Source organism: Nicotiana tabacum, chromosome 23 (assembly GCF_000715075.1).
Source record: "Nicotiana tabacum cultivar K326 chromosome 23, ASM71507v2, whole genome shotgun sequence".
Lineage (NCBI taxonomy): Eukaryota > Viridiplantae > Streptophyta > Magnoliopsida > Solanales > Solanaceae > Nicotiana > Nicotiana tabacum.
In genome coordinates, this window is record NC_134102.1 from 46,359,981 (window position 1) to 46,504,159 (window position 144,179).

Here is a 144,179-nt window from a genome sequence, read left to right on the forward strand (position 1 = left end):
GATGAGAGTTGATCTCTTACTAATTAGCATAGTGGATTTTAACGTGATTCTAGGCATGGATTGGTTGTCACCATGTTACGCTATCCTGGATTGTCACGCTAAGACGGTGACGTTGGCGATACCGGGATTGCCTAGGGTTGAGTGGAGAGGTTCTCTAGACTATGATCCCAATAGAGTGATTTCAAATTTGAAGGCCTAACGGATGTTTGGGAAGGTATGGCTGGCATATTTGGCCTTTGTGAGGGATGTTGATGTTGATGTTTCTACCGTTCAGTCAGTTACGGCAGTGAGAGACTTTCCATATGTGTTTCCTGCAGACTTACGGGCATGCCACCCGATAGGGACATTCATTTTGATATTGTACTGGTTTCGTGCACTCGGCCTATATCTATTCCTCAGTATCGTATGCCACCAACAGAGTTGAAAGAATTAAAGGAGCTGCTTCAAGAACTTCTTGATAAGGGGTATATTAGACCAAGTGTGTCGCCTTAGGGTCCACCGGTCCTATTTGTGAAGAATAAGGATGGTACTATGCGGATATGCATTGATTAAAGGCAGTTGAACAAAGTTACCATTAAGAACAAGTATCTTTTACCACGCATTGATGACTTATTTGACCATCTTCAGGGAGCTAGAGTGTTTCAAAGATTGATTTGAGGTCAGGGTATCATCAGTTGAAGATTTGGGATTCTGATATGCTGAAGATGGCATTCATGACCCGCTATGGTCACTACGAGTTTCTTGTGATGTCATTTGGGCTGACCAATGCCCTAGCAACCTATATGCATTTAATGAACAGCGTGTTCCAGCCGTATCTTGATTCCTTCATCAAAGTATTCATTGATGATATATTGGTGTACTCACGCAGCCAAGAGGATCATGAGCAGCATCTGAGGATTGTACTCCAGACTTTGAGGGAGAAGAAGTTATATGCTAAATTCTCCAAGTGTGAGTTTTGGCTCAATCGGTGGCGTCCTTGTGGCATATGGTGTCTAGCGAAGGGATCAAGGTAGATCTGAAGAAGATTGAGGCAGTTCAAAGTTGGCCCAGACCGTCTTCAGCTACAGAGATTCAGAGCTTCTTGGGTTTGGCGGGTTATTATTGTCATTTTGTAGAGATTTCTCGTCCATTGCTGCACCTTTGACTAGGTTGACCAAGAAGGGTGCCCCATTCAGGTGGTCTAATGAGTGTGAGGAGAGCTTTCAAAAACTCAAGACTCCCTTGACCACAGCTTCGGTTCTAGTTTTGCCTTCAGCATCGGGTTCATATACTGTTTATTGTGATATTTCTTAGATTGGTATTGGGTGTGTCTTGATGCAGGAGGGTAGGGTGAATTCTTATGCTTCATACTAGTTGAAGCCCATGAGAAGAACTACCATGTTCATGATCTAGAGTTGGCAGCCATTGTTCACGTATTGAAGATTTGGAGGCATTATCTCCATGGCTTGTCTTATGAGGTATTCACAGATCATCGGAGTCTACAACACTTGTTTAAGAAGAAGGATCTAAATTTGAGGCAGTGGAGGTGGTTGGAGCTGTTAAAAGACTATGATATCACCATTTTGTATCATCTTGGGAAGGCCAATATAGTGGTTGATGCCTTGATTAGAAAGGTTGAGAGTATGGGTAGACTTGCATATATTCCAGTTGGTGAGAGGATGTTATCATTGAATATTAAGGGCTTGGCCAATCAGTTTGTGAGGCTAGATGTTTCGGAGCCCAGTCGGGTTTTTTCTTGCGTGATTTATCAGTCTTCTTTGTATGAGCGCATCAGAGAGAGTTAGTATGACGGCCCTCATTTGCTTGTCCTTAAGGACACGGTGACCACAATAATGTCAAGGAGGTTTCTACTGGAGATGACGGGGTGTTGCGGATGCAGGGTCGGATTTGTGTGCCCAATGTGGATGGGCTACGTGAGTTGATTCTTGAAGAGGCTGACAGTTTGCGGTATTCCATTCATCCGTGTGCCGCTAAGATGTATTAGGATTTGAGGTTGCACTATTGGTGGAGGAGAATTATGAAAGATATAGTAGAGTTTGTGACTCGGTGCTTGAACTGTCAGCAGGTGAAGTACAACCATCAGAGGCCGAGCGGTTTGCTTCAAAGACTTGAGATTCCTGAGTGGAAGTGGGAGTGGGTTACTATGGATTTCTTTATTGGGCTCCCATGGACTTTGAAGAAATTCGACGCAATGTGGATTATTGTGGATAGACTGACCAAGTCTTCCTACTTCATTCCGGTTGTGACTACCTACTTTTCTGAGAGGTTGGCTCAGATATATATCTGTGAGATTGTTCGTCTTCATGGTCTGCCGGAGTCCATTATTTTTTATTGAGGCACGCAGTTCACATCGCCATTTTAGAGAGCAGTGCAATGAGAGTTAGGCACGTGGGTTGAGTTGCGTATAGCATTCCACCTCCAGACGAATGGACAGTTAGAGAGAACCATTCAGATCTTGTAGGACATGTTACACGCCTGTGTTATGGATTTCGGGGGTTCTTGGGATCCATTCTTACCACTTACAGAGTTTGCCTACAATAATAGCTACCAATCGAGTATTCAGATGGCTCCTTAATAGGCCTTATATGAGAGGCAGTGTCGTTCTCCAGTTGGTTGGTTTGAGCCGGGAAAGGCTAGGTTGTTGGGCACTGATTTGGTTCGGAATTCCTTGGAGAAAGTCAAGTTGATTTAGGATCGGCTTCGTACACGGCAGTCTAGGCAGAAGAGCTATGCTGATTGGAAGGTTCGTGATGTTACATACATGGTAGGTGAGAAGATTTTGCTCAAACTTTTGCCCATGAAGGGTGTGATGAGATTCAGGAAGAAGGGAAAGTTGAGCCCTCGGTATATTGAGCCTTTTGAGGTGCTTGAGAGGATTGGAGAAGTGGCTTACAAGCTTGCATTGCCACCTAGTCTATCGGGTGTTCCCCTAGTGTTTCATGTTTCTATACTCCGGAAATATTATGGTGACCCATCCCATGTGTTGTACTTCAGCACGGTACAACTAGAAAGGGACTTGACTTATGATGAGGAGCTGGTGGCCATTTTGGATCGGCAAGTTCGAAAGTTGAGATCAAAGAACATAGTTTCAGTGAAAGTTCAATGGAGAGGCCATCCAGTCGAGGAGGCTACTTGGGAGACCGAACGGGATATGCGGAGCAGTTATCCATACCTATTTGAGACTCCAGGTACGATTCTAGACCAGTTCAAGGACGAACATTTATTTAAGAGGGAGAGAATGTGACGATCCAGCCGGTCGTTTTATGTACTATAGCCTCGTTCCCCTGTTTATTTCTTATTCTATGTTCATTTGTGGTTATTTGAGTTTGCGAAGGGGAATTTTGGCTTAAGGCGAAGTCGTGCTTCGCGAACGCGAGGCTTCTTCCGTGTTCGCGAAAGGTAAGCACCCAGACACGATATTAAAAAGTCATTTCGAGGGTTAGAATTATTATACCATATTTTGAGTTGTAGAGCTCGATTTGGGTCGATTTTGGAGGGAATTTTCATGTCTTGAATAGGAGTAAGTGCTTTTGACTCGGATTCATTCATTATGCATGATTCCATCTTAGTTTTTATCATTTATTTGGTGGATTAAAGTGAAGAAAATGGGGATTTTAGTAAAACCTTTCTAAAATGAAAATAGGGATTTGAAGGTCGTTTTGATGTCAGAATTGGATGACCTTTTATGGTTGGACTCGTAATTGAATGGGTATTCGGCATTTATGAATTTTTTCAGGTTCCAAGGTGTGGGCCCCGGGTTGACTTCGATTCGGATCATCCGGAGGTCGATAGACGGGAGTAGGGCTTGTTAGAGGAATGATTTAGCTTGCTTGAGGTAAGTATCTTATCTAAAGTTGGTTGATGTATTAGTTGCCTGAATTATTTGTGATAGCTACATGTTATGGGTGGCGCATATGTGTGGGGTTGAGTCCATATGCGTGCACCGGGGTATTATTTCCATGCTCGGATAGTGCTTAGGCTATGACATGCATTGAAATGATTGCTAAGCTTCAAGTTGAGATGTTTCTCCTATTTGTACTCGTGAGCTATTTGTACCATATTTGCGATATCGTTGAGGTTATTCTCCCGATTGAACCTGATAAACTGTTATTTCTTGATGAAAATTATTTGTTCTAGCTGTGATAGCACACCTTGCATATGTCTACACTATAGCATGTTATTTATACTAGTCCAGGAGTATGAAACTTGATAATTATTGATCATGTACATGTATTCCCGCATATTTGCTTTCTCTGTGTTATGAGCTGGACTGGTAACCCATGACTATGTCAGGCGGATTCTGATTATTAGCACGTGAGTTGTCCGTGCTAATCCAATTATTAATATTATTAGCAAGTGAGTTGTCTATACGATTGATTCTATTAGTATGTGAGTTGTCCATGCAGCACGTGAGTTGTCCGTGCAGTACGTGAGTTATCCGTGCAGCGTGTGGATATGGATCCATCCCCCTAGGGTCACCCTCTTATGTTTCTCTCTTGATGGTATACACGCGAATATTGAGGAAAAATGATCAGTGATTTGGTTCGGTATGAAAAGGTTGAGGAAATCTGGCTAGTGTTTGTTTGGATTTTTGCATTTCATCTTTACTTGCAATTTTCGTGTTTAACTACCTGATTTAACTGCATAGTATATCTATATGTGGAATATTGACTGAGCAGAGTATTTGAGTAACTGTACACATACACACACATATGTTTATTCATGTGCTTTATGACTTTATTTCATTATTGTTCTGTACTTGTTAAAATGATGAAACTATACAGGTTATAGCTAGTATCATTTATAGTTCTTACTTCTTTTACCTCGCCGAGGTTAGTTACAATACTTATTGAGTACATTCAGTCGGTTATACTCATACTACACTCTGCACTTAATTGTGCAGATCTAGGTGTGGGGACCAGTTATCAGCAGTAGACTTTCTTGTTGGACTGAGCTTCGAGAGGCGAGGTAGAGCTGCATTCTTGGCTGCAGTTTTGACTTGTCTTTTCTTATGTATTGTTGTTTCAGATCAGACAGTATGGCTATTTAGTTTTGAGACTTGTATTTCGATGTAGAGCTCATGACTCTATATTTATCAGTTTCTGGGGGATTTATCTTGTATTAGCACTATCTTGTCATATTGAGATTTCACACTTATGTTATTTCTATAAATTTTTGCTGTTTTGGTTCTTTATTGTTATATTTCTGCTTGCCTGGCCGGTGTGTTAGACACCATCACGATGGGTTGGGATTTTGGGTCGTGACAATTAGGTTGGGCAATATATTTAGTTCAATTTATCATATGATTGTCCGATTTGGATTGAATAGCATTCTTTCAACTTTGATACTTGGTAATAGACTCATTTGTTCTACTTTTACACTTTACCATATTAGTTTTACTATCCTTGGTATTACTTTGTTGCATTTTCTATTACATGTATTACCATACTTAAATTTAATTTTATAAATAATTTTTGTAGGCATCATAATTATAGTTAATCATCTTTACTCTTTACAAAATTAATTCTTTAAATCAAACTCCATACACTTGTCCTATTATACACACTTTCGGAAATAATTCTTTACATACATTCATTCATTTTAAAACAAAACACGTTCGCACTTTATTAGAATCGCAAGACACCATATTTATACCCTCTTTTACTTTACTTCACTTGTTATAAATTATCCTCTATTATACTACCTATTTTGTCAAGTACATACACCGCTTATTTTTTATAATATTTTACTCAATTAATTTTTTTAAAATATAAAATCGCATTCTTTATATCTTGTACGTTAATTTTAAAACATTATTCTTTCATACACTTTTTTTTAATCTACATTTTATTACACATACATATAAATACTCACATTTTATTTAGCTTGCCACATAACTAATTATTTATTATTTATTAATTTATTTTCATAATTTTCTTGTAAATATTAAACTAACTCTTTTACCTTATTCATTATACAAAAATTATTCAATGATAATTCCTTCTTTTTTTAAAACTTTTGTTCAATCATTTTCTTGACAAATTTTCTTACATTTTAGTCTTTATCTTAAAATTGTTAACCTTGATCAGAACCAAAGTTCTTTTGAGATTATTCCTTTTAACTCAAAGTTTATTTGATTAATTTATATATACTTTATTTATTAATACACTCTCTTCACATTTCACTAGTCATCAAAAAATCTATTTTTTTTTACATACTATATTCACACCCTTGTATATATATTCTGTTTTACATAAGTATTCATATATATCATTTCAAATCTCTTTCATAATTATTTATAAATATTAAATTAATTTTTTCTTTGCCTAATCCCTTATTTAATCAATCAAGTCCAACCGGAATCACATTTTTTGGATCTTGAGGGATGCCTAACCCCTTCCCCTAGATAACTTGAATCCTTGCCTAGAATCTCAATGGTTTCGCATACCATAATCAAAGTGTACATTATATAGTGTAGTATAGGTGTCCTAGTGTACCTTAAATACTAGGCGGCAACTCTAAACTCTAATTAACTATGTAGAGTACCATAAATTATATGTTGTCTTATTTCGTGTAAAATAAGGTGCAACAGGAAGTATCAGCATTAGCTTTCAGACTGTCAGCTAAACCCATATAGAACCTTTGTCCTAAAATCTAATCTGGAATACCATGGTGGGGAAACTTCACCAACTTTCCCTTGAATCGTTCCCAAGTCTCTTGTAGAGTTTATATCGGCTTCTACCTGAATTACAAAATCTCATCAATCTGCTTCGCAGTCTTATTGGGGGGATAGAACTTGTTCAAGAATTGTTTAACTAATTCCTCTCAAGTGTTTATGGAATTGATGGGGAGCGAATTTAACCAAGTCTGAGCTTCTTCAGTCAATGCGAATGGAAACAATAAGAGCCGAATTGCTTCTGGTGTCAGTTAGACAGCCTCTGAGTGACACAAATGGATAAAAAAAATTCTTTAAGAGATGTAGTGGATCCTCTAGGACCAGAGAACAACCCATTATTCTACAGCAGGTGCAACATATTGTTCGAGATTTTGAATGTCTCCGCTTGTATCTGAGGGACTGCAATTGCGATTGCCAGTTGTGAGCGGTGGGTTGAGCCCAATCATATAGAGAAACTTCTGGCACAAGAGATGCCACCGCAAATCATATAGAGAAACTTCCGGCATAAGAGATGCCACCGCTCTATTTTTTGGATCGCCTAATTATTTCTATTATACCCGTTGTTATTCTCGACGTCACCCATTTCAATTTTGATTCGGTCGTTAGGTTTTTATTGTTATTTGTTTCTCTTGTTTGCCTGATTCAATGCCCTATAAGCTTTTTTAGGTTCCAGTAATACTTCGAACAATTCAGCAGTTCTTGAGGAGTTCCTAGGCATATGCATGTGACATACAAGATTGCAAACATTAAAGTTCCAATGAATTTAGACTTTATAATCAAGAAAATTGACAAAACAAAGAATTCTAGCAATCCTCCTAACAGTAATCAATAACACCGTTAATTCTCCAGCAATGACGCCAAAATTTGATCACGTCCAACTATGCTTTATAAAAGGACTAAGCGATCGCTGTAAATATAATTCGATCTTAAAGTCTGGAGTCTAATCCCGCAGAGAATTAATCTATTAACTATAATTGTTTGTCTTACAAGAATTCAGTTAATCAATCTCTAGAGTTTGTAAATATCAAGTTGTTGCTCTTTTAGTATTACAGGCAAGTAGTAACAAAACAGTAAATATTACTAATAGAACTAAGTGTTGTAGACAAGAATGAGAAAGCCTAGAATTATGATATCCCCAATTGTCAGAATACTCCCTGTTATGTCTCCTATAATTTTGTCTAATTTTTCTATATAGATCATGAGAGCTCCAGTTATTTTACTTCTCTCTCGAGTAACTAAAATAATTTAATAACTGCATTCTCTCGAGTTACGCTAGTTGCCCTTTTTCTTACTGCTCACCATGATCACGTCACGGGTTTCATTATCTCTAGATCCACCATTAAACCCTTTGTATTGATCTCTTATATACTTTAGGAGTAACGTTGTTAACATCCCCCTAAATATGCATTGTTTCTTAAGTGATATACACTAGATAGAAACCAGTAATTGATGATCATTCAATTAGCTCAATTAAGTATGTAGTTGAATACATAGAGAAATTCAAAGGCAAAATTATATTGAAATATAACGATAGTTCATCCTCCAAAAAGTCCAATAAAACTCTAGATAAAAGTTTAGCTACTCATGACCAACAATCATATGCATAATTGAAAGCATTAAACTACAAACTAGAAAGAATTGGAAGAATAATTTGTGCAAAATCTATTGCTTGCAATTGTTCCACTCGTATTTTCCTCTTCAAAACTTGTCTAATCTCTAAATAGTTAAGTTTTGTCACAACCCAAAATCCAACTAGTCTTGATGGCACCTAACTCAACCCGCTAGGTAAGCCAATTAATAATTATCCAATTTAATAAGATTTATTAAGAGAATAAATGATAATACAACTACTTTTATACAAAGAATTTCCCAAGGACTGGTAGTACAAATCATGAGTTTCTAAGATTTAGATTTTTACAAAACTGAATTGAAATAATTACAATATCTGTTTGAAATATAAATAAACGAAATTCGAATCTAACGCTACCAAGGACAAGTGATAGCCATAATTAGAATGCAGGTACATCTTCAAATCCAGCTCCCGCTGTACACAGCAATATCAGCATCCAACGCAAGGTGCAGAAGTGTAGTATGAGTACAAACGACTCCATGTACTCAATAAGTAACAAACCTAACCTTAGGTTGAAAGTAGTGACAAGCTGGGACAAGGGTCAGAGTCCAACTCCAATAACCAATCTCAGTTCATAACAATATAAAAAAAATGGTAATGGAAAATAACTCAGAGATAAGATGCTTAACTCGTTCACAGTTACGGAAAATAGACATGTTTTTCGAGTATAACAGTAAATCCCAAATCCCAAGACACACGAATCTAACACAAAAGATCATATCTCAACATAATTTCGCTGCAATGCGTGACCCCGTCCAAACACAGGTCCACATGAAATACCTCAAGCCACAATGCTCAAAACCAACAACCACGCATAATTTGACATCAAGTACACAAAGTGCATGGCCATAACCATGAAGAACCAACCAATACATTTTACCACAACCGGAAAAGACCGTAACCAAGGCGCAATCAACCATTCCATACCCCAATCACCATCTTGCTTGAATTCTGCTATAAGGTCCTAACAGAACCGCACCATGTGTGCATACAACCAAAAAATCACAACCTCTCGTAGAATATAGGAGTAACACATAGAACGTATCATATGCGAATGAGATCAATTCTAACCGAATGGCACAACCCTCAATAATAGCAATACGGAGTCAACCAATCCGACCCGGTGTAGGATACACATCCTCATTAGGCCTACCAATGGGCCCCAAATCAACCCTAGTCATCCACAAATAGTTAAATAACCCTCCTAAATTCCACAATGACCTAACCATAATGCATGCCATCATCTGGCTAGCTTTAGCCATATATTCACAGTCCACAACCATGAAATAATCTGCTTCTGAGAATTCTCATTCTCTAAATCCATAGAACACACGAATCACCATGTCTGATCCCAACTCCACCGCCCGAATGTCTAACACGTCTCTCACACACGATCATCCCACAAGGAATACTTCTAAAATTCTTCCATGTCGCATAGCAAAACTCTAAATATAAGCAGTCAATTAACCAGGCGAGTACCGCAATACTAATGAAGCATCCATAAGTCAAACTCAGCGCGCCTTTCGAATGTACACTCTCCTCAGGCAATATCAAGTAGTAATATCATTCATCTAGTCATCTAGAACCTTCCATGTTACCTAATAATTCATGGCCCTCATTTCAAAATGGAACTGTGACCTTGCACAGCCAATCTCAATGCCACACAACACATCGCATCTATCATGCCATCTGTTACGCGGCGCCTTCCTGAAGTTCCTTGGAAGGGCGACGTAAGGCTAAGCAACCGATGTCAGTGCGGTTGCTATGCGCCAACTGAGGTCCTCGTCGTACGCTAGACTAGATTGTCAGTGCCTTACGGGAAAACCAATGTCGTGAGCAATTGAGTAGCAAAAAATGAGCAATTGATGATGAAAGCTGATGATTGTATTGATGATGATGATGAAAGCTATTACAAGATGCAATGCGGTGTCGGGGGGGAGAGACACCAGTACAGAGAATTGTTTGAATGCTTGAATGTTTGAATGCTTTGGTCCCCCTTAATAATGCTTAAAAAAATAAACCAAAGTTACATGAGTTGACCTAAGAAAGCTGTAGAAGCACACTGAAAATAAATGAAGTAAAACTACTCTATAATTACAATGAAAAGGACTTAGTCTTCTATGGAAGCAAGTCCGATGGCAGAAACTTTGTCTTGAGCATCAGGGTCTGCGCGCGCATTATTATTGACGCACGCGACACTATTTGGATCTGCCAGCGGCTGGGCGCTGGTGCTTGGCATTGGGTCTGCGCGCGGGGAACTGTCTGTGCGGGCGGTGCTATTGGCAACATGATGGTTTGTGCGCACGGTATTGTCGGTTCACGCGGCACCGATGGCATTCGCCAGCCGCTGGGCGCTGGCACTGATTATCGGTGGGGTGACAGAGGTGCATGCGCGCTTGTCACTTGGTGCTGCCGAGACCACGGGGCCGACCGTGGCGCTAGGCGTTGGGAGGCTTGTCGGGACGCCACGGGGTGCATCCAAGGGGTCATGGGTCGATGATGGAAAGCAGCCCATGACATTCTCCCCCACCTGAGTTGGCGACGTCCTCGGAGCCTTACCTGCCGGATGATGATGATTGGTCAGGCTCTTGTTGGCTGGGAGGTCTGTTCCCCTCGGTGTTGTGAGATGTCTTTCTGAATGATCTTTCATGCATTTCTGAAATGGCCTGAGGCAGCTGACATGGAAGACTGGATGGATTTTTCACCAGGCTGGTGTGTTCAGCTGGTATGTAGATTTCCCGATGTGCCTTTCAATGGAAAAAGGCCCGATGTAGCTTTTCAATAGGCGAGGATCTTGGGTCCTCTTTGCAAATAAGTTCCGCCTCGGGGTTCTTACCATCACTTTGTCCCCTGCTTGATGTTGGGCAAAGAGAAGGTTTTGTTCGGCATACCTCGTTGCCCTCTCTTGGGCTTTGACAAGATAGCTCCGCACTATCTTCAAAGTTTGCTCCCATTCTGTCGAGAAACTGGCAGCTCGATGAGATGATGGCACGTTTGGTGCATTCACATTTTGTGGGAGTAGCGGTTGCTGTCCGATAACAATTTCAAAAATGCTTTTGTTTGTATGGGCGCACTTTTGTGAATTGAAACACAACTGAACAGCATCCAGAAGCTTTACCCAATGTGTTTGTGATCCAGTTGCAAATTGGCGGAGATATTCCTCCAGCATGTCATTGAACCGGTCTGTTTGATCATATGTTTGTTGATGATGATGGCTTGAGTTGTAACTCAATTTGGATCCGAGGCAACTGAAGAGTTGGGTCCAAAATTTGCTAGTGAAGCGTGGGTCGCAGTCACTAATGATTTTGCTGGGCATAACCCAATGTTTGACAACATGAGAGAAGAAGAGTCGAGATGTATCTTCTGCCGATATGTTCTGTGGGGCTGCGATGAAGGTAACATACTTGAAAAATTGGTCTACTACCACCATGATGGTTGCATAATTTCCGACCTTGGGAAATCCTGTGATGAAATTCAGGGAAATGCTTTCCCAAGGTCTCTGTGGGATAGGTAGCGGCTCCAAGATTCCCGCTTGTGCTGAGTGATCTGACTTGTCCTTTGGGAATGCTTGACAAGTCTTCACACAATGAGGGGCGACATGAGCTGTTAGACCCCGATGATGTGATGTCTGTTTGATGATGTTGAGGGCAGCCGGAACCGTGGGTTCAGGTCTGTTGGTTCCCTCCTTTAACTACATGGCCATGATGTTTCCAGCGGCCATCTTCATGGGTATGCACGGTATGGTGCGGGGTTTGGCCCCGTTGTCTCCCATCATTAGGAGCATGTTGGCATATGGTACCGGGATGATGTTGGTCTGCCTGAGGAATTCCAATCCCACTATCAGTTCGAAGTCATCTATGATAGCTATGCGTAGGTCGAATATTCCCTTGTATGGGCCAAGCTTGATTGGCACTTCTTTGGCTATTCCACTCACTTGCTAAGATGGAGAGTTGATAGCCTTGACACGACCTTTGAATTTTTGCACTGCTAGACCGAGGTATTGCACCTGAGTTGAGGCCAGGTAGTTGTGGCTAGCACCCGTGTCTATCAATGCCCGAATAGGTCAGCCGTTTACTTTCATGTCAACGAACATTAGGGTCCTCTTTTGTGATGTGGGAGGCCTTTCGTCCACCTTTTCTTTCCCTTTCTTGTCGATTGGGAATGCGTTCTTCTTGGGGTTGCCAGCACTGGTTCACGCCAAGGTATCATGAATGGAGCCAACAAATGTGTTGAAGGCACCTACTTGTTCTGCGCCGACTGAGCCGTCCTCATCTGACTCATCATCGTCAACAGTTTGTTGAGCATTGATTTGTGTATTGGGCCATTGATTGTTCCAATGTTCCCCGCCGTAATGACGGCATTCTGATGGGGGATTTCTCCCATGATTGTTTTTGACTGATGCAACACTGTTGTTGCTTGAGGAAGGAGTTTTAGATTTGGATGCACCTCGATCTCCTCCATTTCTGTTGGGGCCACCGTTGCTAGGTTTGCTCCCGTTGTATCCCCCTCGGACAGGCGGCTAGGGCCTATCCTTCTGAGTTTCCAACTGATAATCCCCAAGGCACTCTGCAGCTTGAATGGCCTTGGGCAGAGTATCTACCCGTTGTCTTTGCAACTCCATACGAGCATGAGGTTTCAAACCTTCTATGAATGCGAACAGTTTGTATTTGTCCCCCATATCCCGTATGTTTAGCATGAGTGCGGAGAATTCACGCATGTAGTCCCGCACCAACCTGGTGTGGCAGAGTTCACGCAACTTTCTCCGTGCATTGTATTCCACATTTTCGGGGAAGAACTACAGGCGTATGGCGGCCTTCAGTTCTGCCCATGTCTGGAGAGTATCTTCACCGGCCTTGATGGCTTCATATTTGACTCGCCACCAGAGTTTTGCATCACCCTGAAGATACATGGCAACAGCTGCTACCTTTTTGGATTCTTCCAACTGTCCAACGGCATCGAAGTATTGTTCGATGTCGAAGATGAAGTTTTCCACTTCTTTAGCATCACAGGCTCCGTTGTATGGCTTGGGCTCCGAAATTTTTAGCTTTTGTGGCATGGGGGCAATGTTCATGGCACCCCTGATGTGGTTTTCGTCTCCTTCGAGCAGGCTTTGAAGGGAAGCATTGACAACATTGAGCTGGCCTGTCAAGTTGTCTATGGTTTGCTGCATGACGGTCAGTCTGTCTGCCTCTAGTTCCCGATGGGCTAAATCCTCGGCACGCTCCTGTTGGAGGTCCTCGAATTTGCCATGAATTTTGGTTGCCTCGACGGCAGCCATTTCCCGATCTTCCTCAGAGTCGTGACTGATGTTTGCTATGTCAATTTCTGCCTGCCGCATTCTGCGGTCCAGGTCATCCAACCTTTGCACTGAGCTGATTTTTAGATCAGGCAACGTATCCACGATGGGCCGTAATGCGCCAACCGTCTCTTCTAGGGTCGTGATGCGATCCTCGTAATTCACCATGGTCAGAAATGGTGATGATGATGGCAATGAGTTCCCTCGTCCGATGTCGAACCTAGGCTCTGATACCAACTGTTACGCGGCACCTTCCTGAAGTTCCTTGGAAGGGCGATGTAAGGCTAAGCAACTGATGTCAGTGCAGTTGCTATGCGCCAACTGAGGTCCTCATCGTACGCTAGACTAGATTGTCAGTGTCGTACGGGAAAACTAATGTCGTGAGCAATTGAGCAACGAAAAATGAGCAATTGATGATGAAAGCTGATGATTGTATTGATGATGATGAAAGCTATTACAAGATGCAATGCGGTGTCGGGGGAGAGACACCAGTACAGAGAATTGTTTGAATGCTTGAATGTTTGAATGCTTTGGTCCCCCTTAATAATGCTTAAAAAAATAAACCAAAGTTACATGAATTGACCTAAGAAAGCTGTAGAAGCACACTGAAAATAAATGAAGTAAAACTACTCTATAATTACAATAAAAAGGACTTAGTCTTCTATGGAAGCAAGTCCGATGGCAACAACTTTGTCTTGAGCATCAGGGTCTGTGCGCGCATGGCTGTTGGCGCGCGCGGCACTATTTGGATCTGCTAGCAGCTGGGTGCTGGTGCTTGGCATTGGGTCTGCGCGCGAGGCACTGTCTGTGCGGGCGACGCTGTTGGCAACTTGATGGTTTGTGTGCGCGGCATTGTCGGTGCGCGCGGCACTGATGGCATTTGCCAGCCACTGGGCGCTGGCACTGATTATCGGTGGGGCGACAGAGGCGCATGCGCGCTTGTCACTTCGCGCTGCCAAGACCACGGGGCCGACCGTGGCGCTAGGCGTTGGGAGGCTTGCCGGGACGCCACGGGGCGCATCCAAGGGGTCATGGGTCGATGATGGAAAGCAGCCCATGACACATCATATGAAAAGTACGAGCATATCATAATCAACTCTGAGTCACGAGCAGAATACATACTCAATCAGTCAGAAACCTTCCGTTTGATCTCACACAGGAGAAAATCACCATACGCAACATTCTCCTCTCGCTAGTAGGAAATATCCATCTCAAATTGTGGTAGAAACCATCGAGAACTCACTAAAACCCATTTGCACATAACCAAACCATCAAAACTGAACCTCTTTAACTCAACCAAGCCACGTGGGTTTCCAAATCCCAGAGTATTGACACAAAACACCTATAAAACTAACCATATCATAAGTACCCAAAGGACCGATCGTATCCATTGCCGTACTGATCCAACCTACTACCAAGTTGTCCCATTTCTCCGAGTCCCGTCCGAATTACTCTCAAGTTGACACTTCTCCTTGCCATAATACCACGATCCTTACCCAAAACTCACCACAAGAGGTCCCAACATAAGTCCACATCGCCCTAAGGCCCATAAGCCGATGTATTCCCTATTAAGCATCCCAAAAGTACCACAACCGAGACCCATACTTTGAAGAGACCTTCCGTGAATCTAAAGTTGTTTCCTTTACCTTTATGATACTGAAATATATAATCCATAATGACATAGAAATACCGCGAATCTCGACACCATTCAATGTAAATCCTAGATTCTAGTCATATACCAATCCTGAAAATTCCCAATTGCTACATATAACTCCTGAATCTATTAGAACCTTCTCGAGAGTCATCTAATATGCTCACATCTCAATTGCACCGCCCAAAAGGGCCGAACGGCCTGTGCCCCATTAGCGCAATAACACCCAAAGAAGTAGTCTGCACCTCTAAGCACCCGAGTGCATCCCTTTTCCTTAGTACATCACATCTATAAAGAAATAACAAACTCGAATCATTCTAAGATTATTATATACCCATAAAGTGTAATACATCATGCATCCAGAAATTTTCTTTCCTCGAGTCATCCTCGATTTCAACCTATGCAAGTTATAACCGATCCACAAGTATGCCTCAGACCAAACCAATACAACATGTAACCATGCAATCAAATCGTCGATAGCAGACTCCCTCACTTAGCTCAATGCCATAGAATAAAACGTCTGATAGCTCACCATACCTATACTCTATTACTGCCATAATACCGCAGTGAGATTCAACTCAATCCTTCATAAGCTCACGTAACACAAACCATATAATACATCAAATCCTTTGTTAAGCTCGCATTAATTCTCGTGACGACCAAGTCAACTATTACAACCGATCCAAACTCAAATCCCAACGTCCATACCCACTGGTAGAAAAGAAAGCCTCCACACAACATCATAAGGATCACAGATCCGTAGATTACCCCGCAGGTCATAACTCACATGCTTAGCCTCAAATTAGCATCTTCTTATACCCTTTCGCAGCCACAATTACTACGCATCTTCCTGAGTATGAACTCATCAACAAGACATGAAAATCTACTTCATTCCACAAATGAAATAACATGAAAGAATCTCTCAAAAATCTTTATAACCCAAGGTTGTATAACACATCTACATAAATCGAGCATCCAATAGTCCTTTTCACATCTCAAGCAAACTCTTCTTGTCATATTCAGACCATCCGAGCACATCCCGCAGTCACATCGTACTTCATCATATAGCCATCCAACCACTCACCGAGCCACAAATTCCACCCGTAGGAAAACTACCGGTCATATAAGTCCAAAAGCACACGCTCACACAACCGAAATCACCGTGCTCAAGCTACAGTCAAAACCCGACCTAAAGTCCTCCAGACTGGCCCGTCATCAGCACACAGAAATCACATCTCGTACATCATCCATGGAATCACAAGCCGTCGATGTACAGCTGATACCGAGCGCTCATATGCGCATATGAATACGTGGAAGGGATTCAAAGAATTACGCTTCAAACTGAATCATTGCCGCATGATAAGGAAAGAAAGATGGCAAATTTATCCTAAATGGCCTATAGCCTCTCGAAGATAGGTATGGACGTCATCATACAGATCTGCAAGACTCTAATAGACATTTGCTCATGACTTGTAGAATCTATGAACTTAGAGCTCCGATACCAACTTGTCACGACCCAAAATGATACTAGTCGTGAAGGCACCTAACCCAACCCGCTAGGTAAGCCAATTAATAATTATCCAATTTAATGAGATTTATTAAGAGAAGAAATGATAATACAACTGCTTTTATACAAAGAATTTTTCAAGGACTAGTAGTACAAATTATGAGCTTCTAAGATTTAGATTTTTACAAAACTGAATTGAAATAATTACAACATATGTTTGAAATGTAAATGAACAGAATTCGAATCTAATGTTACGAAGGACAAGTGATAGCCATAACTGGAATGCAGGTATATCTTCAAATCCATCGTCGTACACATCAACATCAGCATCCAACATCTGCACGAATGGTGCAGAAGTGTAGTATGAGTACAGCCGACCGCATGTACTCAATAAGTAACAAACCTAACCTTAGGGGGCTGCGGTGGGTTCAGGACGGCACAGACATGGATTTTTCTATTTTCTTCTTCTTCTTTTTTTTTCTTCAAATTTTGGGGTATCTTATCCTTTTTGATATTTTTCATTAGTCATCTTAGCCAAGTAGATACCAAGTGATATTCACGCACCAAGCATGCTTTGAGATTATCAAATTTGTGTTAAATAAGAACATTTTTGTTTGAGTTGAGTCCAATAGGTACTGACCTTAATTGATGTGCCGAAATGAAAGTTAAAACCAACTTTAAGGGGATGGTTAGGTATTTAGTCCTAACTATTAGAATTTCTCACATGGTTCAAACAAAAAAATATTTAATAACCAAAATTTTAGCTAATTTGGAAGTCATAAATATTAGAAAAATAATTAAATTACAATGACAATTTTGTCTAGTATAAAATTTACTTTTAATAAATGGTAAACAAGACTAATGATATTTTGCTAAGAGGTTTCGTGCTTTTAATATAACTAGTTTCTCGGCACGTGCGTTGCATGTGTATGCTCAGTTATGTAGTGCATAATTTTGTAAATTACCAGTCTCAGGATACACGCTTTGCGCGTGAACCTCGACTCAAGGAATACAAGATTTCTAGAAAATCACATAACATTATTTTAAATTCATATTTGAGTTATATAATAAAATTTAACGAAAAAATTGTAAAACTATGAAGTTGATGATTGTTGCTTTTATTTAACTAACTCAATGAAGGAAAAAGCTCTGCCCTGTAGAAGTCGTCAAAATCATAAATTTTAGTTAAGCCATAAATTAATTATTAATTATAATTATAATTTATCTGGCATGAAATGCATTTATGAATTCGTGCTTTATATATATAAATATATATTACACCCGTCTATCAAAAAGAAGTAGTGCAAATGTAGATCCTTAAATCACACTATATTAAAATTATGACAACACTTAATTAGTTGAATTTAAAGTTTTAAAATTTGATAATTTATTTATTGAAGGAATAATTTAGCCTTTTTAAAGAGTATCGAAACTTCAACTTTGTGGTAATAATTGACTTCATATAAATTACTCCATAAATTTTAGGTTGTTAGGTACCTTAAATATTTTTATTATTTTGTTAGGGTTATTCTAAATATTAGGATTTTTATACAGCACCAAATAAGGACAGACTTACTAGTCAAATTTTATTTAATTTCAAGCTCCTAAATATTAGAAAAATAGGTAAATGACGATTTTGTTTAATATAAGTTCTATTTTAAAAGTATGCTAAAATTATGAATTTATATGTGCATATAGCATTGCGAATATAGAAAAATGAGATAATATGGTTTCTTTAAAAGTGTCATATCAAAATTAAAATTTTGTAACCGGCAACGAGGACTTTTTTACAATAAATGTGCTTCTTTAACGTCAATATGCTTGATAGTTTACAATTAACTTCAAAATTCAAATATGTAGTTCATTTAAGGTTTAAATTTCAGCATTATCAAGTATAAAATATAGCTTAAAGTAGTTACCAAAAATTTAAAAACTCACCTTAACCTTTTTTAACTATAGGAAAAATACTTTAGAATAATATAGATGAAGGAAAAATATCGAATTACCTCTATTATTGTATCACTTAAGTTTTTCAAATGACAGATACTATTAAATTAAATTTTAAAAGAAAAAAGGTCTTTTAGATTCCAAGAATGTTTTATCTTAAATCATGATTTATACTGTAATAATATTTTAGAATGAGTCAACGGATGAGCAACCCATTTGTTTAATCATTGCTTCTGTTTTTACATAATAATTTTTCTTTTGGTTATAGACAGAAATTTCAGTATGTATAGAAAACATATTTTGTTTACATCTTGTACTGATATTTTTCAAGTACCAGGGTTAAATGACTTAAAAGAACTTATGATATAATTACAACTTTGCATTTCGCGTAGAATTACAGCTAAATTGCTTAACTTTCTTTGGATCTATAACACACTTCCTTCTAACACATTCATAATAAACAATGATTAGAAAGATAAACGGAACCATTCAAGATATTATCAATAGCAATTGGAAACAAATAAATATACATCACAAACCTTTGTTATAATATTTAGAGTTGATAAATTTCAATCAGAGGAAAGTGTGAGTAGCTTGGTGTTTTTACTCTTTATATATGTTTAGAACTCCTAAACCTAAAATTTTATAACAAAAGAAAGAAATACTCCTAAACCTAGAAGGATCTGAAAGCTCTCAAATTTTGACCTAAAATACTTTTGGACTTTGACCTAAAATATGTATACAAAGAGCCCTAAACCTAAAAGGAAATGAAGGTGTTCAAAAATTTTACCTAAAAGTTTTAGAAAGAATTAATGGGGTTAAATTACAGTATTATTTTTCTTTTACAAATCTATAGTTCAAATAAGGTAGAATTTAATATATAAAATTTGGTTGATTGAAGTCCTAAACATTAGGAAAATAATTAATAACTAATCCTAAATATTAGAAAAAATAAATAAATGAATATTTTGTCCAGTATGAATATTATTTTAAAAGGGTAAAAAAAAGCGACCGGTATTTCGCTAAAGACCTACATGCTTTTAATATAATATAGATAGATATAGATATATATATAAATAGATTGAAAGAAGTTATAATATTTTAAATTTCAAAAGAGGTCTAATTTTTCCTTAAAAAAATATTTCTATTAGAGTATAATTATAAATATTGAAAAAGAATGGTAAGTATATATGAAATGCCAGAGTTCTTAGTATGATACAAAACTCAAACTGATCTTAGATTATACTTTAGTTTTCTAGATTTTTTTCACTTTAGCGAAAATCATTCTCCTTATAACTATATTAAATTATTAACGTTTAACTTCACATTCCTTGCTTCAACTAACACTCAAAGATTTCATGAAAGTAACTATGATTTATATTATAACTAGTTAATTAATCCGCGCTTCGCGCGGTCAGACATTTCTTTTCTTTCTGCAAATTTAATTGATAGTTGAGAAATAAAACTTTTATGTACCATAAATAAGAAACAAATATATCATTAAGATATACTTTCCAAAATACATGAACACATGCATGCATACACATATATTCCCCTAAACTAATACTCTACAATATTTTTTTAGTATTTATTACAGAGGTAACAAATTAATCGAAATTAGTATTAAAAACTTGTATGTGCAAGTGAAAAGCAATTCACAAAGAATTGACGTGGACAAGTAAAAAAGAGTTTTACAAATACTTTACATGAGTTGTACCATCGGAATGGTGTTGACTCGACTTTCAATTTACCTTCCTATGCGTCCATGGATAAAATATTTTGTCCTTATTAAGAAATAAAGATAATTCACAACAAAAAAAGTATCATAAAAATGGAGTTCCAATTTGATGGATGCATTCGTCCATTTCCTCCAGTAGATTATTTGTCAAATAATTTTACCCAAAGAAAGTAAATAAAAAGAGAATATTAAATGAAATGCCATAAAAAGAGAACTCTAAAAGAATACATGAATGAATATTAATATATCAAGTAAATAAACAATTGAGGGGAGATGAAAAGTTTGAAACAATAAAAGAGCACATAAATGATCGTTAAAATATATAATAAATAAATAATTATAGAGAAGGAGAAAAGTTGAATAATTGTAGACTTTAAACTTCTAAAAGTTAGATAAGTGAGAAAAATGGGAGGCAAAAGGCAAAAAAAAAAAAAAAAAAAAACGTTATTATGTCACGCAGACATACAGTATGCTGTTTTTGTTTAAATTGTGTCAAGAAAGTAATATTCATTTACAGGAAAAAACTCATTGAGCAGCCACCCTCTTGCTCTTCCCCTGTTTTCCCTTCCCAATGTATGTCACCTTGTTCATGAAAAGAAATATCACATTTTCTTGTAAGTATTCCAAATTCACATCCAGTCTAAAAGAACAATCACCTAAACACGGATTTCTCTCCTCATTTTTATACTTCCATTTATCTAATAAAAAAAAGAACAATACTTTTTATAATTAAAATTGGACTTTCACAGGCGTGAAACCAAAACGCAACAACTTTACATATTCACAAGAAGATAACTGTCAAATAGTTATACTCAAAGAAAAAATAAAACAAAAATTACATAAAATCTTCCAAAGACAAATGAATATGTGATTTTTCTTCTATTATTAAAGGACTTAAAATTCAAACTCAAAATGAGAAGAGTCTCACGAAGAAGAAGAAGAAGAAAGAGGCAAAATGACTGTTTCCTTATAAGTCACAAAAAGTGTAATTTCACCCTCTACCCCTCCCCCCTCCTCCCCGCTCCATATCAATAACGAACAGGGAAAGATAATCCTATAAATATTACTAAATATTATTAACTTTACCAATATTTCTTTTTTCATATATATGCATAACCATTCGCAGAAGACCAACATAATACGAATACCAAAAGAAGCAAGTGCACACTAAACCCAGGAAAAAAAGGATATAAACAAATTTTTTTAAACAATTTTTTTTTTTTAAAAAAAATGTATGATAAGAAAAAGAAAAATAAGAAAATTTCAAATCCTACACATACAAAATATATATTCAGATCTCTAAAGTATGAGAAAACTTCACATCATACACAATTTTTGGCCGAATATATAGGCAGTATTTGTTGTCGGTTTGCCTTCGAATGTTTGAGCTTCTGTTGTATGATAATCTATCAAACACAAAAGAGCAAAATTAATCGAAACCATCAGTAATAGCAATATCTTAATTACATATAATTATACATCCTAATTTAAAATTTTAAATTAAATAGCAAAAATCTTTACGAAAGATTCTACACTACCGGACATACTGAAAGGGGTGAAATAAATAAGCAAACATATGACATTTGAAAATGATTAAAATTGGGAGATGTGGATATGCTTTTAGATCCTTTTTGTTATAAAATAAAGATTATAAAGTAAAGACAAGTATAGAGAAACTGATATATTATTCAAACTTCAAACTTCTGTACATAATGAACTGAATTCTCCTCTATTTATAAAAGAAAGGAAGCTGTTGTGTAAGCTGCTACTGCAAGCTGCTGTGTAAGCTGCTTGTAAGTTGCTGCTCTAAACTGTTGTGCCGGATATAGATAATCTTCTATCATGGGTAATATTTATCCATAACGGAGTACCACGGAGTACCGAAAGGATAAGTTTCTTCAGGAGGCTTATTTCCAATAGAGTACTAAATAGATAAATGTATCTATGGCGGAGTCTCATATGGATAAACTTCTTCAGGAAGCTTATTTACAACAGAGTACTAAATGAACATCCATAATATAATATATTCATAATACTCCCCCTTGGATGTTCATTAAAAGATAATGTGCCTCGTTAAAACCTTACTAGAAAAAATCCCGTGGGAAAAAATCCTAGTGAAGGAAAAAGAGTACACATATTTAGTAATACGCATTGCTAGATGCCTCATTAAAAACCTTATAAGGAAAACCCTGTGGGAAAAAACCTTAATAAGGAAAAAAGAGTACATCGCGTATTTTACTCCCCCTGATGAAAACTTTATTTTAAATATTTAAGTCTCCGCATTCCAATCTTGTATACCATCTTCTCAAAAGTTGAAGTTGGTAAAGATTTGGTGAATAAATCTGCCGGATTGTCACTTGAACGGATTTATTGCACATCAATGTCACCATTTTTCTGAAGATCGTGTATGTAGAATAATTTTAGTGAAATGTGCTTCGTTCTATCTCCTTTTATAAATTCTCCCTTCAATTGGGCTATGCATGCAGCATTGTCTTCGTATAAAATTGTGGGTCTTTTCTCACATTCCAAATCACATTTTTCTCGAATAAAATGAATTATTGATCTCAACCATACGCATTCCCTACTTGCTTCATGAATGGCTATTATTTCAGCATGATTTGAAGAAGTAGCAACAATAGATTGTTTTGTGGAGCGCCATGATATGATAGTACCTCCACATGTAAACACGTACCCGGTCTGAGATCTAGCTTTATGGGGATCAGATAAATAACCTGCATCTGCATAACCAACAAGATCTGCACTATCTTTGTTAGCATAAAACAAACTCATATCAAGAGTTCCCTTTAAATATCCCAATATATGCTTAATCCCGTTCCAATGTCTCCGTGTAGGAGAAGAGCTATATCTTGCTAGTAAATTAACAGAAAATGCTATGTCAGGCCTTGTAGCATTAGCAAGATACATAAGTGCACCAATTGCACTGAGATAGGGTGTTTCAGGACCCAGGAGTTCCTCATCCTCTTCTGGAGGTCGGAACGGGTCCTTATTCACTTCAAGTGATCGAACAACCATTAGTGTACTCAATGGGTGCACTTTGTCCATGTAAAAGCGTTTTAAGACCCTTTTCTGTATAGGCATATTGATGCATAAAGATCTCATTTGCTAAATATTCAATTTGCAGCCCAAGACAAAGTTTTGTCTTTCCAAGATCTTTCATCTCAAATTCTTTCTTAAGATATTCAATTGCCTTTTGGAGCTCTTCTGGAGTTCCAACGAGATTTATGTCATCAACATAAACAGCAAGTATAACAAATTCTAATGCCATTTTCTTTATAAAAATACATGGACAAATAACATCATTTATGTAACCCTCTTTCAACAAATATTCACTGAGGCGATTATACCACATGCGCCCAGATTGTTTTAAACCGTACAAAGATCTTTGTAATCTGATTGAGTACATTTTTCGAGATTTTGAATATGCTTCAGGCATTTTAAATCCTTCAGGGATTTTCATGTAAATCTCATTATCAAGTGACCCGTACAGATAAGCCGTAACCACATCCATCATATGTATTTCAAGCCTTTCACGTAAGGCTAAACTGATGAGATATCGAAATGTTATAGCATCCATAACGGGTGAATATGTTTCTTCATAATCGACTCCAGGTCGTTGTGAGAATCCTTGTGCGACAAGGCGAGCCTTGTATCTTTCAACTTCATTTTGCTCATTCCTTTTTCGCAAAAAAACCCATTTATGACCAACTGGTTTTATACCAGCAGGTGTTTGGACTACTGGTCCAAAGACCTCTCTTTTAGCAAGTGCGTTCAATTCTGATTGAATTGCCCCTTACCATTTTGACCAATCAGATCTTTGTTGACATTCTTCGACAGATTGGGGTTCAAAATCCTCACTATCTTGCATAATGTTAAGTGCAATATTATATGCAAAAATATTATCCACCACTATTTCAGATCGATTTAAATTAATCCCATCACCAGTAGAACTTATTAAAAGTTCTTCGCTCACTTGAGTCTCGGGTTTATTGATTTCTTCAGGAATCTCATAACTAATCAGATCTTGGGTCTCTTCAGGAGATCCCTTCATAATATCATTTTGATCATTTGTCGATTTTATTTTTCTAGGATTTCGATCCTTAGAACCCATAGGCCTACCACGCTTCAGGCGTGCTTTAGGTTCACTGGCTCTCATGCTAATAGATGGTCCTGCTGGGACATCAATTCGGATAGGCACATTCTCTGCAAGGATATGTGACTTAGTTATCCTTTTCAAATCAGTAAATGCGTCTGGCATTTGATTTGCTATATTCTGTAAATGGATGATCTTTTGGACCTCCTGATTACATATAGGGTTACATGGATCAAAGTGAGATAATGATAAAACTTTTCACACAATTTCTCTTTTGATTTCTTTTTTCTCTCTCCCTAATTGTGGGAAATTTATTTTATCAAATCGACAATATGCAAATCGAGCAGTAAATAAATCTCCAGTCAATGGTTCAAGATAGCGAATAATAGAGGGTGATTAAAACCCAATATATATTCCTAACCTTCTTTGGGGGCCCATCTTACTGCGCTGTGGTGGTGCTACTGGCACATATACAGCATATCCAAAAATTCGTAGATGGGCAATATTTGATTCATGACCAAAAACTAATTGTGACGGAGAATATTTATTATAATGTGTTGGTCTGAGACGGATAAGTGATACTGCGTGCAAGATAGCATGGCCCCAAACAGTAGTGGGCAATTTTGTTTTCATAAGTAATGGTCTTGCTATCAATTGCAGTCGTTTAATAAATGACTCTGCAAGGCCATTTTGAGTATGAACATAAGCTACCGGATGTTCAACTTTTATCCCAACTGATAGACAGTAATCATCAAAAGCTTGAGATGAGAATTTTCCAGCATTATCAAGGCGAATAGACTTTATAGGATAATCTGGGAATTGTGCCCTTAATCGAATTATTTGGGCTAATAACTTTGCAAACGCCAGGTTGCGAGATGATAATAGGCACACATGAGACCATCTTGAAGATGCATCTATTAGGACCATAAAATATCTAAACAACCCACTTGGTGGGTGAATAGGTCTACATATATCCCCATGTATATGTTCTAAGAAGGTAGGGGACTCAATGCCAACCTTCATTGGTGATGGTCTAGTGATCATTTTGCCTTGATAACAAGCATCACAAGAAAATTCATTATTTGTAAGAATCTTCAGGTTCTTTAATGGATGCCCACTCGAATTTTCAGTAATTCGTCTCATCATTATTGATCCAGGATGGCCCAAACGGCCATGCTAAAGCACAAAAGTATTTGAATCAGTAAACTTCTGGTTTACAATAGAGTGTGCTTCAACTATACTAATCTTTGAATAATATAAGCCAGAAGATAAAGTTGGTAACTTTTCTACAATGCATTTCTGGCCAGAAATATTCTTTGTAATACAAAGATATTCCACATTCATTTCATCTATTGTCTCAACATGATACCCATTTCGGCGGATATCTATAAAACTCAACAAGTTTCTTCGGGACTTGGAGGAGTACAATGCATTATCGATAATAAGTTTTGTTCCCTTAGACAGAAATACAATAGCTCTTCCGGAGCCTTCAATCAAACTTATATTACCAGAAATTGTAGAAATATTTACTTTTCCTTATGCAAATAAGAAAAGTATTTCTGATCTTTGAATATGGCATGCGTTGTTCCACTATCAACTACACAAATATCTTCATGATTGGTCTTTGATCCAAACATAATTTGAGGATTATCCATATTATTCAAAATGACATAAACAAAATAAATATGATAATAAATATTATAACTTTTATTTATGTACAACAATTACATAACTTTACTATAAATAACAAAAATTAAAATATTTACATCTCTACAGATTCACTACCGATCACATGACTTGTTTCTCCTTCTGGGAGTGCAAAGTAATCAGCTACATCCAAATGCATGAAGTCTAAATTATCTTCAGAAATAAAATTTGCTTCAGCATTTTTCTCTGTCTTCTTCAGGGAGGCTTGATACAGCTCAACCAGGTGCTTTGGCGTATGACATGTACGTGACCAGTGCCCTTTTCCTCCACATCTATAGCATGCATTTTCTGGCTTTGCTGCTTGCACCGCTTCATGCTTTTGTTCCTTCCTTTTCCACTACTGGTGGTGAGGAGGTTTCTTTGGTGCATTGTTATTACCATGATTAGAGTTTCCTCCCCGACCACGGCCATGACCACGACTGGGGCCACGTCCTCTTCCACGTTTAGCTTGGTAGAAGTTCGTCTCATTCACTTCAGGGAATGGACAAGAACCAGTAGGTCGGCTTTCATGGTTTTTCATTAATAGCCCATTATGTTGCTCGGCTACAAGAAGATGTGAGATAAGTTCAGAATACTTTTTGAATCCCATCTCTCGATATTGCTGCTGCAGGAGCATATTCGAGGCATGAAAAGTGGTGAAAGTTTTCTCCAACATATCATGATCAGTAATATTATCACCACATAGTTTCAATTGGGAAATAATTCTGAACATAGCAGAATTATACTCACTGATAGATTTAAAATCTTATAGCCTTAGATGAGTCCAATCATAATGTGCCTGTGGAAGAACGACCATCTTCAGGTGGTCATATCTATCTTTCAAATTACTTCACAGTATGACTGAATCTTTAACAGTAAGATATTCCATTTTCAGGCCCTCATCAAGGTGATGGCGTAAGAATATCATTGCTTTGGCACGGTCTTGGTTTGATGCCTGATTTTTATCTTTGATGGTGTCTGCCAGACCCATCGCATCAAGATGAATTTCGGCATCAAGCACCCCAAGACATGTAGCTTTTGCCCGATATATCCAAGGCTACAAACTCAAGTTTAGAAAGATTTGACATTATTTAGAAAAAGAAAGTTCGTACCTCTGATACTTTCAAAGTATTTTCTCGAGATGTCAGAGTCTCGTGCTGATAACGTGTTATAAAATAAAGATTATAAAGTAAAGACAAGTATAGAGAGAAACTGATATATTATTCAAACTTCAAACTTCTGTACATAATGAACTGAATTCTTCTCTATTTATAGAAGAAAGGAAGCTGCTGTGTAAGCTGCTACTGCAAGCTGCTGTATAAGCTGCTACTGCAAGCTGTTGTGTAAGCTGCTGCTCTAAGCTGCTTGTAAGCTGTTGTGTAAGCTGCTGCTCTAAACTGTTGTGCCAGATATAGATAATCTTCTATCATGGGTAATATTTATCCATAACAGAGTACCACGGAGTACTGAAAGGATAAGCTTCTTCAGGAGGCTTATTTCCAATAGAGTACTAAATAGATAAATGTATTTATGGCGGAGTCTCGTATGGATAAATTTCTTCAGGAAGCTTATTTACAACGGAGTACTAAATGAACATCCATAATATAATATATTCATAACACTTTTTTTCTTTTCTTCTTTTTTTTAAAACATTGTTTTTTGGGTGATGAGACTTTTGGGCTTTATAGTTGATATTTGATAGAAAAATGTATGTGAGGCTTCTGAAGTTCCACCAGAAAGAAACGATTCTTTATTTGGGTTAATTTAACTAAAGGCCATCCAACTTATCTTTTATTTCACAAAAGTCATTTATCTATTTTTCATCACTTAAAAGTCACTTAACTTTACATTTATAACTTAAAGTCATTCTAGTTCAAAACCTATAAGATATTCAATAAAAAATATGATATGGCATTACATTTAATTAAAGAATCTAACAATAATGCCACATAAGCTTAAATAGACCATATCTAAGTCGCCATTTGATTGAAACAAGTTCCGTGCTGCTCACCACTCCTCGAGGCCAAGGACGGGGTCCCATTTCTTCCTCATCCCGATTTCGGCCGGTTTTTTGAATATTAGTTTTAATTTATTTTATATGAAAAACCGACCGATTTCGGTCGGTTTCTTAAAAAATAAATTTCACGTGATTCTAAAATAGTTTCCCGCATTTTTGCGCCAAAAAACCGACCGAAGTCCGTCGGTTTTGTAAAAAAATAAAAAATAAAATATTTTGGAAAACCGACCGACTTCAGTCGGGTTTTTTGGGCGTATTTTTGAACTACCGAAGTCGGTCGGTTGGCCGCGGTCGGTTTTGGCCGAATTTTTAGTAGTGAACTTCTACTATGCAATTTCATTGTTGGTGTTTCTTATCAATATTTTTGACTTTAATGGAATAGTAATTTGTGAAAATAGGTTTTTATTAACTTGTTGTTCTTGTCTGTTAATGGTACATTTATATGTTATGTGAGATTGAAGTCCGTCGATTTTCCAATTTTTTTTACTAAACTGACCGAATTTGGCGCAAAAATGCGAGAAACTATTTTAGAATCCCGCGATTTTTTTTTTTAAGAAACCGACCGAAATCGGTCGGTTTTTCATATAAAATAAATTAAAACTAATATTCAAAACACCGACCGAAATCGGGATGAGGAAGAAATGGATCTAACTTAGATATGGTCTATTTAAGCTTATGTGACATTATTGTTAGATTTTTTAATTAAATGTAATGCTGTGTCATATTTTTTATTGGATATTTTATAGGTTTTGAACTAGAATGACTTTTAAGTTATAAAGGTAAAGTTGGGTAACTTTCAAGTGATAAAAAATAGATAAATAATTTTTGTGAAATAAATAATAAATTGGATGACCATGTGTGAAATTAAACCTTCTTTATTTACGAGGCGTTTCAATTTTGAATGGGTGGAAACGGTTGTTCACTTGATAATGAATTGTGGCATTTATACATTAAATTGGACATAAAGAATAAGAGAAAAAGGGCAAAAAATCAAGATAAAGGATAAATATGAATGCTGGGCAATGAGATGCGACACATCATTCTTTTTTTGCTCAGATATAGATATAGATATTAAAATTTTTTACTTACCAAATAAATAAATTTCAGGAACGTTTGTGCATAAAAATGTTTGACGGGAAATTATTTTCCATAGCAAACAAGCTCAGTCTCTGTCTTGGTTGTATTCGGACCCAAAACCTGCTTTTTATTTCGTTTCCTGAATAGTAGTAGTTAAAAGCAAAATCCAAGAGTGAGAACAAGAAGAAAACCGTCCACTGGAATTTCAACTGAGAAGAAAAGGATGCTGCGAGCTCCGACTCCAACCAGTCATTCAAATCAAGCCAGACCAGAAATGGAGCAGCCGCCGCCCCCGCCCCCGCCCCCGCCCCAGTTGAGGTCTTCTTCTTCTTCCTCAGTTTTCAGAAGCCACCATCATCAGTTTCATCCTTCTCGACCCGCCATCCTTGATCTCTTTAACCTCTACTTAGGACTGGTAATCTATCTTTAATTTCATATTTGCCCCTTTTTTGAAAAAAAATCCCCCCCAAATTTAATCACTATTCCATTCTTGAAGTTTTTGTTTCGTTGCAAAGTTTATTTTCTTTTTCAATGTTCTTTCGCAGAAAAATTCTGGGCAAAAATCAGATGATTCTATTAGAGAACCTCCGTAAGTGTTGTCTTTTCTTTCTGACATGTATAATTTGGCTGTAGTTTGAAGCACTATCTTGCGCATGAATTAAATATTTTTCATTGTTTATGACTTTTATAAGCTTAACAGCTTAACTATATACATCTGTCTCCAAATTTGTTAAGATCGAAGATAAAGAAGACACAAATTTAACGTGGTTCGGTCAAGGTGACCTACGTCCACAAGCGGAGAGTAACAATTTTATTATACCAACAAGAGTACAAAAGAGAGTACAAAATTAGAGTAAATACTCTAATTAGTCCCAAATACCCCAAGAGAATAACCTCACAAGATCACTCCAAAGAAAGGATTCACACAAGTGTTTTCCAACACTCACTCTCTTACAAAATACTCTATAATGAAATAAAGGAGGAGAAAGAAAGGCAAGAGTGAAAAGCACTTGAATTGATGTGTTTTCAAATGAGGAGAAACTCCTCTATTTATAGCAAGAAATCCTTGGCCTAATAATAGATATTATGTCATGGCAAATGTCATGATCCACAAATTTGTTATAATGGATATTATGTCACGACAAATGTTATGAACCACAAATTTGTTATAATTGATATTATGTCATGGCAAATGTCATGAAAATTTGGCCATATTACTAATCTCCACCTTGGCCTAATTTCGGCTTATATATAGTAAATTTGCTCCACCTTCCCCGCAAAAACCCCAATGGGCAAAATCATTCTTCATAAATGCCAATCAAGTTCAGGCAAAGCTTGAACTTGGACACTGGAAGAGGTTTTGTGAACATGTCAGCAGGATTGTCTCTAGTGTTGATCTTCTGAACATAGACTTTTTTTTCAGCAATGGTTTCTCGGATGAAATGATACTTTATATCAATGTGCTTCGTCCTCTCATGATACATTTGATCTTTAGTCAAGTGAATGACACTTTGACTATCACAGAAAATGGTAATACCACCTTGGTGTAAACTGAGTTCCGCAAATAGACCCTTCAACCATAAAGCTTCTTTGATCGCCTCGGTCACTGCCATATATTCTGCTTCGGTAGTAGATAAAGCTACTACATATTGTAATGTAGCTTTCCAACTAATAGCGCAACCCCCGATGCAAAATACATAGCCTGTCAGTGATCTTCTTTTGTCAAGATCACCTGCATAATCTGAGTCTACAAAACCAACCAAAGTGTTAGTATTTCTCCCAAACTCCAAACATGTGTTTGAAGTACCTCGCAAGTATCTGAGAATCCATTTCACAGCATGCCAACGTGCTTTACCAGGGCAAGCCATATACCGGCTTACCACGCTCACTGCTTGTGAAATGTCTGGACGTGTACAAACCATTGCATACATAATAGTGCCGACTGCACTGGAATAAGGAACCTGTGCCATGTACCTCTCTTCTTCCTCTGATTGCGGGAGCAGCTGATAACTTAAAATGAGCAGCAAGAGGGGTACTAACTGGTTTAGCATCTTTTATGCCAAACCTCTCCAAGACTTTCTCCAAGTACTTCTTCTGGGTCAGAAATAGCTTGTTGGCTTTTCGATCTCTTTTGATCTCCATGCCAAGGATTTTCTTAGCTGCTCCCAAATCTTTCATCTCAAATTCACTTTTCAGCTGACTTTTCAAATTGTGAATTTCTGTTAAATCCTTAGCAGCAATGAGCATGTCATCAACATATAATAATAGGTACACAAATGAACCATCATTTAACTTCCGAAAGTAAACACAACTATCATACATGCTCCTCGAATAACCATGACCCAACATAAAGGAATCAAACCTTTTATACCATTCTCTTGGAGACTGCTTTAATTCGTACAAGGATTTCTTCAACAAGCAAACATGATCTTCTTTTCCTTCAATTTCAAATCCTTCGGGTTGATGCATGTATATTTGTTCCTCAAGTTCGCCATGTAAGAAAGCTGTCTTAACATCAAGTTGTTCTAATTCCAAATCATACATGACAATGAAGGCAAGCAAGACACGAATAGAGCTATGTTTAACAACAGGTGGGAAAATATCATTAAAACAGTGTTTAAAAAAGCGCCCGCTTCCTCGCTTTAAGCGAGAAGCGAGGCGAAGCGTGAAGGGCAGCGCTTCAGCAAAGTAAAAGCGACCGCTTCTCTGTAAAAAGCGAGAAGCGGGGAAAGCGAAGCGAAGCGAAGAAGCGTCTGCTTCTCTGTTTTAAAATACCCAACCCGTTTTAAACACTGGTCTGGACTTCTTCAACAACAGCGACTAGGGTTCAACTTCCAACAACATCAACTTTTCTTATTCATCTACTTCTGATTTCCGAAAGAATCTCAAAGCATCAACTAGGGTTGTTTCTTCTTCAACTTCAAGTTCAAGACTTCAACAGGTATGTTCTGAATTTCTGATTTTCATTCTTCTTCTTCTTCTTCTTTTTCTTTTTCTTTCTAAACGTCCAAAAAGCGGCGAAAAGCTGGCGAATTTTTTCTAGAAAATTACTGCCCAATTTTTCCAGTTTTTGACAGAGAATTCCTCTAATTTTTTATATCCTTTATTCTTAGTTCTTATTGCCTTTCTTATGTGTTATGTTGTTGTTCTTTTAATGACGCCAAAAGAAGATAGGAAAGACCCGGCTTGGGCTTACTCTGAAAGAGTTTGCGAGACCAACAAGATGGCAATTAGATGTCTTTTTTATGACAAGATTTCAAATGGGGGAATCTATCGTCAAAAAGCGCATCTAATCGGTGGGGATCCAAATGTCGCATCTTGTCCTAAAGTTTCGTCGCATGTGAAGGAAGATTTGAAAGCATTCCTTAAAAAAAAAAAGAGAGTTAAAGACTCAAATGATTCATGAACAAGAACTGTATAATCTTGATGACGATGATGAAACTGAAGAAGGTGACGATGCTTCGTCGCTTCCACCAAAATCACAAAAGCGGGGAAGGATGTAACCAATGTCTTCTAGTTGTGGATCTACTGGCAAGACCAAAGGTCCTATGGATTGTTACTTCCCGTAAAAATCTGGAGATAAGGAAGCACAAAGTGGTAATCCTCAAATTGATGCCAAAGCGATTTTGAGGGATCGTGCAGTTACAATGTTTGCGCGATGGATGTATGATGCAGGTCTTCCTTTTAATTGTGTTAATTATACTGACACTTTTTCTACTTTTATTGAGGCCGTAGGCCAATATGGTCCTAGAATGAAGCCTCCAACTTATCATAAAGTTAGAGTGTCATATCTAAAAAAAGAGGTGGCAGAGGTGAGCAAAATCGTGGAGGAGAACAAAGTAGAATGGAACAAGTTTGGTTGTTCCATTATGATGGATAAATGGACGGCGAGAAATGGAAAAATGATCATCAATATCTTGGTGAATTCTCCTAAGGGAAGCCTGTTTCTTGAGTCCGTTGATGCAAGCGACTCTTCGACTGATTCAACCAAAATGTACTCCTTGTTCAAGAGTACAATTGACTCGAGCAGAAAATGTTGTTCAAGTTGTCACGGACAACGCCGGTGAAAATGTTAAAGCTGGTGATTTGATGTCTGCTGGGTAACCGCATATTTATTGGACTCCGTGTGCAGCACATTCCATTAATTTGATCTTCGGTGACATTTTCAAGGAAAGACCCTTCAATTCAGTCTTTAATCAGGCAATTAGAGCGCATTCCTATATTGTTCAAAGGCCTTTGTTATTGAATATGATGAAGAGATTCACTAAACAAAGAAGCTTGGTGAAACCTGCAAAGACAAGATTTGCTACTGCTTTGTTGACTTTGCATAGGATGTATGAGTAAAAAAGCAATTTGAAAAAGTTGTTTGTTTCAGATGAGTACACTAACAGTGCCTATGGAAGGGAAGCTCGAGGGAGAGAATCTGCAGATGTTATACTTTCTCCTTCATTCTGGAACAATGTGGTTCATGCATTGAAGATTGGTGGTCCTTTAGTTAAAGTGTTTCGTTTGGTGGATGGGGAGCAAAGGCCACCAATGGGCTACCTGTACGAAGCAATGGATAGGGCAAAAGAGGCTATTCAAGCCTCTTTTAGTGATCAAAGAAAATACAAAAGAGTCTTTGAGATCATAGATAAAAGGTGGGATAGTAAGCTTCATAGCCCTTTGCATGCAGCTGGACTTGTTTTGAACCCGGAACTGTTTTATGACAATGAAGAGAGGATTCTAGGAGATGAACCTTTGTGGAATGGATACTATGAATGTATTGAGAAGTTGATACCTGAAGAATCAGTGCAAGATAAAATAACAGAGCAATTTAGTATTTATAGGAATGCTGAGCAACCTTTTGGAAAAAATATGGCGATTAGACAAAGAAAGACAGAAGTCACCAGGTGAGCGAGTGTTTATATGTTGTTTTATAGTTAATAAGTTATTTCTTTATCAATATTATGTTTTGAAAATTTGTTCTACTTCTACAGTTGAATGGTGGAAGCAATATGGCCATTCCACTCCAGATTTACAAAAGTTTGCCATCAAGGTTCTAAGTCTAACATGTAGCTCATCCGGGTGTGAAAGGAATTGGAGCGTGTTTGAACATGTAAGAACTAAGAAGAAAGATTTAGTATATTGAGATAATTAAATTATATCTCAATTGTCCTAATCTTACTAATTACTTATTATTTGCAGATTCATACCAAAAGAGGAACAAACTAACCTTGAAGCGTCTCAATGATCTAGTATTCATTAAGTACAATAGAACATTGAGGCGTCGTTACATCGCTCGCAATGTAATTGATCAAATTAGTTTGGACAACATCGATGATGCTAATGAATGGCTAACTGGAGTCCCGGAAGATCATGCAGATGAAGAGGTATTTGAGGAAACTTCTGATTTCACTTGGGGTGATGCTGCGGAGGCGCGTGGAATTGGGGAGAGGATTTATGGTTTGAGGGGGAGTACCTCAACTTCACAGAGGAAGGGAAAAAAGGCAGCTACTTTGTCCCTAGTTGATGAAGAAGAAGAAGTTGAAGAAGATGACGAGCAATATAATAATGATTGTGGAATACAAGAATTTGACAATCTTGTAGAAGAATAGGATGCTCATTTTGTTCTTTAATTGATGCTATTATTTAGTTTTTACATTGAAGTATTGAACATTTGCTTACAATTACATGTGTTGTCTATGCAGTATTTATTTTAATTTTTTTTTTAAAATTGCGCTTCACTTCAAAAAAGCGAGCGTTTCGCTTCTCGCTTCTCGCTTTAAGCGAAATGGGGGTTGTTACCTTTTCTCGCTTCAAGGAAAATGTACTTTTTAGCCCTTAGCTCTAATTTTCCATCATTTACATGCATGTATGCAGGGCAACCAAATATCTTTAAAATCAGAATAATTAGCAGGAGTACCTGACCACATTTCCTCTCGAGTTTTAAAGTTCAAAGGTGCAGAAGGAGCTCGGTTGACAATATAACAAGCTGTAGAGATAGCTTCTGCCCAAAAGGCGTTTGTCAACCCAGCATTTGAAATCATGCAACGAGCCCTTTTCAAAAGAGTTCTATTCATTCTTTCTGCCACACTATTTTGCTGAGGTGTCATTCTCACAGTACGATGTTGAGCAATTCCTTCATTCTTGCAAAATTCGTTGAATTCATCATTACAAAATTCCAAGCCATTATCTGTTCTAAGCCGCTTAACCTGTTTTCCTGTTTGCTTCTCAATCAAAACTTTCCATTGTTTGAAATTTAAGAAAACATTACTTTTATTTTTCAGGAAATAAACCCAAACTTTCCTTGAATAATCATCAATGAAAGTTAACATATACCTGGCACCACCTTTTGATGGGGTACATGAAGGACCCCAAAGATCTGAATGAATGTAATCCAAAGTACCTTTTGTTCTATGAATCGCTGGAGATTTGAAGCTGACTGTTTTCTGCTTCCCGAACACACAATGTTCACAGAACTCCATATTTCCGGTACTTTGGCCACATAAGAGACCTCTTTTACTGAGAATGGAAAGACCTTTTTCACTCATATGCCCCAATCACATAATGCCACAATTTGGTGATGTCAGAATCTGATTTATCTGATATTGAAACTGCAGCAGCACCTGTAACAGTATATATACCATAGTATACAACGTACCAGATCTGCGTGCCTTCATGATCACAAGAGCACCATGAGAAATTTTCAGAACTCCACCTTCACCTATGTACTTGCACCCAAGAAATTCTAGAGTGCCCAAAGAGATGAAATTTTTCTTCAAGTCAGGAACATGTCTAACATCGGTGAGAGTTCTCACCACACCATCGTGCATTTTGTTTCGGACTGTACCTTTTCCAATAACTTTGCAGGCAGCATTGTTGCCCATCAAGACAACTCCACCTCTAATAGATTCATATGTGGTAAATAAATCCCGACTGGGACACATATGATAAGAACAACCCGAATCTAAAATCCACTTATTGTTAGATTTGAAACTATTATTAGTTGCTAAAAAAATAGTTCCCTCAGTCTCATCAGCAGCTACACTTGCTTCGGCAGTGTCAGTATTTTTGTGCTCATTTTTGTTTTCTGTATGCTTTTCTTTGTTTTTCAATTTAAAGCATTCAGAAATAATGTTATCTTTCTTATGACAATATTTGCATATGACATTTCTGTATCTGTATTTTGACCTTGATTTAGGTTTCTCACTATTTAAATCTTTCTTATTGGATCTACCTCTTATGAATATGCCTTCCCCTTGGTTCCCACTAGTTTTCCTAGTAATATCTCTATCTATTTGTTCTTTTAATTTCAAAATAGATTTGATATCTTTATAAGAGATATTATCCTTTCCATAAAGCATAGTATCTCTTATATGTTTAAACGACTGGGTAAAGAAACAAGCAATAACACAGCTTGATCCTCATCTTTGATTTCAGCATCTATGTTACTTAAATTCATAAGAAGAGAATCAAAAGTATCAAGATGTGTAAGTATAGAGGTACCTTCAGCCATACGAAAAGTGTAGAGTTTTTGCTTTAGGTAAAGCCTGTTTTCTACTGTTCTTTTCATATATAGGGTTTTAAGCTTTTCCCATATGCCTTTGGCTGAGCTTTCTGCTGCAACTTCACGCAAAACCTCATTTGAAAGATTTAAAATAATACATGCTTTTGCCTTTTTGTCTATGACGGCAAACTCCTCGTCCGTCATTTTATCCGGCATCTTCTCCTTTCCTTGCAGTGCCAAATCTAAGCCATCCTGAATTAGGATAGCTTCCATCTTTAATTGCCACATTCCGAAGTTTGCACTTCGGTCAAATTTCTCAACATAAGACTTTGTTAGAGTCATTTTGGATTTTTAAACTAACCCGGTTAGATCTGGCTCTGATACCAATTTGTTAAGATCGGGTTACCGGGTAGTGCGGAATTTAGCCAAACAACGTTATAATGACAATAACAAAGACAATGTAAGTTGATAATAACGGCAATTAAAGAAGATAAAGAAGACACAAATTTAACGTGGTTCGGTCAAGGTGACCTACGTCCACAAGCGGAGAGGAGCAATTTTATTATACCAACAAGAGTACAAAAGAGAGTACAAAATTAGAGTAAATACTCTAATTAGTCCCAAATACCCCAAGAGAATAACCTCACAAGATCACTCCAAAGAAAGGGTTCACACAAGTGTTTCCCAACACTCACTCTCTTACAAAATACTCTATAACGAAATAAAGGAGGAGAAAGAAAGACAAGAGTGAAAAGCTCTTGAATTGGTGTGTTTTCAAATGAGGAGAAACTCCTCTATTTATAGCAAGAAATCCTTGGTCTAATAATGGATATTATGCCATGGCAAATGTCATGATCCACAAAATTGTTATAATGGATATTATGTCATGGCAAATGTCATGAATCACAAATTTGTTATAATGGATATTATGTCATGGCAAATGTCATGAAAATTTGGCCATATTACAAATCTCCACCTTGGCCTAATTTCGGCTTATAGTAAATTTGCTCCACCTATTTAAATGAAAAAACATGAAAAAGTTAGCTTATTTGATGCCGGTTATGAATTGGGGTTTGTTGGACTTGGTCCTCCATATATTCGGCATCTAATGCACCAAACGTTTTATTTATTATCTTCCAGTCATATTTCATGTTACTGATTCATGAACACAGCAAAGAGGAATTGGAGGTGAGACTGAAGACAAGGCAACATTAAGGTTTACCTTTTGGAGTTGCACAAGGGCTTTACTTATTATCAGAGAAGAATAGGTTTATTATACTTGCAATCAACATCATTTCTTGCTTCTACTTAAGAAGAGCACAAAAAGAAATTGAGATTTTTGGTTTTTATGCATCTATGTTCCAGGATAAACTAAACAGAACGGGTTCTAACCTTACGTTTTGGGAATTTGAAAATTCTAGTTAACTCTTTCTTTTTCTTGTATGGGTATTGGGTGGGGGGACTGAATCCCATATGTACCTACCATTCTGTTTTCATGGCAAGAGTACACAACAATATTTTTATTTCAGATGGTAAATCTTAGAAGCAAGTACAGATACTTAAATCAATAAATCTGGTAAAATCAGCAGGTGAGATTAAAATGTTGCTCCAAAAGTGAAAGAAGCAGAAGTCTTCTTACATGAGGAGTTGAGTGCTTAGATGATTTGCTCATGTTTCTTCTCATTGGATCTGACATTAAGCAATCATATATGTGGAACTTGAAGTTTCTTTTAAGCATGAAAAGATATGATTTTTTTTAAATTTTGTGAAATAAGATGTGATGACTATAGGCTTATGAAGTTATGTTTTGTTGCACTTGGTAACTGGCATAGTGTGATCTTCAATTATGCTTCTCTTCTCTTTTCAACTTCCGAACTAGTGCATATTTGCTCTATGATGCCAAAAGTTTTACAATTGATTGCACTGATTAAAAAAGAAACAAAGTCTTATGATTGATTGCTGATGCAAGAGATATACAGGAATAAGACACAGAAGCGAGTAACTGCTCTTAACAGAGAGCTTCCTCCACGAAATGAGCAATTTGTCTTAGATTTTGGACAGCTTCAGAGCCAATTTGCTGTAAGTTTTTTCACTTGGAAAATAATTGCTCTGTTGGATCCTTGCGTCTTTTATCTTCTATTTGTTACATCTGATAAAATCTTGTAATACATGCTTGTTCTTCTGTCTTACATATTATCCCAGGATCAGGAACAACTACGTGCAGTGGCAGAATCTGTTCTTATTTCTCTGGTTATTCAGTGCAGCAGTCACGCACCTCATGCAGAATTTCTTCTCTTCGCCATATGCAGTTTGTCTAGTATAGGATACATAAACTGGGATACGTTCTTGCCTTCTCTTCTTTCCTCAGTTTCATCTACGGAGATATCCGCAAGTCAGGGCAATCAGCTATCTGGTGCGGTCTCTTCTGCTAATTTAACACAGTCTGGATTGCTGCCATCTTCCACCGCAGTAGCGAGTACCTCTAATTTTCATTCATCAAATCCTGCATCTCCTTTGCCTACTGTCCATGGTATTGGGTCCCCTGTTCAGTCCACAGCTGAACCATCATCTTCTGCTGCTTTGTCTCCCATGAAGTCTTCTGATGTTAATGGCACTAGCCAACAGTCCATCGCAAAAGTGAATTTATTGACAAGGGATAATGCTGCAAGCAGTCTGCGTCAAATATGTTGCAAAATTATTTTAACTGGTCTAGATTCTAGTCTTAAGCCAGGAACACATGCCGAAGTTTTCCACCATATGTTGAACTGGTTGATTAATTGGGACCAAAAGTTACATGGTGTTGATGAATTTGATGGTGCGAAATATTGGAAACCAGATAAGGCCCTAATTGAGTGGCTACACAGCTGTTTAGATGTTATTTGGTTGCTGGTAGAGAATGATAAATGCCACATACCATTTTATGAACTTCTCCGGAGTGGGTTGCAGTTTTTAGAAAACATACCAGATGATGAAGCTCTGTTCACTCTTATTTTGGAGATCCATCGGAGGCGAGATATGATGGCTATGCATATGCAAATGTTGGATCAACACCTTCACTGCCCTACATTTGGGACCCCTCGACTTCTGCCTCAAGCCACTGCAAGTTCGTCCGGTGAAGCAGTTGCTAACATGAGATATTCACCAATTACATATCCTAGTGTGCTTGGGGAACCACTGCATGGAGAGGTGTGTATATGTGATATCTTATTAGAAACATGTTAAAATATTGTGTAGAAGCTTACTGATAAAAATATGTAAATAGTAAAAAAGAAATGTTAATAGGGAATCTGTTTGCTTGAGAATGAAGGAGCAGTTGAGACATCTTCCAGACAGAGAGACATTTTAGCATCAATTTTTAGCTGTCCTCTTATAGCCTGGTTGGCCAAGCTTCTAAAATAAGCTTATTTTGAGAAGTGCTTTTCTCAAAAGTACTTTTCAAAAAAGTGCTTTTGGTGAGAAGCAGTTTGTGTTTGACTAATTAATTTGAAAAGCACTTTTGAGTAGTAATTAGTGTTTGGCCAAGCTTTTGAAAAATGCTTGTAAGTGTATTTTTCTCAAAAGTGCTTCTCAGAAAAGTGCTTTTGGAGAAAAACTACTTTTTTCTGCTCTCTTCAAAAGCACCTTTTTTTCATCTAAAAGCTTGGCCAAACACCTCAATTTTTGGCCAAAAGCACTTTTGGCCAAAAAAGCACTTTTGGCCCCCCAAAAAACTTGGCCAAACAGGCTATTAGTCTCCTTAACATCAACAATAATATATGTTCGATCTGTGATAGAAAATTCATATACAACTTTGTTTTCTGCCCGTCTTTAGTCGAAGAAGGATAGTAGTATTCTAATGTGCTTCAATTATTTTTGACTAAATGATTTTGGTCCCTATCTATATTATATTAAAAGCACGAAGCCCCTTAGCGAAATGTCGTTCGTCTTTTTACCCTCTAAAAATGAATTTCACACTGGACAAATTGTAATTTAATTATTTTTCCTATATTAAGGAATTGAAAATCAACTAAACTTGCCTTATATATTTTTCCCTTAGTTGAATTATATATCATAACTATAATATACAATCTTAACTATCCTATATTACGTGAATAAAATTATACAATATTTAGGACTCTCTAATATTTAATGTAACGTGAATCCTTGCGGCTCATTCAAATAGGACTCTGAGTTCAACCTTTTAGGTATTTGGAATATATTTATGTCTTATAGGCACTATCAACTAAAAATTTGGTTATTAAATATTTTTTATTTAAACTGTGTAGAAAAACATAATATTAATTTAAGACTGTAAAATTAACTAAAATTTCACTTCACATAAATTTCCCTATTTAGATCCCGTTAATATTAAAGTTTGAATTGAATTATAAGATTCTTTTATTGTTCAAAATGTCACTATTCTTTTTCCATCAGATTTGCTCTGCTTTGAAGCTACAAAAAGAGAGGCACACATAAGCTATAACTCAAAAGTAAAAATACTCATTATATTTGGCAAAATTAAAAGGAATATCGAATTATTAATATAATTTTCTCCTAAAATTTTTAATAATAAAGTCAACAAATTTCACATTGGATAAAATTATTATTTAATTATTATTCTAATATTTAGAATTTTCAAATCTGCTAAAATTTTGAATATTAACTTTGTTTCTTATTTAAACTTTGTAAGAAATCATAATATTTAGACTTCAAAATCAATTAAATTTTACCATTTATAAATGTCCTTATTTAAAGCCAGTTAGTATTAAAGTAGAATTAAACTATAAGATTCTTTTTTTATCAAAACGTTAAAAATTAAGAACTCATATTTGCATAATTCTTTAGTCATATTTGCACTACTTTGAAGCTACTAAAAAATAGGCACACATAAATTCTAACTCAAAAGTAAACACGCTAATTAATTTTCTTTGTTCGTCAATTGTAATTTTTTCTTGAAGTTTTAAATAATATTAAAGTTAATTTATTTAGCGACGAATTTGTCAAAGTATTTTCTTATGTGTTATACTTAAAATGTCGGACCTTTGGAAAAAAATCTTAAAACTTCAAGGTTGTATGTTATGTTGAAACTAAAAAGAAAGTATGATAATTTATGAAACTGAACTGATAGTATTATGAAGTTGGAACAAAGTTTAAGGTGAATATATTAAATGATAATTGAAGACTTTTATGAGATAGAGTTTCTTCGAACTGAGTTAGCTATATAGAATCAACATTCATCAATTTCAGGAGCTTATACATTTTTTAAATAATTGAAACATAAATTTTATGTAAATTATTACTCATAGAGACGAGGTATAACTTTCACAATGGACAAAATTGTAATTTAAGTTGCTTTTCTAATATTTCGGACTTTGTATTTATTAAAATTTTACATTTTAAATCTTTCATTATTAAACTAGGCAAGAAATCCTAATATCTAGTAATTTAAAATCGATTGACATTTTACCTTATATAAATTATACTAATTGAAAATAAAACCTTTGTGCCATACTCATAAAATCAAGATAGCAACGGTTTTATACGTGCCTTCAATGTCTAAATTAAAATTGTTCAATTCAAAATAACTAAATGTATACTTTAAATTCTTATTTTAATCATACAAAATAATTAATTCATGTTCAATTAAGTACCCAAAACATTTAATAGCATATATAATCATACTAAACAGCACAAGCCTAAATCTATATTGTTAAAGCTTGAAGTTTTTTTAAAACTATATTTTTCTTATAAAAAATTACTCATTGAGATGGGAAACACGCGCAACACGCGTACACTAAATCTAGTGATATCAAAAAGAAATTCTAGAACATCACTGTAGTGCTTTATTACTGAAGCTTATTATGTATACCAACTTGATACATCTTCCAACCTTAGCTTTGGTTAAATTAGTCATGGACCTGTTACTTATCAAAAGATAAAAAAAATGATGGAACTGTTATGGAGGAGTGCAGAAGGGTGGCAAACTTGATTGCTCTTTGATCAATTACTTTTGACATTTAATTGCTTTTTCCAGCAAGACTTGGGCAGTTTGGAATATTAGGATATGATTTCTAGTGACTAGTGCTGAGACCATAGTGAGTGGCGGTGTTAAAAGGCGATAAGTGCTGAGACTATAGTGAGTGACTAGTGCTGAGACCATGGGCTGGCGTTGCTGATCTGTTCTATAGTGGCCTATGTCTAATGCCGGTTTTATGTGGTTGGCTATAAATATTACCACATTCACTGGCCATTTCTGATTCTTTAGTTGATTGAGTAGAGTCTCTTGTTACCTAGTCCTCTTTAGTTGAATGGGTGGTTTCTCTCCTTACCTAGTTCAATGGTTCTGTATAGAACTTCATGTGATTACTTCCTGTAATTTATTGTTTCTCAACCTTACTAACTCCTATTAAACCTGATAAATTTACTGAATTTGACCCTTACTAACTTCTATTAAATGTGATGAATGGTGGCTCTAACCAAGCAGTCAAAGGAGATCTAATGGTCCTATCTTCAGCTCCTGGATGCCTTAGTTATTGTTCCCATTTTTTGATGATTCTTTCACGAATTTGATACTTGCTTTAAGTTTTAAGTTTTTTTTTGGATGAAAATTAACATGATCAATTCATTTGGTATAGTTATAAATGTAGACGGAGCTATTCTAGTTCTAGATAGATTGGCTAGTCGGTTATAGTATTCATGGCCTGATGATTGCCAACTTAGAAGTTCTAAGGACAATTCCTTATTCCGTAGCTGATGCCTGATGGTATCTTGTTGAATATTTGAGAAGCTTTTAGATGCATACAGAGATCTGCTCTATATTTAGGGCCTTACTTGGTTGACTCAGTCTTTGTTTCTCTGTTAATGCTCTCTACTATTTAACCTTGTTTCATATTCCTAGTGGTATACCTTCCTGGCCAATTAAGAATTCTTTGAGCAATCCTTGCTTTGGTACTTCTGGCGATACTATTGTTGTACGTATCAGGAAGTGTTTAGATCATAAGATTTTCACAATAAGGGGCCTTTTTTTGTTAGTTACGTTTGTTGTCCATCTCAAGTTATCTACTATTAATCCTTTAGTTCATAAGAGTTGTTGGCGTTGCATGAGGGATTCTCTTTTGCAAGGCATGGATGAGGTACAGGAGACCATATTGCAAACAAAAAGTTTTTGCTTGCAAATCTAAAGAAGGGACAAGGTTTTTTATTTTTTTTGGGATGGGGAGGATTTGAGTCCCTATGAATCAAAAATTCAGAAAACACACTCATTGTGTGGGAACTGGTTGTACTGTTGGCTTTGGGAGTCGGAATATTATCATTATTATTATTATTACTGCTACTACTTTTTCTTGATACCGGTGGTGTCCAAGCCAACTTGGACGCACTTCCATTTTTTCATCTAGTGGTACCTGCTATCTCCCCACATGCAGAGGTAAAGGGTAACTTTTCCCACCAAGGCTTAGATAGACTTGGAAGAAATCACCAAGTGTTTTTGATTCGAATTGTGGTCTCCCATTTTTTTTTTTCATTTCACTTTATTGATCACTAGGCCACACCCTTGGGTGCCTTTTTGGAGTCAGATAATCTGTGGCTTAGGGTAATGAAAAGATAGTACTGGCAGCAACCAAGTGAAGTGTATGCTATAGCTATTGTCACCCATTCAAGTCCTTGCAAATCACATTTACATTTTCCTCATAATCTTTAGGACGGGGGTTCTAGGTGATAGTGATACACAAAAATCAAGTACAACTCTTTATCTTATACACTTAATTGAATCAGATTGTTAAGTCATATTGGAGGCATATTCATGTATGCTGAGCTACTTATCTCAGTCAGAAGTGCTGCATCGGAAACGATGTTTGACCAAGAGATGAAATATGTAACTCGAGCTCCAAGGCCAGTTTCAATCTGCATGAAACAACTATAGCACATATTGCCTGTATCAGTTTTCTCTATTTGTTTGTGCTAATGTTTATCTGTATGCCGCCAGACCTTTATGTATCTTACATCGACCAGTGGTTATATCTTGAGGATATTCTGACACTTGTGCAAAAGCTGATCTATAATGCCTCTTAGTTAAAGAATCTTTGTGATGTGTAAACTTACTTGCATTTATTTGGAAATAGGATCTTGCAGCATCCATTCAAAAAGGGAGTCTGGATTGGGAGCGAGCTTTGCGTATTCTAAAGCATGCTCTTCGTAACAGTCCATCACCAGACTGGTGGAGGCGTGTGCTTCTCGTGGCTCCCTGTCACAGGCTTCATGCCCAGGCTCCAACTCCGGGTGCCGTTTTTACATCAGAAATGGTTTGCGAAGCAGCGATTGAAAGAATTGTTGAATTATTGAAGTTGACTAATTCAGGCAACATTTTCAAACTTCAAACTCTGCCTGAGATTGTGTTAGCAATTGCCAATTTGTACATTACTCTGTTTTTCCCCTTCTCTTTCTTATGATGTTATTATCAGTATTACTAGTTGGCTAGAGTATTGTCAACAGGATTCTTACCTTCTATATCCTGATTAAAAGAGTTGTAATATTTATTGTCTTGTGCAAGTAAATCATGTTAATCTGATAGAGAACAAAAAGTACTGCTTTCCACAGTTGATTCAGAAAGGTCTAAATCCAAGGGCATGGCATAAAGCAAAGTGCTTGAAAGAAAAGTACAAGAAGACCTGAAAGTGTTTTTCAAAATAGTTGTGCTATATGGGTTTATCTTGTCTAACTTTGACAATTAAATGTGCTGCTTGGTGTTTGCTATGGGTGAGAAGTGAGAACTGTTCTCTTGGATGTGTGCCTCTAAGGAAAAGTCCTCTTGCATATTTGGTCACATAATATGTCCGCTCTTAGATAATGTGTGTTTAATTAGTATATTGTTAACTTTAAGGATTTACTCTGCTTCCTAGTAAGTTGCTTTCCCCCTTTGTAATGGACTTAGTTTGATAGCTTTTATTTGTTCTTCTTACTTCTGCAGAAATCAATTGCTGGCAGGAGTGGCTTATCTTCTCAGATATATTCTTTTTTCTCGTGAAAAGTGGATGCGTTGATTTTGTGGAGTTTGTGGACAAGTTAGTATTGCGACTTCAAGAGGGTGATCAACAAATACTTAGGACGAACCATGTTACGTGGTTACTTGCACAAATTATTCGGGTTGAACTAGTGATGAATGCTTTAAATACAGATTCAAGAAAGGTTTTCCATCTTAACTATATACTGATCACTTTTTAAAGATAAAGAGGATATAAACTGATTGCACTTTAATACAATCGTTTTGTAGTGACCTTGATGTTTTTGGTGCTAGTTGATTGGTTTTTTATTTTTTTTTATTTTCATATTTATCTGTCTCTGGTTTTCGAGATTTCCTAGGGAATGATCGCGTACGCGTAGTGGAGATGGCCCTCCACCATGGGGTGGTGAGTCACCAAGGGAGCAAGTTGGAAAAGCCGCTGTTGGCTCCTTGGGAAGTTTTGTCGGGGGACGGGGGAGGGTTTGGGGGTTGAGGTGTACCATAATTTTAAAAGAAAATTCCTCCTCCGGATGCAGAACCAGAGATCTGTCATTGGCAGTTCTTTTCATGTCTAAAAGCATTAGTATCTCAATCTTCTTGTACCTTTTTATTTTTGATTTTCTTTTCCCGCTATTCATTAAGATATAATTTTGAGTAATTAAAGTAAGTTTTTGATGTTTGAGCCGATTGTAGTATCTCTTTGGTGACTCACACAATTTGCTGTTAGGTGGAGACAACCAGAAAAATTCTTTCGTTCCATAAAGAGGAGAAAAGCTCTGATCCCAATAATCCTCAAAGTATCCTACTTGATTTCATTAGCAGTTGTCAGAACTTGCGCATTTGGACACTAAATACAGCAACAAGAGAATATTTGAATAATGAGCAGCTACAAAAGGGAAAGCAAATTGATGAATGGTGGAGACAGGTAAACAAAGGTAATCCTTTCATTTGACTGTACAAGTTTGAAACATGTTCGTTCATTTCACAGTAGATTTTAGTTTCAACAAATAAGGTGTAAACCAAGAACATATCTATTGCCTCTCCCCTCCTCTGTATTGCCTGCTTTTGTTTTTTGATGTTAATGTCATTATTTCATCTCTTTTGGGTCATTATAAATTTCATGTTTTGTCTTCTAATCTTACCAATTCCACCAAAACAATGAAAATGGACTGTGCACCAGGTAACTATCCAAAAAAATAATGCCACTCCTGTTGTATCCAAGGTATCGTTTTGACCAGTTAAGGTGTTAAACTTTTGGAGTTAGTGTGGCTGAAATCATTTTGCTGAAGGGGTTATGAGCCCGTTTGGATTGACTTAAAAAAGGCGGGTTTTAAGCAGAAATAACTTTTAAACCAAAAAGCAATAAGTTGGGGTTGCCCAACTTATTGCTTTTGGCTTGTTTTAAGCAGTTTTAAACTTATTTTAAGCACTTTTTAACTTTGCCAAACACTGGAAAAAGCTAACAACAACAACAACATACCCAGTATATTCTCACATACTGGAAAAAGCTAAAAAGAGCTTAAAAGCTGATTTGACCAGCTTAAAAGCCAATCCAAACACCCCCTCTATATCTGATCACCACAAACCTAGGAAGATTCAAGGAAATTGAATTTGAACTATTCAACCCACAAGAACTCCTTGAAACTGGTAGAAAAGCAATAAAATGGATAGATGGATTGGGAACTAGGCTTGAACGAATACAAGAACTCAACTACAGATTTGTTGAACCCGTGCAAACACTACAATAATCACTAATCAAAGGACAGAAGAAAGAAAAGGATCAAATCATATAATGAATGCAATGAGTAAACGCCAAGCAACAATTACAAGATATATCTAAGGGGGAAGGTAAATGAACTCATACATGATACTTGAAACAAACCAAATAACAATCAATTACAAGATATAATCCAAGGGAGAAGGGGAATAAATTCATACATGAATTACCTAACATGTCGTAATCTAAGAGGGGTTAATCAGAGAGAAATGGGACAAAACCCCAACTCTTTTCATAATTTCATAACTAGGTAATGAAAATAAACTCTAAGATGACTGTTTATACTAAGGGTGTGTTTGGTATGGAGGAAAACATTTTTGTCACGACCCAAAATCCACCTAATCGTGATGACACCTAACCCAACCCGTTAGGTAAGCCAAACAACAGATAACACAATTCTAATAGAGATTTATAAATAATCAATAAATGAAATAACTGGACTTCCATATAATATCCCAAGGATCTGTAGTACAAGTCATGAGCTGCTAAGACTTAGATTTACAAAGCTGGTATGAAAATAAATACAACATCTGCTTGGAATATACATAAACATAATTTAAATCTAAAACTACCAAGGACATGTGGTAGCTATATCCGGAAAGCAGGTACATCATCAATACCAGCTCCCGCGTATACAATAACATCAACTCCAAGATCCGCACGAAAGGTGCAGATGTTTAGTATGAGTACAACCGACCCCATGTACTCAATAAGTAACAAACCTAACCTCGGACTGAAAGCAGTGACGAGCTCGGAAGAAGGCCAGTGTCCAACACCAATGATCAATAACAACACATGATATAATGATGACTGTAGAATAAAACAATTCAAGTGATATCATGTTCAACTCGTTCACAAATACAGAAAATTAGGCATGCTTTCCAAGTATAATAGTTAAAGCCCAAATCTTTCTCCGAAATCACTAAAACACGAGTTTAACAAGGAAACTGTGATTTTTTCAAACTTTCAACAACAGGTAAGGCATTTCATTACCATCTAGCATGAGGAAAAATACATCATTATGCCTACATGTCAAGTCAATAACATCCTAGTGAAGCTATCAAGTACACTCACACTCAGCACGCTCACGGTGCCGGGCACAAATGCCCCTCACCATCACACACAAAATCACTCAACATTGTACGGGTGCATGGCACAAATATCCCTCACCATCACACATACAACCACACTCAGCTTGCATCGCTACGCCTCACACTATTAGCGCTAACATTTGGACCGGGTTGCATGCCGCAACGGTTTGATATTTGGATCGGGTTGCATGCCGCAACGGTTATATTGATTAGCGCTTGGGCCAGGATCCGCCCCTCTGGAGTCTGATATTACAATGAGCGCTGGCACAGTGCGTTGCGTTTTACAAATAACGCTCGCCTCTGCTTGTGTAGCAAGAGGCGACAGTGTAGCGAGATGCGGATTTAACGTCGCTTTTAAAAAAAAAGAAAAAGCGCATGGGATTAAAGAAAAAGACCCGCGATTAGGGCTTTCATACATTTCTTTCTTCTTCAAGCTTCAAACAGCAGAGCAGCTACAACGATTTCTTTCTCCTTGGTCAAATAGCCACAACCACAGTGGTCGACCTAGCCACATCTCGAGTTTCTGCCATTTTCTTCTTCATCCAAGTCGACCCAGTCAGGTATGCTTCTCTTCTTCTTCGAGTTTCTGCTTTTTTTTTCTTTTTTCTTTCTTCTTCTTTCATCTTTCTTCAGTGTTCTTTCATCTTTCTTCTTTCTCCTTTCTTTTTTTCTTCCTTTTTCTTCTTCTTCTTCTTCTTCTTCTTCTTCTTCTTCTCTTCTTTTTATTTTTTTGGCTCTGTTTTTGATCGAGGCATCAAGCAACAATGCAGACTCAACAGAATAGAGAGTCTGTTTTTGCTCTGTTTTTTCTTCCATTTTCTTCTTCTTCTCTTCTTTTTTTCTTTGCTTTCTTTTTGATCGAGCAACACTCTATTTTTCCTCCGTTCTGACTTCTGTCTTCCTTTTTTTTCTTCAGTTCTTCTCTCTTCTTCTTTCTCTTTTTGCTCTGTTTTTTGTTTTTCAGTTCCTTCATAGCTTCACTGTTGGGCAGAGGCAGAGAACTTTATTTCAAACCTGAAATTTCCTCCTTTTTTAGTTATAGAGTAGAATTAATTGCATATTGACTTGATAATTTTTTCCTATAAAACAGTATTGAAATGACGTCATCCGATGGTAATAAAAGAAATGATATAGCTTGGAATTATGCTATACAAGGTTCATCAAGATCCACAATTAAATGTGTGTTTTATGAAAAATATACCATGATGGAATAACTCGTCACAAACAACATTTGATTGGTGGATTTAAAAATGTAGTACAATGTCCACTTTGTCCGCCTGAGGTTAGGGAGGAAGTAAAAGCATTTGTTGAGAAGAAAAATGTGACAAGAACTCAAATGAGTTATGAACCATCGATGAATCTTATTGATGAAGATGATGAAATGGGACCTCCTCCCCAAACTCAAAAAATATCTTGAAATAGTTTTAGTGGGTCATCCACGCGTACGGTGACAAAAGGTCCTATCAATCTTTATTTCTCGGCAAAACAACAAGAAAATTGAAAAGGTGATTCTGGTTCAGGTTTAGAAGCCAAGAAGATTTTGAGGGATACGCGCCGTAAGTGCCTTTGCAACATGGATGTACGATGCATGGCTCCTTTTCAATTGCGTTAACTACAAAACTTTTGATATGACCCAGGAATGAAGCCTTCTAGCTATCATGAAGTTAGAGTAACTCATCTTAAAAAAGAGGTGAAGAAGATAGGCAAAATTGTTGAGGAGCATAGAGTGGAATGGAACAAGTTTTGATGTTCCATTATGATGGATAAATGGACAACACGGAATGGAAAAATGGTCATATATGTGCTGGTGAATTCTCCAAGAGGTAGTATTTTTCTTGAATCTTACGATGCTAGCAACTCTTCTACGGACACAACCAAAATGTACAACTTGTTTGCAAAGACTATTGAGAAAATTGGAAAGGAAAATGTTGTACAAGTTGTTACCGATAACGCTAGTAAGAATGTTAGTGCGGGTAAGATGATGCAAAGGTGTGCATCCACATATTTGTTGGACTCCATGTGCTGCCCATTGTATCAATTTGATATTTGGTGACATATTCAAGGGAACCCATATGCTTCAGGTAACTTTAATATAGTTATCTTTAAAGCTTTAACTTTATTTATACTTATGTCCTATTAAGTATTAACTATAAAATTGTTATTGTTACTCTTACAGTTTTCACTTAGGCAGTCAAGATATATTCTTACATCAGTTAGAGGCCATTGTTGTTGAATTTGATGAGGAAATTTACAAATGAAAGAAATTTGGTGAGACCGGCCAAGACTAGATTTGGAACGGCTTTCTTGACTTTGCATAGTTTTTACTTGCAAAAGAAAAACTTGAGAAATCTAGTTCTTTCAAATGAATGGAAAGAAAATAGATATGCAAAGGAAGCTGAAGGGAAAGAAACTGCCAAAATTTTTATTTCTCCATTTTGGAATAACGTCGTTCAGGCTCTTAAAGTTGGTGGTCCTTTGATTAGGGTACTTCGTATGGTGGATGGGGAGAGAAAACCACCAATGGGCTATCTTTATGAAGCTATGGATAGAGCCAAAGGAACTATTGAAGCGTCATTTAAGCGTGATATGAGGAAGTATGAGAAAGTTTTTGAGATTATTGATAGAAGGTGGTCGGATCAATTCCATCGACCTTGGCGTGCAACAGGCCATATTTTGAACCCGGGATTGTTTTACAAGAATAATAGAGATGGCACTTTAGATTCAGAGGTGTGAGTTGGATACCATAAATGTCTTGAGAAGTTGGTCCCCGATGCAACGATTGTAGATCAAATAGGGGAGGAGTTTGGTAAGTACACACAAGCAGATGGCCTATTTGGTTTACAGACGACTATTAGAGCCAGAGACATAAGGTTGCAAGGTAACTAACTTTAATATAGATATCCTTATAGTTTTAATTTAATTTATTTGATTTATTTATACTTATTAACTTTTAAAATATTTTTCTATAGTTGAATGGTGGATGCAATTTGGTCCTCAAACTCCAAACTTGCAAAAGTTTGCCGTCAAAGTACTAAGCTTAACTTCTAGTGCAAAATTGGAACGTATTTGAGCATGTAAGAAGCAAATTTATTATAATAATATATTCTATATTGTATTATTAGTGGCATCTATTAATTAATCTCTACAACTTATGCGCAAATTCACTCCAAGAAAAGGAATAGACTTGAGTTATCGCATCTCAATGATCTAGTGTATATTAAATACAATAGAACATTGAAGCGTCGTTATGACGCTCGCGATACCATTGATCCAATTTTGTTGGATAACATTGACGAGGCAAATGAATATGGTTAACTGGAGCCCCACAAATCATGAAGATGAACAAGTGTATGTAGGAGATGATCTCGATTAGGGTACTGTTTTCTAAGTTGCTCGGACTCTTCACTTTCAGTGCCGCACCCGTGTCGACACGACGTGGGTGTGGGTATGGGTGTGGGATCCGTGTTGGATCTGGTCAACCGATTTTGGCTACTTTGACCAAAATCAACGGAGAAATTTGGGACAGATACAATGATTTTTGAAAACAAATCAAAAGCTAGGGTGATATGGAAGAAAATGGAATACCTTGTATATATAAATTTCTATGTCAGTCCTTTTCCTTTTATCTCCTTCTAAAATTCTACTCTTGTTCAATATTTTCTTCTTCTCGGAATACCTTGTAAGTTTTTCACATAATGTCTCATAATTTAGACATATTTTTATAACTCTATTTTTAAATAATTGAATTATTTTTAGCCGAATCCCTGCACCCGTATCCGTACCTGGATCCGTACCCCCGAATCTTTAAATTTAGATCATGAAGGATCTGACCTCTAGATCCGCACCCGTATCGGACACCCGCACCCGAGTCCGAGCAACTTAGACTGTTTCTATAGCGGCTGGAGTTGAGGAGAATATCTATGGTCTTAAAGGGAGTTCTTCAAGTTCAAATAACAAGGGAAATAGAGTAGTTACAAGTTCAAGTCGGTCCCTAATTGATGAAGACTCCGAGGATGAAAAAGATAATAGCCAATATAATGCTAACATTTTTGAAGTTCAAGAATTTGAAAATCTTGAAGAAGAATAGATGTTGCTTGTTTTAGTTTATGAATCAACTATGACTATCTATTGAGTTTTAATTTTTGAATTGATATATTTATTAATATATTATTGCTATTAAGCTTTTAGTTTTGTATATATATATGCAAATTTAATATTTTATTTTTGTATAAATTGTCGCTTCACATAAAAAAGGCGAGCGCTTCGCTTCTCGCCATAGTGAAGCGGGCCCTCGTCGCTATTTGTCGCCGCACGCTATCCAAAACACTGTATCAAACCGTTGCGGCATGCAACTCAATCTAAATATAAATCACAATATGGCTCTATAGCTCACTTCGGTCATCAATCGCTCAAGTCTCAGTTAACCCCATCTCACAGTACTCAGTTCAACAGTATATGAGGCATCAACAACCTGTGAGACATCACAATACTCAATTCAACAGTATTACACATGTGGCATCAACAACATGCACTGAGATAGAGATAGCATACACAGATATAGTATCATGTACAATTAAGGCAAACAACTCAAAAACTGCAAGAATAGCCCTATCATGTCTCAAACAAATAAGCACATAGCCTAGACATGATTTCTAACATGAATCATAACTCAAATAATCATACAAGTAGAGAAAAAACGGATATAACGAGGTATGATAGCAAAACAAGTCCCATAACAGTCTAAAGTCTACCCGGATCATGAATATCCTGGTGCACGCACACACGCCCGTCACCTAGCACGTGCGTCACCCCCAACACATTTCAAATATCATAGTTCTTGGGGATAATTACCCTCAAATCCAAGTTTAGATATGTTACTTACCTCAAACAAGCCAAAACAATACTCTAGAAGCTCCATTCCGCACAAATCTGACCTGCGAACGGCTCGAAACTAGCCAAAAGCAACTCAAAAACATCAAATAATGCCATAGGAAACAAACCCAAACGATAAAAGTCGAATCTTTAATCAAATACTCAAAGTCAACACGGGCCCGCACCCCGGAACTCGACAAAACTCAAAATTTCCGACAACCCATTCGAATACGAGTCCATCCATACTAGTTTCATCCAATTCCGACTCCGAATCGATATTCAAAACTCAATTATTCTCTTTAGAAAAGTTTAGACAAAAACTCCCAAATTCTCTTTTAGATTCATCTCTGAAATGCCACAATGAAAGATAGAATCATGTAAAATAATCAAATCTGAGTAAAAAATACTTACCCCAATCCAAATTGTGAAAATCGCCTCAAGAATCGCCCAAATCCGAGCTCCCAATCTCAAAATGTGATAAAAATGAGTAAAAGTCCGAAAATACTAATACCTCTGCCTCAGGTGTACCCTTCGCGATCGCGGGACCCACATGGCGAAGCTTACACTATGCGTTTGCGGCCCCAGGTTCGCGATCACGATGCACAACTAAGTCGACGCTCCGCGATCGCGATATAGACCTCGCAAACGCGAAAGCAACACCACCAGCTCCCAGTTTCCTTATTCGCGAACGCGATTGACTTCACGCGAACGCGAAGAACAATCTCCTCCAGTCCAGTTTCCTTATTCGCGAACGCTATTGCTTCTACGCGAACGCGATGAACTACCAACCCAACTGACCAAATACTCAATGCGATCGCGACTCTGCTCTCGTGATTGCGAAGCTCAACTGGAGCACCAGAAACCAACTTCTCATGCAAACTTCGAAATGGTCCAAATCAATCTATAACACACCCGAGCCCCTCGGGACCCCGTCCGAACATGCCAATAAGTCCCAAAACATAGCGCGGACCTACTCGAGGCCTCAAATCCCACAATATAACATCAGAACCACGAATTGCACCTCAATTCAAGCTTAGTGAACTATTTCAAATTTTCAAATTCAATCACCTCAAATTTTGCACACAAGTTCCAAATGACATAACGAACCTATTCCAACTCCTGGAACAACAGTCCGAACCCGATAAACATCGAAGTAAACTTCCGGTCAAACCCATGAATTTTCCAAACCTTCAAATTACTAACTTTCGCCAATTAGAGCCAAAGCCTTCTAGAAACATCCAATTACCAATCCGGGCACACCCATGTCCAAAATCACCATCCGGACCTAACAGAGCCATCAAAATCCTGATCCGAGGTCAAATACACAAAAGTCAAACTTGGTCAACTCTTCCAACTTAAAGCTTTCAAATTAAAAATCATTTCTCCAAATCAATCTCGAACCACTCGAAAATCAAAATCGACCATACACGCAAGTCATAATATCTCATATGAAGCTACTCAAGACCTCAAACCACTGAACGGAATGCAAATGCTCAAAACGACCGCTCGGGTCGTCACAATTTTCCAAATTTTTCATGCTTGTTGGCTTAAATGTTTTGAAAAATATTTTATTCACATACTATATCATCTCATAACATATTGCTCATCTTCCTCAAATATATGCTTTATCGAACATAACGTATGTTAACAAAACCTTACAAGCTGATTACTATTCTTAGTGAAAGTGATGTCTTTTTTAAGTACTCAAACTTCCTTTATAGTTCATCTATTTTTATCATGGTATATGACAATCTTTATGCTCCACGGCTTACTCTTTGACAACTAATCATGCTCATGTGCACTGAGTTTCATACTCAACCTTGTCAATGGAATTTGAGGAGATTGCTAAACAAGAGGAGGTGGCTTGGAGACAAAGATCCAGGGCTCTTTGGTTGAAACAAGGTGACATGAAGTCAGGAACACAAAATTCTTCCACAGAACTGCAAATGCTCATAGAAGATATAATAATATTGACCTGTTGATAGTTGAAGGAGTAGCTGTGGAGAACATTGTAGACATCAAAAGAGAAATAGTCACATTCTACCTGAAGTTATATACAAAATCAGAGGTGTGGAGACCACAAGGTAATCTTAGGGATTGCCCTATGATTACCCAGAGGAGAATGAGAATCAAATGCTGCAAAGTCCTTTTGGAGAACAGGAGATATGGGAAAGTGTTGAGGCATGTGCATGGAAGTGATTCACAATGAAGTGGTAGTTGCTGTTCAAAATTTCCATGCTCAAGGAATATTTGAAGAAAGCTTCAATGCTACCTTTGTAGCATTGATACCTAAGAAGGTTGGAGCTTAGGAATTGAGAGACTTCAGGCCTTTCAGTCTTATTGGTAGCGTCTACAAAATTATCTCAAAGTTGTTATCAGAGAGACTTAAGAAAGTGGTGAATAAACTGGTGGATACACAACAAATGGCCCTCATATGAGGCATGCAAATTATGGATACTATTTTAATAGCAAATGAATGTGTAGATATAAGAACCAAAAGCAAAGAACCTGGGATATTATGCAAATAAGATGTTGAGAAGGCATATGATCATTTAAATTGAAATTTCCTTCTAGGAACTCTCATGAAAATGGGTTTTGGAGAGAGATGGATTACTTGGGTCAAATTTTGTATCAGCACGGTCAAATTTTCAATACTAGTGAATGGTTCTCCAGCTGGATTCTTTTCTTCTCAAAGAGGTTTGAGACAAGGGGATCCTTTGTCCCCCTTCCTCTTTATCATTGCCACAGAAGGTCTAAATCATATGATACAGACAACTCAAATCAACAACTGGATTAGGGGTTTCAAAGTGAGTTCCAGGGTTGGTAGCAATTTGGTGATATCTCATCTTCAATATGCAGATGATACATTGGTCTTTTGTGAAGCTGATAAGAACCAACTGATGATGCTGAGGGTGATCTTCATTCTCTTTGAAGCCACATCTGGATTGCACATTAACTGGAACAAAAGTTTTATACATCCAGTTAATGAGGTGGAAGAAATTCATAGCTTAGCTGGAATTCTTGGAGGACGGATTTGGGAGTTGCCAATAGTTTATTTGGGGATGCCTTTAGGGGCCAAGAGTAAGTCAAAAGGGATATGGAATGGGGTGTTAGAAAAATGTGAGAAGAAGCTAACAAATTGGAAAAATCAGTACCTGTCCTTGGGGGGTAGATTGATTCTTATTAATTCTGTGTTTGATGCAATGCCTACTTATATGATGTCTCTCTTTCCCATTCCAGCAAATGTATTGAAAAGGATAGATGCATTACGAAGAAACTTCTTATGGCAAGGTAATAGTGACAATAAAAAAATTCATTTGGTTAAATGGGTGTCTCTTTTAGCTAGCAAAAAGGAAGGGGGTCTTGGGATCAAGAATTTGAAAGTCCAGAGCCAAAGCTTGATGATGATATGGCTATGGAGATTTGCAGCAGAAGATCAACCTAATGGAAACTTGTGATTAAAGAAAATTATGAGATGGAAGAAGAATGGACAACCAAAGTGGTTAATAGTCTATATGGGATCAGTCTCTGGAAATCTATTAGAAATTTGTGGCCTAAAATGATGACCAAGTCTAAAGTCAGAGTTAGGGATTTAATGAAGATATCCTTCTGGGAAGACAATTATAGGTCAAGGAGCTTTGAAACAACTTTTTCCCGACATTCACTCCCTAAATCAACAGCAAGCAGTTGGAGAGGTATGGGCAAACCAAGGCTGGAATCTAACATTCAGAAGGCTTCTGAATGATTGGGAGATTGGCAGAGTAACACAGTTCTATAATACTCTAGAGCAGTTTAAAGGGACTTCAACTAGAAAAGACTGCATGATATGGCAAGGGCATAAGCAAGGAAAGTTAAATCTGCCTACAAGGAGTTCAATTTTTCAAACAATCATATTGGATGTTGGCCATGGAAGATGATATGGAGAGTTAAGATTTCATACAAAATTGCTTGCTTTACATGGTTATTGGCAAAAGAAGTAGTGTTGACTCAGGATAACCTTATCAAGAGAGGTTATCAACTTTGTTCCAAGTGTTACTTATGTGGACAAGAGGCAGAGACAATAAATCATCTCTTTTTACATTGTAGATGGACAACTCAGTTATGGAGGATATTCATTAGTTTGAGGGGCATCAGGTGGACTATGCCAAGAAGAATACTTGAGGTACTAGCATGCTGGAACAATGAGGGTATATCTTCTAGCGAGAAAGAGAGATGGAGGATTGTCCCTGCTTGCATTTGGTGGACAATTTGGGAAGAAAGAAATCAGAGATGTTTTGAGGACAAGGCCAGTAGCATCAAAAAATTGAAAATGAAATGTCTTGTCCTGTTTTATTTTTGGTGTAAACAAGAAGTCTTAGAAGAACCTGAATCTATTTTTGATGTATTAGAATCCGTACGAGAAGACTAAGGATTAGGAGTTTGTTTTAATTCTTGCAAGTATGGGGGACTACACACCCTTTGTGTATTTTTTTATTAATATACAAATATGTATGTGACCAAAAAAAAAAAAACAACAAGCCATAGACATCTGTGTCACGATAATTCATCTCACTAAGGGTAAAATAAAAATTATAAAGTTAAATTGTTTCCAAATGTAGAAATGTATCATTCTTCCTGAGATAGACTAAAAAGGAAAGTGTGTCACATAAATTGCAACAGGGAGTAATCAAATTGCAACTAAAATAGCTAAATTCAGCATCCAATATACAATAATGTCGATATTAATCTAACTCCTCAAAGTTGAGATTCATATAATCAACCGTTGCTCGTTTGGATCACTTTGGGTGTCATTGTTTGAAGCACATATTTTTATGGACTGCATGAAGCGATAACCTCTTGTTGCATCATTGTTTTAAGCGACAAAACAATGACTTTTAATACTGATATTAACACAGTGATATGCATGTATGATTTCAACTTCTGTGCTTTAGGTGCAAGGCTAAGCAACACAGTGCTGGTGTTGGAGGTCTGAGTTGATAATATTCTGGCCTAATTTTTATAAGGCCATCTACCATCAAACTATGAAATGATGATCTCTTAGTGTGAAATTTGACATTTGGAAACTTGATAAAAGTGTGTACATTAACGCCCTACAATACTCAATAGGGACAGAGCTTTCATCCTTGTATCCCCTGTTCATACATTGAACTTTCTTGGTGCTCTTTTAGTTATATATGTAAAAATAATGAATTCTTTATGAAAAATTTCTTTTTTTTTTAGAAAGTTATTGAATTTTTAAAAATATTCATGCTCGAATAATTGAAGTTTGACTTCTACAAAGTGAATTTTGCCGCAATACTAGTTTAAAGGCACACATTCGTACAAGAAATTCTTAGGAGTTCCTTTTCCCTGTTAGTAATACAATCGAATCTTCCCTTGTTAATCTTACAAGCCTCTTCGGTTTTTGTTGCAACTGAATCCGAGCTTTTAATTGGTAATATGCAACTTTGTTCTTAAATTAAGAATCCTATATTCTTACAATGAGTTATTCATTGCTATGCAATAAACATAAAAATGTTTGGGAGTTATTGCATGCAATCTGAAGTTTTTTAGAGTATCTGGCTCAATTTCTATAACTCTTTTTTGGTATGGAACATCCAAAATATTGGACACCATTTTTTTTACAATATTATTTATAATTCTGGCTATTTTCAAGTATTCAAATTCAGACTAAGTAAACTTGAATTTCGATGAGGGTGTCCGTTTTGTTAATTTCAAACTAAGAAGGGAGTCTAAGCGTAATGGTAAGAGTTGTCGCTATGTGACTAGGAGATGAGTTCAAATGTAGTAATAACCCCTTGCAGAAAAGTAAGGTAAGACTGTTTACGATAGACCCATTTTAATATGTCCTTTCCAGTACCTCGGGGACAAGGAGAAATTTAGGGCACCTGGCTACATATACCGTATACTATTGAAAATGGTTTAAATATACCCTTCGTTTCACTATGTGGTTATTTTCGGTCCCTACTGTTATACTATGGTACAAATATACTCTTATTTTGGAGGGACTGCCATGTGGCTGCATGTGATTAAAAGGACCCATCCCCATTTTTAAACCTAGTTCACTTAAACATTATTTCACCTCTCCCCCTTTGTCAAATTATGCGAAAAAATGAAGATTGAAAAAATATCAAATTACTGTTGGAATCTCAAATTCCTTTTTCTATTTGGATTTTGAAATCTTCTCCCTTTTCTTCCTTCTTACTTCACCAGTACACCCACCTTATAGCTGTCCATTTCTCAATGCTTTGAACCCCAAATTGTTCCTTGTGTATAGCCAAAGCTTCACCGAAGCGCCCAATTTGCTTTTGCACTTGGAAGGATCAACATCATAGAAAATAGGCAAAACTATTTGATTTAACTTCTCTCTGCATTCAAATTTTAACAGAACAATGGTGAGCGACATGGGGCTAAATCACCTTTCCAAAATTATCGGTAAAGCTGTTGATGCTGCAGGCGAAGTAGTCCGTAAGTATTTTGCCAACAATGCCACAAGATTCCAGTTTAGGGAAAAGGACAGCAATGGTCAGTCACCCGTCGCATTCGATTTATAGGAAGAAACTGGTTGGCGCAATCGTGATCATGCTCTTCTTCCTTATCAATTGATATAAGGGTTCTTTTTCGTTCAGAAGCTTTTCTTAAGTTTGGGGGACTTTGGGTTGGGTAATGGGTAATGTTTGTGTAAACTGGGTTAAAAAATGGGGATGTGTCTTTTTAATCCAGTGCAACCATGTGACACTTAGTCCAAAATAAGGGTATATTTGTACCATAGTATAATGGTAGGGTCCGAAATAGCCACATAGTGCAACAAAGGATATATTCAAACGTTTTTCAATAGTACAGGGGTATAGTTGGCCCTTTTCCGTTACATTAATCAACTTTTCCGTTACATTAATCAAACTAACTTTTCAACCATCATTTGATATTTTCTTCGCTTGTACTCAATATATAAGCCCAACTAATATCTTAAGCTCAGTGTCTAGTCAAGTGACGTCACATAAAGGAGACCAAGAGTGTAATTTGTTTCTCGTGCAATGATGGAGTACCTCTTTTTCAAGGGCAAGCAGCAATCAAGCTGCTGAACCCAATCTGAAGATACTTTCCATGTCCAGTCGAGCTCTGGGTAGGCTTTAGTTTGGTAACTCATGAGGAACTGAGCAGAACCTACTTGGGTTGAATGGGTATGCAGCCCTCTCAATGCGTCCTAGTCTATGTCGTGTGGATGGTGAGCGTGTGTTCTTATATTTTAATATTGCTCAAACCTTTTTCCATCTATGTGAGTCAGAGGGGGGTCTTCTCTCTTCTCTGTTGTGCTATCATGCAGCCATTTCTAGTGAACATAGAGAGGTCTTTATGTTTATACTAGGTTTGGATGGAACTGGGCATCTCTTCGGTTTCTAGCTATGGAGTATTACTTCGCCTATCCAAACCCTTCTCCTTTGAGATGGCTTTTGATTATCATCTTTTTGTCATTTCCATAAAATCAGGAGAACGCATGATGGATTATATGAAGTTGGATGATAGATCGGTTGGGATGTTTTGGGTTGTGTCCTACACAATGGCCCAGCCTGCTTGTGAAACTGTAATGCACTGGTTAACCTCTGCTGGGGTTACTGAGCTTTTACCTGGACCAACTTTGCAGTCTAACGAGAGGTTAGTGGTGATGCGTGAAGTTAGCCCGCTGCCAATATCATTGTTATCAGGATTTTCCACAAATTTGTGCTTGAAACTGGCTTATCAGATGGAAGAATCAATGTTTTCTGGACAGGTACTTACTATGGTTTCCTCCTGTTGGTCTTTTCCAAAAGTAAAAAGAATAAAGAATTTTTTTCTCAAGAGAATCTCAAGATCACTGATCAATTCATCTACATGCCTTCTATATATATAAAAAGTTTAGTACTCATGATTAATACTATAAGATTGAATGGATCTGTAGGTCTCCCTTGTCCACTCTTTCTTGTGGTTTTATTTGCTTTGATCATGTCATTTGGAAGGGTTATTATCCTTTCACATTTACTGCAGCTTTATTACCAACTCCAGTCTCACTGGGAGCAAGCTAGTATTTCCTCGTTCCCTTATTCTTTTGAAGGTTCATTGTACCAGTTGTGAATGATTAATATCATTCTATCATTTTTGCAGGCTGTGCCTAGCATTGCTGTGGTTGAAACATACTGTAGGTTGATGCTCATTTCTCCCCATTCGTTGTTTCGCTCACTCTTAACTGTAACTTCTCCTCTTTTCCCTCCTAATATTCCTTCTTTGGTATTTAATTCTCTGGCATGTCACTGCATTTTCTTCAGAACTACATTCATTCCGTTAAGCCAGTAAGCAAAAGAAACCTCCTGAGAATGTCACTTTTGGTTATGTGCCAAATTTGCTATAATATCTGCATAAGTTACTTTTATCATGTTTCAATACTATTTTGCTTCGTAACAGTCTAAAAGGAAAATGCTATTGTTGAGTTACTCCACCAAATATAACTTATGAATTGGATAGAGTCCTCTGATTTCAGACATCACACTCTAGGTTGAGAACAAGTATTTATGAAGAATCTGTTGCTTGTTCCTCTCACTGTGTCTCCATTAAAAGCCTGAAGCAAAATCTCAGATGAGTAGCATGGCCCTAACACAATGTTTCTTTGTATTTAGGCCTTCAACTAGTTGGATATATTAAATTCATCAAGGCACAAAATACCATGATTGGATAGGCGCAAAGCATTCCTTGATGGTATTTTACCATTATGAAAGGTGATGGCTAGCAGTGTTTTTAAAAGCGAAAAGCACAAAAAATTGGCGAGATATCTAGGACTTTTAAGTGAAAAGCGAGAAGTGAAGCGCAGAATTTACGACATTAAAAGAATACCAAACATTTGTGAATTCAGTACTATAATGATTAACCTGCAATTACAGTAACTAATTTTAGTATCTGATTTACAATAACATTGGTATTAATCTTACTCCTCAAAGTTGAGATTCAAAGAACATACCCCTTCTTATAGAGATAACTTTGCGTGTCGTTGTTTGAAGTGCAAAGTTCTATGAAGCGCATGGTTTCAGTAATGAAGCGATAACCCCTTGCTTCGCATCGCTTCATCTCTTTAAGCGACAAAGGGATGGCTTTTAATAACACTGGTGGCCACTCAGGTTGTATTCTGCAATGATTTTTCTACTTCCCAAATATTATCTGAAATTTAAGCTGGTGTTTCATGAAAGCACTTCACAGAAAGAGATGGTATTTTACAAGTTGTAAACACTTTAGAGTTGATGCTAGTATAAGAAACTTGCAGAAGATCAAAATAAGCTTAAATTTCATAATGATTTTTGATTGTCTATGCATCATCTGACATTAACAGCCATTCTCTGTCTTGTAGATATAAGAATTGTTTTTGGGGCTATAATATCGTGAATTGTTTCGGTGTGCCTTTATGCAATGTATATGTTACATGTGTGGCACTTTAAGTGGTTATTCAGTCAAGTAGCAGAACTTTTGTCCTGCTGTGCAATGTCATTAGCTTGTCCTCGGCCCTAGTAAGCATAAAACTGGAATTTTCTCTTAGTCATAACACACATTTTATGAGTTATTTCATAAGACTTATCCGACTTGATCATCTCTTTGTTATTGTTTTGTAATGTACAAGCTATTTATTGTTATTATTATTACTATTAGCCATCTTTGTCGTACTACTAGTAGGTAGAGAGAATCCAAACCAATTTATTATTGCTGTAAGCAAGATTAGATCTTTGGTATTAGTCGCAGATTCACATTATTGGATAGTCTAAATTATCCCCTTTTGATGTCAGTGTTTATACAATGTAATATCCCAAATTATATATTTTTGAGTGTTTTTTTAGGGATTAGTTGAGAATCTTTTTTTTGCCTCTTAAGATTTCGAGCAAAGTGTTCTTTTTTTTTTGATAAGGTAAATCGTATTAATCAAAAGGGAGAGAACTCCCGTGTACACAAAGTATACCAACGACGTAGAGAATTTACATCAGAACATGATTCTCTATAAAAGACGCCCAATCTTCTATACAAGTAGGGGCTAAGTGAGTGCACCAAAAAGCGATCAAAGATAAAAGGCTATTCTTAAGATGTGAAAAAGGAGACTGAATCTCCTCAAAAGCTCTCCTATTTCTCTCCCCCCATACTACCCACATGAGAGCTAACGGAGCGAATTTCCACGCCTTTTGCTTTCTTCTTCTACGGAAACCGCCCCAGCTATATAACATTTCTTTTACAGTGCTTGGCATCACCCATTGAACACCAAAGAGATTCAGGATTGCCCTCCACAAAGCTGAGGACACAGGGCAATGCAACATAAGGTGATCAACTTCTTCTCCTGAGCTTTTACACATGTAGCACCAACTAACAAGTGTAATTCCCCTCTTTCGGAGATTTTCAGCAGTCAAAATCACTCCCCTTGCCGCTAGCCATGCAAAAAAGCACACCTTCGTGGGCGCCCTAGGAACCCTTTCCATTCAATTTCCACTATCCTCCAATGAGTATCGGACGGTTATCAGGCTAGCTATTTTCATTTTGGTGAATTTCCAATTTCCCACAACTTAGTAAGCATGCTTGTTCCTTTCAACGGCAGATGCTTACTGAATGTATTTAGTTGGCTCAATCAGGCCCCTGTATCTATCTATGAGAACTTTTTGGATTGTGTCTACTCCTTAGCTTTAGATTAGTTTTTGTATATGAGCAGACACCATCAAACAGTATTGTAATTTTTATATCTTTTGCTCTGCATCTTCTTGATGCTTATTAATGATAATCCCTTACTTCTTCGAACAAAAACAATGTTTGGGGTTGGTTTTACCTATTTTGTTAACTTTATCGATGATATTTAACATGTACTGAATTTTATTAATGCAAGGCCGTTCTATGTTGTTTTTCATCTTCCAGACATTTTGTACAGAAATACAAATTTATTTGGGGTCTTTAGTCGCCTTTTTTGTAATTATTATGCACAAGGAATCTTTTCAGTTTCAGCAGTTTATGAGTTCTCGTTAAATGCATCAGACCTCCTGCCTTTGTACTGATCTTAATAAAATGAGATAGTTAGAGGAACAATGAGCATAGAAGATAGCTCAAATCAGGACCAAGTTAAAATCAAACAAAAGTAGTCAACGCCAGCCAACAGTTGTAGCGTGATATTCTTCAGCTCGTATTAAATCGACAAAGATGGCGTGGAATCAACAGTTAAAACAGTAGGAAGTGGCTAGAAATGAGATTCCTTATTTTTCGACTGTTGTTGAGGTTGTTAGTTTATAGATATGTATAGTGTAGTCTTTCCCACATTGGAAAAGGAGTAATATCTCCTTGTACTGTATAGGGACCTCTTGTATTGTATTTATCATCCAATATCAATAACATATTTTCTCCCGTGTCTTCTCACATGGTATCAGAGCATTAGTGAGAAAAGATCGCTGTGCGTAATTCCAGCGTTAACCGGGAAGAAAGAACTTAGTCATCGTGTAATTTTTCCGGTGACCTAAGGCTTGTCTAAGTGAAAGTCACTTTCTGTCGGTGTTGTGCTAAAACTAACACCACCACGAGGTAGATCACCCTCCGACTACCAACCCCTGAAATTTTATCCGGCAGAAAAGCCGTCACGCTCCTCCATGCGCCGGCAACAACTTTTCCGGCGAGGGTTCCGGCCACTTTCCGGCCATTTTTTCGCGAAACTTCTTCAGGACAGTGTGCTCTCCTCAAAATTCCGAGCCTACCCATCTAATTCAAATCAAATTCCGGCCACTTTTATATTTTTCCGGCGTGAACAGTGACCTTTCTGGCCATTTTTTGAAAATATTTCTTCAGGACAGCTTGCTCGCAAAGGAATTCCGAGTCTATCCATCCTGGTTACAATAAATTCCGACAACTTTGGAATTTTCCGGCGAGCTACAGTGTTTCCGGCATGAACAGTGTTCCGGGCACAGAACAATGTTCTATTTTCCTGCTGTAAACAGTGTTTTTCAAGCTATTTCTTCAGTTTTCTCACAGAAGTTACTTATTTCCACTATTTCAAGTTAACCATACTACTACAAATTGTAGCGACATGGGAACCGATGCTTTGAATAATCGGATGGTTTCTTTAGCAGAGTATATTGAGTTCCTTCAGTATAAAGCATGTAAGCAGACATCTTCTGAGATAGCTTCTGTTGTTCAAACAGGTAATAGCATGACTTGTTTCTCCTAATCTTCATCCTCTGAGTCTTGGGTCATTGATTCAGGTGCATCAGATCATATTTCTGGTAACAAATCTCTTTTCACTACTATTTCGTATTCTCAATCTCTTCCAAAAGTCACAATGGCCAATGGGTCTCAAACCATGGCAACTGCAATAGGTCAAGCAAGCCCACTTCCTTCCTTACCTTTAGATTCAGTCCTTTATGTTCCCAATAGTCCTTTTATTCTCATAGCTATTAGTCGCTTAGCCAAATCACTTAAATGCGCTGTTTTATTTCTTGATGACCATGTTTTTATACAGGAACGCAGTACGGGGCGGATCATTGGTACCGGACGTGAATCAAACGGACTTTATTACCTTATCCTTGCTAAATCACATGGACTCACATCTTGTCTTCCTTCTACAACTTGTCCTGTTACTGATTCACCAGATTTATTACATAAACGGTTGGGACATCCCAGTTTGTCAAAACTTCAGAAAATGGTATCTGGTTTATCTCACTTGTCAGCTCTAGAGTGTGAGTCATGTCAGCTCTAAGCATACCCGCTCCCATTTCCCTCGGCGTCTTGATAATCGAGCAGAGTCACCTTTTACTTTAGTCCATTCAGATGTTTGGGGTCCTAGTCGGGTCAGTTCCACCTTAGGATTCCGCTACTTTGTCAGTTTCATTGATGATTATTCCAGGTGCACTTGGATATTTTTGATAAAAAATCGATCTGAGCTGTTTTCTATTTTCCAGACCTTTCACGCTGAAATTCAAAATCAATTTGGGGTTTCTATTCGCACATTTCGTAGTGATAATGCCCGAGAGTATTTGTCTTCCCCATTTCAGCAGTTTATGAAATCTCATGGGATTATTCATCAAACATCTTGTACGTACACATGTCAACAAAATGGGGTAGCTGAAAGAAAGAATAGACATCTTATTGAAACTGTTCGTACCCTACTCATACAATCTCATGCTCCGTTGCGTTTTTGGGGGATGCCGTTCTTACATCTTGCTATCTTATTAATCGTATGCCATCTTCAGCTATCCAGAACCAAGTTCCATTCTCTGTCATGTTTCCCCATTTACCTTTGTTCTCTCTTCCACCCCGTATCTTTGGAAGCACTTGTTTTGTCCATAACCTTACTCCAGGAACAGATAAGTTAGCTCCTCGTGCTCTTAAGTGCGTATTTCTGGGTTTCTCGAGAACACAAAAGGGGTATCGATGCTACTCTCCTGACCTCCAGCGGTACCTTATGTCCGCTGATGTTACCTTCTTTGAAACCCAATCATACTTCACAGGTTCAGGTCATCACTTAGATGTTTCTGAGGTACTACCAGTTTCATCTTTTGGAGATTCAGTTACTCCAGCTCCACCACCTACAACTCCAGTTGTAGTTCCACCACCTATAGCTCCAGTTGTAGCTCTACCACCTATAGCTCCAGTTCCACCACCTACAGCTCCGGTTGTAGCTCCACCACCTATAGCTCTAGTTCCTCCACATAATCCAGTTCAACCTTCTGCAGCTCCACCACTCTTGACTTATCATCGTCGTTCACATCCAGCATCAGGCCCAGGTGATTCACGCCTCGCATCAGATTCTGCACCTACTGCGGACTTGTCTCCTCTTAGTCAACCAATTGCACTCCGCAAAGGTGTACGATCCACACTTAATCCTAATCCCCACTATGTCGGTTTAAGTTATCATCGTCTGTCGTCACCACATTATGCTTTTATATCTTCTTTGTCCACTGTTTCTATCCCTAAGTCTACAGGTGAGGCACTATCTCATCCAGGATGGCGACATGCTATGATTGACGAGATGTCTGCTTTACATGCGAGTGACACTTGGGAGCTTGTTCATCTTCCTGCAGGTAAGTCTACTGTTGGTTGTCGTTGGGTTTATGCAGTCAAAGTCGGCCCGGATGGCCAGGTTGATCGGCTTAAGGCTCGTCTTGTTGCAAAAGGATATACTCAGATTTTTGGGCTTGATTATAGTGATACTTTCTCTCCCGTGGCTAAAGTAGCATCTGTTCGTCACTTTTTGTCCATAGCTGCTGTATGTCATTGGCCTCTTTATCAGTTAGACATTAAGAATGTTTTTCTCCACGGTGATCTTGAGGAAGAAGTTTATATGGAGCAACCACCTGGTTTTGTTGCTCAGGGGGAGTTTAATGGTTGTGTGTGCAGATTGCGCAGGTCACTATATGGTTTGAAACAGTCCCCTCGGGCTTGGTTTGGTAAGTTCAGCACAATTATTCAGGAGTTCGGCATGACTCGTAGTGAGGCTGATTACTCTGTTTTATCGGCATTCTGCTCCTAATCTGTGTATTTATCTAGTGGTTTATGTTGATGATATTGTTATTACCGGTAATGATCAGGATGGTATTACTAATCTGAAGCAACATCTCTTTCAGCACTTCCAGACTAAGGATCTGGGCAGATTGAAGTATTTTCTAGGTATTGAGGTCGCTCAGTCTAGCTCAGGTATTGTTATTTCACAGCGGAAGTATGCCTTAGACATTCTTGAGGAGACTGGAATGATGGGTTGCAGACCTATTGACTCTCCTATGGATCCGAATGCTAAGCTTCTGCCTGGACAGGGGGAGCCTCTTAGAGACCCTACGAGATATAGGAGGTTGGTTGGCAAATTGAATTACCTCACAGTGACTAGACCTGACATTTCTTTTCCGGTGAGTGTTGTATGTCAGTTTATGGATTCTCCCTGTGATAGTCACGGGGATGCAGTTGTTCGCATTCTTCGGTATATAAAGTCAGCTCCAGGCAAAGGATTACTATTCGAGGATCGAGGCCACGAGCAGATTGTTAGGTACACAGATGCTGATTGGGCAGGATCACCTTTTGATAGATGTTCGACGTCTGGATATTGTGTTCTAGTAGGAGGTAATTTGGTCTCGTGGAAGAGCAAGAAACAAAATGTAGTTGCTCGATCTAGCGCCGAAGCCGAATATCGGGCCATGGCTATGGCGACGTGTGAGTTAGTTTGGGTCAAGCAGTTGCTCAAGGAGTTAAAGTTCGGAGAAATCAGCAAGATGGAACTAGTATGTGATAACCAAGCTGCTTTTCATATTGCGTCAAATCCGGTGTTCCATGAGAGGACTAAACACATTGAGATCGACTGTCACTTTGTCAGAGAAAAAATACTTTCAGGAGATATTGTTACAAAGTTTGTAAAGTCGAATGATCAACCAGCAGATATTTTCACTAAGTCTCTTACTGGTTCTCGTATTAGTTACATGTGTAACAAGCTCGGTACATATGATGTGTATGCACCGGCTTGAGGGGGAGTGTTAGTTTATAGATATGTATAGTGTAGTCTTGTCCCACATTGGAAGAGGAGTAATATCTCCTTGTAGTGTATAGCTATAAATAGGGACCTCTTGTATTGTATTTATCATCCAATATCAATAACATATTTTCTCCCGTGCCTTCTCACAGAGGTCAAAGACATTAATGGAGTGAATGAAGAAATCCTGAAAGATGAAGAATCTGAAGCTAAGGTCAGTGGAGAAGGATGATAAAATGGGTGCTAAGCCATTGCTCCTAAAATTAAGGTAATTGGCATTACAGAAGAAGGGAAAGCAAAAAGGTGTGGGAGGATTAAAGGAATCGGGAGAAAAGAGGGTGAGAAGGGTGGGGTGGATAAAGGGGTCGACCAGGAATATGAGGATTTTGGTATACTCGAAGAAAATGTATCTGGAGAAGTAAACTGAAATAAGTTACAAAGATAGAGAACCCACTATTTTGCACGAGAGGTATTTTCAAGCATTTCTGAAATAATGCCATAAGTAAAAGATGTCTATGATGGAGTTAAGGAAGTAGTTGCTCAACTTCATCGAGAAGGAGGGTGGATGTTGGGGTTTTTCACAGTTCAACAAAAGGAACTAATATGTCGTGTGCGTAGCAGGCAACTTTTAACATATTGAAGGGCTACAACGTCATACTGCTGTAGGAAGGGGTTAAGACTAGGAGACTTGGGAGGTAAGAGAGGAAGCAGAGGAGGATTATGTAAGGGCAAAGTTAACTGAGAGAGGTATGAGAGAGGCCAGTTGTGAGGTGTGGACAGAAAAAAGAGATTCACAAATATAGGACATATTGGTAAGCAGTATTATCGAAGACATAATTAAGTAAATAAAAGAGTGCTCTCTCTAGCTTAAGCTTTTAGGAGATGGTCAGGCAATTCAGTAAGTATTATTGCCTACCCTACACCCTACACCAACATGACTCAATGCAGGTGCCTTTATTTTTCTTTTAAATAATTAAGTAGCTTCATAACACAGTCTTACTGTCGCATAGGCCTTCCTCGGGCTTTGTCCTTCACCTATAGGCAGCGACTTCCTTTCACTATCCCCTCTGCAAACTGTATAGTTACTATAGTAGTCAGTTTTAGTACCAGAATGGCGACGTTATGGTTGGCCATTCTACTGCCTTCTTACGTTTCTGTAGAAGCACTTAAGTTCCGTATTCTGTTGGTCAGTGGGTTGTTCATCTTTTGATGGGAAATCAGTGTAATATGTTAGTGAATTTCCTCTAGTTTCTTGCTAATTCGGATGAATTGTGGCTTCCCATTATGGACTGCTGCTGGAATTTCTTTCTAGGCAGTTTCATTTTCTTGGTAGGAGACTTGGTTAGTCTAACTTGTGTTTTTGTTTGCACACTTTTCTACTGGAGTTCATTACGTTTTGCTCTTGATGCAAACTTCTATTGCAGCATCTGACATCGAGGAATCCCACCACATTGACCAAGCCTGGAAACACGATCTTGGTGTTTGAAATTCTTAACTACCGTTTCCTTTCACTCTACAGGTGAGTTTACTCATCTTGGGAATTCATCAGATTCTTCTCTATTATCTATTCTCTACTTGTGTCTGTGACTGATGATCAATGTTGCTTTTACTAAAGAATAGTACATTCACATTTCTACATTTAGATAGCATACCATCTTTTTGCACCTCCTCAATTGTTAGGATTCTGTAACTTGATTCTCTAAATAACTGATAAAAAATAAAGTCAATAAACTTTTTCCTTTTTCTAGGTATCAAGGCAAGAGCAAGACCTTGATGTATGATGTCACCAAAATGATTTCTACACTGAAGGGGAAACGTGGAGATCATCGCATTTTCAGATTGGCTGAGAATTTATGTATGAATCTGATTTTGTCGTTGAGAGATTTTTTCTCTGTGAAGAGGGAAGGGAAGGTAGGAATATTTCTCCAGCTGAACTTTTGTGAATGCTCTGTAACTCAAATTATAACTTTTTCTGAGCTACTCAATGCATTTGCAGGGTCCAACTGAGTTTACTGAGACTTTAAATAGAATAACAATTGTTACTCTTGCAATCATAATCAAAACTCGTGGAATCGGGGAGTTTGATCAGTTACTGTATCTTCAGACAATGCTAGAACAGATTCTAGCAACTAGCCAGCATACCTGGTCTGAGAAAACTTTGCGCTACTTTCCTTCAATTTTACGCGATGCTTTGAGTGGGCGAATGGATAAAAGGGGCTTGGCAATCCAAGCATGGCAGCAGGTACATGAAATGGTTCCTCTCCGTACGAATTATCTGAAGCTTTAAACCGTTTTCTCTCTTAGGTGCTTGTTTCTTTGTGATTTATGGGTTTACTTATTCTCCAAACATTTCCGCATGTCACTTTGGTAGAAAAGGTCATGATGGATGTTGAGTTCATGAAATGGAAGGAAAACCTGAGTCAAGAAAAGTTTGCATTAAAGTAGAAAAAGAAGAGAAGGGTTCTAAACTGCACCTCGATAGTCTTAAAAGCATCAGTAGAAAATGTGACCCGAAAAGACAAAATATCTCATCATAGATACATAATTTGCGCGTGCTAAAAGATTAATCAAATTTCTTTTGCGTGTTCTGAAAGTCGATATAGAATGATGAAGCTCATTCTTTAATCTAACTAGTTGTTTATTACTCCCTCTATTCCATCTTATGTGTCACCATTTCCTTATCAGTCCTTCCAAAAGGAATGACACATTTTCATATTTGGAGACAATTTAACTTTAAAATTCCCAAATTTACCCTTAATGGCATGCTTTTTAGACACATATATGCTATGTCATGTTTAAGACCACAAGTTTTAGAAGTCTTTTTTTTCTTTCTTAAATTCGGTGCCTAGTCAAACTCCACCACATGATTTGAAAAAGCGAAAGTACTTATTTTACTCAGGTTTATTAAAATTTATTTCTGTCAGAATTACCTGTGCATCTCATGCAGTTGCCAGTTTTAAATGCCAAATGTTCGCTTAAGCCCTAATATATTTACTTGATACATCGAAGAGCCTGTCTGATAATTTTTATCAGGACTTAAAGCTGAACAAATTAAGCAATTAGATTTTGGATGTGTTTGACAGTGTAAAATGGAAATCACTTACCACATTAAGTGCCAATTAAAACCTTTACAGCCTCAACATCGTTCATGAGTAGAGATTTAAATAGCAAAATTCTAAGCAACCATATGATCGTTTATTATGGGAAGTGAAGTACTTATTAAATTTATGGTTGTTGGTTGCATATTAATCATAGAGAACAGCTCAAATTTGCATTTAGTGGTAGAATTCAGTATCCAGACTTCTATTTTCTGCGCCAACATTCAAAGGTTAATTTGTTTAGTCAAAAATATTTCAGATTTTGAACAAGTCGTTAGTATCAGTTCTATCAAGCAGAAGCTGTAATCTTAATGATTGAATTTATTCCCAGCTGCTTTGTGAGGAGTCAAATTGCTAATGAGTGATCTCCGGAAGTAAACAAGAATCAAGAAAGGAAAAGAGTATGATTTAAGACTATAGGTTTATTTGTTGTCATTAAACAGTATAGGGTTCAGCGAAAAATAAGTGACCAAATATTCATGAATTTGAGGTATTTTGCAAACCACTGGCAAGATGTTTCCTGTATAAGTTTGCTCATGTTGTTTTTCTGGAGAACATACAATTGACTTCAAGATGTTTTATCTGCAGGCAGAAACAACTGTTATCAATCAATGCACACAGCTTCTTTCTCCATCGGCTGATCCCACATATGTTATGACTTATATTAACCACAGTTTTCCTCAACACCGCCAGTATCTTTGTGCTGGTGCGTGGATACTAATGCATGGACATCCGGAGAATATTAACTGCATAAACCTTGTAAGACTCGGCCTTTTTTCCCTGAAGTTATTAGAAGCTTTTGTGTAGTGATCATCTCATCGACTTCTTTCTCATATGGAGATATCCCTACTAAAATACATCTTTCTCGCGTGACGACGTTCCTGCTAATAATTGGATACAGGGACGTGTCTTGAGGGAGTTTTCTCCTGAAGAGGTGACTGCAAATATTTATACAATGGTAGATGTTTTGCTTCATCATATTCACTTGGAACTACAGCGTGGACATCCCTTGCAGGTTTTGTCATACTCCTTTCTTATTGACTCTTTGGACCTATCAAGTTTTCACCCTCCTTGCTTTGCTTTTTTCTAATGTCTTCCTCTTTTCATTCCTCAGGATCTTATGCTAAAAGCATGTGGAAACCTTTCAGTTTTCATCTGGACCCATGAGCTTCTTCCTCCAGATATCCTGCTACTTGCACTTATTGACCGCGACGATAATCCACATGCTTTGCGCATTGTAGTATGTTCTTTATGATCTTCCTCAATTAGTTTTATGTCTTTATTAGTTTTAGTCAGTTGTGAAGAGCGGTGTAAGCCTATGATGCTTAATTTTGCGTACTGTTATTTGTTTATAATATTCTTTTGACGGCATCTTCTCCCAATTCTAATGTTGTCTTCAGGGGAAATGGTATTTTGACATCATGTTTTTGTCATCTGTTGTAGACTCAGTTTGGTGCTGTTTACACTTTCATTCTTAAGCTATAGTGTTATGAGGACAAAGTGATAATTTTAGCTTGCTTGAAGAAGGCATCATCTTCTCTTTAGCTATGATGTTTTACTGTCTGTCCAGCTGATCGAACTGTAATTTGTCATGTGGAATTGCTAAATTCCAATCTTCTTATGTTTGGGCTATTGGAGCTATCTTCAACAATTACAAAATGGGGAGAAGAACTAAATGAAGGGCGAAAAGAAGTTCTAGCTCTGGTTTTCTATGAAATCAAAGTATACTCATTTACTAAAAATGGATAATTTCAGAAGCATTTGATTAGTATAAGATTCCAAGCCTCCCAGTCAGGAATCTCATTCCTTCTCTATCATCCAAGACAATTCATAAAAGCAGGCCTATCTGGTTTAACGGCTGAAGATGTACAATATTATGGTCTCAAGGTGTCCCATAACACTATTCAGGAACATTGGTTCTTATTGCCGTTGACATAAACACCTTTTAAGCTTTCTGCTCCTCTAGCATCTTACATATCCAGCCATAGGTTAACAAGGTAGGTAGTGATTTTGTTAATTATTTCAAGTCTATAACTCTACATGGTTCTTTCTCCTAACGATTGGCATGCGTCTTTCCTTTTATAGAAAGTGGATTAAATATCTGTTGCTTTGGTTCATGCTACTATGGTAGAAGCAACTATGAACTCCCCTCTGACATATTGAAACAAGTTGGCTTCCATCTTTTCCTTTCCGAGTATGACAGAAAGACGAATTTTATGGTAAGAGAACAAAAGTTATGGAACTGCAGTACCCAGAGAGTGATATTGCACTTCTACAGAGAATTGCTGGGTCAACAATCATATCCCATTCTTGTTCATTTTGCCGTGAATAAGAGAGAAAGTCACTTGACTTTTGACGATAAGAAGGAAAATGACAAGTGTTAGAGTGAAGAATACATCTTTGCGAGCTGGCAGAACTGTGAGAATGCATGGGAGAAAAATCTATTATTGATATTCTGTTTAATTATAATACAATGAGTCCTATTTATACAATACATATCATACTCCTATTCTATGTGGGACTAGGACTAATTCATATTATGTACATAACTATCTAACACTCCCCCTCAAGCCGGTGTATACAAATCATATGTACCGAGCTTGTTACATATGTAACTAATACGAGGACTAGTAAGGGACTTGGTGAAAATATCTGCAAGCTGATCATTCGACTTCACAAACTTTGTAGCAATATCTCCTGAGAGTATCTTTTCTCTGACAAAGTGACGGTCAATCTCACTGTGTTTAGTTCTCCCATGGAACACCGGATTTGATGCAATATGAATGGCAACTTGGTTATCACACACAAGTTCCATCTTGCTGACCTCACCAAATTTCAAACTCATTAAGCAAATGTTTGATCCAAACTAGCTCACATGTTGCCACAACCATTGCTCGATAATCTGCTTCTGCACTAGACCGAACAACCACATTCTGTTTCTTACTCTTCCAAGACACCAAATTACCTCCTAAAACACAATATTCAGAACGTCTATCAGAAGGTGATCCTGCCAGTCAACATCTGAGTACCCAACAATTTGCTCATGGCCTCGATCTTCAAACAATAATCCTTTGCCTGGAGCTGATTTTATATATCGAAGAATGCGGACAACTGCATCCCAATGACTATCACAGGGAGAATCCAGGAACTGACTTACCACACTAACTGGAAAGGAAATGTCAAGTCTAGTCACTGTGAGGTAATTTAATTTACCAACCAGCCGCCTATATCTTGCAGGATCGCTAAGCGGCTCCCCCTGTCTTGGTAGAAGTTTAGAATTCGGATTCATAGGAGTGTCAACAGGTCTACAACCTGTCATTCCTGTTTCCTGAAGAATGTGTAAGGCATACTTCCTTTGTGAGATAACAATACCTGAGCTAGACTGAGCGACCTCAATACCTAGAAAATACTTTAATCTGCCCAGATCCTTAGTCTGAAAGTGCTGAAAGAGATGTTGCTTCAACTTAGTAATACCTTCCTGATCATTGCCGGTAATAACAATATCATCAGCATAAACCACCAGATAAATACTGAGATTTGAAGCAGAATGCCGACAAAACACACAGTGATCAGCTTCACTACGAGTCATGCCAAACTCCTGAATAACTTTGTCGAACTTACCAAACCACACTCGAGGAGACTGCTTTAGACCATAGAGGGACCGGCGCAACCGACATACAAGGCCACTAGACTCCCCCTGAGCAACAAAACTAGGTGGTTGCTCCATATAAACCTCATCCTCAAGGTCACCGTGAAGAAAAACATTCTTAATGTCCAACTGATAGAGAGGCGAATGGCAAACAACAACCATGGATAGAAAAAGGCGGACTGATGCTATTTTAGCCACGAGAGAGAAAATATCACTGTGATCGAGCCCAAATATCCGAGTATACCCTTTGGCAACAAGACGAGCCTTAAGTCGATCAACCTGGCCATCTGGACCAACTTTGACTGCATACACCCAACGAAAACCAACAGTCGATTTACCCGAAGGAAGAGGAACAAGCTCCCAAGTAACACTCGTATGTAAAGCAGACATCTCGTCAATCATAGCCTATCGCCACCCTGGATGAGACAGTGCTTCACCTGTAGACTTATGGATGGAAACAAAGGACAAAGATGATACAAATGCACAATGAGGTGATGATAGACGATGGTAACTTAAATCGACATAATGGGGATTAGGATTAAGTGTGGACCGTATACCTTTCCGGAGTGCAATCGGTTGACTAAGAGGAGACAAGTCCGCAGTATTAGCAGGGTCAGGTGCAGGACGTGAATCAGCTGGGCCTGATGCTGGGCGCGGATGATGATGATAAGTCAGCAGTGGTGGAGCTGTAGAAGGTTGAACTAAACTAGGTGGTGGAACTGGAGCTATAGGTAGTGGAGCTGGAGCTGGAACTGGAACTGTAGGTGGTGGAGATGGAGTTGTAGGTGGTGGAGCTGGAGATGGAGTTGTAGGTGAAGATGAATGGGAGATAGTGACTGAATCTCCAAAAGATGGAATTGGTAGCACCTCATAAATATCTAAGTGATTACCTGGACCTGTGAAGTATGATTGGGATTCAAAGAAGGTAACATCAACAAACATAAGGTACCGCCTAAGTACCGCCTGAGGTCAGGAGAATAGCATCGATATCCCTTTTGCCTTCTCGAGTAACTTAAAAATACGCACTTAAGAGCACGAGGAGCTAACTTATCTTTTCCTAAAGTAAGGTTATGAACAAAACACGTGCTCCCAAAGACACGGGGTGGAAGAGAGAACAAAGGTAAGTGGGGAAACAAAACAGAGAATGGAACTTGATTCTGGATAGCTGAAGATGGCATACGATTAATAAGATAACAAAATGTAAGAACTGCATCCCCCATAAAACGCAACGGAACATGAGATTGTATGAGTATGGTACGAACAATTTCAATAAGATGTCTATTCTTTCTTTCAGCTACCCCATTTTATTGGGATGTGTACAGATTAGATGTTTGATGAATAATCCCATGAGAGTTCATAAACTGCTGAAATGGGGAAGACAAATACTCTAAGGCATTATCATTACGAAATGTGCGGATAGAAACCTCAAATTGATTTTGAATTTCAGCGTGGAGGGTCTGAAAAATAGAAAACAACTCAGATCGATTTTTCATCAAAAATATCCAAGTGCACCTGAAATAATCATCAATGAAACTGACAAAGTAGCGGAATCCCAGGGTAGAACTGATCCGACTAGGACCCTAAACATCTGAATGGACTAAAGTAAAAGGTGACTCAGCTCGAATATCAAGACGTCGAGGGAAATGGGAGCGGGTATACTTACCGAGCTGACATGACCCATACTCTAGAGTGGACAGGTGAGATAAACCAGGTACTATTTTCTGAAGTTTTGACAAACTGGGATGTCCCTACCGTTTATGTAATAAATCTGGTGAATCAGTGCCAAAACAAGTTGTTGAAGGAGGACAAGATATGTGTCCATGTGATTTTGCAAGGATAAGGTAATAAAGTCCATCTGATTCACGCCCGGTACCAATGATCTGCCCTGTATTAGCGTTCCCCTATAAAAACAAGGTCATCAAGAAATAAAACAGAGCATTTAAGTGATTTGGCCAACCGACTAGCGGCTATGAGATTAAAAGGACTATCGGGAACATAAAGGACTGAATCTAAAGGTAAGGAAGGAAGTGGACTTGCTTGACCTATTCCAGTTGCCATGGTTTGAGACCCGTTGGCCATTGTGACTGTTGGGAGAGATTGAGAGTATGAAATAGTAGTGAAAAGAGATTTGTTACCAGAAATATGATCAGATGCATCTGAATCAATGACCCAAGACTCAGAGGATGAAGATTGGGAGACACAAGTCACACTACTATCTGTTTGAATAACGGAAGCTATCCCGAAAGATGTCTGTTTACATGTTTTGTACTTTAGGAACTCAATATAATCCGGTAAAGAAATCATCTGGATTAGATTCAATGCATTGGATCTAACGGATTGTGAGTCAAAGGCTTCTAATATGAATGCCATTATAATGGTTATGCGCAGAAAAAAAAAAAAAATTTTTTTTTGGAAATTACTGTTCACGCCGGAAAAATATGAAAGTGGTCGGAATTTGATTTAAATTGGATGGGTAGGCTCGGAATTGCAAGGGAAACAATTTGTCCTGAAGAGTCGTCGCCAAAAAATGGCCGGAAGGTGGCCCATGCGCCGGCGCGTGACGTCGGAACTTTGCCGGAAAATTTTCTTCCGGTAGCGCTTGGAGGGTCTTCTGACGGAGATTTTTTTATGGGTTGGTCGACGGAGGCCGATCTACTTTGTGGTGGTGTTGGTTTTTACACAACACTGACGAAAAGTGGCTTTTTACTTGCGGCAGACCTGTGTTTGCCGGAAAAAGACTTCCGGTTGACTGATTTTTCTTCCCGGAGTCGTTGGTATTTATGCACAACGATAAATCTCTCACGATTGCTCTGATACCATGTGAAAATGCATGGGAGAAAAATCTATTATTGATATTCTGTTTAATTATAATACAATGAGCCCTATTTAAACAATACATATAATACTCCTATTCTATGTGGGACTAGGACTAATTCATATTATGTACATAACTATCTAACAAGAACAATGATTTCACTCATATAGGAACAAAATCCAGTGTCTCATAGGATGACCTTTTTTTTGCTTTCTGTGCAAGTGGATCATTCTTGTTATGAACCAGACCATGATCATAAGAGCTTTTCATTCACATTCTTAAATATGGAGACTTTCCAGTAAATGTTATAGTTCTTTTGAAATTTATCGAAATAGTGATATATTTGGTACATCAAAACGTCCCTTTTTTCTTTTGCTCACTTTTTGACACCTTTTGTTAAAATTCCAAACAGATTAACTTACTTGACAGTAAGGAGCTCCAACAAAGAGTGAAACTTTATCTCATAAATCGTGGCCCACCTGAACATTGGCTTTCTTCTGGACCTTTCAAGCGTGTGGAATTGCAGAAAGCTCTTGGAAACTATCTGTCATGGAAGGAAAGGTAACAAATTGAACATGTTTTTTCCAATAAGTGGGTAACATCTTGGACAGTATTATATGCAATATCATGGTTCCTTATAATTGCTGAATGTTTAGATATTAACAGTTGGATCAAGTATATATTTGGTTGCAAAGTAAGTACACATATCTCTATGTCGAATGTTTATCCAGATCTTCTATAAGCATATGTTTTGTGTTTGTAAGGCTTCATTTGTTTGCACTTAATGAGGGTCTGAATCTTAATCATTCTGATCTCAGACATTAATTACGTTTTTTTAAAGTCTGGATCTTAATTATTCAGATCTTAATTATTAAGTGTGTTTGTTTTTCTTTATTTCACAATCACTTAATGGATGTGAATGATAAAGATCTATAACAAAGACTTAATTTCACGAAGTTGTTATCATTCACATTCACTACTAACCGCTGCCACCACCCACCATTATCACCTACCACCATGCAATCCACCACCACCATACAGTTGCAAATAAGACAAGTGTATGACTACACATTAACATTAAAGCTCAACATGGCAAACAATCCTTTATGCCCAGGTCAACAAGTCATAACCTTAAACAAGCTCCTAAGTCATAATTATGAATTATCACGTAGTTATGGAATCAACGAAATATGGATAATAAGCTCACATAGTCCAAACAAGGCATAATCATAAGTCAATCTCTACTGGATAAGGTCATAACTTAGCTACGCATATACGCTCGTCAGTTCGCATATGCGTGGCTCCTAAATCAAGCAACATGCAGCAAATAGATCACTCAGAGAATTCCCTCTTACAAGAATAGACAAGAGACTTACCTTATCCCGGCAAGCTTAAATCAACCAACAACCGCCTTTCCTTTCGAAAACCAGCACCAAACGACTCGAATCTAGTCAAATATAACTCAATAACGTCAAACAAAACTATAGGAATCAAATCCAAACAATAAAGCTTCAATTTTTAATCAAATCCCCAAAAATCAACAAAAGTCAACTCGGGCCTACATAGTCTAAATCTAAGTCAAGGGGTAGATCCCGACTACCTATAATTCCACGAGTCCAAATATGTGATTATTTTCCAAAACCGAGTCCAAATCCACCCTCAAATCCCCAAAATTCTGCCTCGCAAGTTGTAGACAAAAACCCTAATTTTCTCTTCAAAATTCCATGATTAAAGTGTATAATTCCACAAGGATTCAAGATATATAATCAAATTCAAGTGAAAATTACTTACCCACAAATTAGTGATGAAAATATCCTAAAAAATCGCCTCTTACCGAGTTCCAAAACTCAAAATAATGAAAAAATGAGCTAACTCTCGAAAATATAAAGTCTGCCAAGGGTCTCGTATCTACGGAACAAAGGGCCGCTTCTGCGACATATCGATCGCATCTGCGATCCTCACTTACAAAGCCCCCCATCGTATCAGCGGAGAAACTGTCACATTTGCGGCTCCGCAGATGCGACCAGAAATGCAAACCTGAGCCAGCCCAATCTCGCACCTCCGCACGAACCCCCACTTCTTTGAAGCCGCAGATGTGGCCAATGCATCGCTTCTGCAACCTCGCACCTGCGCGAAAACCATCGCAGGTGCAACACACCAGTACTAGATCTGCTAAATCACTTTCAAATGGTCCGAAACCAATTCGAAACACACCCGAGCCCCTCGGCCCCCTATCCAACCATACCAACAAGTCCGAATACCTTATCCAAACTTATCTAAATGCTCAAAACACTACAACTAACATCGAAACCAAGAATCGACGATCAAAATCTATCTCTTAGCTTCCAAACTTTCCTACTTAACCAAACACGTCCAAATCATGCCTAAACCTTCTGGATTTCAACCAAACTTTGCACCCAAGTTCCAATCAACTAAAAGAACCTATCCAAGTTCCGAAACACCAATCGAAGCCCGATAACATTAAAGTCAACTCTTGGTCAAACCCATGAACTCTCCAAACTTTCAAATTGTCAACTTTCGACAAATAGAGCTAAAACCTTCTAGGAACCTCCGAATCCAAATCTGAACACACGCCCAAGTCCAATATCATCATACAAACTTGTTGAAAGTTGAAACCATCAAATCCCGATTCCGAGGTCATTTACTCAAAAGTCAAACCTTGGTCAACCCTTCAAACTTAAAGCTTCCAAATTGAGATTCACTCTTCCTAATCAACTCCGAACCTCTCGAAAATCAAAACCAACTATACATGCAAGTCATAATGCATCATATGAAGCTACTCAAGGACTCGAACCACCGAACGAAATGTTAAAAAGCTCAAAACGACCGGTCGGGTCGTCACATATATTTACTTGTCATGAAGTATTCCTGATGCTGATTTAGATAGATTTAATGATTCTCCTGATCGAATTAAAACTACGTTGCCTTTCCAGCCTCAGAATTCAACTTCTTCTGTTCGATGTATTATACCTGCATTGAGATAACCAAGAGAATAACCTACTTTTCTTGTCTGAATTGGTATGTAACTAGTCGAAAAATTTATAATAACAATGTTGTTGTCATCGTTGGCAGCTTTCTTTTTGAAAATGGTAACAAATAGTCGTTGGCAGCTTTCTGAGGCTCTAGCTAACTTGGTTGGCCAGTACGACTAGACCCATTAGGCATTTAGCTTGAAGAATCAATTCTATTAAACACTATTTGCTGCAAGTTAGGTCTTTTGAGCACTGATCATTGGAAAATGCTTATTCTGTGTATTAATGCTTATTTTTCGTTGTTTAATATTTTTGGGTGTTGTAGAACTTATAATTGTGTTCTGTCATGACCCAAATTATGGGACTGTAACAGCACTCGATGATCTTACTCCCATTAAGCTAATCACTTTTTGAAATTTAACTCAACTGAAATCTGTAGAACCTGTATATAAGTATATTGAGAACAACTCTAGAATAGGGCAGCGTGGTGCACAAAATATCCCGCGTTCACGCAGAGTCCGGGGAAGGGCCGCACCCCAAGGGATGTGATGTAGCCAGCCTACTCTAATGCAAACATTAGTGGTTGCTTCCGCGGCTCGATCCCATGACCTATAGGTCACATGAGAACAATACCGTTGCTCCAAGGCTCCCCTTCGAGAACAACTCTAGAATACTGAACATAAACAGTAGTTTCAAAAATGAGGGTATAAGGTCTAGCACCCAAACTGGAACATACTAATCTTTGTGGATAAATGCTAAATGCAAAAAAATATATATTTTCTTTATGTGTTCTAAATTTTCTCGTGTTGTCTTCTCATCTTTAAAATTATGAAGGAATACAAATTGTTGTTGGAATGGACATTTCTGACACAGTGATCAGTAAGGAATCTGATTGGGAGGAAGATTGAACATTATGGGAATGTCAAGCTAGTGACAACGGTCTGATCTCAACCCAATAAGTTAGGTATCTCCAATGTCTGATCCAGTGTTGTGAAGAGCGTGAAGCGAGGAAAAGCGACAAGCCCCATTTTGCTTAAAGCGTGAAGCGAGAAGCGAAGCGTCGCTTTTTTGAAGTGAAGCGGATTTTAAAAAAAAAAATTTAAAATAAATACTGTATAGACAACACATGTAACGAAAATAATAACTTATTAACTACAAAGCAAAAAACAATGGCAGCATTTCGCCGCTATTTTAAACACTGAAATAGTGAAACGAAAAGAAAAAGAAGAAGAAAGGCACATACCTGGGCTTGAACTTGAAAAGTGCTGAAAATGGAAACCCTAGTCGCTGCTTCGCTCTGCTGCTCGATGATGTTTTGAAAAAAGACACAACTTTTTTATTTTTAATGTTGGCAGTCACTTAAAAGACTGAAGCGCTCACTACAGTCGCTTCTCGCTTCAGTCACACTTCTCGCTTTTTTGGCAGAAGCGCACGCTTCTTTTTACGTGTTACGCTTCACAACATAGAAGCGACACTGTGGCCGCCTCGCTGCGCTTCGCGCTTTAAGCGCTGAAGCGAGCGCTTTTCACAACACTGGTCTCTGATCCCAACCCGATAAGCTAGGTATCTCTTTAACCTCTATGCAATGGGTGACCGTATCTCAGCTTAGCTTATTAGTACTCTTGGCATCTGCATCTTTGCGACATTCATATGGATGTGTTGAACTTTGCTGGTCCAACATTCACTCATATATAGCGTTGGTCTTATGACTGTTCTATAGAACTTACCTTTCACTTTGGTAGGCATCCTTCTATCATGTTACCCTTGTAGACTTCTCCATTTCAACCATCTGATTTTGATTTTATTTGTATACATCTTCATCTATCATCCCATTCTCCTGGAACAACCATCATAAATATCTGAATTGTTTGCATTTAGGCACTGCAAACCTAATCAACTTCACTGTTCTTCATTTATTTATTTTCCATTTGTTGAAATTTACTGATGATGCAAGTGGCGGTGTTAATTTTATCAGCTCTTTGCTCATCCATGTGTGTGTATGTTGTGTGTGTATATATATATACGCATTGCATCAGCTCTTGTTTGTTATGCTCATAGGTAGTAATATATTGTTTAATTCTCAGATTTTAGATCTCGAGGATACACCTATCAAGTATCAACCTTTTCTTGTTTGATCATTATGGTTTCAGGTATCCCACATTTTTTGATGATATTGCTGCACGCCTGCTTCCGATCATCCCCCTAATCATATATAGACTCATTGAAAATGACGCTATGGATGCAGCTGATAGAGCTCTTCAAGTTTATTCGACCTTCCTTCATTGCTATCCCCTGAACTTTACATTTGTTCGTGATATACTGGCTTATTTCTATGGTCATCTTCCTGGAAAGCTAATACTCCGCATATTAAATATCTTGGATATTAAAAAGGTGATGATGGTTGATGCTTTTGTAACTTACTAATTGCTTTTGCCCTTCTCTTTTAATAATCACTGAATCATTCTTTTTTTCTTTTTTCCTTTCAGATTCCATTTTCCGAGTCATTCCCGCAACATATCAACTCATCAAATGCAGCCATGTGCCCACCATTGGACTACTTTGCTACTCTTTTATTAGGACTGGTGAATCATGTTATTCCTGCTTTAAATAATAGCTCCAAATGTGCAGCAATGGGAGATTTTGCAAATAATTCTACGCGTGCTCCCCATGGCAAGATCCAAGCCACATCACAACCTGGGCCAACTAATTCTTCTGAAGGGCAGAAACCATATTATCAGATGCAAGACCCTGGGACATTCACCCAGCTGACTCTTGAAACAGCTGTAATAGAATTACTTTCTCTACCTGTTTCTCCTTCTCAGATTGTCTCATCTCTTGTTCAAATTGTTGTACACATACAACCAACCCTTGTCCAATCCAGCAATGGGCTACATGGAGCTCCTGGTAGTTCTGGACAAGGCTCTATCTTGCCTACTTCTCCTTCAGGGGGAAGTTCTGATTCTTTGGGTGCAACTAGGACGACTCCATCGGTTTCAGGAATGAATACTTCTAATTTTGTTTCACGTAGTGGTTATACTTGCCAACAGCTGTCTTGCTTGTTGATCCAAGCTTGTGGTCTTCTTTTGGCACAACTTCCTCCGGAGTTTCATGTACAGCTATATGTTGAAGCTGCACGCATAATCAAAGAAAGTTGGTGGCTTACTGATGCAAAAAGATCAGTGGGTGAACTAGAATCTGCTGTTAGCTATGCTCTACTAGACCCCACCTGGGCTGCACAGGACAATACCTCAACAGCCATTGGTACGCTTTCTCAAACTATCTGGAATGGCTTCACCTGTTTGTTTGCTCACTCCCCTTGTCTCTATTGATTGACCTCTATTGACTGGCGGTGTGATCATAAGAAGCCAAAATGTTGATTGGAAAAAGGGGAGAATTGCAATTTTGGTATATGAAGTAATGTGTTATTCCGGTTGTAGTTCCGTATTATTTAACTACACATATTTTGCCTTTAATTGGACAATACGTGCACTTTACTACTTGGAGTTAACGGAAACTAATGGAAGATAGAAAGAACTAGAGAATTTTGATTTAATAACAGAAAAAAAAAAAAAAGAGAACGCAGTAGAACTCGATGACGACTCCACTTCCTCCTCCAACTTCGCACTTGCTGATCCTCTCCAACCTCTTGTTCATCCTCCTACTGCTTTCGCCAGAGAAAACATGCTCAAGTCATTCAAAGTTAATCATGCGCTTCTATTAGAGTGTTACAAAATGAAGGTAATCATCGCCTTTGTCTATTTGTAAATAGTGTTCTGATTTATCAGTAGTTTTATCTATCAAAGTTTGCATGTAATACCGGAACACTTGCGTGAATAAAATTTTGGTGTACATAGAAAAATGAAGATGCAAACCAATTAGGATGCTATACGACTAAAAGCTTGTTCCGACACTATATTAGAAAGTTTAAGATAACATCATCATCTTGGGTGACATACCATTCCGAGGACTCGAGTTTAGCAGAGACATGGAAATGGAAGGAGCACAAAAGCCAGAATATGACCACGACCTCCTGGCCCCTTCCTCGCCACCCTTCTATTTTCCTGTCCACTATAGTTTTCTCATCCCACTACACGACCCCTTGCCCTTGGCTAGAAAGCTAGCCAACAGTATTATGTTCCAGATGACGAGGGAGAAGAGGATAAACAGTGGCAAGGCAGAGTAGGAAGTCGACAGTTATCACATTCTGCTACTGTTTTTCTTTTTAATTTCTCTTTATATTTTCTTGATATTTCAAATATTTATTTTGTTAATTTTTGACTACTCAGCTTTCATCAATTCAGAGATTAAGAGTGCACATGTGATTGAATTAAAGGTCAAATGTCTGTTGTTGAATAGAGTGTTTTAAAAGGCCCCTGTGGCGGGGCACTATCAAAACTCCCTAAGGCTCACGTGTGGGGCTTAGTTCTGTGAGGCTTACGCCCCAAACGCTCGACTGTGCGCCCGAAACATGCCTAGCGCTCAACGCCCAAGGCTCGTCTAACAGTTCCTAACACAAATCATGCGGCAAGTTCCCTAATTAGCACTGTCGACACTCAAAATTCTTTAACTGTGAGAAAGCACGGGAGAAAATATATTATTGATATTGGATGATAAATACAATCCAAGAGGTCCCTATTTATAGCTATACACTACAAGGAGATATTACTCCTCTTCCAATGTGGGATAAGACTACACTATACATATCTGTAAACTAACACTCCCCCTAAAGCCGGTGCATACACATCATATGTACCGAGCTTGTTACACATGTAACTAATACGAGAACCAGTAAGAGATTTAGTGAAAATATATGCTAGTTGATCATTCGACTTTACAAACTTTGTAACAAATATCTCCTGAAAGTATTTTTTTCTCTGACAAAGTGACAGTCGATCTCAATGTGTTTAGTCCTCTCATGGAACACCAGATTTGACGCAATATGAAGAGCAGCTTGGTTATCACACACTAGTTCCATCTTGCTGATTTCTCCGAACTTTAACTCCTAGAGCAACTGCTTGACCCAAACTAACTCACACGTCGCCATAGCCATGGCCCGATATTCGGCTTCGGCGCTAGATCGAACAACTACATTCCGTTTCTTGCTCTTCCACGAGACCAAATTACCTCCTACTAGAACACAATATCCAGACGTAGAACATCTATCAAAAGGCGATCCTGCCTAATCAGCATCTGTGTACCTAACAATCTGCTCGTGGCCTCGATCCTCGAATAGTAATCCTTTGCTTGGAGCTGACTTTATATACCGAAGAATGCGAACAACTGCATCCCAGTGACTATCACAGGGAGAATCCATAAACTGACATACAACACTCACCGGAAAAGAAATGTCAGGTCTAGTCACTGTGAGGTAATTCAATTTGCCAACCAACCTCCTATATCTCGTAGGGTCTCTAAGAGGCTCCCCTGTCCAGGCAGAAGCTTAGCATTCGGATCCATAGGAGAGTCAATAGGTTTGCAACCCATCATTCCAGTCTCCTTAAGAATGTCTAAGGCATACTTCCGCTGTGAAATAACAATACCTGAGCTAGACTGAGCAACCTCAATACCTAGAAAATACTTCAATCTGCCCAGATCCTTAGTCTGGAAGTGCTGAAAGAGATGTTGCTTCAGATTAGTAATACCATCCTGATCATTACCGGTAATAACAATATCATCAACATAAACCACTAGATAAATACACAGATTAGGAGCAGAATGCCGATAAAACAGAGTAATCAGCCTCACTACGAGTCATGCCGAACTCCTGAATAATTGTGCTGAACTTACCAAACCAAGCCCGAGGGGACTGTTTCAAACCATATAGTGACCTGCGCAATCTGCACACACAACCATTAAACTCCCCCTGAGCAACAAAACCAGGTGGTTGCTCCATATAAACTTCTTCCTCAAGATCACCGTGGAGAAAAACATTCTTAATGTCTAACTGATAAAGAGGCCAATGACGTACAACAGCCATGGACAAAAAGAGACGAACAAATGCTACTTTAGCTACGGGAGAGAAAGTATCACTATAATCAAGCCCAAAAATCTGAGTATATCCTTTTGCAACAATACGAGCCTTAAGCCGATCAACTTGGCCATCCGGGCCGACTTTGACTGCATAAACCCAACGACAACCAACAATAGACTTACCTGCAGGAAGAGGAACAAGCTCCCAAGTAGTAGGGTTAACTTGAAATAGTGGAAATATGTAACTCCTGTGAGAAAACTGAAGAAATAGCTTGAAAAACACTGTTTATGGCAGGAAAACAGAACGCTGCTCTGCGCCGAAAACACTGTTCACGCCGGAAACACTGTAGCTCGCCGGAAAATTCCAAAGTTGTCGGAATTTGTCATAACCAGGATGGATAGACTCGGAATTCCTTTGCGAGCAAGCTGTCCTGAAGAAATATTTTCAAAAAATGTCCGGAAAGGTCACTGTTCACGCCGGAAAAATATAAAAGTGGTCGGAATTTGATTTGAATTAGATGGGTAGGCTCGGAATTTTGAGGAGAGCACACTGTCCTGAAGAAGCTTCGCGAAAAAATGGCTGGAACCCTCGCCGGAAAAGTTGTTGCCAGCGCGTGGAGGAGCGTGGCGGCTTTTCTACCAGATAAAGTTTCAGGGGTTGGTCGTCGGAGGGTGATCTACCTCGTGGTGGTGTTGGTTTTAGCACAACACCGACAGAAAGTGACTTTTACTTAGACAAGCCTTAGCTCACCGGAAAAATTGCACGATGACTAAGTTCTTTCTTCCCAGTTAAGGCTGGAATGACGCACAACGATCTTTTCTCACTAATGCTCTGATACCATGTGAGAAAGCACGAGAGAAAATATATTATTGATATGGGATGATAATACAATACAAGAGGTCCCTATTTATAGCTATACACTACAAGGAGATATTACTCCTCTTCAATGTGGGATAAGACTACACTATACATATCTGTAAACTAACACTAACAAATGAATGATTAAAGTTCTACTCATCTGTAGAAATATGAAGATTGAGAGTAACTCAAAATAATGAGTCATGGTATTGCATATTTACTAATTGAGAAAATCGGGATGATGAATATCATTTGAATATTTCTTCTGAAAATAGATAGTCAAGATTTACATCTTCACTTATTATAGGTCTTCATATCTTAGTTTTATGTCTCTTAAAATTATCAGACTTTTATTATTTTGCTATTTACAAGCAATTTTATATTTACTATTAAGGAATAATATTTTAAATTACATTACTGATAAAGTTTATTGATTATTAACTTTTAGAGAGGTAAACTGTGTAGTTTGATAATATCTTTCAGTAAATTGTAATTTTTTAATTGTTCGAAAGATAAGGCATGATAGTTGATTTTTATCTCATAGTAACTAACACTATTGCATTATTTATATTTATAAGAAAATGCTAGATATTTTCTTAATCCTTTTTGATTTTCTTAAACTTTTAATATACTTTATATACTTTTTGTGCTTATTATACTATTTTATTAATTTATAAATTGAAAAATTTAAAGGTTCATGGGGCTTACGCTCAATGTCTCGGGGCTTATGCTTCGGCTCACGTTAAGTAAAATGCCCCGCTTCACGCCCCCGATTTTTAAAATACTGGTTGAATAATATGGGGACTAAAATTGGAATAATGTAATAATTCATGGACCAATATTGTTATTTTCCCGAAAGAGCAGTAACTGGAATATATCTACATGGGTTTTGCTTACCTTCTATAACTTTTGCTTTCATTTTTTTGCCCTTCCTAAAAACATTACCGTCCTTTTAATACCAGGGGAGTTTTTGTCAAACAAAAATACCGAAAACCCTCATCCTTCACAGCCAGAAAGGCCGTCTGTTTTGTTCTTCTCCATTGGCGAAGTTTTCTTTTTTTCAATTCCCACCGATGAATCACCCTCCCTATTTCTTATTTCTTCATCTTTATTTCTTTCTCCGGTGACTCCTCCTTTCCATTAGTAATTGTACTCATTTTACTTTTCCATTATTAATCCTCAAAACAAAGTAAATGAGAAAGGTCTCAAGACATTTCTACTATAATGTTTTCAGCAGTGTAAATTGCTCCTATCAACGGAGTAATGGTTTGATTATGATTTGATTTTTTTCATGTCCTTTATACTCCATGTGACCAGGAGGTCACGAGTTCAAGCCGTGAAAACAGCCGCTTGCAGAAATGCAGGCTAAGGCTGCGTACTATAGACTCTTGTGGTCCGACCCTTCCCCGGACCCCGCGTATAGTGAGAGCTTAGTGCACCGGGCTGCCCTTTTTTTTTTTCTTTATACTCCATAAAGCTGGACAACAAATCCTAGGAAATATAAGCCTTTCGCAGCAAATATAAATGGAGAAGATCGGGATATAAAGCAAAATTATAAGAAAAAGAAAAGATTCAGGTCCACCCAGTTTGCACTTCGCAGAGACTGGGAAGAGCAAAATGTGAGAGAGAAAGGGGGAAAACCAAATTGGGTAGAAAGACAAAAATATCCATCTCACTTATGCATTGATAACATGCTGTTAGGGGTATTTAAGGAAAACAAAAGATGTATACAATACTAACCTACTACAACTATGTGGTAGGTTAGCAAAACCCTCTATATATATATATATACACTCGCGCGCGCGCGAGCACACTCACTCCGTTTTAATTTATGTGAACCTATTTCCTTTTTAATCCGTGCCAAAAAGAATGACCCCTTTCCATATTTGGAAACAATTTACCTTTATGCAATGATTTATAGCCACACAAAATGTATGTGCCTCATTTTACACCACAAGTTCAAAAGTCTCTTTTTTCATGAACTTCGTGCCAAGTCAATTAGGTTCACATAAATTGAATCGGAGGAAGTATGGATGTATGTATGAATATGTATATGTACATATATATATATGGCCAAATACATATGGAAACAATTTACCTTTATGCAATGATTTATAGCCACACAAAATGTATGTGCCTCATTTTACACCACAAGTTCAAAAGTCTCTTTTTTCATGAACTTCGTGCCAAGTCAATTAGGTTCACATAAATTGAATCGGAGGAAGTATGGATGTATGTATGAATATGTATATGTACATATATATATATATGGCCAAATACATAGCCAGCCCCTTAAACTTGTCACTGTTTTTCACTTAAACACCTCAGCTGCAGCAGTGACCTATTAGACACTCGAACTATATTGAAACTGTGCCTATTGAGCACCTCATATAAACTCTTCCACAAAAGTTTACCGCATGATTGTCAAGCGCTCAAACATAGCAGACCAACGAATCATTTAATGACATGTGGAAAATAAAGAAAGACAAAATACCCTTCTCCGATTTCTTCATCTCTCCTCCTGCTTCGTCTTCATTGCCCTTCCTTGTTAATATTTTCCTTCCTATGTTAACTAGTTTGGGGAAGTTGTTGATCTTAATCTTGTTAGGGACAGAAATAGGCAATCAAAAGGGGTTCGATTTTCTTGGTTATGAGGATCAGAGAAGCCGAAATCTTGATGTGGGTCTATCTCTATTTCTCTCTCCTTCTTTCTTTCTTTTTTTCTTTTGTTTGGCTATCACTTAGCAATTTGATACTAGATTAGAAGGTAACTTGAATGGCGCTCAAAATTGTGGTCGAATAATACAAAGATGAAAAAGGGGAATGAGTGCTTTCCAAAGGGGTGAATGCATTTGTAGTGCTTAGTGCAAGTTCTCTGATGCTTTAGCAGTATAGCAGTCTTCTTTCTTTTGATTTCATCTGCTTTCATGTTGTTGTAGTTTGAAATATCACTTCTAAATATGGAGAAATTGTATCAGTTGGTCTATGGAAGAGAACTGATGTGCGTTGCTTGCTGTTCAAATGCAACATCTAAAACAATAACAAATGGTTCATGTAATTAATGGTGTTAATTAGAAGGAATAATAAAACAAAGGGGGTATAAAATGGTGGCCTGAACTAATCGGCGATGGAGTAGAAGGAAGATAAGTGTGGAGAGAGAGTAAGATGTTGGATATTTTTTAGTCATCCACCTTTATTTCATTCATTCACGCGCTCAAACTTGGGTGAGATTCACACTTTGTGCCAAGTCAGCATGAGGTGCTCAATAGACAGTTTAAATATAGTTCGAGTGTCTAAAAGGTCACTGCTGCAGTTGAGGAGTTTAAGTGAAAAACTAGTGACAAGTTTAAGGGGCTGGCTATGTATTATATGTATGTATATGTATATGTATATGTATTTATTTATGTAAAGATTCTATTTTGGGATCAAAGTAACAGAAATGCATACTATCCTCTTTTTTTTTTTTTGAATTCTTGAACATGGTAAATTTTCCAGTTAAGGAAAAATGAGACGATCTAAACTGTGAAGTAGGTCAGGCAAAAGGGAATGTATATAATGTTTCTTATTTCTCACCTTTTAATTATAAAAGAGTTGTCAACTAGCTTAAAAACAGGGGATTAAATAATTCCAGTACAGGACGCACTAAAGCCAGCAAGGCGCAGTTGTGGTCATGTCTGCATACCATTGAAATGCTCTTTATTGTTATCAAAATACTTTTATTAGTTTTGGGAGTAACTGATACTCCTTTCCGGTACTAAGCATCCTTCCAGAGTCCTCCTTAATAAGTCAATTCCTAAATTTTCATTATCTATTACTCCTAAAGGCTTTCAATTTGTTATCTTCTCAATAAAAAAATATAAAGAAATGCTCGAACAAAGTGACTGCTTCTCGCCTCAAGTGACTTGCATTTGAGCGCAAAATCTGAGCACATCATTGAAGCACATTGGGTCGACATGCTGAAGTGCATTAATCCTCGTGTCACTTCAGTGGCTTTAGCGAGAAGTGATCGCTTTTGATAACACTGCATTTGTGTATCTTGTTTTCTTTCAATCAGTGTTCCTTTTCTTTCTCCAGGTATAACTTAGCTGCTATTTGCCTTTCTCAACTTTGCTTTCTGTTATGTGGAATTCTAGTCCACTGACATAATTTTTGGTCTTCTAGGTAATGTTGTTGCACTGTTACATGCTTTCTTCTGTAACCTACCCCAAGAATGGCTTGAGGGAACTCATCTTATCATTAAGCACCTTAGGCCTGTGACATCTGTTGCGGTATTAAGAATAGCATTTCGTATTATGGGTCCTTTGCTTCCGAGGTTGGCCAATGCTCACACCCTTTTCAGTAAGGTACAAAATCTTTCGAGTTAATGTTCATTTTTCTCTTAATGTGAGATCAGTAAAGGGTTAACTTAGGGGATTTGAATTTGATTTACAGTATTCAGGGAAAACCTAGCTTATTTTATGCTCACATGTCATTCTCCTGCATAATATTCCTTGTTTACTCCCTGTGAAAAGAAAATATGAATGAACGGTGTATACTAAGTTAAGAACGAAGCAAAAGCGTCTTGAGAATTCGAATTATATTATATAGGTTGCTTAAATTTTGCAAGTCGGTGCTTTGATAGGGCCTTGATCGGAAAGCTGAACCTGGGACCTCTTATCGGCCTGCTCAACAATGATCGGCAAATAATGCTTTGGGCGGACGCCACGATCGATGTGGCTGATCCAACCGACCACGCTAGAGCAACCTGCTCTTAGTCGTTATTTCCATTCTTAAAAGCCCATCTCCTCTTGAAGATTAGTCTAGGTCTGATCCTGAATTCCTATATAGGATTTTGATAGTCAGTCACGATGCTCTATAATGGTGGTGTCCGGACTAGCTTGCGTACCTATGTTGCTCGGACTCTCCAAAAGTGTTACCGCACCCGTGTCGGATCCTTCAAAAATGTACTAAATTTGGAGGATCCGACACGCACCCAACAACATTTTTGAAGAGTCCGAGTAACATAGTTGCATACATCTCGACTATTCCACCGGGTACGTATTACCGGCCACCAACACAAGTACCGGGGAATAATAACAGAGAGATAAAACATTGTACATTGCTCATTTCCCTAAAATCTTGGGGTTGGAAGTAAATATACACTGGACACATAGTCGCAAGGCCTGGACACAGATATTAAAGTTTGCTCACATGCACTTAATTTTTATCGAAGTCCATCTCTGCTTAATGTTTAGAAATTTTTTCTCCTTTCTGAACAAGTTTGGTTTTTCCATTAAAAATACTTAGATTTTAAAGGGCATAAAAGTCCATCAACTTTACTGGGTTATTTTCGTCTATCAGCATCAGTTTGGGTCTTCATGTTTATAACAATGTGGATAGAAATATGTATCCATCAAAGGCACTCCAGATCTTTCTTATGTTCTACATTCTCATGGACAAGGGATGATGAAAGTCATAAATATCTCTAGTATGTGAATATGTTCATAATTTATTTTCGATTAATTATTTTGGAACTGGTTTAAGTTAGGAAAGTGAATATACACTGGACACATAGTCGCGAGGCCTGGACACAGATATTAAAGTTTGCTCACATGCACTTAATTTTTATCGAAGTCCATCTCTGCTTAATGTTTAGAAAATTTTTCTCCTTTCTGGACAAGTTTGGTTTTTCCATTAAAAATACTTAGATTTTAAAGGGCATAAAAGTCCATCAACTTTACTGGGTTATTTTCGTCTATCCGCATCAGTTTGGGTCTTCATGTTTATAACAATGTGGATAGAAATATGTATCCATCAAAGTCACTCCAGATCTTTCTTATGTTCTACATTCTCATGGACAAGGGATGATGGAAGTCGTAAATATCTCTAGTATGTGAATATGTTCATAATTTATTTTCGATTAATTATTTTGGAACTGGTTTAGGTTAGGAAAGTGAGCACATTGCTAAAGTCATTTGTGTTTCCATTTCTTTCGCTTCCATCTGTTGGAAAATCATCTTGTAGACACTGTCGCTGCTTTTGAATATTTTGGTGGATGTCTTTGGGAGGAACTCACAGCTATCAACACCTATTGAAGCAACCGAAATCACTGATCTTATTGACTTCCTGTAAGAATCTTTTTCTTCTCCATGTCTTATCTATAAAAGTTGTAGCTTTCTTTGATGCATTGTTTTTGCATTTTTAATTTATTCTTCAGCAGTTGCAGCCTCCTTTTGCTTCACATGTCACTTTATTGCCATGCTTAAACAATTTATTTCCTCAGGCATCATGTAATTCATTACGAGGGGCAGGGAGGGCCAGTGCAAGCGTCTAGCAAACCTCGATCTGAAATTTTGGCTCTTTTTGGAAGAGCAGCAGAAAATTTGCGTCCAGATGTTCAGCATCTTCTTTCCCACCTCAACACTGATGCAAGAAGTTCTATTTATGCTGCAACTCACCCAAAAATCGTCCAAACTCCTTAATAATTGTTGTTTCATGCTAGCTTCTTTATCAAGTGCTCCTTTATGTAATTCGACAGTGGTGATGTTGAAATGTACATCTTAAAGGTAATGTTGAAATGTATATCTTAAAAAGAAGAGTATTTGATTGCAGGAATTTAATGCAAACTATTTTATGGCATTAAGTTGCTTTTGCAGTTATATCTCATCTCCACTGATATAAATAAAATATAGAACTGTGTACCAAATTTTTGTTTAGGAGCACAAAGTTACTGAAATGTCACCCCTCCAATAATAAGGGTAGGTGTATGTGAAGACTTTTACAATTTTGTACATTACCCACTGATTATATAGGGTTAGGTGGTTGAAGCGTTGCATTAAGTTTTGAACTGATATGCAAATTTCGGTACTATGGTAATGCTTCAAAGGATCTGTTAGACCTTCCACTTTAACCTTATCTCTGCAAAGTGGCCACTTAAACTTGTATCAGTTTGCCAATCCGGTAAATAAACTTATATCTTTTTATTTTAACACCTCAACTTGATGAACTGAATACAAATTAACATATTTGACTGTTGACTATGCTTATGTGGCAACAACGGGTTGATGTGGCCAAAGTGTGTGACAATCACGCTAATAAAGCGCGTTAGAATAGAATTTTGGTGGAAAAAATACTAAAAAGTGGGGAAAAGAAAACATCAATTACAAAAGAAAAGATTAAAAATAATAGAACTAAAAATCTACTCCCTACCCCTATGCCCCTACCCAACCTTTCTTTCCCTTATCCTCCTTTTTCCCCTTTCTTGAATTTTTGGTCTTTCACCCGCCGTGCCATTTCTGTCCACAAACCTCTCCTCTCCAACCTTACTCTTTTAAAAAACCACAACTCCATCAAATCAATACCATTCCATCATCCTCCTTACCATCAGAAAAGATTTTTAAGAAAAAATTCTACAACAACCTCTATTTTCAATCTTGATCATTAAAAATCACCTTAAATTTAATACCACAAGAACCTTCATCGCAGAGGAATAAAATCGGCAAGCACTACCGCAAAAATCAGACCACGACCATCATCATATTTTACCATAAAAGAGGAATCTTATGGCCTAAAACACTTCACCGACGACTACCTATCTCTGTCCACCTCTCTTAGATAACACCCAAATACACCACAAACACTTCTCAAACATCTGAAATTAAATTTATAGAAAAGTAAATTTGTTCTCTGTAGATCGTTCCTCTGGCCAACTCCACTTGAAATATTTGCCACTGTTTGGTGACGGTGTTGATGAACCCACAGATCTCATTTGCATTTATGGTGACCCTTCCCCGCGTTCTTGAAACTGTTATGCCAGTTTGGATACCTCTTCAGCACTATTATTGTATTCAATTTGTGGTTCTCACTGATGGTTGAAGGTTATATCTTAGAAGGTTCACTGTTGCTATGGTGAAGAGGAAGAGATGAAAAGAAAAGAAAAGAAAAGAAAAGAAAAGAAATTTAAAATCTGGTAAATTGTATTTTTTAAAAAGTAGGCCCCACATTTTACACATCTAAGATCACGTTCAATTAGAAGTGTTTATTAGTATTCGGTTCATCAAGTTGAGGTGTTAAAATGGAAAATGTGTAAGTTTGTTTACCGAGTTGGCAAACTGGTGCATGTTTAAGTGGCCAGGAAGCCATTTTGTCTTGTTTAATAAATAAAAATCAATGTAGAAGTCCTTCTGAATTGACATTTTTGTTGGAATTTGTGGGTATCTCAAAAGGAAGTGTCCCTTATTTTTATCAACTTTCTCTCGTCTTGAAATAGTCAAACTAGCCGTTGGAGCAATACCTATATAAACATGGTCTTTGGAGAGCTAAAGACACAATTTTCTGAAATAACTTTCTGAATCTTCTTGTTCCTCTTATATGCTGGGTTTCTTTATTGAATTTTCTACTAGTTCTGTTCCCATATTAATAACTAGAAGAGCTTGTTGAATTCTGGGGGATATGCTTAATTTATTCTTTATTGTGTAGGTGAAATATCCTTAAGGACAATGTTCTTGACACGCTTCAAGCTTTGATAAATCCTATTTTCCGTAACCAATTTTTTCAACAATCTTAAGGATATTTCTTACACTGTTCTTATGGAGAATATCAAATCTAATAGTTTTGCTACTTGATACTCGAACTTGCAAACACTGAAGAAATACAAATAAACCAACTTTTTCAGTAATTCTGAAATTTTAAGAGTAATATATTATTATTATTATTATTATTATTATTATTATTCTTATTATTATTATTATTATTATTATTATTATTATTATTATTATTATTATTATTATTATTATTATTATTATTAATTGATTTTATAAACTCTTAAACTGTTCTGCAAGGATTTCCAATGATGGACCATATAATATCCACAATTGCAGAACCAATTCGGGATCTGCTGTTCATACATATTAGAATAAAGCTTTATGAACCAAGAATGCTTTTTATTAGCATTTTCATATATCAAAGCTTTATTAAAGCTTTCCACGTAATCCCAATAATTAAATTTCACTGGGAGTTTTTGCTCAGAATGGGCATATTCCCTTTCCTTGAATGTACTAAGCCCCCATTCATCTGAGGCTAGAATCCTTTTATGATAATTTTAGAGAAATTATAAATTCTCTTTGTATTAGCAGGGTAAAAGTGCTAAAATTCAGCTGAGCCTGTAGATGTTAGGCCCAATTCATAATGCATCCTATACTTATATGTAAAGGTAGCATATGATGTTGTATCAAAGTACCTGGCCATAAGTTGCCAAGGGTTATCCTTCCATTTTAGGTCAGACTGTTTTAAAAGAGTTATTAACTCTTTTTTCTCATTTCGGTTATAAACCTCAATGGCCTCATGACTATCATCTGTCAAGGCCGATGGATATGATGGATTATCATTATTACCTTGTTTGGATTTCATAAAATCCAGGAATTCTTTGTACATCGGGTGTCTAGTATTAATCCCAGATGTTTCTGCTATATTAGCAGCTATTAACTGCTGGTTTCCAATTTGGGCAAAGATATTCCCTCAGCCATAGGAAGGTGTCCTTCCTCATCCTCTTCCCCGAAGAAGCCTATATACGGGTCTCATATCCCGTCATACAAAAATAGAGAGATTATTAATTCAAGTATTCTCTAGTAAGAAAATCAGGGAGTCTATTATCAGTTCCCTTTTTATAAATTATTTCAAAATATAATGGAGCTAACATGGCTTGCCATCTTGCAAACATCTGTTTAGAAATATCATGTTTACAATCTTTATTAAAGATAAACTTTGCTTCTTGGCAATCAGTTTTTATTAAAAACTTCTGATTGTATAAATTATTCTGGAACTTTAATACACATTTTACTATGGCAAGGATTTTCTTAGCCACAGTAGCATAATTTTTTTAGAAATTATTCCATTTTCCCAAATAGAATTGAACAAGATATTCTTATTTATTAATTGGATAACATTATTTTAATATTCCACCAAATCCAATATCTGAGGCATCGGTTTCAATTATTTTTGCCCAACTTGGATTAGCAAGTGTAAGACATGGAAGATTATTAATGTAATGACCCGACCTGTTGTTTTGCTTTCTAGAACTCCGTCCCCTAAATAAGACTTCCCGTACGTACTTTTACTGTTTTATGACTTGCGGAGATGGTCGGTTCGGGATTTAAAAGGGGTTCGGGTTGAAATCGAAACACTTGGTTCCTTAAGGTTGGCTTAAAAGGCCAAGTTTAACTTCGGTCAACATTTTGAGTAAACGACCTCAGAATTAGGATTTGACGGTTTTAATAGGTTCGTATGATGATTTTGGACTTGGGCGTATGTTCGGATCGTGTTTTGGATGACCCGGGAGCATTTCAGCGCCTAATAGTGAAAGTTAGTTCTTGAAGGTTTTAAAAAGTTCTTTAAATTTGGTTTGGAACGGGTTTTGGTGTTATCAAGGTCCAAACTGAATTCCGAGACCGGGAATAGCTCCGTAATGTCATTTAAGGCTTGCACGCAAAATTTAGTATCAATCCGAGTAGTCTAAGTACGTTTCGGCACATTTTGAGTGAATAGAAGAACTTGAAGTTCATAAGTTTGATTCAACTGGCTTTGGAATTTGATTCTTATTTTTAATGTTGTTTCATGTGTTCTGAGAGTTCGAGCAAGTCCGCATATTCTAAACTTGTTGGTATATCCGGGCGGGGTCCCGGGGGTCCCGAGTGTCGCTCGGACGAGGCTCGGACCAAATTGGGATCATGGAGCCACAACTGAAGCTCCCAGATCTGTCATAATCGCACTTGCGCTTAGCCAGCCGTAGGTGCGAGCCACGAGCCGCAGAAGCGAGAGATCAAGGGTAGCCCAGGGATCACAGATGCGGAAGATTGGGCGCACCTACGCGACTGCAGGTGCGAGAGCCTTGGTCGCAGGTGCGACTAGGCCCGCAGAAGTGGCCACTTCTGTCCGCAGATGCGGAGACTAGCCAGGTGGGGGAAAAGTGCACCTGCGAGGCATTGCCGCAGGTGCGAGACCGCAGATGCGGCCAAGGCACCGCAGGTGCAGAAGTCGCTAGGCAGTGAGGGTTCATTTAATGCGGACTTAGGCCATTTTTATCACATTTTTATCTCACTCTTGGGCGATTTGAGAGCCTTGAAGGAGGGGATTTCGACCTAGCTTTGTAAGGTAAGTAATTTCTACTTAATGTGAGTTTAATATATAGATTATGGGTAGATCTTAACATAAAAATTTGTAGAATCCATGGGTTTAGATGAAAAACCTAGGTGTTGATTAAAATGGGATTTTACCATGAAAATTCTCACGCCCCAAAACCGAGGAGCGCGACCGGCGCTCAACTGAGTGAACCCGATCGAGCAAGCCTGTTAGATTTTATTCTACCCAAACTCATCCATGAATAGAGATAATACATATTATTATTAATTAGACGAAAATGTGTTCATGTCTACAATACCAATTCATCTCCAATAGTTTTATCATTTTTAAAGTCTCAAATGGACAGGTAATACATCCACAACATAACATAGTTTGTCTTTCTCCAACACCAATACACAACCCACATTATGTCTACGGAGCCTCTATAGATAAAGAAGAGTACAATGATAATGTCGGCAATAAGGCTCCGGCTATACCTCAAACCGAATACACAAATTACAAAAGATACATGATCCCGGGATGAAGTGGGGCTCACCAAGTTAGCTGGGAAGAAAGTCCACTACTATTACTGATCAATATCTCCTGCTGTGGAAGCACTTGCATCCATTGAAAGATACAACACCCCTGGCAAAAGGGACGTTAGTACCGTCGAATAGCACTAGTATATATAACTAAACATTCTCTCAATAGAATGACAAATAATACAAACAAGAGTATCATAATGTCAATGAAAGCCTTAATCAACATCAAACCTTAATTTAGGATCAAGACAGTATTCAAATTAATTTCCATATCTCACATTGGGAGATTTTTAGTATTGATATACCATTGTCCACAATGCCAGTACCATAATTCACCATACTAATACCGCTATTCACAATACCATTATTCACAAAACCAGTACCACCGTACTCTTAGCACAGAGTCCGATCACGATCCGATCAGCTAGGCTATCTCAGTAGAGACATCAACCACAATTTATCTCAATATCAATACCACCGTCTTTAACACGGAGTCCGATCACAACCCGATCGACTAGGCTATCCATTAGGGACATCGACCACAATCACAATTTCAATTACAATTTCCAGCACAATCACCACCATGTGTGCGACATGGTGTCCGATCACGACCCGACCGGCTAGGCTGTCTTATTTGAGACATCAACCTTTTTATATCAATCATCGCATTTCATAATACTTTCACATCTTTTGATTTCATTGGCACTAATGGCCATAATTATAAGATCATTCTTGGCACGTCGGCCATATTCACTATTTCATGCTCACCTTATCAATTTCAAATATCATTATCATCATCAACAATAAATACAACTCAAATCAAGGTGTGTAGTACACATGTGAGCAATTTAGAGTCTAAGGCACATAGAGATATTTCACAAAATTTGGCATAATAGCCTTCATTTGAACTTGACTTAAAGTCGAAACATTATTAATGCACAACCCGTATTTTAACACATCCTCAATTGGTAACATATCATGAATAAAGCATTTAGGATGCTTGTTGAATATATATCTTTCAACCCAATCTTACTCGGAATGGCCAGTCTCATAATGAATCACTCGGGACTTACATAATTTATATGAATATCATGGGATTCAATTCTAAGAGAAGAGTTTAGCCAACATACCTCATTTGAGCTTCCTTACACTCTAAATATTTCGGAATTCTTAGCAACTTCAATCTATTGTAGAAATATAACAAATTGAATCAAAATTAGGAGGGTGATCATGGTTCGAGCTCATTTGAGCATTTTATCAAATACTAAGTGTGTATTAAGGTTCCAACGTCCTTTTATGGAGAATTCCATCATCCCACAACCCAATCTTTACTATTTTTAGCTCAACAATCTTTCTACACCCTTGATAACACATGCATATAAAATAAACAACTCCCATGCCCAAAAATTATCTTGCTAGTTACCCATTTTCAGAAAATTTCGAAATTAGAGTTTAGGGTGTAGAATCTTACCTCTAGGATGAAGACCTAATGAGCTTCCCTTCTTAATCTTCCAAAACTTGAGCAAAAATTGAAGAAAAATAATTTAAGAACACCTTCTCACTCTAGGGCACTCTCTCTCACTCTAAAATATCAGATTATGTCTCAAAAATAGCCCAAAGAGTGTATTTAACGAAATAGGATCGGGTTTTAAAAATCCAAAAATGGAGCTCCGGAACAAGGTATGCGATCGCATAACCGATATGCGGACCGCATATCCGTCGCATAATTGGTTACAAAATAGCCAAAAGAACTATCTGTGTATGCGGTCACTATGCGATCCGCATAGCTGTTATGCAGTCGCATAATGCACCGCATAATAGTTATGCGGTCGCATAGTCGATCGCATAGTTGCTTCCAACTGACCCAATTAACTGCCTCACTATGTGGCCATTATGCGGTCCGTAGAGTGGTTCTGCGGTCGCATAATGGACCGCAGAAATGCACTTTTCCGCCAAAAATTTTTTCTTTACTTTTCGGTGCATTGTTCAACCCAAAAAGTCCGAGCCGCATGTAAGCCTAGTCCGGCACCATGGAATATTATTTTCTTTGCAAATTTTACCGGGCTTTACACTTAAGTACTTCGAAAATTTCTGGGGTGTTACAAAAATTATTATGGAACTTAGTGAAAATCATATCATTATGTTCCTAAGGTTATGAGTAACAACTTTCTTCGAAAATTACCGGAATCCGGGCTCGTGAGCCCGGGGGTAAATTTTAGGAATCTTGCATTTAGGGTTGGGTAATTGCTTTAATAATGGGGGTATGAACTTTTGAGCATAAATTGATTAATTTATATAATGTTTGACTAGTTTCGAGTCGTTTGGCACCAATTTTGGAGGATTGAGCACGATCTTGAATTGGGGAGTGGGCTTTGAGACGAGGTAAGTCTCCTTTCTAACCTTGTAAGAGGGAAATTTCCCCATAGGCGAATTAACTTATATATGTGACTATTTGTGGGGGGCTACGTACGTACGAAGTGATGAGAGTCCATGCGTAGCTACTGCTTATGCTAAAGTCCAGGTAGTCTAGGACCCCCATCATGCCATACTTGAAATAATTGCGCCTTTACTTGTCAATTGAATTGCTTAAATCGAAATGTCCATAATTGTAAGAGGATCCCAAAGGGATAAGTTTCACTTAATTAAGGGTATGGATAAAATACTTGACTGCTATTAAAAAACTTGTGTTTCTTTAAGTGTTTTCTATTAGTGGAGCGGGCCGAGCACCTCGGCAGATTAAATAGATACACCTATAGTTCGTGCCGTTCGACCCTCGGCAGTACACAATTTAAATATCGTTATGTTGGTTCGGGCCGTACGTCCTCGGCGTTATTTGTGCATGAATATTTTGGGCTTTTATACTCATAACTGATATTGCTCCAATGTTTAAATGGAAGATAAATTTAGAATTTATAATTGTGAAAAAGGGTATTTGCCACCACTTACTGTTGAGTTTTAGTATATTTATTGTAATCCATGCTCAGTTGTAATTTTAAATTTATTATCATTAGCCTTAGTAAGTGTCAAGTCGACCCCTCGTCACTACTTCTTCGATGTTAGGCAGGATACTTACTGGGTACATATTGTTTTATGTACTCACGCTATACTTATACACTTAACTGTGCAGGATCTGAGGCAGGTGCATCTGGATATCCATCCAGCGCGCATTCTTGATCTGGGTTCGAGATTCCATGGTGAGCTGCCCTTCCGAGTCGTTCAACAGCATGCCGAAGTCCCACTTTTTATTTTGTTTATGTCTATTCCTTTTCAGGCAGTAGGATAGATATCTTTTGTATATTCTACTAAGTTGCCCATATACTTGTGATACTAGATCTTGGCACGTAGTAGTAGACTTATGATTTTGGGTTTTGTTCTTACGGTTATTAATGTTTCTCGCTGTTTTCATTTAATCATTTAAATCGATTTTCATTAAATCTTTTAAGTAAAAGTAAAGATCACTACGTGGAAAAAATCGTTAAAATGGGAAATCATTAGGTTATTCATTGTTGGCTTATCTAGCAACGGTGCTGGACGCCATCACAGCCTGATATGGAATTGGGCCGTGACAATTAACCTTCTGCTTAATTCGTCTGACTGATTTACGATGATCATCAGTCCATGCTTTTGGATTCTTCTTTAATATTTCATAAAGAATTGAAGTATCCTTAGCAAGATCCTTTATAAAAGAGGAAATGTAATTAAGGCTTCCCAGAAACCTTTGAAGTTGAGTCTTATCAGTTATGACATTAGGGAATTTAGATGCAAACTCAATATTCTTTGGATCGTAACTATTCTTCCATTTTGAATATTATGACATAAGAACCTTATATTGGTCTGAAAAAGGGCCATCTTTGGTTTAGAAATGACTAAGCCATTTTGAATTATGATTTTTCTAAAAAGATCCAAATATTTAAAATGAATTTCAATATTTTTTGAAAATACTAAAATATCATCAATATAAACAATTATAAAATTTTTATAAGGCATGAAGATATCATTCATTATTTTCTGACCCAATATTGACCCATTTTTCAAACCAAAAGGCATGACATTCCATTAATATTGACCCATTGGGATATTAAAAGTAGTTTTGTATTTATCTGGCTCAAATATTTGAATATGCCAATAACATAATTTTAAATCAAATTTTAAAAATATTATGGCATCATGCAATCTATTCAATAAATCCTTTTTATTAGGGATTGGATATCTAATCCACTTTAAAACTTTATTAAGGGGCTTATAATTAATAACTAACCTTGGAACTCCTCGTTCTTGTTGAGCATGTTTATTAACATAAAAAGCAGTACATGACCATTTAGACCTTGAAGGTCTTATAAGACCTTTTTGCAGCAAAGAATCTATTTCTTTTTTGCATAATTCCAAAAATTCTGAATTCATTTGGCAAGGTCTTGTTTTAGTAGAAATATTATCTTCAGAAAAGTCTTCTTCATAGGGAAGACTAACTATGTGCTTTTTTCTATTCCAAAATTGGTTTGGATGATCCCCACATATTTGTAATGAAAACGGATTTTTTAAAAAATTAATTTTTTCTATAAGCTTTGGGTTTTTCAAATCTTCTACAATAGTAAGACTACAAATTTTATTTTTTAAGAAATCAATTTGTCTATTTTTTGCAGAGATATTCTCAGTTATTTCATTTAAATATCTTTTAAATGGTTGAGTTATAAAATCAAAACTAATTTCTTTATTATTATAAGTTCATGTAAAACCTTTGGCATCCCATCTAGTAAAAGGAATTATATGATGGAAAAATGGGACTCCTAATATGATCTCCTGAGATATATCTTTGACCAAGACAAAAGTTTTAGGTATACAAACCTTTCCTTAGCAAATATAAACTTTTGATAATTTATAAGAAATACACATCTTATCACCACTAGTATTTCTTAATCTGTGAGTAGTTTTATGAAAATACCTTGAAGGTATTATTCCTTCTTTTATACAATTTAAATCTTCACCACTATAAAATAAAGCAGTAAACTCTTTTTTGAAGTTATAATCTATTAAAAGAGTAACTTTTATTAAAACCTTTTGAGTAGTAAATAGCTGAAATATTTGTAAAAACTCATTATCAGCCATATTAACTACTCCTAGAAAATCACTTCTTGTCGCATCCTTAGAGGTACCGTCATCGATATTATCCAAACCTTCTTTAGTAATATTAGTGCTGAATTCCTGACTTATAGGGACATGAGAATTTTCTAATCTAATAATTCTCTTGTCTAAGGCTATATTTGAAGCCTTTAAGTCTGAGATTTCTCCTTTGAAATTATTAATCTCTTTTTTCAGGTCTTGAACAGTAGTTGGCCTATCAATGGCCTGGGATTTTTCTTTTAAAATCCTTTTGACATCAGACATTGTATATGGTCCCTTTTGAGAAGGCATTTCTTCAATCTCTGGACTTGTAGGAATATTATCCCGAATTTTGTCCATTTGATCAATAATCTGGGACCTTAATTCTGGGTCTTTAATAACCCTGAGAAGTTCGAATAAACTATCATTAGTCAGGACATTGACTTCTAAGTCCTTGAATTGAGAATAAATATTAAAACATTCATCATCTGTGTTGTCATTACAACACTGATCTTGATTCTGTTTGCAGGGTCCACATTCTTTCACGATCCAATTTCACTTATAGGTCGTGATGGCGCCCAACACTACGGCTAAGCAAGCCAACTTAATCAATTAAGCATTCATTGACTAAATTGTCCCATAGTGAGTGTCAAAGTCGGCCATCTCATCTCTACCACTTCGAGATTAGGCTTGATACTTACTGGGTACACGTTGTTTACGTACTCATACTATACTTGCTGCACTTTTTGTGCAGGAACTGAGACAAGTACTAGTGGGGGACCTATTGTCTTACACCCACGTTATCCATAGGCATAGTGGTGAGCTGTTTCTCTGATCCGTTCCGCAGCTACTAGTGTCTCTCTTTATACTTTTTTTTTCATTCTGTCTATTTTTATTTCAGACAGTATTTGAGGTTTTGTATAATCTACTAGATGCTAATACACTTGTGACACCAGGTCTTGGCACACACATTGGTAGAATTTGGATGTCACGACCCAAAATCCTAACTTGTCGTGATGGCGCCTAACTCAGTACTAGGCAAGCCAACAACATCAATAACCCACGATTTCCTTTAAATTTAAAAATGTAACGTTTAATACAATACCAAAAATCTAGCAATTTTCGATACAACACTTCCAAAATCTAGTATCACTGAGTACATGAGCATCTAATATGAGTACAAGTCTGGAAAATACGGTCTATAATAGCCTGAGACCAATACAGTAAACAAGGAGATAGAGAAGGAGAAACAAGGTCTGCGGAACACGGCAGCTACCTCAAAATCTCCTGAAAGTCAACTGCGCAAAATGATCAACACCCGCTATGTTCAGGAACACCTGGATCTGCACACGAAGTGCAGGGTGTAGTATGAGTACAACCAACTCAGCAAGTAACAATAATAACTAAGGAACTGAAGATAATGACGAGCTACACAGTCATAGTTCACTTTCAGTAGTTCCAGCAAAGAATAGACATGCTTTCAAATCCGGCAGTTTAAGTCAAATCAATTTTATCCAGTTCAATTTCAAGTAATCCGGATATAAATTTTTTCAGAGATTTCACAACAATGACAGATAGCAACCAAGTGCAACAACAAATGCAAAGCAAGTACAGCCTCTCAGGCAACAGTCACTCAACTCATCACAACAGCTCAACCACTCGACTCTCAACCCTCAGCACTCACACTTAATGGGTACCTGCGCTCACTGGGGGTGTGTACAGACTTCGGAGGGGCTCCTACAGCCCAAGCGCCATAATCTGCACGGACAACTCACGTGCTATAATATCCTGCACGGACAACTCGCGTGCCATAATATCCTTACCTCATCGACAGGCCCTCGGCCTTACTCAGTCCTCAACCTCTCAAGTCTCTCGGGCTCTCAGAAATCACAAAGATCAGCCTAAACAAAGATAACATAGTATATCAACAAATATCCAAAAAAACTGAGGTATAATATGCAAAAAAAATCATGACTGAGTACAAGACACCAATTAGCAAATAATTCAACAAGTACGCGACCTCTACGGGTCTCAACAGTACTATAGCATAGCCTAAGCATGATTTCTAACATGATTTATAGTCACATTTCTTCAACACATAGAGATCATATAGCTAACAATAAATTATTCAACTTTACAGTTTTTCGGGACGGACCAAGTCACAATCCCCTCAGTGCACGCCCACACGCCCGTCACCTAGCATGTGCGCCACCTCTAAAATAATCACATGATACCAAAATCCGGGAATTCATACCCTCAGGACTAGATTTATAATTGTTACTTACCTCAACCCGTGTAATTATTTATTCCGCTATGCCCTTGCCATGAGAATTGATCTCCGAAAGCCTCGTATCTAGCCACAATTAATTCGATTCAGTCAATACAAATTATTGTAATTAATTCCATAAGAAAATACTAATTTTTCCAATAAAATCCGAAATTAACTCAAAAATCTCATGTAGGGTCTACATCTCAGAACCCAAAAAAAAGTTACAGAATATGAACGTCCATCCAACCACGAGTCCAACCATATAAATTTCACCAAAATCCGACATTAACTCGACTCTCAAATCTTCAATTAAAGTCTATGAAGATTTCTACCATTTTCAACCCAATCCTTACTCATTTGAACTTAACAATCCTTCCACAACATTATTGGCATGTATACATAATACTCTTACACCCAAGAATCATACTATTAATCACCCATTTTTACTCCAAACCCGAAATTGAAGAATTGAGGAAAGAAATTCTTACCTCTTTGAAGCCCTAGCAAGATCCTTGTGAAATATTCAAACCTTGAACAAGAATTGATGGATAAATGACTAAGTCTACTTTCTCTCTCTAAAATGCTCTCACCTCTCTCTAAAATATTAGATTTTGGCTCAAAAATGAGCTTCAAGGGCTATAAATCGAAGTTGGGTCGGGTAAAAAATTAGAAAGAATGGAAGCTCCGATGCAGTTATGCAATCGCATAACAGGTATGCGGTCCGCATACCGGCCGTATAATTTGGCCTCCAAAGCTGGGCGTTACTGACCCAGTCTGCGGTCATTATGCGGTCCGCATACTTGTTCTGCGGTCGCATAGTGCACCGCAGATTTTTCTCAAATCTTGCCCCTCACCTGATCCACTTTGCGACCATTATGTGGTCCGCAGAGTGATTCTGCGAGCGCATAGTGGTCGCAAAAATGACCCTTTTCCGACAAGATTTACCTTTACACATCGGTGCATTGTTCAACCCAAAAAGTCCGAGCTGCGGCGAGCAAGCTCGACGCGAGAAATTTCTATAATTTTTGTATTAATTTATCTACCTCGGCACCACCAAACCTTAATTTCCTTAGCAAAATTTCTCCGGGGTCGTTACACCTAAGTCAACATCCGATCAACCTTTTCAACTTAAATTCTAAATCTTGGAACTAAGTGCTCCAAATTATTTCAAAACCTCACCGGACCCAAACTAATTACCCCGGCAAGCCAAATAACAACTGAAATTCACAATTTGAGTAGTAAATGGGGAAACGGTATTATACTACTCAAAACGACCGGCCGGATCATTACACATTCGTCTTCTGAGGAAAGGTATTCTTCCTCCGGTAGAGCCCTTAGATCTTCATCAGTTGATGAATCTTCTCTATCACTATTTTTTGGTAAATTGTCCCGAGAAGAATTTAACAGAATCTTGTGTAAAGAGTCCTTAATATTATCATCTAGGTCAAGGTTCTTAATCTTATCCTTGACTTTGCAATCTCTAGCATAATGACCTACCCTGCCACATTTGTAACATGCATTAGGCGTATTGGATTTTATAAAATCCTTTCTATGCTTATAAGCCTTTCTTCTCTTATCTTTTCGCTCAAATCTCTTATCAGAAGATCCTCTATTTGTTTTATACCTATAAGGTTTGGGTTCTTTCTTTTGTCTATGAGACACCTTTTTATCCTTAGGAATATCTATGGCAAATTGTTCACAGAATTCTCCTAATTGTTATCTTTCATTAAGACGGTGCTTCTTAATTTCATGGCTTAACTTAATTTCATTGCATAGAGCTAAGACTTCTTGTGTACATACACTAATAAGCTTTCCATAGGAATAGCTATTATAATCTATACTCATTGCTGTCCCACGAAGAGTTTTTCTAACCCTTTCAGCAAAGAGTGTTGGGAGTCTATCAATAAATTTGGACTTCCAGTGAGTGCTATTACACTCTGGTAATTTTATTACCCTGGATAAGAAAACATCCTTATACCATCTAAAATTTATTAAAGTATGACATCTAAGATTTTGGAGTATGGTCCTTATGGTCTCACTATTGTCTGACCATATTCCAGAGAAATAATTAGTTTCTATAAGAATAGTTTCATTTTTGAAATCTATAATTTTGCACATAGGATTTAAAGTATATAAAGGTTTGTAATAAATCCTATAACCGATACATATAACTTCTGTTCCTGGCATATAGTCATAACCATGAAGCTTAATACTCAATATTAAAGCATTTAAAGACTTTTCATCACTCAAAAAAAATTTGCAAGTTAGGATATGCATTAAAATAAATAGGGCCATAGGCCAAACTGGTCTGTACTGTCCCTATAGGGGATTTTTTTCTAGTTTTTGTTTCTGCCATCTCTGAGAGCTGCTATAAAGCTTTCAGGTAAGCCTCTTAAAGTAAGTGGCTTGAAGGCAACTTGTATTAAACCAAAGTGCCAAAATTAATGAGTTTCCCTATAAGGGGCTAAATCATTTTCAGATAATAATCTAAAAGTAGCATGATCACTATCTACTGTGATAGTCTCTTCAGTAGTTTTAACTAGTTTTAAACCTAATTTTTCAAAGGTACCTAGTTGGTATATAACCTTAGGTTGTATTCTAGGAATCATCCATTTATTAAGAAGATCTAATTATTGGGGCATATCATACTCTTCTTTCATGTTGTTTTTAACAGTAGTTTGCTTCCTAATGATATTCATTAGAAAAACCTGTGTTGAACTTAGCACCTATTTTTACTCTTTCACATGGATTTGTGTAACGACCCGACCGGTCATTTTGAGAGTTGTAGCCTCGTTCCCCCATTTACTATTCATTTGTATACCTTATATCTGTTATGTCACTTACCGGGGTAGTCGGTTCAAGTCCGGTGTGATTTCAGAATGAAATGAGACACTAAGTCTCAAGGTTGAAAGCTTGAGTTGAAATGATTGACCGGATGTTGATCTTTGAGTAAACGACTCCGGAACGGAGTTTTGATGGTTGGGTTAGCTCCCTTAGGTGATTTTGGACTTAGGAGCATGTCCAGATTGTGATTTGGAGGTCCGTAGTGGAATTAGGTATGAAATGGCGAAAGTTGAAATTTTTGGAAAGTTTGACCGGGTGTGAACTTTTTGATATCGGGGTCGAATTCTGATTCCGGAAGTTGGAGTAGGTTCGTAATGTCCATTGTGACTTGTGTGCAGAATTTGGGGTCAATCAGACGTGATTTGATAGGTTTCGACATCGATTGTAAAAATTGAAAGTTTGAATTTTATTTTGCTTGAATCTATGTGCAATTCATGTTTTTGATATTGTCTGAGGTGATTCGAGGGCTAGACTAAGTTCGTATGATGTTTTGGGACTTGATGGTATGTTTGGTTGAAGTCCCGGGGGCCTCAGATTGATTTCAGATGATTATCAAATCGATTTAAAGTTTGTGGGAATGCTAAAGCTCACCAGCTTATGGTGTAATCGCACATGCGGAGTAGGAATCACAGGCGCGTTCTTGCAAAAGCAAGAAAGGAACCGCAGAAGCGGCCAGGGAGGAAGTGAGCAGAGGTCGCAGATGCAAGGTTATTTCCGCACCTGCGATGCCGTAGATGCGGCTGGTGTTACGCAGAAGCGGAGCTGGGCTGGCCTGGGCAGGGTGCAGGTGCGAAGGGATAACCGCATCTGCGAGCCTGCAGGTACGAGCGAGGCTCCGCAGATGCGGAGGTTAGAGAGAGGGTTGTTTTCGCATAAGCGGGTAGAAGGCCGGAGAAGCACCTCCGCAGGTGCGGAACCTGGAGCGCAGATGCGGGCCTGGGGGACTTAAGTGATTTCTGCAGAAGCAGAGGATTTACCTCAGAAGCGGTTCAGCAGGTGCGTATATTTGGCCGCAGGTGCGAAAAGCCTGGGCAGATTATTAAAATAAGGGTTCGCGATTTTTGGCTTCATTTCAAATATTTCAAGCACGGTTTAGGCGATTTTTGAGAGGGTTTTCGAGGGAATTCTTGAGGTAAGTCCCTTGTGCTCATTTTTTATCAATAATATTTCTCTCCCATTGATTTTCCCACCTAGTTGTCTGTATTTAAGTTGTAAATAGGGAGTTTGAGGCTAGGGATTTGGAGAGTTTGATTTGGGGATCTGGGTGACGATTTGGTGTCGGACTTTGATAAATTTGGTATGGAGAGACTCGTGGTTGAGTGGCCTTTCGGGTTTTGTGACTTTTATCTAATTTTGAGACGTGGGCCTGGGGGATGATTTTTGAGCCAATTTTCGATTTTGATTAATAGCTTAGCATTTTCTTATGGAGTTGATTCCTTTAGCCCGTATTGATTTTATCGCATTGTCTATGGCTAGATTCGAGGCATTCATAGGCCGTTTTGCGAGGCAAGGGTGTGTTGGAGTAGAGATTTGCTCGTATTGAGGTAAGTAACAGTTCTAAATTTGTTTATGAGTGTACGATACCCCGTATTACATGTCATGTATTTGGTTTTGAGGTGACGCACATGCTAGGTGACGGGCGTGTGGGTGTACACCGTAGGAATTGCGAATTGGTCAAATTTTGTGGAATTGTGTAGTTGTATAATCTGTTGTTATCTGTACATTCTCTATGTATTAGAGAAATTTAACCACAAATCATATTTAGACTATGTGTTGGCATTGTAGGGACCCACAAAGATCGTGTACATGTTGAATTATCTACTAAATTGCTGTTTGTACTCAGTCATAATTTATTTGTATATTACACCTCGGTCTCTATTGTTCATTTTGATGCACCATATCATCTCTTTTTGGGTTGCTTATTATGAGTTCTGAGAGCCCGAGAGACTGGAGAGATTGATGACTAAGTGAGGCCGAGGGCCTGATTGTGAGGTATTATACTATAGCACGTGAGTTGTCCGTGTAGCACGTTAGTTGTCTGTGCAGATCCAGATATTATACTATAGCACATGAGTTGTCCGTGTAGCACGTGAGTTGTCCGTGTGGATCCAGATATTATATTATAGCACGTGAGTTTTCCGTGCAACACGTGAGTTGTCCATGCAGATTATAGCACTTGGGCTGAAGGAGCCCCTCCGAAGTTTGCACACACCTCCAGTGAGCGCAGGTACCTACTGAGTGCGAGTGCAAGTGCGACTGCCGAGTGTTGAGTGAATGGGAGGGCTGAGTGACTGGGGCCTTAAGAGGATGCATTTGATTTCATATTTATTGCACTTAGATGCCATGTATCACTGTCTTTATAATTTTTGAAAGATATTATACTCTGTTTTAGTTGAACTTGACATGAAATTACTGTTTTGGCCCTTATTGTCGAACTTGAAAGCATGCCTACCTTCCATGTTAAAAAAAATCACTGTAATTGAACTATAACTGTAAAGCTCATCACTACCTTCAGTTCTTTATTTAGTATTGTTACTTGCTGAGTTGGTTGTATTCATACTACACCATGCACTTCGTGTGTAGATCTAGGTGTTCCCGGACATAGTGGGTGTTGATTTCCGCACACAGTTGATCTTCTGGTGATTTCGAGGTAGCTGCCGGCGTTTCGCAGACCTTGTCTCTCCTTCCTACATTTCCTCTTATTGTATTTAGTTTCAGACCATATTAAACAGTGTTTTCCAGACTTGTGATGTATAAATGCTCATGTACTTAGTGACACCCCGATGTTGGGAATTCCCGCGTTGTATTTTTAGATTTTCTATCCTGTTTATGAGAAGTTGTTATCATTTAAATTGTTTTAAATCCGTTTTCTGTTAAGTGTGAGTTATTTCATAAATGTTGGCTTGCCTAGTACCACGATAGGCACCATCACGATAGGTCAAAATTTTGGGTCGTGACACTCTGATACCAAGTTAATACCGGATCGCTTCAATGGAGCTATAGGATAATATTTTACTGAGACATCAGCCCTATCAAGCCACAGTCCTATCAAGAAAACCTTAAACCACGGTCCTCCTTATGACTCTCAACGCCCACCTTGCTAATACCAGTCTTAAGGACCACCGGTTATGCTGCCATAACCAAGGTTTACTGCCTGGACTGTTAGACTTCCTGGACTCTACAGTCTCAACCTCAGAATCATTGGGTGATATAGTATAAAATTAGCGACAAAACATGTTTTAAGAATAGACTAGTATGCATAAATTCAACACAACACTATTTAGCCTATCATTTAGGCTAAATGAATATCTTAATTATAATAATTAAATAGTACCTGAGACTGCCGAGGTTGTGGCCAAGTGACCTTTTCTGATTTTATTTCCAATAAAAACTGAATACTTCCCCATTTTTTATTATTATTATTATTATTATTATTTTTATTTATTTATTTATTATTATTATTATTATTATTATTATTATTATTATTATTATTATTATTATTATTATTATTATTATTATTATTATTATTATTATTATTATTGTGTACAGGTTAATATAAGCTTCGGGTCTTTTAGTCGTTTGGATAAAATAATCGTTGAATTATGACTTGTTTCCTCCTAATTTGAGATATTCCTGTAGAAGATAAAGTTGCTTCTATATTTAAAATTTTTCACTTTGGTATTATAGTATGGAAAATACCAAAAGGAAAACAAAATCCTATATGTGTTGAAAGATGTTTCAAAACGCACTTGTATGGAAGTCAAGTTTCATTTTATTAGAGATGATATTATGCCTTGAGATATACTAACCCACTTGTGGGATTATACTGGGTTGTTGTTGTTGTTGTTGAGAAATACTATAAATTAGTATTCTGTATGTGAATTTTCCACTGTATTGAAGGATACAGTGATGATATTGAAAATTTGATTCAGATGAGAAAAAGTTCACTAGTGATTGTGTGATCACCTTTTAGTGGGTTATTATGGTATTGAAATTACATGGCAATGAGGCTGATTAAGCAACCTCTTGGTGAATATTCCACTAGGAATTAAGCTGATAATATTTGTGTTGATGAATTGTGATTGCCAAGGCGCAATAGCCATTGTAAGAAAATAAATCTTTCAATGGGAAGAGTGAACACATTTTCTTGAGATATAATGTGATAAAGCAATTGCTTAGAGAGAAATTTTTATACATATTATGTGTAGTCAAAAGAGGATTTGGCCGATCCTTTGACTTATATGCGAAACATCGAGGGGTTGGGATTTTGCCAATTTGAGATATATCAAGAATGATGGTAGCCCAACCTATGTGATTGGAGATCATATATATGAAGTAGGTTCATATGGGTAATAACAAGTCATTGGTTGATCAAATATGCACTATTAAATTATGTTTCTTGCTATGGTGTGCATGTATATAGTGCAAGACTGCAAGGAATGTGTGCTGAGTTATTAAACTCTTAATCCAATAATTCATAGCCTTTTGTAGGTGGTGTATTGCGCTGCAAAATACACTTGATGAGTGTACCTATACGAGTGTGTGTGATCACCTAATTTTTTCCCCACATAGGAAATTACTCCTAAAAATAATCCAAAAATAATTTTTTGTTGTTTTTATGAATTTTAGAAGTTTTTCTTTATTTACTTTGCATTTATTCACATTGTTTATGCATGTTAGGAATATTGTAAATCATAAAAATGTTCAAATCTTAATTTCATAGCATTTTAGATTTTAAATTGCATTTTAGGATTTAATTATATTGTTAAATGCATTATATAAATATCTAAAAATAAAAAAAAAATGTATTCTTAGGTTAGTTAATTAATTAGGTCATTAGTCAATTAGTGAGTAAAATATATATAATAGTTTAGCCACACAAATTAGTTTTAATTAAAATTTGAGTCCAAAGTGACAAATTTTACAATTGTATCAAGCCCATCTCTTTAGAAGCCCAATCCACCCATAGCCTGGCCCATACTCTTCTCTTAAAACACTCATCTCCCCCACTCTATTAAGGGAACCCTAATTTTACCTCTTTTTCTCCAACAGAGAACGAGGCTATAGTTGAGGTCATCAATGAACCTCTTGATCCCCCCTCTCTCTCTCTCTCTCTCTCTCTCTCTCTCTCTCTCTCTCTTTGTGGGAACCAACCCCCCATTTTGAAAAAACGCTAACAGCCTTCCCCTTCTCCTTCTTCAATCTTTCGGTCGCCACCCCCATTCTCATCGACAAACCTCACTCTTTCTCTTCTAAAAAAGGCCAGTCGATACACACACATAAATTCACACTAATCTGACTCTATTTGACACTGGCTAAAAGCTGAAAAAAACTGAAGGAAACTTAGAATTCAAAAGAAGGTTTGAAAAAAACTGATTTAAAAGCTCAACTTCTCTTCTTCCTGGATTTTCTTGATGCTGTGGATATTGCTTTGGTGAGCTGCTGTTGATTTTCGGCTTGTCATTTTAGCCTTTATTTGGCTTTCTCTTCTATAAACTTAATTTTAGAGAAATTAGGTATGTGTCTTCTCACATTTGTATTTTCAGCTTTGTCTTGATATGAAATCACAATTGGTACATACTAAATGCTTGTATTTCTGCTCGTATGAAGAATTGATTCATGTTTTAAACTATGGCATAAAATTAAGCTGCTTTATGTTTATAGAATCTATTAATGGTTCCTTTAAATTCAGAATGTTGGGATAATATATATTGTTGTTGCTTTGGGCCCTTTTATGTATTTTTTTTTGTTCTGTTTGAAAAATGCCATGAATTATTTCTTTATAGATGTTTCACGGTTTGGATCTATTCTTGTCAATTTGATTATATGTCATTGAGGTATTACCTTATCATTAAATTCATCCTCGTTCTTTGCCTATTTCGTGTGGATTATCGTTAGTAAGTTGATGTTCATTTGTTATGATTAAGATCCAAGTGTTGACATTGTTGTTCCTTGTTTAGTCATAGGAATTTATATATATATATATATATATATATATATATATATATATATATAATTTAAGTGGCTATGGCTTTGAAACGAAATAGAGGCTACATTTATAAAAAGAATAAAATGGCCAAAAATTAGAATTATTAAATAAAAGGGGCTGTTATTTAAAGATGAGGCAAAATATCAGAACCTTACTAGCTAGTTTAAATTTGAATAAATAATTAGCCTTTAAATCAGAGGACTGCGAGCTGTTACGTTAATATGAGCCCATTAAGAATAGTGATGCACGTCTTCTCCAAATCTTCTTTCCATAATCTATGACCTTTCACATGTTAACTAAAATTTAGGAAAATTAATTGACCCATGAATATTCGTAGTTGCTTTAGGCACGCTCTAAATTAATTTATTATCATGATTGTGTACACGTTCGCGTGACATAATTACGATTCTCAAAATAATTCAAAATAAATCAAGGTACGCGTTCGCGCGATTTTGACCAAACAATCTTAGGAAATAATTAAGTGTTATGGATTGTGTACACGTACGCGTAACACGATTTTGACACCCGAACAAAATGGGTACATGTACGCATGATTCATTTCGAGATAATTCCATAACGCTATAATCAAGTAATTAAAAGCGGTAAAAGGTAAAATGTACATAGGTTCTAAAATACGTAATTAAATAATTTAATTTAGCCAGGTATGATTAAAGCGACCGTGCTAAAACCACGGAATCCGAAAATGTCTAACACTTTCTCCCGGATTAACAGAATTTCTTACCCGGTCTTCTGTGTTTGCAGACCAAAAATAGAGTCATTTTCCTCGATTTGGGATTCTAAAATAAACCGGTGACTTGGGACACCATAACAATTATTCCAAGTGGCGACTCTGAATTAAATAAATAATCCCATTTCGAATAATGTCACTTTAAGTGGAAAAACTCCCTTATCCCCTATCTCTTTGGGAAAAAGGAGGTGTGTCAGTGTGGAGTGGGGCAGCTCCTATGAAATTTGTCGCAAAATTTCTAGAGCACTCATAAATACTAGGCACGCGTATGGCCTATTAGCACAAAACCGCGATAACAACAGAAACTGTGGGGGTGTTATATGATGAATAAGATCTCTAGCTTACAACAAGAATTTTTGGTGCATAGAAGTTGTCAACGTCACCAATTATTCTATAAGTTAAATCTTATTTTATGTATATATGGTTCATAGTTAATAAGACACCGGATGTATCTCATTATACCCGAAACTCAGCAAATTATAATCTTCCTCTTTATTATTATATTCCTTTTGAGATATGTGAGGGATTGTTGGAATTTGTGGGTATCTCAAAAGGAAGTGTCCCTTATTTTTATTAACTTTCTCTCATCTTAAAATAGTCAAACTAGCCGTTAGAAATTAGCCGTTGGAGCAACACCTATATAAACATGGTGTTTGGAGAGCTAAAGACACAATCTTCTGACACAACTTTCTGAATCTTCTTCTTCCTCCTATATGCTGGGTTTCTTTATTGAATTTTGTGCTAGTTCTGTTCCCGGTTTAATAATTGGAAGAACTTGTTGAATCTTGGGGGACACGCCTAATTTATTCTTTATTGTGTAGACAAAATATTCTTAAGGACAGTGTTCTTGACACGCCTCAAACTTTGATAAATCCTATTCTCCATAACCTTTTTTTAACAATTACTCTCCTAAATCCTCATCGTACTTGAATCTTTTATTAAGCACTGGGTTACGGCGACTGTGTTCCTGAAATTATAGTTGGACTCCTTACATCTTCCAAGTCGTGTTACATATTTGCGAATTTTGTAGAACATTTTATTTATGTTTGGTGCTACTTGTGTTTATCCATTGTTTGTAATTGAGTCGGCGAAATGATGAATTATGATGATTGAGTACACTAACCAGTGTAGATTAAGAAAGTTATCATCAGAATAAGTTGCTCTAGTGGATTATGGCTTAATCCAAATACATGGCTATTATCAACTGTGAGTTGTTTGTATCAATACTTGTCTAAACACTTGATAAGCATGTAATTTTAGTAACCCAGATAATTTTGCTCCTTAAATTAATGGGGCCTACTTCCCTTTAAACCTTGATTATTATTTTTTGCTTTGGGGCGAAAATGTGATTTTTGATTCATTATATGAACAGAAATAGTCTTTATACGCATGTATCAATCTGCTATTCAAATGGTATATGCTCCGTCTCCTATAATTGCATTTTCTTGATTCATGGGTGGCTGCATAAAAGTTGATGAATAGATTCGTGCGTACATGTGGATGTTTGATCATTATCGGGAATTGCTAAATCGATTTTGTAGAATGTGGAGAAGAACATTGATTCCGTAGAAGATAATAGATCACTTGTGAACAGTTTTAAAAAATAGGTAGAATGAAAATAATGTCACTTCTTTTAAGTCCGTCAAAACTTGTAAATGATTGAACAATACAAATAAATTTTGTCAATCCGTCAACACTTGTGAACAATTTAAGAAAGATATGTAAAATGACGATAGCATTAACTGTACAAGTTATACCCGCCTGTCATTACTAATGAACAAAACAAACTTTGTCAATCTGAAATTAATTTTTGAATAAATTGTACTAAGTTATGCCCCACCCATCATAACTTATGAACTAGGAAAATTTTGCTATTCTGAAAAGACTTATCTACCAAAGTTATACCCCGAGACTAGTTTGCACAAAGTCCTTAAACAATGATAAAAGTTAAACAACAACAGGGTGAAAATATCTTATTAGTGTCCATTCCCTTCACAAATTCCAAGTTCCAACTTATCTACAATGGAGGAAATGAGTCAGGAAAGAGATATTCATGTGAGAGAAGTATAGAGATAGATGAGAGAGAAAGAGAGAGAAGGAGAATAAGAAGGATTTGAGAGGAAAGATATTTGGAATCTGTTTATGAAGTTGGTTGGTAACGGATTTGGCCTCAAAGAGTATTTAAAGGTTGATATGGACTTTTGGTTTATTAACTGTCCCAAAAGTTAATTGACGTTAGGCCAAAATGCTATACTTTTAATATATTACTCGCCTTACATGTTGTTAGTTTAGTGGTTAATTGTGCGACGCTTGAGCTAAATTATGTTGTTTTATGTGTAGGAGCATCAGAAGACAAAGACGAGTGAAGGTTGCACAAAAAGAGGATGAAAATACAAGAAAAGAACACAAAAATGACAAAGTACCCAAACCGTGCTACAGACCAGGCTTCGCGAGGTCTGTAGCCAGGTTGACCGCGCTATAGACCAAGCTTCGCAAGGTCTATAGCCAGGTTGACTGCGCTACAAACCAGGTTTCGCGAGGTCTATAGCCAGGTAATTAAAAGTCGCGGGTTAAAAGACTTCGACCCGCATTTAGACTATAAATACTCCCTAAACATGTCTGAACGAGGAGAGCCATTTTTAGGGCAGATTCAACAAAAAGGGACGTTTTTGGAGATGAGATTTCGACTTAAGGAGGCAAGAACACACCTGGAGCAAGACATAGATTTCTTCTATGAGTTTTTCACTTCCTTCTTCCTATTTTCATTATTGGTTATGAATTCTTGTATTGTAATTTTGTAAACAATTATGAATAGCTAATTTGTTATCTAGAGTTTTGATAGAACTTTTTGTAGGATAAATTCTTGTTATGTTTTTATATAATTGAGCCGTTGGATTTCTCTACTTGTTCAACTACGTATTTATTGTTGTTGATTGAATGACCATCATTTAACTGTGCCTTTTTAGTGTGTATGTTACTCGAGAGAGAGTACGCATTTAGGTAGTTGTTGAACAACATCACTCCTAACGTATGTGAGAGATCAATATGGAGGTTTTAAAGGTGGGATTAAAGATAACGAAACCTTGGTGCGATCGTAGTGAGCAGTGAATTAGTGCCAGCTAGCGTAGTTCGAGAGAATACGTCTAGTAAATTGTGATAGTTGCTCGAGAGAGAATTACGACACCCGAAGTACTCATGATCGGTAGAGAATACTTAGGCGAAATTACAGAAGACGTAGCGGGAAGGATTCCGATAATTGAGAAAACCATAACTCTAGACCTCCTTTGGCTTGTAACACCCCGGAAAAATTCAAAGTACTTAAGTGTAGGGTCTGGTAAAATTTGCAAAGAAAATAATATTTTATGGTGCCGGACTAGGCTTACGTGCTCGCCGCGGCTCGGACATTTTGGGTTGAACAATGCACCGAAAAGTAAAGGAAAATATTTGGTGGAACAGTGCATTTGTACGGTCCATTATGCGACCGCAGAACCACTCTGCGGACTGCATAATGGACGCAGAGTCAGGCAGTTAATTGGGTCAGTTGGAAGCAACACAGACAATTCTTTTGGCTATTTTGTAACCAACTATGCGACCGATATACGGTCCGCATATCGGTTATGCGATCGCATACCTTGTTTCGGAGCTCCATTTTTGGGTTTTTAAAACCCGACCCTATTTCGTTAAATACACTCTTTGGGTCATTTTTGAGCTATTATCTGACATTTTAGAGTGAGAGAGGGTGCCCTAGAGTGAGAAGGTGTTCTCCAATATTTATCCTTCAATTCTTGCCCAAGTTTTGGAAGATTAAGAAGGGAAACTCACTAGGTCTTCATCCTAGAGGTATGATTCTACACCCTAACCCTTTATTTTGAATTTTGTGTAGAAATAAATAATAAGCAAGATAATTTCTGGGTAAGAGGATTGGTTATCTTACATTCATGTGTTATCAAAGGATGTAGGAAGATTGTTGAGCTAAAAATGGTAAAGATTGGGTTGTGGGATGATGGAATCCTCCATAAAAAGGGCCTTGAAACCTTAATGCATACCTAGTGTTTGATAAAATGCTCAAATGAGCTAGAACCATAATCATCTTCCTAATTGTGGTTCAATTTGTTATATTTCTAAAATAGATTGAAGTTGCTAAGAATTATGGAACGTTTTAGAGTTTAAGGAAGCTCAATTGAGGTATGTTGGCTAAACTCTTCTGTAAGAGTTGGAATTCTCATTATCCTTGTAAGTTCCGACATGTTGATTATAAATCGAGTATTCCGATAAGTTTTGTGATGAAGATATATGTTCAATCCGTGTTTCAAATGCTCTTATCATATTGCATTATAAATTGAGGATGTGTCCTAAACTATGGATTACATATCCACATGTTATAATTTCTAGTCGTGATTTATGTGAAAGGTATTATGCCAAGTTGTGTAAAGATTGTGATTGTGATATACCTTCACTCACATACATTGGGGTGAGGCGGCATGACCGCTTTGTGTAGGGATTATGATATTGTGGGACTGCACCTCCACCTGCATACATTGGGGTGAGGCGGCATGACCGCTTTGTGTAGGAATTATGATATTGTGGGACTGCACTTCCACCCGCTTACATTGGGGTGAGGCGGTACAACCACTTTGTGTATGATTTTGGTATTGTTGTGGCACCACCACCCGTATACATTGGGGTGAGGCGGTATAGCCGCTTTGTATAGATTCTTGGTACTGTGGTTATACATCCATCCGCATACATTGAGGTGAGGCGGCAGGGCCGCTTGATTTGAGTTGTGGTATTGTACGTACACCTCTACCTGCATACATCGGGTGAAGCGGCGGGGCCGCTTTGTGTGAAGATGGTTATAAAGGATCTCATCTTAAATCCTATAAATGTTGTTGATAGCTTTTAATAAGCTTGCTATGGTTGAGACGGTTATCTATATTATTCTATTGCCGCACTGGTTCATCATAATTATCTTGTATTTCTAAATTCTTAAATTGGTGTTTAGTTTTCATACTAGTACTATTCGACGGTACTAACGTCCCTTTTGCCGGGGGTGCTGCATCTTTAAATAGATGCATGTGGTTCCACAGCAGGAGACATTGATCAGTGATAGCAGTACACCTTCTACCCAGCTGACTTGGTGAGCCCCTCTTCATCCCGGGGTCATGTATATTTTTTTCTTTATGTATTATGGTTGAGGTATAGCCGGGGCCTTGTTACCGGCATTATCATTGTACTCTTCTTTATCTATAGAGGCTTCGTAGATATAGTGTGGGTTGTGTATTGGTGCTGGGGAAAGACAAACTATGTTATGTTGTGGATATATTACTTGTCCATTTGAGACTTTAAAAATGATGAAATTATTGGAGATGAATTGGTATTGTAGACATGAACACATTTTCGTCTAATTAATGATAATATGTATTATCTCTATTCATGGTTGAGTTTGGGTAGAATGAAATCTAACAGGCTTGCTCGGTCAGGTTCACTCGGTTGAGCGCCGGTCGCACTCCTCGATTTTGGGGCGTGACAAACTTAGTATCAGAGCCTAAGGTTTTAAAGTGTCCTAGGATATCTCGGAGCCGTGTCTAGTAGAGTCCTTATTATCGGTGTGTTATCGACCACATCTATAATTAAGATGCTACATGGGCATTTAGGAATAATACCCTTCTTTCATGTTCTCGATCGTGCGATAAAGCTGGTTGTAAGATTGTTCCTCCTTTAACTCCTGCGTTGCTCTAATTTTCAGTACATGGCACCTAAGAAGAAGGCAGGAACTGGCCAAAGAGCCAATGTCACCCCAGGAGTGGCAGTTGACCCTATAATTGATGATGCGGGTGAGCACCCGAGGAGTGAGAATATTCCTTCAGTTACACACTGCCTGACTCTACTACATCTGATCAGACTGCACCTGTCCCTACACCTACAGAAGGTGCAACGGTTCCTCCAACTGATATTCCAGTTCCACCTCCAGCTCCAGCTTTCGATTCTGGTGTGTCTGATATTGATATTAGGGGAGCCATACAAATGTTGACACAGTTAGTGGCTTCTCAGGCCCAGAGATCGAGTGTTGGGCCTACTTCTTCCAGTCATCCAGGGGAATCTGCTAGTTCCAGGGTGAACAAGTTTCTTCAGTTAGATCCTCCAGTGTTTATGGGTACTGATCCTGAGGAGGACCCCCAGGACTTCATTGATGAGATGCACAAAACTCTCCGGGTTATGCATGCTCCAGAGATGGAGGGAGTAGAGTTGGCCTCCTACCGCCTGAAAGGGGTGGCCTATTCTTGGTTTGAGTTGTGGAAGGAATCCCGTGAGGAGGGAAGCCCTCCGGCAAGGTGGGGTGAGTTCACAGATGCCTTTATGGATCATTTATTGCCTGCTGAAACTAAGGCAGCTCGTGCCGCTGAGTTTGAAAGCTTGAAGCAGGGTAGTATGAAAGTGTGGGAGTACCATATGGAGTTTGTACTCCTGTCCAAGTATGCTATTCACATGTTGCCCACTATGGAGGCTAGAGTGCACAAGTTTGTACAGGGCCTTAGCCCCTTGGTTATCAATGATGCCTCTACAGCTGCCTTGAATTCCGATATGAACTATGGTAAGATGGTGGCATTTGCTCAAGCCACAGAGACCCGCAAATTGAAGAATAGAATGGAGCGTCAGAGTAGCAGCAAGGCCCGGTCCGCGGGCAACTTTGGTGGTTCTTCTGGTGGTGGTTGTGGTAGATCGGCATTCTGGGGAGCGTTATCAGGACCATCCCAATCATTCGCCCAGTCTTCAATGGGTGCACAGTCATCTGGACCCAGTCAGGGCAACAGAGGAGCCCACCAGCAGGGTCGGCTCGACAAAAGGTTTCATCAGCAGAGACTTCCATGCCCTAAGTGTAGGAGGATGCACTTTGGGTCCTGTTTCATGGACCTACCAGTATGCTATGGGTGTGGTTTGCGGGGTCACATTCAGAGAGATTGCCGCTCGTCCCGCCGAAATATTGGTAGAGGCGCGGCACAACCAGCTAATTTTGCAGCTACTACATCCACAGCACCTCCAGCTCGAGGCACCCCAGCACCTGCAGGGCGTGGTGCAGCTAGAGGTGGTGCACAAAATTTGGGAGGATCCAACAGATTTTATGCTATGCGGAAATGTCGGGAATCAGAGGCTTCTCCAGATGTTGTCACAGGTATATTGATTGTCCAATCTCATGATGTATATGCTCTTATTGATCCCGGTTCCACTTTGTCAGATGTCACACCTTATGTTGCTATGGAATTTTGGATAGAACCAGAACAACTTTATGAGCCATTCTCTGTATCTACTCTGGTTGGTGAGTCTATTTTGGCCGCGTGGGTTTATAGGTATTGTGTTATCACGTGGTGTGGTCAGGACACCATGGCCAATCTTATTAAATTGAGAATGGTCGATTTTTATGTGATAATGGGGATGGATTGGCTTTATTCATGTTTTGCCAAGCTTGATTGCCGAACCAAAACTGTTAGGTTCGAATTTCAAAATGAGCCAGTTATTGAGTGGAAGGGTGATGATGTAGTACCGAAGGGTAGGTTTATTTCTTATCTTAAGGCCACAAAGATGATCAACAAGGGATGTATGTACCATTTGGTTCGGGTTACGGACACCGATGCCGGGGCACCTACACTTGAGTCCGTGCCTGTTGTGAATGAATTTCCGGGAGTCTTTCCGGATGAACTCCCTGGGATCCCACCAGACAGGGAGATTGATTTTGGGATTGATGTGATGCTAGACACACATCCTATATCTATTCCACCCTACAGAATGGCACCGATAGAATTGAAGGAGCTAAAGGAACAATTAAGAGATTTGTTAGAAAAAGGTTTCATCCGACCTAGTGTGTCGCCTTGGGGCGCACCTGTTCTCTTTGTAAGAAAGAAAGATGGGTCACTACGTATGTGTATTGACTATCGGCAGCTTAATAAGGTAACAATCAAAAATAAGTACCCACTGCCAAGGATAGATGACTTGTTTGACCAATTGCAAGGTGCTAGGTACTTCTCCAAAATTGATTTACGATCCGGGTATCACCAATTGAAGATCAGGGAGCGGGATATTCCGAAAATAGCTTTTAGGACCCGGTATGGGCATTTTGAATTTCTAGTGATGTCTTTTGGGCTAACAAATGCCCTAGCAGCCTTCATGGATCTTATGAATCGCGTTTTCAAGCCATTCCTCGACTCTTTTGTGATAGTGTTTATTGACGATATTCTTGTATATTCACGAAGTCGAGAAGACCATGCCGATCATCTCAGGGTAGTTCTGCAAACCCTGCATCAGCACCAGTTATATGCAAAGTTTTCAAAGTGTGAATTTTGGCTTGAATCAGTCATATTCTTGGGTCATGTAGTTTCTAGTGAGGGAATTAAGGTTGATCCTCAGAAAATTTCAGCGGTGAAGAATTGACCGAGGCCTACAACTCCAACAGAGCTTCACAGTTTCTTAGGCTTAGCTGGATATTACAGAAAGTTTGTGGAGGGGTTTTCTACTCTTGCCTCTCCATTGACTAAATTGACGCAGAAGGCAATTAAGTTCCAATGGTCAGATGCTTGTGAAAAGAGTTTCCAGGAATTGAAAGCAAGATTGACTACGACACCGGTGTTGACTCTACCAGAGGATATAGATGGATTTGTGGTGTATTGTGATGCTTCAAGAATCGGGCTTGGATGTGTATTAATACAACATGGGAAGGTAATAGCTTATGTTTCTAGGCAACTAAAGAATCATGAAAAGAACTATCCAACACATGATTTAGAACTTGCGGCAGTGGTATTTGCATTGAAAATTTGGCGTCATTATTTATATGGGGTTCATGTTGATATATTCACGGACCATAAAAGCCTTCAATATATTTTCAAGCAGAAGGAATTGAATCTAAGGCAGAGAATATGGCTTGAGTTACTCAAATACTACGACATCGATATTCTATATCATCCGGGAAAGGCCAATGTTGTGGCAGATGCTCTTAGCCGGAAATCTATGGGTAGTTTGGCTCACGTGGAGGCATATCAGAGGCCATTAGCCAAGGAAGTTCACCGATTAGCTAGTTTGGGAGTTCGTCTTGCGGACTCTAGTGAAGGAGGGGTAATTGTGCAAAATAAGGCTGGATCATCGCTTGTTGTGGAAGTCAAAGAGAAGCAATACAACGATCCATTGTTGGTGCAGTTGAAAGAGGCGATTCATAAACATAAGACCATGGCCTTTTCTCTTGGCATGGATGATGGTACACTAAGGTACCAAGGGCGACTCTGTGTTCCAAATGTGGATGGTCTTCGGAAAGAATTATGACTGAAGCTCACACTTCTAGGTATTCCGTGCACCCAGGTTCTACGAAAATATATCATGATCTTAAGGAAGTCTATTGGTGAAATGATATGAAGAAGAATGTGGCGGACTTTGTAGCAAGATGTCCGAACTGTCAGCAAGTGAAGGCCGAACACCAAAGGCCCGGTGGGTTGGCACAGAATATAGAAATTCCAATGTGGAAATGAGAAATGATTAATATGGACTTTGTGGTAGGATTACCACGCACTCTGCGCAAGTTTGACTCAATTTGGGTGATTGTGGATCGACTCACGAAATCAACACACTTTTTGCCGGTTAAGTCTACCGACACAGTGGAGCAGTATGCTCAGTTGTATATAAAAGAAATAGTCAGGTTGCATGGCACCCCAGTTTCCATCATTTCTGATCGGGGGCACAATTCACTGCTAACTTTTGGAAGAAATTTCAGCAAGGTTTGGGTACTCAAGTGAATCTTAGTACAACCTTTCATCCGCAGACTGGCGGGCAAGCAGAGCGGACTATTCAGACGCTTGAGAATATGTTGCACGCTTGTGTTATAGACTTCAAAGGTAGCTGGGATGATCATTTACCACTCATAGAATTTGCATATAACAATAGCTATCATGCTAGCATTCAAATGGAACCGTTCGAGGCTTTATATGGTAGGAGATGCAGATCTCCCATTGGGTGGTTTGAAATTGGGGAAGCAGATTTGATAGGGCCAGACCTTGTGCATCAGGCTATGGAAAAAGTTAAAATCATTAAGGAGCGGTTGAAGATTGCTCAGAATCATCAGAAATCCTATTCGGATGTTCGTCATAGGAATTTGGAGTTCCAGAAGATGATTGGGTATTCTTGAAAGTTTCCCCCATGAAGGGTGTAATGCGATTTGGTAAGAAAGGGAAATTGAGTCCGAGGTATGTCAGACCGTACAAAATCATTCAGAGGATCTGTGAGGTAGCATACAAGCTTGAGCTACCACCTGAGATGTCATTAGTACACCCGGTGTTTCATGTGTCTATGTTAAAGAAAGTAGTTGGAGACCCGACAGTCATTGTTATGGTTGAGACTATTGAGGTAAATGAAGAATTGACTTATGAAGAGATTCCAGTTTCTATTATTGATCGGCAAGTCCGAAAGTTGAGAAACAAAGAAACTACATCCGTGAAAGTGCTATGGCAAAACCAACAGGTTGAAGAGGCTACTTGGGAGGCCGAAGAAGAAATGAAGAAAAAGTATCCTTATTTATTTGAATAACCATGTAATTATGAGTTGTGCCTTATGAAAATGCTAAGGGATATTCCTATGAAATATGTATGACTTGTACATTTGGTGTTAAGGGTGTTCCGTTCTGGTAATATAATTGCTTGTGAGGCCACAGTTGGTGTTGTTTTGTATTATGTTACGTTGTTGGATTATGTATGCTGTTAGGATGTGTTTCTGGGGCTCTCTGACAGGTGGATAGGCCTAATTACAAAGGAAACTCTGGCGAAATATTTGGAAATTTAGGGAGTTAGTCAAATTTGGGGTTGCTGGTATGTGGTATGAAAGACTGAGTTGCATAAGATGCTAATAACAAAATTTGACCCTCATTCGAGGACGAATGATCCTAAGCGGGGGAGAATGTAACACCCCGAAAAAATTCAAAGTACTTAAGTGTAGGGCCTGGTAAAATTTGCAAAGAGAATAATGTTTCATGGCGCCGGACTAGGCTTACGTGCTCGTCGCGGCTCGGACCTTTTGGGTTGAACAATGCACCGGAAAGTAAAGGAAAATATTTGGTGGAACAGTGCATTTCTGTGGTCCATTATGCGACCGCAGAACCACTCTGCGGACCGCATAATGGACGCAAAGTGAGGCAGTTAATTGGGTCAGTTGGAAGCAACACAGACAGTTCTTTTGGCTATTTTGTAACCAACTATGCGACCGATATGCGGTACGCATATCGGTTATGCGATCGCATACCTTGTTCCGGAGCTCCATTTTTGGGTTTTTAAAACCCGACCCTATTTCGTTAAATACACTCTTTGGGTCATTTTTGAGCTATTATCTGACATTTTAGAGTGAGAGAGGGTGCCCTAGAGTGAGAAGGTGTTCTCCAATATTTGTCCTTCAATTCTTGCCCAAGTTTTGGAAGATTAAGAATGAAAACTCACTAGGTCTTCATCCTAGAGGTAAGATTCTACACCCTAACCCTTAATTTTGAATTTTGTGTAGAAATGAATAATAAGCAAGATAATTTCTGGGCAAGAGGATTGGTTATCTTACATGCATGTGTTATCAAAGGATGTAGGAAGATTGTTGAGCTAAAAATGGTAAAGATTGGGTTGTGGGATGATGGAATCCTCCATAAAAAGGGCCTTGAAACCTTAATGCACACCTAGTGTTTGATAAAATGCTCAAATGAGCTAGAACCATAATCATCTTCCTAATTGTGGTTCAATTTGTTATATTTCTAAAATAGATTGAAGTTTCTAAGAATTCCGGAACCTTTTAGAGTTTAAGGAAGCTCAATTGAGGTATTTGGCTAAACTCTTCTTTTAGAGTTGGAATTCTCATTATCCTTGTAAGTTCCGACATGTTGATTATAAATCTATTATTTCGATAAGTTTTGTGATGAAGATATATGTTCAATCCGTGTTTCAAATGCTCTTATCATATTGCATTATAAATTGAGGATGTGTCATAAACTATGGATTACGTATCCACATGTTATAATTTCTAGTCGTGATTTATGTGAAAGGTATTATGCCAAGTTGTGTAAAGATTGTGATTGTGATACACCTCCACCCGCATACATTTGGGTGAGGCGGCATGACCGCTTTGTGTAGGGATTATGATATTGTGGGACTGCACCTCCACCTGCATACATTGGGGTGAGGCGGCATGACCACTTTGTGTAGGGATTATGATATTGTGGGACTGCACCTCCACCCGCTTACATTGGGGTGAGGCGGTACGACTGCTTTGTGTATGATTTTGGTATTGTTGTGGCACCACCACCCGCATATATTGGGGTGAGGTGGCATAACCGCTTTGTGTTAGTATTGATATCGTTGATGTATTTTCACCCGCATACATTAGGGTGAGGCGGCATAGCCGCTTTGTGTAGGTTCTTGGTATTATGGTTATACATCCACCCGCATACATTGAGGTGAGGCGGTAGGGCCGCTTGATTTGAGTTGTGGTATTGTACGTACACCTCCACCTGCATATATCGGGTGAGGCGGCGGGGCCGCTTTATGTGATGATGATTATAAAGGATCTCATCTTAAATCCTATAAATGTTGTTGATAGCTTTTAATAAGCTTGCTATGGTTGAGGCGGTTATCTATATTATTCTATTGCCGCACTGGTTCATCATAATTATCTTGTATTTCTAAATTCTTAAATTGGTGTTTAGTTTTCATACTAGTACTATTCGACGGTACTAACGTCCCTTTTGCCGGGGGCGCTGCATCTTTAAATAGATACATGTGGTTCCACAGCAGGAGACATTGATCAGTGATAGCAGTACACCTTCTACCCAGCTGACTTGGTGAGCCCCACTTCATCCCGGGTCATGTATATTTTGTTCTCTATGTATTATGGTTGAGGTATAGCCGGGGCCTTGTTTCCGGCATTATCATTGTACTCTTCTTTATCTATAGAGGCTCCGTAGACATAGTGTGGGTTGTGTATTGGTGTTGGGCAAAGACAAGCTATGTTATGTTGTGGATGTATTACTTGTCCATTTGAGACTTTAAAAATGATAAAATTATTGGAGATGAATTGGTATTGTAGACATGAACATATTTTCGTCTAATTAATGATAATATGTATTATCTCTATTCATGGATGAGTTTGGGTAGAATGAAATCTAACAGGCTTGCTCGGTCGGGTTCACTCGGTTGAGCGCCGGTCGCGCTCCTCGATTTTGGGGCGTGACAAGGCTTGTCTCCAATTTTATCCTTGTTAGTTGATAATTTTCCTGCTTTATAATATTTGTTAGTTAATTAGTAGAAATAAAAAATCAAATCTTTATAACTAGGAAATTGTTTGGACTTGTCTTTCTTAGAAATATTGAATAACTATAGCTAAGACTTAGTTCTCTGTGGGATTCGATTCCAGACTTGTAAACCGGATTATATTTGCAATGACCGCTTAGTCCTTTTTATAGCATAGTTGGGTGTGATCAAATTTTGGCGCCATTGTCGGAGAACTAACGGTGTAGCTGTAGGTGTACATATTGCTGGTTGCAAGTTCGAACTTTTGTTTTTGTTTTCTTGTATTTGGTTTTTTTTACTTTTTGTTTCACTTGTTGATTTTAGAAACATGACATCTTGGAATTATGAGAGTTTTAATGTTGATAATTCTACCTTTGATCCTCCTTATGCATATTGTGGAGGAAACCACCCATGGCAAAATTATCAAAATATTCCCGAGAGCGAGTTTTGTGCACCAACTCAATCTTATGTATGGAATGTGTGTGATATGTGTGGTGGTCAAGATGGTCACTTTCATGGTTGTGCTTATATTTTTTATCTTCCCCCAGCCCCTTACTTTGATGGTTCTTCTTTTTCTTGTGAAATTAATAGGAACAAAGAACCTAGGGATGATGACCTGAAAGAGATAAAGGATATGCTAAGGTGCCTTATGGAACAAAATAATGAGAAATAACTGCACATACAAAGGCAAGATGCTACTATTCGCAACCTGGAGGCACAAGTGAGTCAACTAGTTGAAGCATTTAATGCTCAACAAGCCAATATTTTGGATAGTAGCCAAGAAGAGCATGAATTAGATTCTCAAAATGACTGGCCTGGTCGTTACATCAGAGTAGAACACCAACAATCTAACCAACTAGAATTTGAGGATGCCGATGTTGAAGAAGTAATACTAGAGTCAACCAGGGACGTTGAAGATACAAATTTAGTTGATTCTAGTGTGAATGGTGTTGAGGAGGTTAAAAATCTTGAAGTTCATGTATTTGAGCGCGTTGGACCTCATTCCAAACACTTCTCTACATTATGTTCAGATGGTGAAATGAAAATTGATCTATATGAGCCAATGCAAGAGTCAAAGGAAGAGGTAGATGAGCCCTATATTCTGAAATTTTCAAGGCCGTCTAGGCATAGTGACACTCCTCGGTTGAAAACCAAAAAGTGCATAAAGAATCATTTAATTTTTGGCTCACAACAATTCGTATCGCCCCAAGAGCATGATCATAGAGTAGAATCAAAACTTAGGGTCCAATTCATAAGTTCGAATTGGAGGCAAAAAGTGACTCACGTCGTGCAGCGACGTTAAATCAAGCGCTTGTGGAGAGGCAACCCAGCTTTACTGCTTTCTTTTATTTTTTTATTTTTATTTTTATTTTTTTAATTATATTATTTTTGTAGTGTCGATTTTTAATTTTCTAAGAGCATGGAAAGCAAAGCTATTGGAAGGATGCAACAACAAACCAGATAGTTGGAACTAAGTGTAAGGTACCCACACGAAGGACCAGGCCTGGGAGAAGTCTGAGTACCCCATGAGCTGTTAGTGCTTTGGCCTACAGGGAGTTTCTTTTACCCTCTTATTAGTATGGTGTGCATTGGGGACAATGCATAATTTTAAGCGTGGGGTGAGGAGATTGCCTGGATGACTATCTATGCTTATTTTAGCTGTATTTGTTTAATTGAATAATGCTTTTTTAGAAAAATAGAAAAATATTAGACTTTTCCCGATGATGGATATCCTAGACAATTTTCTTGAGGGTTTAAAGTCTAACCAAAAATACAAAAAAAAAATTAGAGAAAATAGAAAAATCCAAAAATATGTCTTTTTATTCTTTTAGGTAGTAATTATCCCTGTGGTTTTTCTTTGTGCCTCGATTCTTTTCCACTGGATATAGTTGAACCGGGTAGTAGTTATTTTTATCTTTAGAGTAGAGTAGGATTTAGGAAATAAAAGGATGGGAAGAATGAGATTTGCTAGGCGCCTTTGACTAGTTTGATAGTAGCATATTTAAGCTCTAGTATGTGTATTACCTTCCCTATGGTTTGAAGTTGCTTATGATGCTTTGTTGAGTTAGATATCATGTCTATTGACGCCTATGTTTCGTTTTTTGGCTCGTGTTCACTTTGTGCTTGATGCTTAATATTTTGTGGCTCCGTGAATACTTGCAATTATTTGAGAATCGGAATGGAACCGTCCTTAGTGAATCATGTGCCATGTGTGGTGAGATCTTCTTGTGTAGTCCATGTCATTGTAACTGAGTCTAGAACTTGCCCGGCATGTGAGTTGAAGCGAAATCCTAGGCGTGCTTGGTTTGAAAAATGATTTTAGGCTTTCTTTTATCTTTTTGAACTTAATTTCTACCACAAATAAAATCTATCCCTAGTAAACTCTTTTGAGCCTATAGACTTTAATTTGACACCCACATTATGAGCCTATACTCTTTTGTTCTTATTTGACATTATTTTGATCCTTTTACCTCTTAAAGTACTTTAATTATGAAATGAGCGCTAGAAGAAGTAAGGAATAAGTGTGGGGTGGCTTTCGAGTAGAACCAATGAAAGAAAGAATGGTGCACTTATTTTATAAAATAATACACCACTAGCGGAAACTGAAAAGGGAAAATAATAGTAAAAATTAAAAGAGAAGAAAAGAAGGAAAAATATAGATGAATAAATTATTATCTTGTTCTTGCTAGTGGGGTATAATGTAAAGTAGTGTTTTAAGAAAGAGAGAATATTTTTGGGGTGATCTTGTTTGTGAAATTGAAGGGGATTGAGGAATTTGCGCTTAAAGTTAATTTTGTGATGTGTTAAAGTGCTTAGGAGGGCTAGCCACTATTCCTAAAATATATTCTACCCGTCCTGTAACCCACATTACAACCATGAAAAAGTTCTAATTGATTTTAGATCGAGCAAGCCTACATTAGTGGAGGTTTACATAATGGGCAAGCCTATGGTACTTTGTGCATGCATGTGACGTCTTTGTGAGAGTGAGAAATTTCTTTGATATATATGAGTCCTTAAAATATATTTGAGCATTTGATTCAAATGTGTGGATTCAACTTACTCTCATGTTCTTGTGGTGAGGGCACATGGTTTCGTAAGGGATATGTGACGTTATTAGATGTCTCTATGATGTTAAGTGTTCAAGCCACGAATGCATTGTGATATTGAGTCGGTTTATGAGGCTAGGTTTGCTATACGCATGTTGTCTTGTTGTTAAATAATTTTTTGAAGTATGGCATAGAGTATAGGGAAGTGTGTGTTGAAGGCATATGCTAAAGTATAATTGTTGCTATCAACCATAGTCATAGGTATGGTGTGCTTCAGATGTTTTAAAAGAAAATAAAGTGCTCAAGGTTAGTGTTAATTGGTGGTTGACACGAGGGCAAACAATGTTTAAGTGTGGGGTGGTGATGTTAGGCCGAAATGCTATACTTTTAGTATATTACTCGCCTTACATGTTGTTAGTTTAGTGGTTAATTGTGCGACGTTTGAGCTAAATTATGTTGTTTTATGTGTAGTAGCATTAGAAGACAAAGACGAGTGAAGGTTGCACAAAAAGAGGACGAAAATGCAAGAAAAGAGCACAAAAATGACAAGTACCCAAACCGTGCTACAGACCAGGCTTCGCGAGGTCTATAGCCAGGTTGACCGCGCTATAGACCAGGCTTTGCAAGGTCTATAGCCACGTTGACCGCGCTATAGACCAGGCTTCGCGAGGTCTATAGCCAGGTTGACCGCGCTATAGACCAGGCTTCGCGAGGTCTATAGCCAGGTTGACCGCGCTACAGACCAGGCTTCCCAAGGTCTATAGCCAGGTTGACCGCGCTACAGACCAGGCTTCGCGAGGTCTATAGCCAGGTAATTAAAAGTAGCGGGTTAAAAGACTCCGACCCATATTTGGACTCAAGGACTTCATCCCTAGCCTATAAATTCTCCCTAAACATGTCTGAATGAGGAGAGCCATTTTTAGTGCAGATTCAACAAAAAGGGACGTTTTTGGAGATGGGATTTCGACTTAAGAATGCAAGAACACGCCAGGAGCAAGACAGAGATTTCTTCTATGAGTTTTTCACTTCCTTCTTCCTATTTTCATTATTGGTTATGAATTCTTGTATTGTAATTTTGCAAACTATTATGAATAGCTAATTTGTTATCTAGAGTTTTGATAGAACCTTTTGTAGGATAAATTCTTGTTATGTTTTTATATATTTGAGCCGTTGGATTTCTCTACTTGTTCAACTACGTGTTTATTGTTGTTGATTGAATGACAATCATTTAACTGTGCCTATTAAGTATGTATATTGCCCGAGAGAGAGTACACATTTAGGTAGTTGTTGAACAACATCACTCCTAACATATGTGAGAGATCAATACGGAGGGTTTAAAGGTGGGATTGGAGATAACCAAACCTTGGTGCGATCGTAGTGAGCAGTGAATTAGTGCTAGCTAGCATAGTTCGAGAGAATACGTCTAGTAAATTGTGATAGTTGCTCGAGGGAGAATTAGGACACCCGAAGTACTCAAGATCGGTAGAGAATATTTAGGCAAAATTATTGAAGACGTAGCGGGAAGGATTCCGACAATTGGTGAAATCATAACTCTAGACCTCTTTAGGCTTGTCTCCAATTTCATCCTTGTTAGTTGATAATTTTACTAGTTTATAATATTTGTTAGTTAATTAGTAGAAATAAAAAATCAAATCTTTAAAACTAGAAAATTGTTTGGACTTGTGTTTCTTAGCAATATTGAACAACTATAGCTAAGCGTTAGTTCTCTTTGGGATTCGACTCCGGACTTGTAAACTAGATTATATTTGCAACGACAGCTTAGTCCTTTTTATAAGGTATAGTTGGGTGTGATCATTAATATGAGCCCTTTAATGATATAACAACCCAACCAGTTGTTCTGAGTTTTAGAATCTTATTCTCTTATTTGAAATTTTTCATAGGTTTATTTAGTGATTTATGACTTACGGGTATGGGTGGTTTGGGTCCCGAAGGATTCGGGAGCATTTCGAAATACTTAAAACTTGAACTTGAAGCCGTAAGTTATGAGAGCCGACCAAAGTCAACATCTTGAGTAAACCAACTTAGATTAATGATTTGAATGTTCCAATTAGCTCATATGATAATTTTGGACTTAGGTGTATGTTCGGATTAGGACTCGAGGGGCTCGGGTGTGATTTAACACTATTGCATAAAAGTTGTAAAGTTAAGAGTTCATAAGTTTAATTTCAACCTTAATTTTGAGTTGTGATATTTTTGTATATGTTTTGAGCCCTTAGACAAGTTCGTGTAGAATATTTGGACTTGCCAGGATAGATTAAAGAGGTAAGTGTAGATCTCCTATCGGATGGTTCGAATCAGATTTGCTTGGACCTGATATGGTCCATCAGGCTGTAGAGAAAGTAAAGCATATTCAGCCATTTTTGATGACTCAGAGTCATCAGAAGTCACATTTAGATATAGTAAATGTAGGAGGTGTATTGGAAGTGATTTAGGGTCTAAAGAGAGCCCTAGAACTAAGCTAAGTTGCGAATTATGTAATGGGCTAGAGTTTCAAATGAGTTTACGTAAGACCCGAATTCAAAGGAGTACAACTCCCATAGTAAAATGATTTATGTGGTGAGATACCTATCAAATGAAAGATCTTTGAGCCAGTTTCCAACATATCAAACTGTTTGTCAATTTTACATTTCTATAGAGATTTATGGCCATTTTACTGGACACTGTCCTATCTGCGTGCTCATTTGTGCGCTAGGGTTGTCAAGTGCACTGTAGCAAACAGAAGAAAGGTTTTTTGCCTCATCTGCATGCCCAGTTGTGCGCTCAGTTTCCCAGGTGCACGGAAGAGCACACAGAGACCCTATAAATACCCCCAAGATCGGGGAGAGAGAGTGGCTAACATATTTCTTTGAGCTAGGGCTTGCTCTAACAAAGGGAATCCATCTATACACCCCTCCTATGAACCAAGATTTCCATTCAAATTCTCAAATTGGTCAAGAACACCACAAGTTGGATTCAAGAGTTTAAGTACAAGAGGTATGTCTACCATCTCTAACAAAATTATGATGATTATTTATGTAAGAAATTTGTGTTAGGACTTATGGGAAGGTGATTGGAAGCCATAAGTTCCTACCTAGGTTGTGTTGGTATTGTAGAGATTGTAAAATAGTTTAATGGATGAGATTGATAGGCTGGGAGTGAACAATTGGGCTTGCATGTTCTAATGAAAATTATGGATTGTCTAAGGATGATTGTAAGGTGAACTATTGGTATGGAAGGTGGTTGTTAGATGAAGAAATACCATTGTAGGAGGGTGTAGAAAAATATGCATATTAGGTATTTGATAAAATACCTAAATAACCTTGAACATGGAAATTCTTACTAATATTGGTTCAATTGGATTATGCTATTGTATATTGAAGTTGTTTAGTGTGGTGGACTATCATAGTATTGTTAAGGGGCGAATTTGAGGTTGGTATCACTAAACTCTTTCTCATAGGATTGCTTAGAAGAAATTTCATGTTCTCTTCCCATTCATGATTTCATAACTTTATGATTTCCCCTTCTTAGCCTATAGTTGGGGGAGACAAGCGGCTATATACTATCCATGTAATGTCTTCACATATTCAGTTCCACATATCATGATATTGCCATTATGATAACGTTATAAAGATTCAAATTTACAAATAAGAAGGAAATTTAAATTAAGGTTTTCCAATGGTTTCAATTATTGAATTTATGCTTCTAAAATAATAAATACAAACTACTTCGATGTTATGTCTCCAAGAATGATGAACTTGGCTAATGAGCTTAAGATGACAAACGAGTACTTTATGAAATGAAGGAGAGTTGTTTTATGTTAAACGGTGATGAACCTTACAAATGATGAATTCGGTCTACGTTCCATCTAATCTATTTATTGATTCTCCACACATGTTCTAGTGAAATAAACTATGTTTCCACATGACAAACTTGTTAAGAACGTCCCCGGTTCCCAAAAGATTATGAACATGAATTTAAAATATTCCAATGATACATAATCTTATGACCCTAAAGGTAATGTTATTCATATTGCTTTGAGCTTTCATATGGTCTTATAGAACTCCTCGTGATTGTCGAGAATGGTATCGAGAATGGTTAGGTACTTACATGAGAAATCTTTACTACATGTGACTCAAACGTATCACTCTCACATGTAATGACTTCATCAAATCGATTTGTAATACTTCCATAAGCTAAATGAATGCTAACTCTGTATATATTATACATGAATGGTCATTTGCATAATCATGTGTTACATGCCCTATGGACGATCTGGTGAAACACATAGGTGCACAGTAAAAGTGAGCTTTATGGACGATATGATGAAACACATAGGTGACACTTTTGCTGTCCTTCACTTGTGCATATTGTTACATTCCCTATGGTCGTTCTGGTGAAATGCATAGGCACATAGTAAAGGTTGGCTATGGACCGACTGGTGAGATGCATAGTTCAACGCAGGCAAAGGTAGGACCTATGGGTGGTCTGGTGAAACATATATGTGTCATTTTCATTGTCTATATTTGTACATATTGCTATATTTACATTATATTTTGTATCCCACACATAGCTTGTATGGATCCCTTGATCCAAAGAAGTTCAGAATGACTTAAGTATGATAAGCCTTGACATGTGATTTTATAGGCCGATTCGTAGTTTTTTGATGTAATTCATTTACCTCTAGTCCGAGCCACATCATTTTCATACATTATTATGTCTGCTTTACATACTAGTACTATTTCATATGTACTACCGTCTCTTTTTTCGGGGACGCTATATCTTTAATGGATGCAGGTGGTATCCCAACAAGCGGCACAGATTCTTGATAGGAGAAGACCCTCCCTTCCGCTAATTTTTGTGAGCCCTATTCTATATCGGGGCTCTTATGTTGTATCGATCCTTGTACATTATTTTGAGGTATATTTGGGGCCTTGTCATTGGCACTTCCATATTTTTCTCATGTCAGTTTAGAGGCTCCGTAGACATATTGTGGGTCATGTATATATATGGGGATTAGAGATATTGTACGTCATTTTGCTTCCACTTAAAGAATTTTAATGGCTTGTAATGTTTTGTCAACTGTTAACGAGATTGATTAAATAATGGAAGATCAACGTAGTATGTTTCTCTATATATTATTGGTTAACATGTATGCATTATTTCTTTGTAAAGCATTCATGGATAATGGTAGATAGTAGGCACCAAGTAGGCTTGCTTGACGGGGATACCTCGATTGAGCGCCGGTCCTGCTCCCCGAGGTCGGGGCATGACAAGCTTGATATTAGAGCTTAAGGTTTTAAATTATCCTAGGATGTCTCGGAGCCATGTCTAGTAGAGTTCTTCTTATCAGTGTGAAGTCAACCACATCTATAATTAGGAGGCTACTTGGGCATTTAGGAATGTCACGCTTCTTTGACACTCTAGATCGTGCGATAGAGCTTGATTATAAGTCTGTCCTCTTAACTCGTGTGTTATGCTAAATTTCAGTACATGGCGCCTAGGAAGAAGGTGAAGAGTAGCCAAAGGGCAAATGCCACCTTAAGAGTGGCAGCTAATGAAGTGCCTGATGCTGCAAGTGAGTGCACAGGGGGTCAAGGTACTCCCCCAGCTAGTGCACGTCCTACCTCTAGTACTCCTGTTGAGATTCCGACTAAGAATGTATAGATGCCTCCTCCCACCTATACTTTAGTTCCACCTCCAGCTTCGTTCTCTGATCCTAGTGCTTCCGACAGAGACCTTAGGGGAGCCATCTAATTGTTGACTCAGATAGTGGCTTCCCAAGCTCAGAGACTGAATGCTACATCTGCTTCCTCCAATCACCAAGGAGATTTTGATAGTTCCAGGGTGAATGGATTCCTCCAATTGGATCCTTCGGATTCACAGGTATTAAGCAGAGGAGGACCCACAGAAGTTTATTGATGAGGTGCATAAGATCCTTCGCGTTATGCATTCCACTGAGACGGAAGCAGTGGAATTGGCCTCTTATAGCCTAAAGGAAGTGGCGTATACTTAGTATGAGTTGTGGAAAAAGTCCCGCAAGGAAGGTGACTCTGCGACAAAGTGGAATGAGTTCACAAGTGCTTTTATTGACAATTTCTTTCCTGCTGAGACTAGGGAAGCCTGTACTGCTGAGTTCGAGATTTTGAAGCAAGGTAATATGAGTGTGTGAGATTACCATATGATGTTCGTGATTCTTTCGAGGTATACTCCTTACATGTTATCTACTATGGAGGCTAGGTTGCACCGATTTGTGCAAGGCCTTAATCCTTTAGTCATAAATGAGGCCATTACAGCAGCCTTGAACTCTGGTATCAATTATGGGAATATGGTGGCATTTTCTCAAGCCACGAATATCTAGAAGTTAAAAAGCGGGATGGAGCCAGACAAAAAACGAGAAGTCCCGGTTTGTAGGTAATTTTAGTGGCTCCTACAGTAGTGGTGGTAGTGGAAAGGCATTGTTTAGGAGATGGTCTTCTGGACCGTCATAGTCAGTTGCCCAGTCTTTAGCTATTGCACCACCATCAAGTCCTGGTCAGCAACAGTGGGGTCGTGTCAGGCTAGACCAGGGCAATAGGGGACCTTATCCATAGTTTCAGTCAGGCGGGAACTTTCAGCCGCAATAGAGTTCCCCATGTCCTAAGTGTAGGATCCATCGTTTTGGGGTATGTCGTCATGGTACTGATGCATGTTATCAGTGTGGAGTCAAGGGTCATCAGCTAAAGCACTGCCCCAATAATCAAAGGACAACAAGTAAGTCCCTCAACTTCCTCCACCTCATTCTATGATGTGTTTGAATGAATATGACCATAGAGTTTCATGCCCTGTATGTTTGATCATGGAATTATACTTTTTACATGTGTGAACCTCCAACCCTAGTAAGTTTAGCTCATATGGGTATGATGAGGTAAGATGGCATTGGAAACTGGGATGGGATCGGGATTGAGCTGGAATAGCTTCATGAGCCGTTCCCCCTACCTACTCAGGTTGGAGAGTCTATAGTAGGAATGTAGGTTTATAGGGATTGTACCATCACACGGCGTGGTCGAGGAACCATAGTCGACCTTGCCAGGTTAGTGATGGTAGGACGTCTAAGGGGTTATATGTAAGATAAAAGTATGTAATGAGGTGTATGCCTTTAGTCACTCTATAGGTGCATGTACATAAGCTTTCACATGTGAGGAAACTCAAGTTGATTTTAGTTATGTTCAACCTATCGATTTCATCTTCCAAGCATAGAGAAATGTGGTAAGGATGTTTCACGAATGCTACATGAGGCTCAAAGGTGATTCTAGAAATCTGAAGATCATATTTTAAGTTGTCTTTTCAAAGTAGACATTTAGGTATAACAGGGGAAGTCATATAGTGTTTATAGTGATGTACCCTAGTATGTCAAGTTGCATTTAAGGCAACGAGTTATTACGGTAATGTGTTTTGAGAAGTTTAAGGCCAATGAAGGTCGTGGTTGAGATTTTACCGTGTACTGGGCTATTATTGTGTTGTATGGTGCCTTGTATAGTAAGAGATGTGAGAGTCCTTTAGGGTGGTTCGAAGATGGTGTAGTAGAGTTGATAGGACCAGACCTCGTTCACTAAGCTATGGAGAAAGTCAAGATCGTCAAGAAATGGTTAAAGAAGACTGAAAGTCGCCAAACGTCCTATTCGGATATTCGGCATAGCGATTTGGAGTTTGCGGAAAATGAATGGATATTTCTAAAAAAATTTCCCATGAAGACATTATGTATTTGTTAAGAAAGGGAAATGAGTCTATAATACATTGGGCTTAGGAGCTTGAATTACCTCAAAAGTTGTCCTCCATGCACCAGTGTTTCATGTGTCCCTGTTAAAGCAAGTGGATCCGTCACTCATTGCCCTTGTGGAGATTTTTGAAATTAATGAAGATTTGACCTATGAAGAGGTTCTTGTTTCCATCCTTGATAGACATGTTCGAAAGCTGAGAACCAAGGAACTTGCATCCATCAAGGTGTTATGGCGGAACCAACATACTGAAAGAGCCACTTGAGAAACGGAGGAAGATATGAGGAGAATATATCCCCACTTGTTTGAAGAGCCAAATTCTGGTATATATAGGTTAGTAGAAGTTCCTTTTATTCATGTACTACCTTTCATGTAATGTAAGTCGACGTCCGGAATAGAGTAGAAATATTATGTTCAATGTTTTTCATGCTTGTGATGACTGGTAAGGCTTGGTGATGTTCTTTTAGGTTGGTTGTTGTGATTCCATGACATGTGTATTGTCCCAGAAATGAAGGAAAGTCTGTTGAAAGTTTTGAAAATTTGGGGGGTTAGTCAAATTTTGAAGCATTGAGGCTTGATGGTGAGTAACAAAGGATTAAGAGTATATTGGAGCTTGAATGACTCATACTCGTCACACCGGTTTTAGGTCATCATTCGGGGATGAATGATCCTAAGCGAGTAAGATTGTAAGGCCCCTCAAAATTTCCTATAAGTCTGAGGCCTTAAAGCATACTCAAGAGTCGCTTAATTTCTGTTTTGCCTTCCACAGATTATGGACTACAACAAACTTAGATGATCATGATAGTAAATGTAGGAGGTTTATTGAAAGTGGTTTAGGGTCTAAGGAGAGCCCTAGAACTAAGCCAAGTTGGGAACTATGCAATGGGCTAAACTTTCAAATGAGTACGCATAAGACTCAGCTTCAAAGGAGTACAACTCCCACAGTATATTGATTTTTGTGGTGAGGTGCCTCTTAAACGAAAGCTCTTTGAGGCTAGTTTCCAACACATTAAACTGTTTATCATTTTCATATTTCTATAGAAAGTTATGGCTGTTTTACTGGACATTGTCCTATCTGCGTGCTCAGCTACACACAGAAGAAAGGTTTTCTGACTCGTCTGTCCCCAAGTGTACGCTCACTTGACCAGGGGCGCGACAGCACACACAGGGACCCTATAAATACCCCCAAGGTCAGGGAGAGAGAGTGGATAACTTATTTCTTTGAGCTAGGGCTTGCTCTAACAAACGGAATCTATCCTATACACCCCTCCCATGTACCAAGATTTCCATTCAAAATTTCAAATTGGTCAAGAACACGACAAGTTAGGATTTTTAAGAGTTTGACTACAAAAGGTATGTCTACCATCTCTAACTACATTATTATAATTATTTATCTAAGAAATATGTGTTTGGACTTTTGGGAGGGTGATTGGAAAGAATAAGTGCCTAACCTTGGTTGTATTGGTGTTGTATAGATTGTAAAATGGTTAATTGATGAGATTGATGAGTTGGGAGTGAATTGTTGGACATGCATGTGCTAATGGAGGTTGTGGATTAATTAAGGATGATATTAAGGTAAACTATTAATATGGAAGGTAGTTGTTAGATGAAGAAATTCTATTATAATAGGGTGCAGACAAATATGCATATTAGATGTTTGATAAAATGCCTAAATAATCTTGAACATGAAAATTCTTACTAATGTTGGTCTAATCGGATTACATTATTGTAGATTGAAGTTGTTTAGCGTGGTAGATTATCATAGTATTGTTAAGGGGCGAATTTGAGGTATGTACCGCTAAACTCTTTCTCATAGGATTGCTTAAAAGAAATTTCATGTTCTCTTCCCATTCATGATATCATAACTTCATGGTTTCCCCTTCTTAGCCTATAGTTGGGGGAGCCAAGCATCTATATACTATCCATATAATCTCTTCACATATTCAGTTCCACATACCATGATATTGTCATTGTGATAACGTAATAAAGATTCAAGTTACAAATAAGCAGGAAGTTTAAGTTAAGGCTTTCCAATGGTTTCAATTATAGCATTTATGCTTCTAAAATAATAAATGCTAACGACTTTGATGTTAAGTCTCCAAGAATGATGAACTTGGTTAATGACCTTAAGATGACAAACAAGTACTTTATGAAATGAAGGAGATATTTTCTATGTTAAACGATGATAAAACTTACAATGATGAATTAGGCCCATGTGACATTCTAATCTATTCATTGATTCTCCACACATATTCTAGTATACTAAACTATGTTTCCACATGACGGACATGTTAAGAATGTCCCCGGTTCCCAAATGATTATGAACATAAATTTAAAGTATTCCAATGATATGGAATCTTATGATTCTAAAGGTAATGTTATTCATATTGCTTTGAGCTTTCATATGGTCTTATAGTACTCCTCGTGATCGTCGAGAATGGTTAGGTACTTACATGAGAAATCTATACTACATGTGACTCAAACGTATCTCTCTCACCGGTAGTGACTTCATCAAATAAATTTGTAACATTTCCATAAATAACTAATGTTAACTCTGTATATATTATACATTAATGGTAATTTTCATAATCATATGTTTCATGTCCTATGGACGATCTAATGAAACACATATGTGCATAGTAAAGGTGAGCCCGATGGACGGTCTTTAAAACACATAGGTGCATAGTAAAGGTGAGCCCTATGGACGGTCTGATAAAATGCATAGGTGCCACTTTTGTTGTCCTTCACTTGTGCATATTGTTACATGCCCTACAGACGGTCTGGTGAAACGTATAGGCACATAGTAAAGGTTAACTATGGACGGACTAATGAGATGCACAGTTCAACGTAGGCAAAGGTAGGCCCTATGGACGGTCTGGTGAAACACATATGTGCCTTTATCTTTGTCTTTCTTTGTACATATTGCTACATTTGCATTATATTTTGTATCCCACACATAGCTCGCATTGCTCACTTGATCCAAAGAAGTTCAGAATGACTTAAGTATGATAAGACTTGACATGTGATTCTATAGGTCGCTTCGTAGTTTCTTGATGTACTTCATTTAACTCTTATCTGAGCCAGAACATTTTCATA

The 144,179-nt window shown here is 37.8% G+C and overlaps 1 protein-coding gene and 1 long non-coding RNA gene across 5 annotated transcripts; both read left to right on the plus strand.

The window, feature by feature from the left end:
- Window positions 1–29,376: 29,376 nt before the first annotated feature.
- LOC107760529 (mediator of RNA polymerase II transcription subunit 23) lies at window positions 29,377–95,048 on the plus strand. 4 transcript variants are annotated; one of them, XR_012706008.1, is made up of 22 exons: window positions 29,377–29,751; window positions 29,882–29,925; window positions 38,805–38,904; window positions 39,028–40,011; window positions 44,925–45,159; window positions 45,770–45,987; window positions 46,530–46,737; window positions 61,030–61,310; window positions 61,682–61,765; window positions 70,451–70,545; window positions 70,775–70,937; window positions 71,023–71,268; window positions 72,713–72,883; window positions 73,026–73,139; window positions 73,239–73,364; window positions 79,001–79,149; window positions 83,732–83,972; window positions 84,068–84,842; window positions 92,572–92,753; window positions 94,414–94,517; window positions 94,673–94,926; window positions 94,984–95,048. XR_012706008.1 is itself a non-coding variant. In XM_075246475.1 (21 exons), the coding sequence occupies exons 1-21, from the start codon at window positions 29,560–29,562 to the stop codon at window positions 94,869–94,871; spliced, it is 4,911 nt and encodes a 1,636-aa protein (XP_075102576.1). In that variant the 5' UTR covers window positions 29,377–29,559; the 3' UTR covers window positions 94,872–95,045. The 4 variants fall into 4 exon arrangements, 3 of the variants coding, with proteins under 3 accessions (XP_075102576.1, XP_075102577.1, XP_075102578.1); XM_075246475.1 differs by having other exon boundaries at window positions 94,673–95,045; XM_075246477.1 differs by having other exon boundaries at window positions 29,378–29,751; window positions 38,795–38,904; window positions 94,673–95,045.
- On the plus strand, window positions 29,932–35,052 carry LOC107789720 (uncharacterized). The gene is made up of 2 exons (XR_012706009.1): window positions 29,932–34,228; window positions 34,316–35,052. It is a non-coding gene; the product is annotated as an uncharacterized LOC107789720 (long non-coding RNA).
- Window positions 95,049–144,179: the final 49,131 nt, after the last annotated feature.

Excerpts from the sequence above, each read along its gene's own strand:
- LOC107760529 (XM_075246475.1), top strand. The coding sequence starts at position 29,560 with ATGCTGCGAGCTCCGACTCCAACCAGTCATTCAAATCAAGCCAGACCA. Across the intron at positions 79,150-83,731 it reads TATCTGTCATGGAAGGAAAG|GTATCCCACATTTTTTGATG; the intron begins GTAACAAATTGA and ends TTATGGTTTCAG. Across the intron at positions 83,973-84,067 it reads ATATCTTGGATATTAAAAAG|ATTCCATTTTCCGAGTCATT; the intron begins GTGATGATGGTT and ends TTTTCCTTTCAG.